Source organism: Ceratotherium simum, chromosome 26 (genome assembly GCF_057802395.1).
Source record: "Ceratotherium simum simum isolate JZ-2026a chromosome 26, ASM5780239v1, whole genome shotgun sequence".
Classification (NCBI taxonomy): Eukaryota; Metazoa; Chordata; class Mammalia; order Perissodactyla; family Rhinocerotidae; genus Ceratotherium; species Ceratotherium simum.
Window position 1 is genome coordinate 36,080,232 of NC_141925.1, and position 140,673 is coordinate 36,220,904.

Here is a 140,673-nt window from a genome sequence, read left to right on the forward strand (position 1 = left end):
TCTCAGAGAACGAAGCTGGATCCTGTTTTCTGACGGCCTCAGCTTGTGTGATGGGCTGAGCTCTGTCCCCAAAAATTCATGTGTTGAAGGCCTAGCCCCCAGCATCTCAGAATGCAACCTTATCTGGAAATAGGGTCATTGCAGATTTAATTAGTTCAGATGAGTCATCCTGGAGTAGGGTGGACCCCTAATTTGATATGACTGGCGTCCTTATAAAAAGGGGAAATTCGGACACAGACAAATGCACACAAAGGAAGAATGTGGAGATGAAGGCAAAGATAAGAATGATGCTTCTAAAAGCATCAAAAACTATCTCCCTTCCTACACTCTCTTCTAGAATCTCGCCATGCCTCCAATCAAGAGGCGGGATCTATGCCCCCTCCTCTTGAATCTGGGTTTGTGACTTGCTTGTAGCCAATAGAATGTAGCGGAAGTAACACAGCGTGACTGCTGTGGTGGCTGCTGCCTCATTCACTGGGACATCCCCTGTTGAACCCTGAGCTGCCATGGACGACGTCCCACACCCTGTGGCCACCGTGTTGTGAGAAAGCCCAGGCCACATGGAGAAACCACGAGTAGGTGTTCTAGCCGACAGCCCAGGCATGGTCCCAGCCAGCTGCCAGACATGCACAGGAAGATGCCTTCAGATGATTCTTTGTGTGTGTGTGTGTGTGTGTGTGTGTGTGTGTTTGTGAGGAAGATTAGCCCTGGGCTAACATCTGTGCCCATCTTCCTCTACTTTATATGTGGAGGAAGCCTGTAAAGCCTGTAAAGCTTTTACAAATGCTTGTAAAGCCTCTACTTTACAAGCCTGCCACAGCATGGCTTGATAAGCAGTGCATAGGTCCACGCCCGGGATCTGAACCTGCGAACCCCGGGCCACAGAAGCAGAGCAGGTGAACTTAACCACTATGCCACCAGGCCGGCCCCCCTTCAGATGATTCTCATCACCCCAGCCTTTGAGTCGTCCCAGGTGAGACCCCAACCATCATGGACCAGAAACAAGCCATCTCCACTGTGCCCTTCCCAAATCTTCGGCCCAGAGAATCCATGAGCGGAATAAAATGGTTGTTTTAAGGCACGAGGTGTCGGGGTCATTTGTCACACAGCAGTGCTCAACAGAGCAGCTCAGGAGGTGTGCCAACACGCATCCCTCTCACCCTCTTGCTCTAGCACCTTCCCTTTTCCTGTCCCTCCCTCCCCATCCTTCTCCAGGCACCACCCCACCATGCACCTCCACATCACAGGAAGTCCAGGCCACCCTCCCCAGGACTGCTCTCCAGGGCTCTCAACTCCTGGATGTGCCAGGCCGATGCCCCAAGGGCAGAGATGAGGGAGGGGAGCTCTCCCCCATGCTGGGGGCCCGCTCATGGCAGGTCACAGAGCCACTGCATCATCATCATTGGCCTCCACCAGCTGCCCAGTGCCCTGTTCACCAGCCTCCTCAAGCCAAGTGCTTTCCAGGGGGCCCAGTGGGGCTCAGGACTCCTCCACCCGCGTGCGAGGAGCTGCACTGGGATTCCACGCCCCTGTGCCCAGCCATCAACACACAACACCCAGTTCTTGCACGTTTGCATGTGGGGACACTGGGGCTCAGGGACACAGCTCTCCCTCGGGGAATCAGACATCAGGCTGCTCCTGATGAGCCCCATCTTCAGCCTCAATTATTCATTCAACTCGTAAACTCGAACCTTGTGCCTGGCTCAGCCCACTGGAGACACATGGGCAGACACCCTTGTTCCTGCCCTCGGGGAGCCCCAGTCTCAGGGGAGACAGACTGAGGCAGATTCTATGGGGATGATATGGAGAAGGCCAGCTGGTCTGTGGGGTGTGCAGGGAAAGCCCCAAACACAACCTGGGGTGCCGACAGCAAGGACATCCCAGAGGAGGGGGAGGCAGGAGGGAGGGCTCTAAAATTGTGTTTGCTTTCAATTACGGAGCATCATGTGAACTTCTGTAAAAGCTTCCAACAGGAGTATGTGGAATAAGGGGTGGCCCTGGGGTCTCTACTGGTCACAGTGTGGCCCTTTCTCATCCTTCTCTCGTCCTAGAACTTCAGGTGGGTCTGTGGGTTTGTTCTGCCCCTGCTGGGCCTCCAAAACATGTCCACATCCACCTCATTTTTTCCCCAACACCCTTGTCTTCATCTGCTCAGGCTGCTGTAACCAACACCACACACTGGGGGCTTAAACAACAGACATTTATTTCTCACGGTTCTGGAGGCTGGAAGTCCAGAAGGTGTCCGCAGGGCTGGTTTCTCCTGAGGCCTCTCTCCTTGGTGTGTAGACGGCCGTCTTCTCCCTGTGTCCTCATGTGGTCATCCCTCTGTGTGTGTCTGTATCCTCATATCCTCTTGTTATAAGGTCACCAGTCCTACTGGGGGTTAGGATTTCAACATATGCATTTTGGGGGGACAGAAGTCAGCCCGTAACACCCCTGAGCCCAAGTCTCAGTGGCACTAGAAGGTGGCTGCAGGAAACGACAGGGAGAGAGCTCTCCAGGTGGGGACCCGGCCTGGGCAAAGGCCCAGAGGCCTGGCCGCGCTGAGCCTGACCGTTATCTCACCTGCTCCTCAGACTTGTCTCTCTTGGCCTGGACAGAAGAGCCAGGAAACCGAGGATTCTCAAGGGAAGTGGCCTCGCGGGGAGGCTGGGAGGGAAAGATGTCAGATGCCACTGAGGTGCAGCTCTTAAAACCCGAGGTCGGTCACCTCCCTGGGGCCATGGGGGAGGGCAGGGGGCACCTCAGCCCCTTTCCGGGTGGAACAGTGTCCCCCCAAATTTGTGTCTGCGGGACCTCAGAATGTGACCTTATTTGGAAATAGGGTCTTTGTAGATGTCGTTAAAATGATTACAATTAAAATGTAGTTAAGACGAGGTCGCCCTGGATTTTTAAGGTGGGCCCTAATCCGGTGACTGATATGAGAACTGGGAAATCTGGAGGCAGACGCACACGCTGAGGAGGACGGCACGTGGTGATGGAGGCAGTCATTGGAGCGAAGGTCCACACGCCGGGGGGCGCCCGCCGCCGCCAGAGGCCGGGAGGGAGGCCTGAATGGACTCTCCATGGGGCCTCAAAGGGAGTGTGGCCCTGCCCGCACCTTGATTTAGGACTTCTGGCCTCTGGAATGTGCGAGAGTGAATTTCTCCTGTTGTAAGGCCTGGCTTTGTGGGCATCTGGTAGAGCAGCCCCAGGAGCGCCCGGTTCCAGCGGGCCCCGCCTTCTGGGCCCCTCCAGCCCTCTTGCTGGCTCACATGTCCACCCGCTCCTCCTCGCTCGTTCCCAGGACCCACCCTGGAGGAGAAGCGGGCATCAGGCTGGAAGGTGGGCAGGGCCAGCCAACTGAAGAACTGGCGGCCTGTGCAGAGGGCCGTCAGCACACGGGGTGGGCATTCTTTTGGGACACTGCGAGTTTGAAAACATGCCCGCACATTTTTACACACCCCCATCAGGAGGGGGAGTCTGAGCCCCCTCCCTTGGAACTAGGGCAGGCCTGTGACTGCTTTGACAAAAGAATTGGGCAGAAGTGTCGCCTGGGACGTCCGAGGCTGGGTCAGGAGAGGCCGCAGAGTCCACCTGGCTCTCGGGCACTCAGGGGCAGGCCAGCCGCAGGGTGGGCGATCCAGGTAGCCCGGGGCCGCCGTGCCGCAGGGAAGCCCAGGCCACAGGAGAGGCCGCAAGGAGGCCCCCCGGCCTCCGGCAGCCCCAGCAGAGCCCCCCACCTACGCCAGCATCTCCTGCCGGCCGCAAGTCTTCCTGGACCCAGGCCTGCTGAGCTCTCAGATGACTGCAGCACCTGGGGACATCTGACTGTCACCGCCTGAGAGACCCCAGGCGGGAACCGCCTGGCTGAGCATCTTCCTGATTTCCTGACCCGCAAAATCCTGAGCTAAATAAAGATGGTGCTAAGCTGCTAAGTTTAGTAGCAATGGTGGCAGAGCAATCGTAACCAGAACGGCCACAGGGCCCAGTGTGGGACAAGGCCTGACGCAGGATGGGGGGCTGCCAGGCAGAGCGCCTTGCACCCACCCCCGGGCTGGGAGACTCCACGCCAGTCTGACTTTCGAACATCCTGGAAGGAAAGCCGGCACGAAGCTGATAGCCCCCCGGGAGCATCTCTCAAGGGCTGCAGCAGCTGCTGTTCTGGGAGAGAGAGCCAGGGGCTATGTGGGCAAGTCGCCCACCTCTGGGCCCTCTCCACGCCGACTGCTGCCACACCAAATACCCTCCCAGCCCACAGTGTCTCAGACTCAGGGTGGAGGGGCCCAGCCGGGCTGGCTGGGGGCCCTGGTTTAAAATAGCAGCCACCACAACTTTATTTTGTCTGCAACGCAGCCCTGCCCGCCTGGCTCCTCTCAGGCAGCATTGATGTTAGTATTTAAACATCATGTCCAGAACCCGCGCCTTCCCAAAGCACAGCAGAAACCTGCATGCACACACACACACACACACAGATGCCCACCTGCTTTCCCGAGAAGCCAGTGGAGGTGGCCCTGGGCTCCAGAGCAGCTCCCGCCCCTGGCCGGACCCCCTCTGCCCAGCCCACCCTCCACATCTGGGTGGCTGCCTGGGGGCTGTCGCCAAGAAGTCCCACACCCTGGGTGGCTTCAAACAACGAGAATTTACTCACTCGCAGCCTGGAGGCCAGAAGTCCAAGATCAAGGTGTCACGCGCTGCCCCTGAGACCTGGAGGGGAGGTCCTCCCTGGCCTCTCCCCTGGCTTCGGGGGGTGGCCACAGTCCTCGGGGTTCCTTGGCTTTGCAGCTGCTCCAGTCTCAGCCTCTGTGGTCACAGGGTCTTCCCTGTGTGTCTCTCTTCTTCTTATGAAGACACCGGTCATGTTGGATGAGGGCCCACCCTAACGACCTCATCTTAACTTGGTCACATCTCCAAAGACCTACTTCCAAATAACATCACACCTGCGACAGGTAGAGGGGGATTAGGACTTCAACGTGTCTTTTGGGGGAGGGGAGACACAATTCAACTCACAGCAGTATTCTTCAGGGGGGTCTGAGGTCAGGCTTCCCCTCCTCCATGGGCTTCTCCTCCGGCCCCCCGCTGCCCCATCCCAGCCGGGACTCCTGTGTCCAATGCCCAACTGCAAGTGTCTTAGGGCCAGGACAGCTGTATTCCTCCCTGCATCCCAGGTGCCTGGACGTGCACTGCGGGGCGGACACCTCAGGCACACGGGTGGGTGCAGCTGCCACACGCAGGAAGGACCAAGGATGCTCCAGCATGAGACGACCCCCAGCCTCCACCCACAATGACAGGCAGCATGTGGGGCCCAAGGGAACCAATGGGTAAATTCTAATTATTATTATTTTTTTTTTTTTCGGTGAGGAATATCAGCCCTGGGCTAACATCTGTGCCCATCTTCCTCTATTTTCTGTGTATATGGGACGCCGCCACAGCATGGCTTGATAAGCAGTACCTAGGTCTGCACCCGGGATCCGAACCTGCGAACCATGGGCTGCTGAAGCAGAGCACCCAAAATTAACCACTACACCACCAGGCCAGCCCCCCACTTTTTTTTTCTTAATGTGTAAATTCTAAATACTCCCTAGCCAGTTTGTGGGGAGCTGCTGGCCGGAGCGCCCTCGCCCTGCCACCACCTGGGCCCTTCCCAGGACCCCCAGACTTCCCAGTGGCTAAAGGAGGGACACCTGGCCCAGCAGGGGCCCCCAGAGCATGCGCCCAGGCTCTGTCACCTCTGACTGGTTTCTGCCAGTTGTAAATCTTATGAATGTCAGTCCCCCTTGATCCTCACCCAGACAAGCCAGCCCCAAGCTGGGGGGGTGGTCTCAGGCCGTGGCCCGAGCCTGTGGGGAAGCAGGGTGTGTGAGAACAGTCATCTGGGGCCCATGGTGGGTCGCGTCCATTCTGAGCAGACATAGGTGGCCACTAAGCAAAAGAAAGAAGCGACAGAGGCCAGAGGAGCTGGTGCTCGCCTGAAGGCATTCCCCGCACCCCGACCCCTGTGAGGGACCAAGTCCTCCAGGGCTCCCAGGGGCTGAAAAGGTTACGTGAGCTCTGGGGCAGGAGAGCTGCCCTCTGGTCCTGCCTGGGCTGCTGGCTAGTGCACAGGGTGGCCTGCAGTAGGCCCCACCCTCTCTGAGCTGCTTGTTATCCCTTGAGATGCTTTCAGCTACAAGTGACAGAAAACCTGACTAAAGATGACTTAAGCAAAAAAGGCACTGATGTTCTCACATCACAATAATCCTAGGTCAGGGGAACTGAGGTAGGGGAACTCAGCAGATTATTCACCTCAGACTTTAATGCTATTCGCTTAGCATTGTGCCTCACGATCACAAGACGGCTGCTGAAGCTCCAGACATTCTCTCCCATGCACCCTCATCCTCACCATTTCAGTGTACATTGGCCCAGTTGAACTTCCAGCTGCCAGGATTAGCATTTCTTTTTCTTTTTTTTTTTTGTGAGGAAGATCAGCCCTGAGCTAACATCTGTGCTAATCCTCCTCTTTTTGCTGAGGAAGACCGGCTCTGAGCTGACATCTATTGCCAATCCTCCTCCTTTTTTTTTTTCCTCCCCAAAGCCCCAGTAGATAGTAGCATGTCATAGTTGCACATCCTTCTAGTTGCTGCATGTGGGACGCAGCCTCAGCATGGCCAGAGAAGCAGTACATCGGTGCGTGCCCAGGATCCGAACCAGGGCCGGCAGTAGCGGAGCGCGCGCACTTAACTGCTAAGCCACGGGGCCGGCCCCAGGATTAGCACTTCTTTGACTGAGGGCTTTCTCAGCACCCAGAGCCTAGTTGCCTCCCTCAAGGTGGGTGGGGCTAACATCCAGGGGCAGCCCTCCATAGTCACCCATGGGAGCTGGTGGATCAATCGCCCTTGGGTGGCAGAGCTTGGAGGTGTGTGCTCTTCACTGTCTCCCCAGGGCCCCCTGGGCTTGAGCTCTAGCTGCCCACGGCAGTCACCCGCTCACTAACACTCCTGCCTCACTTCCCACCTCCCTACAGGTGGTCGCTCACTTGCCCTCAAATCCTCGTGTCAGGGTCTGCCCCTGGGGAAGCTCAGCTGAGGCAACAACGTCCTGAGACAGGAAGGAAGGGGCCAAGCTTCTCCCTCTTTTTATCAGGGAGGAAAACCTTCCTGCGACTTCGCCTCATGCATCATCGGCCCAAAGAGGCTCACGTGGCTGCGCTTCCCCAGCCGCCGGTCAGAGCAGGCAGATTTCATGACCGTCTCCGTCGGGTCACGGCTCAGCCCCTGACCCAAAGAACTGCTGCGGCCGCCTTTGGACAGTTCAGCCACAGTCTGCAAGCTGTCCCTGAGAAAGACAGCCGGGGCTGCGGAAGGAGCTCTGGGCATCCAGCCAGGCGGCCTGTGCTTGAGCCCGGCCCTGCCTCGGCTCCCCTGGGACTTGGTTTCCTCATCTGTAAAATGGGACTGAGAATACCACCTCTCGGAGGTGACATCCACTGGCAGGTGGGCAGGAAACGTTGCTGAAACGCGGTGATTCAGGGCAGCAGGCCTGGAGACTGTGGCCTGGAACCGCGCTCACGTCCAGCCAGCCAGCCGTCTGCCCTTCCTTCCTTCCCTCTGCCCCCCTAGGGGGCCCCCACGTGTCAGCTGAGCCTGACCTGGACTTAAACACATGCTTTTGATGACTTTGCTTGCTGCTTCTTCCTTCCCCTCCCCGCCTGCCCTACCTCCTCCCTGAGAGCTTCATCGGGAATGGGGGGGTAGTGAGAAGTTAAGAGAGTGGCATGAGCCAGGAAGGAAACGGACACACATTGAGCGCCTCCTGCATGCAAGCTCCAGCAGGCTGGGTCCCCCATGAAGCTCATCAAATATTTGCCGCTCCCCGCAGGTCCCCTCAGGCACTACAGCGGCCAATTCTGGTATGAGGGACGGAGCCTGGAGGAGAGGAAGCGCCTTGCTCGGCTGGCCCAGACCCAGTCTGTGCAGCCTCACCCCGTCCCCCCACTCCGAGGAGCAGAGACCGGGACCTGAATGCTCATTAAAGCTCGAGAATTCTGCGGCTTAGAATACAGCCACCCAGCTCCAAAGCCAGAGGATTCCAAGGCCTTCCTCAGGCTGGGAGACAGGCCTCCCGCCAGGGGAGCCGGCAGGGGACAGGGAGCCAGGGCTGTGCCCACGTGAGGGGGTCCCAGGGGGCCAATGACAAGGACCAGGCAGGCGGGTGGAAGGGCCCGAGCTGCCTTGAGTGGCCCCAGTGTCCCTCCTCCTCCTCCTCCCTCTAAAAATGCCTTCCAGCTGCTGCCTCGTGCCTGAAATTCCACCCCAGCTCCACCCCGGGGCCTCCAGCTCTACCAGGGAAAGAGCCGCGCGGTGCCAAGGCCGCGGGCTGCACGGGCCCTGACTCCCTGATTCGCCTGGGCGGGTCACCCCACATCTCTGGGCCTCAGAGACCCCGTCCGTAAAGTTGAGACGAGAAGGGGGACTGCCCGGAGTAAAGGAGAGCCGCGGTCAGTCCCGCACTCAGCAAATCCTGCCTTGTCCTGGGGCTGGGGGCACAGCAGCCAGCAAGAACCACATGTGCCTTGCCCCATGGGGCTGCCGTCTGCAGGACCCTGTCACGGGGGCAGGTGTGTCCGCTGACCCCTGCCCTGTGCCTCGAGGGCTCCCCACAAGCCTCCCCACCCCGGCCCAGGAAGGGGGCAGAGCCTGCCTGCGAGCAGGCCGGGCCTACGAAGGGAGCGGCCCGTCAAGGCCGTGGCAGGCAGAGTGTCCAGGTCAAACGTCCTTTCTTCCAACGAGGCCCAGGGAGGTGGTGCACTCAAGGCCACACGGCAGGCAGGCGGGCCGGCGACCCTAGTCCCTGACCACCTCCCTGAGTCCCTATGCACTCAGGCCCCCTCAGGTTCACTGGCCAGTCTCTGAGGCTCTTTGGCCCCCAGAGACCTCCTGGCCTGTCACCTGGCATCCTGGGTGCTCCGGGGAGCCGGTGCTCAGGAGGTTGGGTTGGGCTAGGTGGGCAGTGGGAACCACAGTGGGGCTGGGAGGAGCGGCTGCGTCCACTCTCTTGGGGGACCTGGGACGGTTCGCTGAGAGAGTGTCCCAGGGACACTGGTGAGGGGGCAGTGGGAGAAGCCGGGCCAGGCTGAGGCGGCGGGCAGAGGCCCACCCGGCCCTCCTGTGCCAGCCGGCCTCGGCTCAGGGCTGCCCCGGAGCAGGCAGCAGCTTGCCGGAGACCCAGCTCTGGCTCTGCCATACGGGTGGGCGATGCGGCCGCAGTAACCCACGGGAAGGCCTCCAAGAAAGCTGAGGGGTCAAAGGGCTCCAAGGTCAGACTCAGAGACAGAAAGTAGACAGTGGGTGCCCAGGGCGGGGGGAGGGGGTGGGAGTGAGTGTTTAATGGGGACAGAGTTTCAGTTTGGGAAGATGGAAACATTCTGGAGATGGATGGTGGTGACGGCTGCACAGCAATGTGAATGTTCTTCATGCCACTGAACTGTGCACTTAAATATGGTTAAGATGGTAAATTTTATGTATATTTTACCACAATTTTTTTAAATGTAAAAAAAGGAGTCTGGGTAGGCACTGGCAGTGTGCGGGCACTTTGCCCAACGGCCTTAATGATGCTGAAGCTCCCTGACACCCCAACAGCATCCCATAATACCCCACACAAAGTATCATCCACACCCAGGGCCAGCAGCCTAGACTCACGCTGGCCCCGTCAATGTCCGTCACTGTGGCAGCCTCCAGACACGGCCTCCATCTCTGGCTCCTGCCAGACTGACCCTCACCCCTGGGCTGGCTCCACAAGGTGGTGTGGGGGGACAGGCTGAGCTCCTGCAGGAGTCCGCCCGCCTGCAAAGGGCCCCGTGGGGAGTTTAATTTGGTTCTTTCCTCCTGGAACCAGGTTGTCCCTGGAGACCTAATCCCTTCTGGGGATTTAAAAGCATCCAACCTGCCAAGGAAGAGGCCAGGTCCTGGCCTGAGGCAATGCCAGCTTCCCATTCTAATTGGGAGCATTTTTAGCCCTGAGCGGGAGGCTCCCCAAGTCCCCGGGTGTCTCCTGCGGTGCCCACAGAATGAGGGACATGTGCCCGCCCTGTGCCCAGGGCTCCCCATCCCCCATCTCTGAGCCCCAACGTCCCCACTGGCTGCCTGTTCTACAGGCGGAGCATGGGGTGCCCTCCACCCCAGCGGGTGAGTAGACACAGCGGGTCCCCCCTGGAGGGGCTGCTGGATGGGCAGCGGGGCCTCCTCCCACCCAGAGCCCACCTGAAGTGTTGCCCAGCCCGGATTATATAAAATCCCGAGTCCCAGACCCCCACTCGGTACCAGTGTGACCGACCCGCCTGGTTTGCCCAGGACTGTCCCACTTTCATCACTGAACATCTTGCGTCTGGGGAACCTCCTAGCCCTGGGCAGTTGGTCACCCTACCACCCACAGCCAAATGGTGTAGTGGGTTGAGTGATATCCCCTGAAAAGATAACGTCCTCCTGGAACCTCAAAAGGTGACCTTATTTGGAAATAGGGTCTTTGCAGATGTAATTAAGGTGAGGATCTTGAGATGAGCTCATCCCGCTCATCCTGGATTACAGCGGGCCTTAAATTCAATGACAAGCGTCCTTATAAGAGACAGAACACACACACACACACACACACACACACACTCACACACACAAGGGATGCGTACGGACAGAGGCAGAGACTGGAGTGATACCACCTCAAGCCCAGGAATGGCAAAGGGTGCCAGAGCCACCAGAAGCTGGGACAGAGGCCCAGAGCACATTGTCCCTCAGAGCCTCAGAAGGGACCGACCCTTGATCTGGAACTCCTGGCCTCCATGGCGTGAGAGGATACATTTCAAGCCCCACCCAGGGGCCGCCTTCTGTGCTGCCCACCCAGGCCAGCCTTGTGGGGGCATGGGTACCGGGCTCCAGCGCCGCCCCCTCCCCCCAGCCGGAGGGCTCCCCAGGGCTAAGCTCCCACTGCTCAGCCAGCGCTGGGCACAGAATCTGTTTTCCATCAACAGTTTTTTGAACTGAATTTCATTTTTCTCACCCAAACAAAGAGTCTGGAAGAGAACGCCCAGATTCTCGGGGTGGAGAGTGGTGGCGGAGGAGGGAGGTTTTGTGGTTTGTTGAGGGTTTTTTCCTTTTTTTCTGGCATTATCTGTCCTTCCTGACTTTCCTGTAATGAACATGGGGACGATGGCCTCTGGAAGTAGGTTCCTGCTCGCCAAGGGCTCTGAGATCAGGGAGATGGGGCAGGGGGCAGAGAGGGGAGACAGCAGGGTCCCCGGGGACTGGTGGGCAGGACATGGTGTCCCCAAGGTGAGCCTTTCCAGGGTCCCCTCCCAGCTTTCCCACTGTGCCCCCTTTCCCCACTCAGGGTGTGGCGGGGAGAGGGCTTGCAGGGCCCTCCCCAGGGGCTACCCCTAGGCCCACCCCTGGCCCCCCGAGGGGGCTCTGGGAACAGGTCACCAGAGCCCCAGGTCCCTGGCAGTTTCCAAAAACAAACCGTCTTTCCACAGTGGCTGTCCTGCACCGCCTGCCCGGCGAGGGCTCCTGGCCCAGGGCTGTTCCTTCTGTACATCCAGGCAGCTGATGGCCACGCCAACGGCCCCTCCACTTTGCTGAACAACAGCTCAGAGGGAGATGGACATGGGCCCGCCTGGTGCCCCACCCTGGGGCAGCCTTCCAGGACCACCCAGTCCTAGGCAGCTACCCCACCCAACAGCACCCAGCACCTCCCATCCAATGGCCCAGTTCATTGGCTCTCTGCAACCACCCACGTTCTCTCTTGTTGGCAGGTCTAGCGTCTGTCCTTCCTCTTAGGAGGTGGCCTCTGTGTGGACCTGCCCATGCTCATTCATCTCAGCAACGAGCGCCAGCTCAGCCCCCTGGTGTGACAGGCATGGTTAATGTCCTGCCCAGAGGCCCTGGCTGACAGCTGCACCGCTCCTGCTTCTGGGAATCTTGGCTGCTAACGGCTCACAGCTGCCCCCCTTCTCCAAAAACTGCCCTCTGCTGAGGGGAGCTGGCTGTCCTGAGAGGTTACACAGCCATACCCCAACCCCGAGCGGAGGCAGCCCACAGCCGATGTTGTAGGTTTGTGTGCCCTCCTCGGTATAAGAGATGTTGAAGTCCTAACCCTCGGTACCTGTGGACATGACCTTATTTGAAAATAGGGTCTTTGCGGATCCTCAGGGTAAGATGAGGTCATTAGGGTGGGCCCTCATCCAATACGACAGGTGTCCGGAGAAGGAGAAGAGGGAGAAGTTCACATGGCGATGGAGGCAGAGATTGAAGTGACGCAGCTCAAGCCAGGAACACCAAGGACTACTGGCCAACCCCAGACAATGGGAGAGAGAGAGGGAGGATTCTCCCCTACAGGCTTCAGAGGGAGCATGGCCTGTGGACACCTTGATCTCAGACTTCCAGCTCCAGACCTGTGCAACAAATTTCTGTTGTTTGAAGTCATTCAGTTTGGGGCACTTTGTTACAGCAGCCCCAGGAAACTCGTACAGCCAATGATGGACTAATATGGGGTTTCAAAAGGCTGGCCCTCAGCCTCAAGGTGGTGACGACTCTGAGCACGAGGCATTTTCTACTCCAGAGCTCCCCAGCTGAAGATGGACGGCTCCAGCCAGGGTCACATCCGTGCCGGGCATTTCCTCTGCCCTGTCCTGCTTCCTTCATCGCCTGAAAGGTTTTTCCTGAGAGCCCTCCCTCAATGGAGCCCTTGCACAAAAATTCCTGTCTTGGGCTCTGACCTAAGGCAGTAGGTGTCAGTCAGTGTTGGATGAGTGGATGGAGGGATGGATGGAAAGATAGGTGGAAGGAAGGAAGGGAGGAAGGAAGGAGGGAGGGAGAGACGGAGGGAGGAAGGAAGGAAGGAAGAGTGAGTGGTGGATGGGTCGGTGGGTGGGTAGGTGGATGGATGGATGGACAGATGGATGGACGACTAGAAGAAAAGAAGGAAGGAAAGGAAGATGATAGGAAGGTAGATGGATGGGTGGATGGACAGAAGGTCTGATGGAAGGGAGAAAGGGAGGAAGGTAGATGGATGGGTGGACAGATGGATGGATGGAAGAGAGGGTTGGTGGGTGGGTGGATAGGTGGATGCGTAGATGGATGGATGGATGGATGAACCAGTCCCCCCTCCCCCACCCACCTCCGCCTGGCCTCTAAGCACTTCCCCAGTTGGATGGAGCTATAGGGCCCCAGGAAGCCCACCTCAGACCCCACTCCCTGGTAGGAAACAGATGAGCGCCCTGAGTCATTTTTTCTCTCTCTCAGGCTTGCCTGGGAAATCTCTGCCATGATCTGGAGCTTCATGGCGAGGCCTCCCTCCAAAGGCTGCATGTTTCAATTCGCTGAGGGCAGAGAGAAGGGAAATGCCACTGCTTCAACCGCGGCTCCGCAGGGGCCTCCTCAGGCAGCTGAAGGAGTCGGGAGTGTGGGGAGGAGACCCAGCAAGAAGCCCCTGGGCACCCCCCCACCCCAGCCCTGACCCCAGGCCCCAGCCCGTGGGAGGGAACACACACACCTACATAAGGTTCAGGGTGGTGGCAGGGACAGGGGAGGGCGTATGTGGAGGCCAGGGCCTCGCAGATCAAGAGAAGATGCCTCCACGCAGAAGCCAGGGCGGAGGCAACGATGTCTCCTTTCTTATTTATCTCTCTCTGTGTTTTCCAACATTCCTACAGTGAAATCTACTGCTTTTATAATCAGAAAAATATAGTCTTAAAGACACAGTTTGTGCACTCGAGAGGCCGACCCCCTGCAGTGATGGGCACACAGCTACTCCGATGTTGTGTGCTGGGCATGGTGCGGGGCAGGGCTTGGGCACGAACCCCTGGACCCCTCCCCGCCATGGCCAGGGAGGCCCTAGGGAGAAAGCTGGACCTGGAGGGGCACACGGAGGAAGCAGGGCAGGGGTGGGGGAGGGAGAGGCGCTCCAGGCAGGTGACCTCCAGGCTGTCAGCTCTCCCATGTGACTGGGGAGGGGATGCCTCCGGGGCTCTGGCTTGGGATCTAGAAGCTGGTTCACAGACCATGAGCCGGGACCTCCCCGCCCCAGACGGACCCCAGATGGGCTCCAGGGACCACAGAGGCAGCCAGGCCCGACGCACCCACCCAGACAGGTACGGGGACCTGGTGGAAGCAGCCCTGACCTCCCAAACTGTGGCCTCTTTAATTTGCTTCTGTAGAAAATAAGCTAATGGAGGCAGCTAGACTGTTTAGGAAAAGAGCAGGCCTCAGCACTTCCCGCAAGGCAGCATTCCCGGAGCGGGAGGGGAGGGGAGGGAGAGGGGAGGGGGAGCGGGCTGGAGAGAGCCGGGAGGACTCACGAATTCCTGTGCAGAAGCACGGACTTGCTCCCCAGTCCCTCCTGCTCCCTCCAACCCTCGCCAGAGGCCCAGCCCACCTCAGTTTCCCCATCTGTCAGTCACACGGCCTTCTCCTGTGGCCCCAGCTGGGGGAAGGCATCAAGGGGTTCCTGGGGCCCCTCACATGGAGCCCCTGGGCCAGGGACCCCCCAGGCTCCGAGAGGGGCAGAGCAGGGAGAGCAAAGCCAGTACGCCAGTCCCCTGCCTCCCAGGCCTCTGTGCCCACTCTGCACACCGGGGTGACGGGCTCAGGGAGCCTTGAAGTGTGTGCAGACTCCTGCCTGTGTGGCGCCCACATGAGTGTACAGGGGTGTGTGTGCCCTGCGTGTGCACTGCGTGTGCCTCGCATCCTGGGGCCAAGCGGCTTCTGACGCAGAGATGCTCCTGGCCCGAGGGGTGGACAAGGGCAGCGCCTCTTACTGGGCCCTGCTCCGGGCAGGCTCTTGACTGCACTCCTTGGCACAATTTTACACACGGGGAAACCGAGGCTCAGAGAGAGCGTGCCTCGCCCAAGATCCGGCAGTGATGGAGCTGGGTTCTCAAGGCCTGGTGGGGGAAACCTCCCCCGGGCCCCACGGCCCCACCCCAGGGTCCTGCTGCCCCGGCTGTGTGCCCCATGGCGTTGGCGAAGCAGCTGTCCTGGCTCCTGGCAGGGATGGCTCTGAGAGTCCCTCGGGCCTGGCGGAGGGCGTCCCTCCTGGCACAGCCAGAGGAGGCCCCAGGAGAAGGGCCCCGGGCGCCCCCACCCTCCACACCTGCTCCTTCCGGATTCTGCAGGCTCTGCTGACACCTGCTGGCCACGCGTCCCATCTCCATAGCAACCCCAGCTGCACCTCCCAGCCCCCAGAGGAGGAACGGAGTGGGGGCGTGGGGCCCTCCCACAGCGGCAGGCCTCTTCCCAGAACAGCTCCCACTCCTCCCGTTAAACACTGTGCCCCCACCCCGCCCGCCCTCACCTCTCCTCCCTCCACACTCAGCCCCACCCCACACTGCGCCCCCTCTTCTGCCCCCTCCCACTCCTGCCCCCTCCTGTCGGGCGCTCCCCACAGCTCAGGGGGTCTGCACCAGCCCCAGGGCCCTCACCACTGGCCCCCAGTCAGGAGCCCCAACTGAATCCTCTCCTCTCAGCCTTCCGCGGCTCCCGTCTCAGGCACAGTGACCCCACCCACACCAGCCCCTCTGGGTCTCCCCTCCTCCACACCTCTGGCCTGTGCCCACCTCACTCCATCTCCGCTTCTATGCCCTGACCCTGGGCCCATCACCCCTCACCTGGTGGCTGTCACCCTCACCTGGACAGCTGTCATCTGTCACCTGGTGGCTGTCACAGCCCAGCCTCAGCCCCAGCTCCTCTGTAGCCCTGTTCAGCACCCTACATGTACCCCACAGGGAAAGGCCCAGACCCTCTCTCAGGCCGGGCCACGGTGGCCTGCTATTCCCACCTGGGGGCTCTGAGCATGCTGTTCCCCAGAACGCTTTTCCCAGCTTCCTGTGTCTCAATTCAGCAAAGCCTTCCAGAGCCTTCCATGGGCTGTGACCTCCCTGGGCCCTGACATTACCTGGGGACTGTCCCTCCCTCTGCCGGGGTCCCCATGGCACTGCCATGATTGTGGGGTCCCCGTTGCGTCTGGGCTGAGCCCAGGGCCAGTACCGGAAGGCGTCTACAGACCTGGTCCCTCTCGGCCCTTCCCTTCTGAGGCACTGCCTCCTCCAGCCCCACTCCCACTGTCCCCGACCCCTCCCTCCCTGCTCCAGGGGTCTCCCTGGACTGTGGCCCGCCCACACCCATAGGGGCAAAGCCTCTGGGATGACAGGGAGGCTCAAGCCAGTCCTGACACAAGCCTGACCCACGTGCCCCACACTGTCCTGACCAGGGCCCACTGTCCCCAGGCCTTGCATTGGACCCCAATACACAGAAGGCGCATAAAGGACCCTCTGGAGACCCCCCAAGATGGCTCCTCAGAGTGCCAGGGACTGGTTACAGACCTTGGGCCACCTCCTCTATTGGTCCCCCAGGATGGGGCAGTGGGCCAGAGGGTGCAGGGGCAGTGCTCAGGAGCTGGGGCCCTGGTCCTGCCCCAGGTGGCCCGAGGTCTTGGGCTGGTCCCCGCCCCCAGAGCCTCAGTCTCCCCGTCTGCACTCGACAGGTTGGGCTCATCTCGCTCTAACGACTTGGTGATGCCTGGCCAGGCCCTGGTGGCCGAGGGGGAGACCAGCCCTTCCTCTGATGCCCACTGTGCCCTGGGTGCCGCTCGGCGCTGCTGGAGTCCAGCTGTCCTGGGGGTCTGGTCCGGTGCTTGTCCCCAGCCTTGAGCCCAGCAGCCTGATGGCAGCCCCTGCACTGGTGCCCAGAAACTCCTCGAAAGCCCCGAACCTCAGCTGGACCCAAAGAGGAGCCTGGTCCCTCTGGGGGAAGGGAAGGCCTGGAACCTGCTGTCCTCTCTCATCCCCACTCCACGGTGCAGGCCAGCCCCAATTATCACTCACATGCCAGCACTGAGTGCCTCCCAGCCCAGAGACAGCCACAATGTCAGGGGATCGTGGCTAAATCTGGCCACAGCCACGGCAATGTCAACAGTGGCCACACGTCAGGCTGGGAGAGGCTTCGCCGACTGGTCAGCAGCCCATCCCAGCCTCCCAGGCACCACCTCGCACCTTCTCTTCTCTATTGGCCTCTCTTCCTCCTCTCTCCACCCTCTGTCAATCTGTTCATCTGATTTCTCTCTTCCTCTCGGTCTCTGTCTCTGGCACTCTGGGCAGGGGGAACAGTCTGTGCAAAGGCCCTGTGGTGGCCAAGTACAGAACATTAGAAGACTTGGAAAGGAGACAGGCATAGCAGAGAGTGGGGCATACAGAAGGGAGGGTGTGAGATGGGGAAAGGGATGGCACTGGGTGCTGAGACTCAGAACAGTGTCGTCCTCTCTAAGAACACACAGACTCACAGGTTACGGTCAGAGAACAGCTCAGCTCACATAAGCTTAGGTCAGATACATAATAGTCATTACACTTGGTTATCAGAAAAGGATTTAGGGGACTCTGTGTGCTCCTCAAAATCCAATCTGTCCCACCTCCATTCTGGCCAGCCCCATGGTTTGGGTGGGCCCTGAGTGGTCTAAGCAAATCAGGGTGTTCTCATGCCCCAGTCATAGCAATTGGTTCAGGGGCAGGAATGAACAAGGAATCCCACAGCCCAGTTGGCCAGTGGCTATCCTAAACTGTGTCCTATCAAGCTGCTGGATCAATCCTGACCTGAAGTCTACCCATACTATTTCTTCATCGCAATAAATTCCCTTTACTGTTAAGCCACGTTGTGCTAGGTTTTCTATTATTTAATACCAAACACGTCCTGATACAGGTGGTGGGAATGAGTTCTCCCAGAGACAATGTAGCAGTGAGGCCAGAGAGAACAGTTTCCAGAGAGCAACAAAGCAAGGAATGACCCTCTCGTGTCAGGGAGGATCAAGCTATGTGTTAAAAAGCAACAGAAGGTCTGGGAAGCTTAGCCCTTGGATAGCCAAGGCCTGCAATGCCCCGAGTGGGTGGGGAGGGGTGGGTGGCTGGCCTGGAGACGGGGGCCAGGCCCCCTTGCTCACCAGATCTCCAGGCCCCGTCCCGGCGGAACGCCCCCCCAGCTGCTGCGCCTGGTTGGCCCAGGCCCACAGCCCGCCGTCCAATTCTCTTGGCGAGTGTGCCACCAGCTTCCGCACCACCCAAGCCGCTGGAAAATTGCCCACAAGTTAAAAGAGATTTGTTTCCAGCAGACATCGCTCCGGCGGCTCCGAGCCTTATCTTCCCCTTCCAGAACGAGCGTTGTTCATTTCACTTCCTAAAATAAAATTAAAAAACCTAAACCACAAACTGAAAACCAGGTGGGGCCGTTTCAGGATTTGGCTGGAGCTCGTCCGGGAGCCGATAAGGAGCAGCCAGTTCCCGGGCAACGCGGCAGCGAGCCAGGGGAGAAGTGCCCAGCGTTTCCGGGGCGTCCCCACTGCCCCCCAAGAAGACAGCTGGGCACGAGGAGGCCCAGGGCTCCGCAAGGCCTTTCTCATTCTAGAGACGTTTCACCCTGAAGTATTTGGAGCCAAGAGGGACGGGGAGCAGAAGAGAGGTGCCCACCTGTGCAGAAACGGTGAAACAACATCTCAAGGAGCAGAAATGCCAAGCTGACTGCTCCCGGGGCGGGGGAGGGCACTTGGAAAGCATTCACAGGCATATGCCCGTCTGAGTTGGGAACCCAGACTGGGAGGCAGGATTTTACTAGCGGCTGCTGGTGCACGTTCTGGAGACAGGTCTGCAGAGGTGGGCCACAGGGCTCTGCCTTGGCCCAGCTCGGGTCCACTAATTAATCAATAATAGGCACGAGGGCATAGAAATCGCCTGATGAAATATACAGCTGGTCTAAAAAGTTGAGAGGGACAAAAGACATTTAGTTTTACCACCACCTCCATCAAAACCAAACCAAAGCTGCCCGGCACTCCACGTCCTGTGGGGGCCTATGGTTGTCACCCCCATGGACTGTGTTACTGTGAAAGCTGGTTAAAAACTGGGGAAAATGATAGCATCCATTCCATAGGCTGTGAGGGTTAAGTGAGTTAATGGGGGGGGAGCTTAAAACGGCACCTGAGACATAGCGAGTGATCCACAAATATAAGCTACTATTATTATACTTCTAAGCTATTTAAATTTAATATAGTCATGAGAACACTTCTGAATGAAAGGCCAGTAGCTGCAAACACATGGGACAACATCTGTCACTTCCATTCCTCCCTCACCCCCCAGGGTCCTTCTACCCCTATCCCTCCTCCAGACGGTGCTTCCATGCGTGGCTTTCATTAATAGGAGTAACTTTTGCCTCTTCCATGAAGCCTTTCCTGATTTCTGCAGGCAGAGAAAACCCGCCCATCTGCTCAAATCCTATAAGAATTTATTCGTCCCTCTCCAGTGGCCTTTATCACTCCCTACCTTGGGACAGTGACTTATAGAGACTCCCGCGTGAGTTATTTGTTGCTGGACAATAAATTACCCCAAAACTTTTTTTTTTTTTAAAGATTTTATTTATTCATTTTTTTCCCCCCAAAGCCCCAGTAGACAGTTGTATGTCGTAGGTTCACATCCTTCTAGTTGCTGTACGTGGGACTCGGCCTCGCGTTGGACGGAGAAGTGGTGCCTTGGGGCGCGCCCGGGATCCGAACCCGGGCCGCCAGCATCAGAGCGCACGCCCTTAACCGCTAAGCCACGGAGCCGGCCCAACCCCAAAACTTAACAGCGTAAAACAATAAGCATGTACCGTCTCACACGGTTTCGGTGGGCGAGGCATCGGGAGCACCTGAGCTGGGTGGGCTGCTCGGGCTCTCCCACGAGGCTGCGCTCAAGCTGTCGGCTGGGGCTGGAGACTCCACTGCCAGGATGGGCTGCTCGCATGGCAGTGGGCAGGAGGCCTCCGTTCTTCTCCACGCGGGCCTCTCTCCGCGGCTGCTGGAGCATCCTCACAACGTGGCAGCTGGTTTCCCCACGGCAAGTGGTCCAGGAGAGGAAAGCTGAAGCTGTAACATCTTTTCTGACCCAGCCTCCATCATTCCTGCGATATGCTATTAACCACGCAGGTCAGGCCTGTTGGACACGGGAGGGGGCTACTTGGGGACTGAATACCAGGAGGCAGGGATGGTTGGGGGCCATCTTGGAGCCTGGCTAACACAGCATCCTGATGTTCCTTCTGGAATTTGAGCTGTAGTCCACAACTGAATGTCCCAACTCAACATCTTATACCCAGTTAACATTAAAGAAACCTGTTGGATGAAAAAAAAAAAAAGAAAGTGGTCTCTCCTCACTGGCTGACTATATTTTTTTCAGCCAAACCCCATTTGGCCTCGTTGGATGTGTGAGAGAAGTCGCTGAGGCTCCACAGATCGGGGAGCGAGGGGAGGGTGACTCCTGGGCACGAGCACAGAGGCAGGAATTGGAGGTTTGGGAGCCAGCAGCCTCGGGAAGAAGGAGGGAGGAGCCCGGGCCCCGGCTTCCTGCAGAAGCACCAGGACGATTTCCTGGGGGCCAGACAGCTGAGCGGAGGTTAAGAATGGGATTGAGAAAAGATCATCAACTCAACAACAACAAAAACAAACAACCCGATTCAAAAATGGGCAAAGAACTTGAATGGACATTTCTCCAAAGAAGACATACAAATGGCCAAAGAGCAGATGAAAAGATGCTCCACATCACAATCATTAGGGAAATGAAAATCTAAACCACAAGGAGATACCACCTCACATCCCCCAGGATGGCTATTCTCAAAAAAAATAGAACACAAGTGTTGGTGAGGACGTGGAAAAATTGCAACCCGGGTGCAGTGTTGCTGGGGATGTAAAATGGTGCAGCTGCTATGCAACACAAACACAAAATGACCATATGACCCAGCAATTCCACTTCTGGGTATATACCCAAAAGAACTGAAAGCAGGGGGCCGGCCCCGTGGCTTAGCGGTTGGGTGCGCGCGCTCCGCCGCTGGCGGCCCGGGTTCGGATCCCGGGCGTGCACCGACGCACCGCTTCTCCGGCCATGCTGAGGCCACGTCCCACATACAGCAACTAGAAGGATGTGCAGCCATGACAGACAACTATCTACTGGGGCTTTGGGGGGAAAAAATAAATAAATAAAATCTTTAAAAAAAAAAAAAAGAACTGGAAGCAGGAACTCGAAGAGATATTTGCACAGCCGTGTTCACAGCAGCATGAATAGCAATAGCCAAAAGGTGGAAGCAACCCCAGTGTCCACTCGTGGATGAATGGATAAAGAAAATGGGGTCCATCCACAGGATGGACTATTATTCAGCCTTAAAAAGGAAGGAAATTCTATACATGCTACCATAGGGATGAGCCTTGAGGACGTTACGCTAAGCAAAATAAGCCAGTCACAAAAAGACAAATACTGTAAGATTCCACTTTTACAAGGTATCCAGAGTGGTCAAACTCACAGAGTCAGAAAGTAGGAGGGTGGCTGCCAGGGGCTGGGGGAGGGTCATGTGGGGATTAGAGTTTAACGGGGAGAGAGTTTCAGTTTGGGAAGATGGAAAGTTCTGGAGATGATGGTGGTGATGGTTGCACACAATGTGAGTACTTAATAAAAAGAATGGATCATACGCCTCAATGGAAGCACTGAGACTACACAACTTGTTGAAGAAAACATAAGAGAAAAATCTTAATGACATTGGGTCTGGCAAAGATTGCTGAAAAACAACACAAAAAACATAAGAAAAAAAATCAGTAAATTGGACTTCATCAAAAACTTTTTTAAAAGTTTGCTCTTCAAAAGACATTACTATAAAAAGCTGAAAAAGCAAGTCACAGCTCAGGAGAAAATACGTATCTGACAAACGATTCATTCTGCTATGAAAAAAACTCCTACAACTCAGTAATAAGACAAATGACCCAATTAGAAAAAATGGGCAAAAGATGTGAACAGACGCTTCACCAAAGAAGACACACTGATGGCAAACAAGCACGCGACAAGATGCTCCACATCCTGAATCATGAGGGAAATGCGAACTAAAACCACGATGAGATACACACCCACTAGAATGGCTAAAACGGAAGACTGACCATACCAAGTGTTGGCTAGGATGTGGAGCAACTGGAACCCTTGTCCTCTGCTGGTGGGAATGTAAAATGGCGCCACCACTTTGGAAAACAGTTTCTTGAAAGTTAAACAGACACCTACCGTCATACAGTCACCTAGGTATCACCCCAAGAGAAATGAGAGCGTGTGTCCACATAAAAACCGGTACCCGAATGCTCACAGTAGCTTTGTTTGTCTCAGCCAAACCCTGGAAACAACACACGTGCATCAGCGGGTGAATGGATAGACAGATGTGGGTGGGTAGCCAGGGATGCTGCTCTGAGAGCCCCACCACGGGCAGTGTCCCTCCAGTGCTCCCGCCTGGGCTGCCTTCCTGAGTGTGCGGCCTGTGCAGTCACACAGCGTTCTGTGACTAGAAGGGCCTGGTGCAGGATTAAAGCTCTCCTGTCACTGTCTTGAGATCGGTAATAATTTTTGAACAAGCAGCCCGTGTTTTCACTGGGCAATGGGCCTGCGAGCTCTGTAACGGGTCTTGGCCCCAGCTGTGAGCATGGTGGGACCCCCGCCTGCAGCTTTGTGCCACATGGAGCTGCTGTGGGGAGGCAGATGGGGCTCTGGGGCCTCTCCTGGAAGCCCTTGCTTGGGGACCACAGCTGGGGGTCTATGTCCCATGGCGGTCACAGCTGTTCCGCCACGCTGCAGAGGGACAACGCAGCGGTAGCTAGAAAGGAGCCTGGAAGACCAGCTGTGGGCCGGGTTCCCCCACCCACTGGAGGGGTGTCACACCCTCCTCAGAGGTGCTTCAGATGGAAAATAAGCCGTGGCAGGGCCCACACGGGGGCCACGCGGGTCTGCAGGGAGCCCTCTCTGGTAGGGTGGGGCCCAGGCTGGCTGGCTGGGTCTAGTGTCGAGGCTAACGTGGTTGCTTTAAAATGTGTCTGCAAACTCTTTCCCGACCCTCCCCTGAAGAGGTGGAGGTGATTCCCCTCCCCTGGGGTGTGGGCTAGACTTAGAGACCCGATTCTTTTTTTTTTTTTTTTGAGGAAGGTCAGCCCTGAGCTAACATCCATGCCAATCCTCCTCCTTTTGCCGAGGAAGACTGGCCCTGAGCTAACATCCGTGCCCATCTTCCTCCACCTTATGTGGGACGCCACCACAGCATGGCCTGACAAGCTGTGTCAGTGCTCACCCGGGATCCGAACCCGGGCCGCCAGCAGCAGAGCTGCACACTTAACTGCTGCGTCTTGGGGCCGGCCCCTAGTGACGGGGTTCTGATGAGAGAACATCCAAGCCGCCCTGTGGAGAGGCCACGCCGTGGGGAACTGAGGCCACCCTCCAACAACCAGAGTCACACGAGCGAGTCGTCTGGGAAGTGGGTCCGTCCCGGTCACACCCTCAGATGACCGCTGCCCCGGCTGACCTCTTCTTTTTGTAATTGAGATATCATTCACATGCCCCAAAATTCTCAATTTGAAAATACACAGTTCAGTGGTTTTAGTATATCCACAAGCTTGTACAACCATCACCTCTGTAATTCCAGACATTTTCATCTCCCCCAAAAGAAACCCCACGCCCATTAGCAGTCACTCCCCATTCCCAGCCCCTGGACACCACGAGTCTACCTTCTGCCTCTCTGGATTTGCCCTTTGGGGACACTTCATATAAATAGAATCAGACAACATGTGGCCTTTTGTATCTGCTTCTTTCACGGAGTATGTTTTTGAGGTTCGTCTGTGTTGTAGTGTGTGTCACTAATTCATTCCTTTTTACAGCCGAATAACACTGCATTATTCACATATATCACATTCTGTTTATCCATTCATCAGTTGATGGGCATTTGGGTTGTTTCCATTTTTGTCTATTACGAATAACGCTGCTGGGAACGTTCACGTACGAGTTTTTGAATGAACATGTGCTTTCAATGCTCTGCCAGGAGTGAAATTCCAGCCGACAGCGCGGCTGGAACCTCACATGAGGCCTCGAGCCGGAAGCACCCCAGTCGACCCCTCTTGGATTCCTTACACACGGAAACCGTGTGAGAGAACAGATGTCGTTTTTGTTCTCTCGCTGTGGTTTAAGCTGCTAAGTTTGGGGGTAATTTGTTACGCAGCAACAGCTAACGATACTACAGCGTGACTATCCACCAAGGACGGTCCTGAGTCAGGCCTGGGGCGAAGCCCGTCACCTGCGTCACCTTGCTGATCCTCACCCAACACCAGGTGGTGGGGACTATTATTATCTTTATTTTACAGGTGAGGAAACTGAGGCTTACAGAGGCAGGAGGGCCACCTGAGGTCACACAGCGACTGATGGCGGAATTGGGATGAGGACAGTGCCCAGCACCTAGCCGGTGCTGGGTAAACATCTAAAGTATGAATGAATGAATGAAAGAAAACAGGAAGCCCAGGGCTTGTGACCAATACATGATACCACTTTTCCTCTTACTCCCTCCAAAAAGTTTTAAATCCCAGAGTCAGGTTCTTTGCTTAAAATCCATTGGAGAGGGCCGGCCCCGTGGCTTAGCGGTTAAGTGCGCGCGCTCCGCTGCCGGCGGCCCGGGTTCGGATCCCGGGTGCGCACCGAGGCACCACTCCTCCAGCCATGCTGAGGCCGCGTCCCACATACAGCAACTAGAAGGATGTGCAGCTATGACATACAACTATGTACTGGGGCTTTGGGGGAAAAATAAATAAATAAAATCTTTAAAAAAAAAAAAAAAAAAAAAAAACCATTGGAGAGAAAGTTGCCCGGACTTAAGGATCATGATTTTGACGAAAGAATGAGGCTTGGGGGGGGGGGGGGGGCGCCAGGTCATACAGCAGAATCATGATTGCTCCCCATTATCTTGTTCTCTGCTTTTTCTGTAATCACAGAACCCTCGAGTTTTAGCTGGGTCTGTGGCTGCCTGAACAAAAACCATATTTCCCCACCTCCCTTGAAGTTAAGTGTGGCCGTGGGTCTCAGTTCGGCCAATAGGCTAGGAGCTGAAGCAGTATTTGCCACTTGCAGGAAAGAACGTACAAGGGAGGGCATGTGTCCTTCTTCAACACTGTCCCTCCTGCTGGACAGAATATAGATGTGCAGAGTGGAGCTCCAGCATCCATACTGGGCCACGAGGTGATCTTGGAAACAGAAGCTGTGTGTAGCAGAGCGGTATGATGGAAGGAGCCTTGGCCCGACACTGTGGAGCCACCATCACGGCCCTGGACCTGCTACCTCTGACTTCCTGAAACAAAAGAGAATTAAACATGTGTCTATTTAAGCCACAAATATTGGGGTGTTTTATTTTTTTAAAAAATATAGACTTTCAGTAATTTATTGATCCAGTCGACAATCAGTTCTTTTTTTTTTTTTTTGTGAGGAAGATCAGCCCTGAGCTAACATCCATGCCAATCCTCCTCTTTTTGCTGAGCAAGACTGGCCCTGAGCTAACATCTGTGCCCATCTTCCTCCACTTTATACGGGACGCCGCCACAGCATGGCCTGACAAGCGCTGCCTCAGTGCGTACCTGGGATCTGAACCCCGGCCTCCAGCAGCAGAGCTGCACACTTAACCGCTACGCCAGGCGGCCAGCCCCTTGGGGTGTGTTCTGAAGGGCAGCCTCTCCCACAGGGCAGGAGGCAAATAAGGCAGTGGGAAGCCCAGGGCACCAGGCCTCAGCAGGCCTGGGTTCAGATCCCACCACCACCACTCACTAGCTGGGTGACCCTGTGCGAGTCTTCTCCCGGCTCTTAGCCTCAGTTTATGCAACATACCTCCCGAGGAGCCTGAGGATGGGCCCCCGGCTCATGCACAGTAATCCAGAGCAGAGCCTTCTGATCAGGGGGTTGCACGCTGCACCACACCCCCCGGCATTTGAAAGTGTCTGGGGCTTGGGTTTCACAGAGAATGGGGTGCCCCCGGCATTGAGCGTGGGAGCCGAGGAAGCTGAGCGTGTGACAGGCACAATTGGGGAAACTTGCCAGAAAGTCATCAAATCAATTTAGTGGGTTCCGTCCAACCAAATTTTAGTTTTTAATTAAAGAGAGTAGAAAATAAGAGGATGGGAGAACAGAAGATGAAACAGCAGCGTGCGTCCCTCACACTGAGGACGAGTGTCGCCTGGTGACGCTGTCGTCTCGGTTGCCGCGTCTGCGCTCTGATCCCGGTCACCACGTAAAACACAGGCCCCGCTGCGGGTCCAGGGGAAAAGTCTGACGCACACCGGGGGGCTTCCACGGCCCCCGAGGGCAGGGGACGCCCGCAGCCCCGCCCTCGCCCCGTGCTGCAGAGAGAGGCCCGCGGGGCCGAGGGACTCTCGAGAGGACACCCAGGCCCGGCCAGAGGCGGCCCGGGCCTCTCCGAGCGCCGGGGGCCGGACGCGGCGGGCGCCAGCGAGCGTCCGCGGGCTCCACGGGCCAGGAGCGCGGCCGCGCCGCCACGGCGGGGGCGGAGCTTTCGGGGAGGAGGGGCAGCCGCCCCTCGAGGAGCGTGCCCCCGCCCTCCCCCTCGAGCGGGCCCCCGGATGGCTGCCGTGTCGCCCCGGCTCCGCCGCAGCCTCCAGCAGGCCCCGAGCCCAGGCAGAGGGTGGAGGCCGCACGAGCCCCGAGGGTCCCCCACCCCGAGGGTCCCCCCAGCCCCGCCCCGCCGCCCTGTGGGCCGTCAGGCGCAAGCCTCCCTCGGGTAGCCCTAGGGTCGGGGAGACCCTCCCAGTGTGGGGGCCCCGGGGTGCCTCGGTCAGGGCCCGGGCTCCAGGGCAACAGCCCCCCAGCCAGGCCTCGCCCGGCCCCCACTGTCCCCCAGTGACCGTCACGGGGGCGAGAATGATGGTTTTTGCTACAAGGATTCGGCTTCCGGGAAGGAGGGCTTGAAGAACCCCCTCCCCTGCCTGGGCCCCCCTCGGCCGCAGGGACAGAGGCCAGAGGAAGGTGGGCGGAGGACAGCAGCGGGAGGGGCGTGCGACGGCGTAAACACAGCACTTGTGTGTGGAAGAGAAATATTTTCTTTGAACAAACAAGACTCTCGTCCCTGTTTCCCAGAAGCGCTATTATCTCAGAACAGCACAGCCTTCAGAAAAGAAAGAGAAAACGCGGGAGGGAGACAGGGAGGAGGAAACGCTCCGCTCCGGGGCTGCCGAGGGCTGCGGGCTGCGTGGGCGCCGGGGGGCTGGACGCGGCTGGGGGCCTATCAGCCTCATCTGGTCCTGGCTTCCTCATCCCTAAGGGGGATGGCAGCACTTGGCTCCAGAGTCACTCCAAGGGGACCACACACACACTCTCACACACACACACACACACACAACCCTGCACAATTACTCAGGACCTACTATGCGCTGGGCCTGGGGAGCCCGGACTGCCAGCGGAGGAGAGGGCCCAGGTGGGGTCCGGAGTCTGGAGAGCCTGTGCCGGATCCAGGGGCCTCACCTGGTGGTGCACCAGCCCTGCCCTTGCCTGGGGTTGGCAGTGTGGAACTGGACCACCTCTCTTCTCGGCCGCTCCACGGAGGTCTGTCGCTCACACACTGACCTGACTTCTCCGCCCAGGATGACCCACCACCGTGTAAAGACAGGCTGTGGTGTATAAGGATGTCTGCATCACTGCATCCAGGGTTCGCTGTTGTTGCTTGTTGGTTTGCTTTAACATTTAGAACTTGAAACACATTTCAGGAACAAAAATCCCTAGCATCAGACACTTTTTACAGACACGAGTGTTCCACGGAGCCTGACTTGAGGCAAACTGGCTTAAAGAGTCTCTACCCTCTCTTCCCCTTTGATTGAATCCAAGTCCACACACGTTCAGCGGCCAGCCCCACCCCGTGTCCAGACCGGTCGCATGGACAAGAAGGACTGACCAGCATCTTCCCTGGGGATCTCACCATCTGTGGAGGGAACACATGAGCCAACTGGCCATGTGATATGAAGCTGTACTCCTATTCACCACCGGGCGGATGGTGCCTGTTCTTTCTGGGGGTGAACACAGCAGTGTATACCGACACCTCAGATTCTAAACACCTTTGGACCCTGGAATTTTATTTCTAAGAATGCTTTCTGTTCTGAAGAAAAAATTATGCACAAATATTAAGTTTATAAGAACACTCACTGCAGCTCTGTTTATAAAAGCAAAAAGCTAGAAACAACCTAAATGTCCAATCATTGGGGATCGGTTAAATAACTTGGGTAAATAATTAAAGTTGTCACAAACCATGGAGTATAAGATTATGTGAGTCAGAAACATGTGTACCACATAAACAAACAAACAAAAAGAGCATTGGGCAAAGTCATTTGTAGGGTATAAACCCATTTTTATTTTTTCAATATATACATACATATAAAAATCCAAAGAGAAAGGCTAAAAAGATATATTCCAAAATATTAATATTGAGAATTAAATTATTTTTCCTTTTGTTTATCTATACTAGTTATGTTTTCCAAATGAGCATTATTTTATTAGGAAAAAGAGACTGATTTAAAAACCAAATTCAGTAGGATAATGGCAATTAACAGGGAAAGTCTGAACAAGGGACAGAAGTAGTGCAGGGAAATAAGTGGTTCGTTCTGTTTGTAAGGGTGGGCACCAGGGGAGAGCTCCCCTGGAGGCTAACATTAAAGTCCTCCGGACTTTGAGGGACACATCAAAGTTTGCCAAAGTCACAAGAGGATTAGGGCAACCTAGCAGAGGGAAAAGCGTATGCAACCTACAGGAGACAACTGGTACCCATGTGTGTCCCCAAGCCTGGCTCATCAGACAGCCAAGGCCCCAAGGAGGGCCCAGGGCCCTGGCCTTGCTCCCAGAGGGCAGAAGAAGCTTGTGTGGGAGCTCACAGCATCTGTGCTCTCAACTGTCTCCACGTCTGTTGGCAGCAAGATATGCAAGAAGTGTTGGGAAGCACACATTTATTTATACAAAAATAATGGCCCTCATCTCCCTAATACAGAGAATGCCTATAAATCAATAAGAAAAAATAACAGAAAAAGGAAATCCCAGTGGCCTTTAAAATATGTCAAAAGATGATCAACTTTGCTCATAAAAGACATGGTCAGTAAAATTACACTGAGATACTATTTTTCATTCACCGAATTGGCAAAATCCAAAAATTAGAGAATGCCCTCTATTGGCAAGACTGTGGGAAATAGATACTCTTGTACATTGTTAGTAGCAATGTAAATTGGTTCAACCAACCCCCATGGAAGACAATTTGGCAGTATCTATCAAAATTACAAATGCATATACCCTTTGATCTAGCAATTCCACTTCTAGGAATTTATTTTATAGACATTTGCACACACATAAAATGACAGACATGTAAGTTATTAATCTGCAGCATTGTATGTAATCACAAAAGACTGAGAACCATCTGAGAACCAATGTCCAGCCACAGGAGACGGGTTAAATAAGTTATAATACATCCATCCAGTGGAATATTATGCAGTTGTCAAAACTGACTGAAGAGGTGCTGGGGGCAAAAATAGCCAAGTAAGAGCCTTTGAAAATTCACCCTTCCATAAAAGAAACAATAAAAAAGGCAAAAATGATCAGAATCAACTTTTTCAGAACTCTGGAAATTAACCAGAGGCTTGCAGCAATGTGGAAAATGTTGATTCAAGAAAAACAACTGGGGGCTGGCCCCACGGCATAGTGGTTAAAGTTTGGCACCCTCCACTTGGGCAGCCTGGGTTCGTGTATTCAGATCCCAGGTGTGGACCTACGCCACTTGTCAGCCATGCTGTGATGGCGACCCACATACAAAATAGAGGAAGATTGGCAAAGATGTTAGCTCAGGGCTAATCTTCCTCAAGCAAAGAGAAAAAAAGTGGAAGATTGGCAACAGATGTTAGCTCAGGGCGAATCTTCCTCAGCAAAAAAAAAAAAAAAAAAAGGAAAAAGAAAAACAAGCTGAATTTCAGTAGGAATAGCAAGCTTTGTGGAGTTTTAACTTGCCCTACCCGACCTCCCCATCTCCAGCTCAGCAAGAGCCTTGAAAACTAACAACGCACATTCCCAGTCCCAGAAGGAGCAGAACAGAGCTGAGGGCCCTCCAAAGCCTCATTCCCAAGGTCTGGCATTACTGGACATGTCCTGTGGTTCCATGGAAGATCCCGTTGGAAAAAATTGCCTTTATCTGACCTAACTCAGAGCTCATCCAGTGCTAAAAGCCTCTTCCTGGGGGACATTTGTCAAAAACAATTACAAACAAGTGTTTTAATATTGCAGCTGCCTGAGGCAATGAATAATAGTTGGGGCAAATAATAGACTAAGCAACAAGCTGAAAATAGAATAACCAAAACAATAGATAAATGAGTAATAAATAGACAATAAATAATAGGCTAACTAAAAAGGGAAAAGCTAAGGAGTGAGATGTCCATATGGGCTTTGAAAAACACCAACGTATTTGGATCTTATGTCTTTGGTGGGCAAAGGATCTCTCGGGGGTCCCTTTTATAAGGGCACTAGTCTCACTTGTAAGGGCTCTGCCCTCATGACCTAATCACCTTCCAAAGGCCCCACCTCCTAATGCCATCACCTTAGGAGTTAGGATTTCAACATATGAATTTTGGAGAGACATAAATATTCAGACCATAGCACTGTATGATTCCATTTCTGTGAGGTCCCTAGAATAGTCAAATTGTAGAGACAGAAAGTAGAATTGGGGGTGCCAACCACTGGGGGGAGGGGAAGGAAGTGTTAGTGTTTAATGGGGACAGAGTTTTAGTTCTGCAAGATGAAAAGAGTTTTGTGGATGGATGGTGGTGACGGCTGCACAACAATGTGAATGTACTTAATGCCACTGAACTGTACACAAATATGGTTAAGATGGTTAAGGGGGGGTTGTAATATATGTTCATATTTGCTTGTATATAAAGAAACTCTAGAAAGATACATGAAAAACTAAAGCAGTGGTTCCCGGGGGTGAGAGGAATGGGTGGTGAACTGGGTGGGTGAGCAACAGGAGCAAGAAAGGGACTTCTTACTAGGAATCTTTTGAAACTTTTTCATTGTTGAATCACATGAACATATTCCTATTCTAAAAATTAAATTTGGGCCGGCCCCATGGCTTAGCGGTTAAGTACACGTGCTCGGCTACTGGCGGCCCGGGTTCGGATCCCGGGCGCGCACTGACGCACCGCTTCTCTGGCCATGTTGAGGCTGCGTCCCACATACAGCAACTAGAAGGATGTGCAGCTATGACATACAACTATCTACTGGGGCTTTGGGGAAACAAAAAAAAGGAGGAGGATTGGCAATAGATGTTAGCTCAGAGCCGGTCTTCCTCAGCAAAAAGAGGAGGATTAGCACGGATGTTAGCTCAGGGCTGATCTTCCTCACAAAAAAAAATAAATAAGTAAAATAAAATGTCTACTTTAAAAAAAATTTTAAAAAATTAAATTTAACACAAAATCAGTAAAAAAGAATAACTTTAAACAATGAAGGATTGAACCTGAGTCTGATCAAACTTCTGGCTTCAGCTGCCAACTTGCAGGAAACACAGAACGTGCCGAACAGCACGGCAGGACGCAATCAGCAAGATCTAGACAGTGGGAAGTCCCTGGGGTCAACCGGCCCAGGCTCTGCAAAACATAAACCGTTCAGAAAAGAAAGGAATGGACGCGAACCTCTGGACAAGACTTACAGGACACAGCAAACTAAAAATGTGCAAGACCGAGCTGTGGTGTTGTGGGTGATGGTTTATGAAGCATCGCGAGGTGGTGCTCGCTGGGACAGGTGCGAGAGCAGCCACTACGGTAGGGGGCGACGGGGGCGGGCGTGGCTGGAGCTTCTTGGGTGGATGGCAAAGCTCTGCTTCTCGATATTTTATGATAACTCAACAAGCTGTTTGTTTTGTGTGATTTTTTGCACTGATTTTTTTTTTTAAGAAAAGGTTAAGAGATGCAGGCCTTCCACGCCCTCCCTGCTGGACAGGGGAGTGCTGCTTTGTGGCTTGGAGCTGTGCTGAGTGTCCCCTGGCAAGGGGCCCAGAATGGGTGGCTGGGGGGCAGGCCATGGCCATCAGGGGAGGGAAGCTGAGCCTCCAGGGATTGTTCTGGAAAACAAGGTAACCACTCACAAGGCTCATGGCTTCTCTCTGTTGAAAACCCGGCCAGTGCCTTTGAAAAATTCCCTCAAAGACCACCAAGGTTTGTGAAACGATCCCCACCCCCCATGCCCCAGGAGGGGTGCCAGGAACCGCCCCCACAAGGGCTGGCTCTGGGATCCTCTTCCCATCTTAATTTAGGGAGGGCCCATCTCCACCCCCAGTGTGGGTCTGAACTGCCCAAGCTTTGCCCCTCGGCAGCTCCCGGGAGCCTGGATCCAGCCTCATGCTGGGAAGCCCACCTCTTCCAAGACCCGTCCACTGATGGCTGGTGTGTGCACAAACAAATCCTGATACGGATTTTGTTCTAACCAAACGGGTCGTTTCTTGTCCAGCATCCTGCAAAGTGCCTTTGGGATCAACCGTGAACAACGTTCTGTTTTACTAGGTGCAGATCTGATCCATTCTTGTTAAGAACTCCACACGATAACGTGTTTTTAATGAAATTATTTTTATTCACTTTGTTCTTTGTGTGTTTTGTTTTGTTTACATCTCAGAATTAAGTTTATCCATGCCCATTGTAGAAAATCTGCAAAAGACAGGAGAGAACTGAAAAAAAAGAAAGTCACCAGAAATCCTTCCATCTGGAGGATGGAAGGTGGTGGCTGTGGTCCCTCCCTGTCACTCTTTCACTTTTCTGTTTTCCTCTCTCACTTTGCTGGTGGCTCTGAGCAGGAGGCTGGGAGAGGCAGCGCGGGAGGCCTCTGATGGTGTATGCGTTTCCTATTGCTAATATGGTGTCATTTACCACAAACTTAGTGGCTTAAAACAACACAAGTTAATTTTCTTACAGTTCTGGAGCTCAGAAGTCCAACACGGGTCTCCCTGCGGTAGATCAGAGTGTTGTCAGGGCTGCGTTCCCCCTGGAGCTCCAGGGACGATCCATTTCCTTGTCTTTTCCAGCTTCCAGAGGCCGCTCGCATTCATGGCCCCTTCCTCCAGCAACGCTGGGCTGAGTCCTTCTCATGCTGCCACCTCTGGCTCTCCCTCTCCTGCCTCCCTCCTCTACTTTCAAAGACCCTTGTGACGACACTGGGCCCCCCAGGACAATCTCCTCATCTCAAAGCCCGCTGACAAGCAAGCTTAACTCCCCTTTGCCGTGTAACCTAACACAGTCACAAGATCTGGGGATTAGGGCGTGGACATCTTTGGGGGCCGTATTCTACCTCCACAGATGGCCTGGCGAGAGGCTGCCAGGACCCAGCCCCGAGGCCTGCGTAGGAAGTGAGAGGGAGGAAGGAGGAGCTGGGGGCTCTGGCTGAGACCACGTTCCTCCACCCCAGAATACCCAGTTGGAGGTCACTGCCCCCTGGACACAAAGACAAACTTGAGGGGTGGGGGGAATCACCGTCTGATAGGTTCCACGTCATCTGAAATGTATGAATTTGAGTTTATCTGCATTTGCTAATTTGTATGCCTTGATAACCATTCACGTCCTGGGTAATTAGTACATCTGAAATCAGGGAACTCAGCAGCTGGGAGGTGACCTCCGAGTTCTGAAGCCAGGGACTGAGACGTGGGCCAGATCATCCTATGGAAAGAGGCTAAGCCCACACCCAAAATACAGCTCTGCTTCTACAGCCTCCCAGAAGCTCCTCCCAGCCTTAAAAATTCATACTTAGACCCAGAAATTTCACTAACGAGAGTCTTTCCTAAGGAAAGAATTCTAAATATAGAAAACCGCTCCAGCACAAGGATATTCGGAGCAGCCTTCTTGGAAGAGTGACTAATTAGAGGCAACCTAATTGTCCAGCAGCAGGGGAGCAGCAGGCATGTGACAGCAAAGCCACATCATTAAAACGATTAGTCTGGAAGGACAGGAGCAGAGGCTTTCATGGTGGGGAGCAGAGAGCAGGCCTAAATCCATGATCACAGCTCTGGACACTTTGCAAAAGTGTGGAAGGAAGGCTGGCAGGACGTGACCCACATAGCAGCAGAGGTTCTCCCACTGGTGAGAGTGGGCTGATTTTTCCCCTTTTGTTCTACGGCTCTGTACTTCTCAAACTTCCTGGGATGAACATAATGGAAAAGCTGACCTTTAATTGAATTGGTTGTGTTAACTAACTGGTGTGTAAAATGTATCCAGTCTCTTTGGGTAAGTGTGCAAATGTGTGTGCATGTTATTATGTGTGAGTCCGAATGCATGTGTGAGAGTGGAAGTGATGGGGAATTAGAGCGTGTATCTGAATGTTGTGTTTAAACGTGTCTGACTGTGGCTGGGTGTGAACATGAATGCGTGAGAGTGTGGGTGTCTGTGAGTATGAGTGCTATGAATGTCAAAGTGTGTGCGTGCGTGCAAATGTATGACTGTGAGTGAACATGTGTGTGCATGTGTGAATACATCTGTACATGTGCATGAGTGTGAATGTGTGAGGGTATCTGTGTGTGAATGTCAGTGCAGGTGTGTAAGCAAATGTGTGAATCATGTAAGTGTGAATTCATGTAAGTGCTTGTGTGAATATGTGAAAGTGTGAGGGGGTGGGAATGGGAATGTGTGAGGGTGGGTGTGTATGAATATCAGTGTGTTTGCACGTGTGTGTGGGAATTAGAATGTCAGGGGGTACCTGTCTGTGAATGGCTGTGTGCACAGGTGTGTGAGCAAATGTGAGAATGGATGTGTATCTGTGAATGTGTGAATCCATGCTTGTGCTTGTGAGAATGTGTGAAAGTGTGAGACTGGGTGGGATTGTGAATGTGTGTGATATGAATATGAACGTGTGAGGATCTTTGTGAGCCTGTGGGTGAGCATGTAGGTGTGAATGTAAATGAGTGTGTGAGTGTATGAATGTGGGGTGTGTGTACGAGTGTGAATGTGTTTGTGAATCTGTGCGTGTAGGTGAGAACAAATGTGAGTGTGTGTGAATGTCAGGGTGTGTGTGCCAGTGTGAGTGTGAAGGCCCTGGAGTGTGACTGATGGCGTGTGTCTTTGGGGGACAGTGGTGGCGTCGGGCTCAGCGCCCATGGGTGGTCCGGCTCAGCACCTGCCCCGGAGAGGCCTCGCCAGCCCCAGGAATCACAGTAGCTTGAAATCTGCCTCCCGGGCCGCACTGCCGGGGCGCCTCCCAGAGAGGCCGCCCACCTCTCCCTGCTTCCGCCCGGCTCAGTGCATGCTGCACACAGACGGGGCCTGGTGCACAGGGGCCGCGCCCCAAAGGGTGGGCAGGGGCTGGTGGCCAGAGGGGAGGTGCACGGTCACCCACAGAAGCCCCCGCGGCCTGGGCAGCCGCTGCTGCTGGACGGTCGTGTCTGCACAGGCTGTGCCCCGTGCCCCCCGTCCATCCATCCTACTCGACCGGAACCCCTGACATGTGACTCCCCCTCAAAGCCAGTGGCCCTGTGACAACTGCGATGCTGAGCCGCATGGAGGAAACTGCCAGGCAGGGCCTGGCCACAGTCACCCACCCCAGAGTCACCAGTTTTGAAATGCAGAAGGTGTCCAGCTGTTCACGGGACAGGCAAAGATGAGAGACGCCAAGCAAGAAGCGCTGGGCTATTTGTGAGAGAAAGCCCTGGTCTGAGGAGATGGAGGACCCTGGGCCCCTCCACAGAGGCCTCCCTGAACCTGAACCCAGACCGCGGCCCCTTTCCCCCCATCCCCGTCCTCCCTTGGGCGGCATTTACTGGTACCTGGGAAGGGCCACTCCTACCCCGCTCCCCTCTCTTCCCCGCCCTGCCAACTGGGAGCCGCTGCCGTTAACCCCAGGCCTGGCCCAGCGAGTCGGTGGGGTTCCGAGGCCCCATGCCTCCTGCCTGGGAGACGTGGCCTGCATCCTTGCAGGACCCTCCCTCTCCCTCCTGCCAGGGCGGGTGGCCCTCCTGGCTCCTCAGAGGCCCCTGCTCCTCATCTCGGCCAGCTTCCATCACTTCGCTGCGTGCAGCCTCTAAAGCTGGGGGAGAAGAGGCAAAACTCACATCTAGCAGCTTCTCCACGCAGCTCCAGCCACAGATCTGACGGGAAGGTCGGAGGGGAAAGCGCCCTCCGTGACCCCGGCCGTCTTCCGGCGGGGCCCTCACTCCCTCACTCCCCAACTGGTGTGTGGCCCTGGGCAGGTACCCGCCCCCTCGGGCCTCGGTCCCTCGTCCGTCTGCAAGCAAGGGCCACAGGAGCTCATGGCAGACCCCTCCTGCTCTGAAAGGCCAGGGTCCTGCGACCCCCTCCTCCACCATCGGGAGAGGTGACGGCTGGCAATCCAGAAATCCTGTGCAGAGCTCCTGGTGACAACCAAAGCTGCTGGTTCTTGCCGGCTCTCCCTCCTCCAGCCTTGACGTCCAAAGGTGCCAACGCAAACCTTCCAGTCGCCCGGGCTCCCGGCTTGTTCACCCCTCGTCACACAGGATGGCTGTGCTTGAGGTGGTTTGGATTCTTTCTGCGGCTCAGCCTATCAACTGAGGCCAGGCTGCTTCGCACCTCAGTCAGCCCTGAGCGCAGGCCGCGGCAGGCTCGTCACGATTCAACGCCCTCCCCGGCAGAGGGCACCCCACAGAACAGGGGCACCCGCTCAGGAGGCGCGTGGGGAACACGAGCGCTCCCAGACTCGGGCAGCAGGGGCGGATCCTTCCGCCTCCACTGCACCCCCAGCAAGGCCACCGGCAGGGCTGGTGGGACAAGGCCAACAGGTCTGGGCCTAACCTCAGGGAGGACAACAGCCTTGCGTGTAGGGGCCCCCCACCACGATGAGTGAAGCTGCTTCCAGAAGATTCCAGCCCCCAGCAGAGGCTCTAGACACTGTGAAACAGAGGCAAGCCATCCTGCTGGGCCCTGTCCACCACCGGCCCCATGGAAGCCAAGAGCATCTCCAACGGCTCTTCTACACCCTGGGGTTGGGGTGAGCTGTCGTCCAGCAACAGCTGGCACATCCTGTGGCTTTTCAGCCTTGGCTCCTCACCCCCACCGACCTGTCACCCTCTTGATCAAGTCACATGTGTGTCCAAGGTAAAGACTGCACCTACACTCCCATCTAGTCTCCCCCTGCCGTTGAGTTTATTTATTTTTTTTGTGAGGAAGATCAGCCCTGTGCTAACATCTGCCAATCTTCCTCTTTTTTTGCTGAGGAAGACTGGCCTGGGCTAACATCCGTGCCCATCTTCCTCCACTTTATATGGGACACTGCCACAGCATGGCTTGACAAGTGGTGCGTCAGTGCGCGCCCGGGATCCGAACCGGCGAACCCCGGGCCACCGCAGTGGAGCGCACGCACTTAACCGCTTGTGCCACTGGGCCGGCCCCAACTGCCGTTGAGTTTGGCTTCAGCAGCGCAGGGTCAGTCCTGCCCCTCCTGGGAAGGTCACAGCTGACCCCTCGAGTACTGTCCCTTCAGCTTTCTCCCCAGCTCCAGGCCAGAAGTGAATCGTCGTGGGAAGGCCCATGGTGTACGCCAAGCTTGGGCAACTGGCCTGGACAGTCGGGAAGGATGGAGGTTCCTGTCTACTAATCGCCATTTCAGTTCACGCAACTCTTGCCTCGAGGAACAAGCTGTGACCCCTCCTGAGTCCAGGTTCCCACGCCTCCCTGGACATCTGCCTGCCTGCCCTGGTCTCCAGGCCCCGATCGCCACCATCCATCCACCCCCATGTGGAGGCCAGAGCCCCTTCCCAGCGCCCAGTTCCGGTGAAGGAAGTTTCTGCCTAAAACTGATGCTGCAAATAAGCCCGTCACAAAAGGATAAATACTGTAGGATTCTATTCATATGAGGTTCCCAGACGAATCCAATTCTTACAGACAGAACGGAGAATGGAGGTTGCCAGGGGTTGGGGGAGGGGAAAATGGGAGTTAGTGTTTAATGGGTGCAGTTTCAGTCTGGGATGACAAAAAGAGTTCTGGAGATGGACGGTGGTGATGGTTGCACAACAATGTGAATGCACTTAATGCCACTGAACTGGACACCTAAAAGTAGTTAAGATGGTAAATTTTGTTATGTATATTTTACCACAATTAAATATATATATGTATGCATTAAATAAAACAAAACTGACTTGGTCCCATGGCCCCTGGATAATGCCTGTGCTGACTCAGGCTCCGCCAGCCAGTCCCTGGGCACTGTTACTGCCCGAGCCACCATCAGGCCACACGGAGCCTTTGTGCAGAGAGCAGCTTCAGGACCTGCTGTTGTCACTGTGGACGGCCCTGTCCTGGCCTCTCCCACCTGCTCACAGCCTCTGCCTCCCTAGCCTGCAAAGGCCGCCTGAGAAGTCACCTCCTGACGGCCCTGGCAGTGTCGGGACCACCTTTTGGGTCTCACATCTCCATCCAGGCACCCGTCCTCAACATGTGAACAGCAGTGGGTGACCGGAGCACCACCTGACTCGGCCCACCCTCCAGGCTGCAGAGGGGGCCACAGGGCAAAGATCAGGGAGCGTCCATACTGGAAGGACCACACTGCTGCCTGGTGTTCTAAATCAAGTCCATTTTATTGGAAACTTCACATGCCATGAATTTACATGAAAATGTCCACTGAAAATGTAGTTTGAACACGAAATTCAGGAGCGGGCATCACCAGACAGACGAGGAAGTCTGTCAAGAGGCAGGTGACATGTATTCAGTCATTTAGCACCTGGTCACCACATACCGTGAGACCCCGCCTTAAAAACATGCTGAGCCCCACTGCTCCAGTCACAGCTGCACTCAGATGGCAACGGTCAGAGGGGTGGCCGTGCGGGGCTGGAAATGCCACCCACAGCTGCAGGGTGAGTGCCGCGTGCCGCACAGGCCCCCCCGCCCACGGTCGCCTCACCCACCCCACCTCCAGCTCACACCCAGTCAGGGTTCGATGGAAAGCCACGCCCTTGGTAGGTTTAGCAGAGCGGCGGCTTCTGCTCCAGACCCAGTCCTTGGGCCCTGGCCTCAGTTCCATGATGTACAAGGCCAACAGGCAGCCCGGTCACCCTTAATCCCCGGGGCCGGCTGGCCTGGAGCAGGGCGCAGCAGTGCCCTGACCCTGGGATATTGGCGCAAAACCTCACACTTCAGTGTGTTTTAAAAGAGCTTTAAAAAGTCATTTAGACGACAGTGGTTGGGCTGTGTCAGAACTGTAGTTTTTAAAAATTTCTGTGGGTATCTGATCCTCACGCCCAGGGGACCTCAGACACTTCTCATTAAAATCCTGCGCCCCCAGCGCAAATGAGATTGGTGACCATCACAAGCGGCTCCGAGCCCCTCCCATGCAATCCCGTCCCTGTCCTGTCAAAGGGGTACAAGGGACTCAGGGTGGAGGCCAAAAGACCACGGGCGTCGGCATCCACGTCTCCCTCGCCTCGGGTTTTACAGCTGAAACCACTGGGCCCCGCGGCCAACAGCCATACCTCATCATCATCGTCATCCGCTCATTTCTCTTATCTTTTCTTATAAGGTCTCAGCAATTTTCAAATCCTGAAGGAGCAAATATGAGGGCGAGAGGAGGCGGGAGGCTGCCCGCTGCCCCAGCGCTGCTCGAGGACGATGTGAGGGGTCCATGGGGCAGGGTTCCCTTCCTACGAGGCGGGGCCGGGGCGGTGGGGATCGCCGCCTTCTTGGCTCCGACTCGGGGAGACCGCTGGCACAGTCAAGGCTGCGTGCGCTGGTTTTAGACCCTCGTGAGCCAACAGAGACCCAGGTCCCACAGCTCCCACGGCCCAGCTTTCCCAGCCCAGGCCTCCGCCAAGCTTCTGTCCCCTGGGCCGAGTGGCCTGCAGCTCTGGGTCCTGGTGCAGGGGCGATTAAGGGAGTGTCACTCTCAACACCCAGCCTTGCAGGGGGACAGCGCGTCAGTCCCAGGGCCTGTCCTGGGCCTCAGCCCCAGCTTGAGTGGAAAGCGCCTTCCTGCTGCACGCAGGCCTCCTGGAGAAGGGACCCTGGAACCTGTGTCTCCTCGGGTCCTCGGAAGGGTAGCTGACAGGCAGGGATAAAACCCACCCCCTCATTGTATGAAAAAGTGTTCCCAATCCAGCCTCCTCGGGCTTGGAGCTTGGAAATAAAAATACTTGCACGTGAAAATGAGAAAAGACACTTACAGCAAGGAAGGGAGCCTGCAGGCCTCAGCTTTCCTCAGGCTCAAGATGTCTCCCCTGGGGAGCACCTTCGGACCCGGCCAGCCAGGTTGCTTAGTGGTGTGGCAGCTAAGTCGAAGCCCCCAGGGCAGGCAGGGCCACAGGACGCAGGGCTGGGAGCAGTTGGGGGAGGAGTGAACCACGGGGTGTGGGACATGGGTGGGAGGGGCGGCCCTGGGAGGTTGGGAGTTTCTCTTTCTAACAAAGGGACAATGCCCTGATCTCCTCCTTCTTCATTCCCGCTCCCCCAGTCTCTCTCTCTCACACACCACGCACACACGTGTATGCATGCCCAAGCAGACGCTTGATCACACACACAGAGATGTGCACACAGATGTACACACGTGCACGCACACACAGCAGACTACGCCCTCATGTGTATGCATACAGACACACGCACACACCATGCACATGCACGCACACACACGTGCACAGCAGAGATGCACACACGCGGGCACAGTGCTGACCAGGCCCCTCTCAGCAGGCAGCATATGGTCCGCCGCTTAACAACCCAGTTCTGCCAATTGGGGACCATTAGGGTGGGTTCTTTTCCCAGCGTAAAATGCTGCAGAATATAAATTGCAATTAACACTGGTGCCAAAATAGCACTTAGCGAGAATAAGCACATTATTAACATCTGGTGAATCCTGTCTCGGGTGTAGAAGCAGCGGAAATTCTTGCTCTAAGTAAAAGGATGGTTGCAGGGGACACTAAGAATACAAAGTCTGCTGCTGGGGGCTGCTTTCCAAGGCAGTTCGCGCCCCAGCCTCTTGTGAACAGCCCCTCCCAGGCCTGTTTGTCGGCATAAATGATGCTCTGGTTAAAACCGCTTGCTCAGGAGAACAGGCCATCCAGGCAAGAGCGTGAAGACACAACTGCAACCTTTGGATAGATTCCTGGTGGAAAGATCATTCTCTGGCCTGTGCTTGGGGGCTCTGGAAGAAAAGAAGGGCACCCAGAGCCACCCAGGGCCCCCGGGGGTGGGCTGGGCCTGGCTCACAGGGGTCCTGGAGTCAACCAGGCCACCTGCCTCCCTCCTGGGCTGCATCCCCCTGCCGGTCAGGCTGCAACCAGCCACACCCTTGCACTGAGCACAAGGAGTGGTGAGTCCCCACACCACCCCGGCCTGGTGGTCTCTGTGCGCCATCTGAAAGAAAAGCACAGAAACGGGGGGGTGCCCATCACCTCTCAGACCCTCATCTACAGCAGCGTGGCCCCAATGGGGACCTCAGCCTTGTCTCTCCGGGTCCAGGGCAGCCTGTCCTGTGGCCTCCAAGGCCAAGAAGGGACGGGACCCAGGTAGTGGCTCTCAGGCCAGGTCAGGACTGACAAGGTGCAGGCTGTTGGGCTTTCACTGGAGGCAGCCTGCAGACCGGCTCCTCCAGACAGGAGGCAAAGAGCCACCAGCCACAGCCCAGGGCAGGGAGAGGGCACCCCATGCTCCAGAGAGGAGATGACTGACCCACGGCAAGAAAACAGGGTGAAGGGGGAGGAGCGCTCACCCCAGCTCCACCTACAGACACATCGTCTGCACGGGAGAAGAGCACAGCCAGAGCTGCCAGACACACTGCACTGATGGAAGATTCAGCCAGAGCATGCAGAGGCCTGTGCTCCTTCTGAGGCCCTGACCCCAGGAGTCCTCGGTTCCTGCAGTCGCCATCAGAAGGCCTTCTGGACCCCCAGGCCTGGCTGGGTGGGCACTGCTAAACGGGCTGCCTTTGAGAACCAGGGAAGGGCAGGTGAATGAATGCCCAGGGGCCAGGGACCCGGTCTTTCAATAGCAGGTAAACTGCAGGACACGCTACATGGAATGGGGGTGATTGTCCCTATGGAAACAGAGCAGGAAGATGGCCAGGCTGGGTGCCACAGAGCAGACGGCAGTCGAGATGGGCACCAGCAGTGTGAGCAGGGCCTGGTGGGCTCTGCACCCACAACCCAGAGGGAGAAAGAGGCTGGTGGAGACAGGCCCGGGTCCTGGGGAGGCAGCCTCTGTGGAGACCGAGGTGCCCCTGGATGGAAGCGGTCCCAGCGATTCTCAGCCCTCCCTGGAAGTCTCCAGAAGCGTCACCAAGTGACCAGGTGGAGAGAACCCAACTGTGGGTCCCCACCAGATGAGGGGAGGACGGCTCTGGGGAGACCTTGCAGCTGAGAAGGCAGAGACACAGGGGGTGAGGCCCTGGGCACTGGAGGTCGTTCCTCAGTTTTGGAATAGCTGCGTGGAACTTTTTTAAAGTGCTAAATAAAGCTATCTGAAACAGGTAATCTGATCACTACTCTGGCCTTAAACATCCTTCCTGGGTTTTAATACTTCAAGTTTCTCTAATGAAGCCAGGTATATCCATATTCCCCAGAAATACACATCTTCACAGGGAACTGCAGTTTCTAAAGCTGAACGCCATAACTGCTGTGCGGCAGACTCTGCTCAGGCGCCCAGCCATCCCAGACCCAGGGGTCCCTGCCCAGCCACTGGCCCGAACTTGTCTGACAGCATCTGGTGGGAAACATACGGGAGACACCATCGGGTTAAAACATGCCTCACTGGGAAGGAGACCCCAAATCTGCAGCCACGAGACCTGCGAGCTCCTCACTGGGTCCCGCACACAGCTGGTCAGAGGTTGGGACGCTCAGACATGTGGTCACCGGCCTCGCCGTTGCGGACGTCAACGTGGTCATCTCACAGAGTGAGCATATCCACCCACCCAGCACAGGCACCCCCAGCAGCAGGCCCCAGCGTACCCCTCCAAGGAGCCCGGTGGCAGGTGATCAGGAACACAAGAGCAAAGAGACACTCAGGGGCTGAAGTGAAGGGGCAGCACTGGGGCCACGCGGCGCCCTGGGGACCTAGTCAGGGCCCCTAAGGAGTCAGCGCCCCGACGATCCACGTCTCAGTTTAAGAAGGTCAAGATCGCCCTGACAGCCGGCTCTCCCCGCCTGATCCTCCTCACGCCATCTCAACCCAAATTTCACTGAGCGACGAGGCCTCACAAGAGGAAGCATCGGAAGGCCCCAGGAGATAGGGTGGGTGCGCAGGATGGCAGGGGAGAGAGGTCTTCCTTCCTCCTGTGACCCGTCAATGGGTCCCGGGGGCCTCGGGCAGGTGGTGCGCAGCAGTGGCGGCCGAGGCAGTTTGGGGCAGTCCTGCTGCCTCGGCCACGGAGACTTACAGAGGCAACAGGCAGCGGGCAGGGCAGCTTGGCCAACAGAAGCAGCTTCGCCCAGTGCTGGGCCATGCCTGTCACCACCACAGGTTTGGGGGCTCCTCGGCCACTCTGCTTTTAAATAAGGTGATCTCGTCAAGGTGCACCATGGGGACGTCCCGGATGACATCAGTCAGGCCCTCGTGGAGCAGAGGGAAGATGACAACATTCAGCGCGGGCCGCTCTGCCTGGAAACTGAACCAGAGGCAAGCCGTTAGCAGGGCCCGCGGAGGCACGGAGGAGAGGCCGTCGCAGGAGGAGGGCCGGCCACAAGGTGCGCTTGCACCAGCCCTCCGCACGGGCTCCAGTGCATCTCCCCAAGTCCGGGCTGGGTGCATCTCCCTATGGCCTCTGCTGATGCAGAAATGTGCCTTGAGGGCCCTTCATGCTGGGGCTCAAGGAAGGGCCGGGGAGCGGGTGGGGCAGACAGAGGGAGCTGGACCTACGGAGGCTGTCACACTTCTCTGTCCGGGCACAGATGAGGCACCCACCCAGCGCCAGGCAGAGGGATGGAGGCTTAGGGAGGCCGGCCTGCTCTGGAGCAGGAGCACCCCCGCTTAGGGAGGGAGCAAGCGAGGGGCCTGTCGGAACAGGCCCCCGCATTCCTGGGCAGCAAGGGGGGCCCTGGAGGTAGGCGGGGCCCAGGGAGCTGCAGAACTGATGCCTCTGGCCACCCAAGGCCCATGGCCAGGAAGACAACTTCAGGGGGTGGAGGCAAGGGACAGGCAACCGAACCCGCACACCCACAGGCCACCCTCGAGGGGTATGAACTCCCAAGTCAGGTGAGGCAGCAACTCTGGCAGGAGAGCAAACCAGGGCCGCTCCCCGACGAGCCTTCGTCTGAACGTGTGACAAATGGCTGTCAGATCACCTCCTGCCCTCCCCATCCACAGGGGACAGGCTCCCCTCTGTGGGGTGGACGAGAAGTGCGAGTGTATTTCCACAGAACGCCCGCCAGGGCCAGGCACTGCGCTGAGTGCCCACAGACGTTACTTCATGTCACCCTCCCCACAGCCCCACGTGGCCGCCCAGCATGGGGACCATCCCCCTTCCCACCTGAGGAAGTGGGGCTCAGGAAGGCGACAACCAGGCTGTGGTCCCTCAGCCAGTCAGCAGCAGAGTGGGGCCTGTCCCTCCCTGGTCGTACCGGCCCTCCCAGTGTGGTGGCCAAGAGCCCAAACCGAGTGCCAGCCCAGGAGCTGGAGGCAAAGGGGGGACACAGTGGTCCTCACGGAGGAGAAAGAAGACATCCAGACGCCACAACGACTCTGGTCACAGAGGAAACCTGTGTCCCGCAGGTCTCGGAGCGTGAGAGGCAGGAAGGTGCCCAGATGACAGGGCACTTGGGCACTTGGCAAAACTCAAGCAAGGCCCCCCAGCCATGAGCCCACTTAAAGGAACAAGGGCACCGCAGTCCAGCCTCTCCCTGCGGCCCTCAGCGGACACAGCGCTGGATTTACGACACATGTAAAGTAAATGCCAGAAAGGCACTCATAAAACTTGATGTTTTGGCAGTAAAGATGCCAAGGACAGGCCTCCCGGTTCTGCGCGCGGTGTTCTGCTTGCCAGCGGTGGTGTCTGTGACCGTGAACCTCGCGGGCAAGTCCCTGCCTGCAAAACTGCTGTACGGCTGACTTGACTTGAAACAAAATATTCTCAAGTGTGGGATGTGCGTGCAAAGGCTCCTGCCTGCTTCCCTCCCTCCCCACGGCCTGCATCACCCCAGGCTCTTAACGAGCTCCTGTCAAGATGCTGAAGGGGGATTAATTTCTCACTGAAAGCCAGGAATGCAGCTGCCTGCTCCCTCCACGCAGCCCTGGGTGGCTCTGGGCGGCTGCAGCTGTCCAGGTGGCCGGGAAGGAATAGCACTTGGGAGACGTGCACAGAAGGTCCCCGGGCAGCGGCGCCACCCCCAGAATCAAACCGCACTTCCTTAAGGCTTTCTCCCCAGTGCTCGCCTGGATTAACTTGGACTTGGACAGAGCTCCAGAGAGCACACCCAGTGTCTCTCTTTGTACAGCCCCCCCTCGTCCTTAAGGAGCCTGTGCACACCATCTCGGCTGGAGCCTCACTGTCCCCACCAGCCGGGACAGCCAGAGACACGCAGTGAGGCGGGCCTCGCCCAAAGTGAAACCTAGAGTCAGTGACAAGAAAGTGGGGAAGACGGCAAACACAGAGAAACACACCGTTCACTTGCAAGGGCAGGGCTGGGACTCCCTCCGGGAGGGCAGGGCCCCACGGGTGGAGGCGAGCTCTGACCAGTGGGGGCGTGTCCAGGCGCATGCGCTCTATCATATTCTGCTGCATAACTTCCTTACGTGTTATGATGTTCTTTTGTATGATTCAAATATAGTAGTTTGAGATTTAAGTAAATAGCCACAATGAAATAAAACTCATTCCAGCTACCCACATTTAGAAGCCAGGATGGGTTTGGGACTGATGACAGGACAGGGCACCTCTCGGGACCTCCCCCTGACCAGGGCTAACTGTATCACTAATGTAAAGACCTGAGGCTGCGGCCCACGCTGTCCTGGGCAGCGACACTGGTACGGCACGTGCATCAGACAGCGCACCAGGCGAGACCCCCGGCCTCCCAGGAGCCGTGCTAGCCAGGGTCTCACTGGGGCGAGAGAGGCAAGCTCTACAGAGACCACGCTCCAAGGCCACGCACAGGGGCCGGCTGGCTCGTTCCACATCCTGGCACCTGCCAGCTCGGCTGCCTGGCTCTGCGAGAGGCAGCAAGAGGTGACAGCCGAGGGGTGAGAGGACACCCTGTGAAGAGCAGGTCACCCAGGGGTCACCGTGGATCAGGGCAGAGAGGCCGGCCACTCCCGGAGGGTCTGAAGGCATTCCCTCGGAGCTTTCAAACAGACAGAGTTTAAGAAAAGTTAAACCATATTTGCTCTCCACCATTTATAATGGCTGGAAGGGATGGACTTCACTGAAGAAAAATTTCTACCTGAGGCCGTTAGAAACATACCAAGAGTATTGAAAACCGGGCCTCCAGCTTTCCAAACAACTCAGCTATCCAAATGCCTTCTCGGAGCGCTCCAAGAAGCAGAAAAGACTTTTTGTTTGTTTTAAAGCCATTGTTGGGCCGGCCCCGTAGCTTAGTGGTTAAGTGCGCATGCTCCGCTGCTGGCGTCCGGGTTCGGATCCCGGGTGCACACCGATGCACCGCTTCTCCGGCCATGCTGGGGCCGCGTCCCACATACGGCAACTAGAAGGATGTGCAGCTGTGACATACAACTATCTACTGGGGCTTTGGGGGAAAAATAAATAAGTAAAAAAAAAAAATTTTTTTTAAATAAATAAAGCCATTGACTTGTTTAGAGAGAAAGCATCATAGAAGACATGTAAAGGAGAGCGCAGGCGGCCGTGGCGCCCTGTGCCAGCGGCTCTAACACAGCCCTTCTGTAGCCCAGGCCGGGGCCCGCCACTCCTCATCTGCGTCTCCCTGTTTCACGCTGCCCTGTGGTACTGAACATATTGTTCCCACAGTGGCCTAGGTGACGCACCAAAATATGAATAATCTGAGTCAGGTTTGTTGTATTTCCTTCCAGTCTTGACATCTTTACATTAAACAAAGATACAACATGACGGCAGAATCCACTCTGGCCTCGTAGAAATAAAAACGCCCAGCACTGCCAGGTCCCTGTGACTATCTTTTCCTACGGTTGTCCCTGTAGCCAGCGGGAGAATCACAGTAACGTAGCCATTTCCTAGGTGGACACAACTTAGAGCCTTCTTTTTTACTATTATATCAATAAACATCATTTAATACAGTATAATTATTTCTGCGTTTTGAATTGTTTCCTCAGAATCAATCCCAGAAATAGGGTTATTGGGTCAAAAGGTATGAACATTTTTACACTTCAAAAAACAAGCCCACAATGGACTCAGAAACCACTTTAGGGCCACAGCGGGAAGCTGGCTGGCCCACCCGTCCCAATGGGGCCAAGAGAACACTGTTCCAGAGCAATCAAAAAGGAGGACTGGGGCAGGACTCCCCAATCTACTAAGGCCCCCTCAATTTTATGAATTCCCTTTGCATTTGCCTGTGGCCCCGTCAGAGAAGCAGAGAGAACAGGCCTGGTCAGGAGGGCTGGGCTCCACGCTCTTCACCAACACAAGCAGATGACGTAGCAGCCGTGGTACCCGTGTGCCTCAGGTCCGGCCGCTGCACCGAGGACACAGAGGCTCCAGAAAAGTGCGTCCTGCGCCATCACCACGCTGGAACCGGCTCTAAGGCTGACCCCCACCGAGTGCGCGAGGGTGGGACCCCGGGGACCTCAAGGCCTCTGCGCCCGGCCCTGCAGGTGCCATGGAGCGGGAAGGGCTCCTGGAGGGACTGGCTTGGGAAGCAGCCTGGAAGCAGAACTGGCCCAATCATCTAAGAAACACCTGCTGGGGTTGTTTCTTTGCCTGAGAAACTAAAAAAACAACTAAAGTGGACAGTCTCTTCCCCCCAAAATAAAGGTCGTATAGAAAAGCCAAAGTAGTAAGATATTTTATAAAAGTCACCCAAACTGTAACAACTACCTTCAAGAAGCACAAAGGCAGATGGTGCCAAAAATAAAACAGCCAACCTGGAGCTGCTGAGAGAACATCCATCAAGGTTCACAGAACTCAGACCTGCTCCGGGGGAGCACCAGGCATGACGGCCGCATGCGGGGTGCACCTTCCGAGCCCCCCGCTACATCTGCCGGGACCCAGAACGGCCTGGAACCAGCCCAGACCTCTGCTTCTGCCCGACAATCCTCCCCTCGTGGCCAGGAAGGACAGCAAGGGCTGCTTCTGTCCTCGCGCAGAGGAAAGAGGTGGGAACACCTGGAGTTTGAAATGCTCCCTGTTGGCTGTTGTCCTGCTGCAGCATCCCCAGGTCCCACGTACAGAGGGACAAGATTGTAACTCCTGGGCCCTGGACCACTGGAGCCGTGTAACACAAGTGCGAGGCTCTGGGACCACAAAGGCCTGAACGAGAGGGAGGCGGGGGCAACCTTGCTTTCAGAACAAACTAGAATGCAGAGAAGTCGGTTTGGGGCACCCCCAGGGCTTCCTTCCCTTCCCCCGCCCCCAAAAGACTCCCCAGTGCCTCTCCCCGGGGACGACAATATAGATTTCTGTATTCTTCCAGAAACACTTTGTGCATATGCAAGCAACAAAATATATCGTGCTCTACTTTTGTTTTAAACATGCTTTGCTTTTTCACACTGAAAGACTACTCCCTACAACAACATAAAGCACTTCCTCATTCCTTTATCAGCTGCACATCATCCCATTGACTGGGGCATCATCATTTATTTCCCAGGCTCCTACGCACAAACATTTGGGTTGTTTTGAATCTTTTGCTAAAACGAACAGTGCCTGCCATGAAGAACTCTGTAAAAACCACGTAGAGAAGTCCGTCTGTAGAACCAAATCCTAGAGGTGGGAGATTTGTGGGTCATGGGCGTGAGTTCTGATCTGCTGCTGGCTCCGTCTCCACAGAGGTGGCCCACCTGCCGTGGGTGACGAGTCCTCTCTCCTCCTTCCACTAACGGAGTGGTCTCTATCTGACGGGATGGAAAATGCAGTGCTGCTGCTGCTACTGCCATCAACTTTATACCGAAGCGCAACGTACAGGCAGAAACGTGTGCACGGAGCACCCCCATGTGCCCAGCACTCACACCAAGATAGACACTAGCCATGCCCAGGGCAGCCTTGAGCGGCCTCCCAAAACTGCGCTCCAAGGGCAGTCACCACCTCAACTTCTACCAGAGTGGACCAGCACCTGCTCTGGAACTTTCTAGAAACAGAACTGTTCCCCGTGTAAACAGTTTAAATCATGTTTTTCTTATGGGTGAGGTTGAGTGTTTTCTCATAGGTTTAAGAGTCATTTGTGGCCCTGGCCCCTCTATCTCATCCTCACTGGCGTGCAGGATGCTCATGGAATCAGACCTTTGCCTGTGACATGACTTACTGATCATTTTTCCTAGTTTGTCATTTTTTATACATGACTTAAAACACATGCAAGGATATTCAACTTCACTCACGAGAAATATAAATTAAAAACAATAGTAAGTGGGCCAGCCCCCTGGCTTGGCGGTTAAGTGCGCGCGCTCCGCTGCTGGCGGCCCGGGTTCGGATCCTGGGCGTGCACCAACGCACCGCTTCTCCGGCCATGCTGAGGCCGTGTCCCACATACAGCAACTAGAAGGATGTGCAGTTATGACATACAACTATCTACTGGGGCTTTGGGGTAAAAAAATAAATAAATAAAATTATATAAAAAAAAAACAGATGAATGGGCAAACAAAATGTGGTCCATCTACAGTGGAATATTATTCAGCCTTAAAAAGGAAGGAATTCTGGGGCGGGCCCAGTGGCGTAGTGGTTAAGTTCATGCACTCTGCTTTGGCGGCCCAGGGTTTGCAGGTTCAGATCCTGGGCGTGGTCCTACGCACCACTTATCAAGCCATACTGTGGCAGGCATCCCACCTATAAAGTAGAGGAAGATGGGCACGGATGTTAGCCCAGGGCCAATCTTCCTCAGCAAAAAGAGGAGGATTGGCAATAGATGTTAGCTCAGGGCTAATCTTCCTCACCAAAGGAAAAAAAAAAGGAAGGAATTCTGACACATGCTCCAACATGAATGAACCTTAGGACATTAAGCTAAGTGGGACAAAGCAGTCACAAAAAGACAAATACTGTACGATTCTGCTTACATGAGGTCCCTAGAGGAGGCAAGTTCATAGAGACAGAAGGTAGAAGGATTAGCAGGAGTTGGGGGAAAGAGGAGAAGGGGGAGGTGTTGTTTCATGCTTATGGAGTTGCTGTTTGGAACAATGAGAAGGTTTTGGGTATACACTATGGTAATGGGTACACAACATTTAATGCCACTGAATTGTACACTTACAAATGGTTAAAATGATAATTATTATGTTATAGATATTTTACCGCAATAAAAGTTAAAAAAAATAAAAAAAAGAGCAGAACCTGCCTGCAGAGAACTTGGGGGAGGACCCTTGACGCTCAAAACTGACCCTGGTGACCGGCACCGCCCGAAAGTGTCCTCTCCTCACCTCCCCCAGGGCTACTGTTACTGGCTGCGGACTCGTCACCAGCCTGCTGGAGCCCTGAAGCCAGCAACACTCAAGCATCACTGTTCCCAGATCTTTACTCGAATCATTCCCCCAAGAGAGCCCCAGGAAAAGGGAGGTGTGCAGACCACAGCAGAGAGAGGACGACGGAACAAAACCGTGCTCTTGTCACAGGAAAGCCAGCCACCCACCATCCTCAAAGCAGGGACCGTCCAGAGCGCGAAGCACTCGCCTGGCACCCAGCGGCCCTCGGCGGCGCCTTGTGCTGCAGCTTCAGCACCAGATCTGCAGCTCTGGCCATAGATCAGGAGCCCTCGGGCCCGGCCCCGACTCGCTGCTCACGGAGTCACAGTGCAATTCCAGCCCCAGATTCCTGGAAAATGAGGGGCTCCAGGGACAACGGGAGAATTCCCAGGCCACTCATCTGCTGTTCCACACCCAGACCACCAAGAAAGACCACTCGGTGGTGGGAAAGGTCTCCCACCTGCCAGCAGGCATAGCCAGAGGCCACCGTGGGAGCCTGGAAACCTTGCCCCTCCCCTCGAGGGGCCTGAACAACCCTGACCACAGCAGATTTTAAGGAGTGAACGTTTCCACTCACTGAGCAGTAGCTGAGGGCCACAGTCAGGCCCCTGACGGTCCTCCCCGCCCCACTGCTGGTCGCTGCAGTAGGGACCACAGCACCCAGCCTGAGGCCTGCCTGCTCCCAGGTCCAGCCCCTGGGGCATCCCTACAAATGGAACCAGAACTTGCCAGCCACTGAGCTCTGCGTGAAGGCCAAGGTTTCCCCCAGTTGAACCTGCAGAAGTGACACCCTGTTGGTCTGGTCTTTGCCATGACACAAGTGGATCAGCATTCCAGGTAGGAACAACAAACTGATCCCAGAGACTGGCCGGGAAACGTGAGCCCGGTGACTCACCATGGAGTGCAACCACCTCCCTTAACGGCAACTAAAGCTACAAAGCAGCACTAGTTCCATTTTTTAAAATCCACTTTCTTTCTTCTTTTTTTTTTTTTATGAGGAAGATTAGCCCTGAAGTAACATCCATTACCAATCCTCCTCTTTTTGCTGAGGAAGATTGGCCCTGGGGTAACATCTGTGCCAATCCTCCTCCACTTTATATGGGACACCACCACAGCACAGCTTGACAAGCCGTGCCTCGGTCCATGCCCGGAATCCGAACCTGCAATCCCCAGGCCGCTGAAGCGGAGCACATGAACTTAACCGCTACACCACTGGGCCAGCCCCACTAATTCCATTTTTTTTAAATCTACTTTCAATTCTAGAGCTCTCAGTGTTCCCCAGACTTAAACAATGTATTGCTCCAACTGTAAACTTTACTTGTTTCTAAACAGGTTTGCAGAACACAAACACAGACGGAGCCCGCAAGTATCCTGGGGGGTAAGCGGGCATCTGAGCAGGTGGCCCCGGAGCCAGACCTGGAGCCCGGAAGGAAAGCGGCGCGTGCTCGGGCAGAGGGGACCTGCAGCAGACATGCCTCGGCTCTGCCCAGGCCGGGGCTGCCGCCTATCGGCTCACAGGCCCACATTCCTCACCCGCACACCACCACGCTAGGAAACACCCCCCAGGACCACTCGGGGGAAGGAATTTCCACCCAGGCCTCGGAAGCAGAGAGACAGGACTCCATCTAGTAGATGTGGAATCCAAATCACACCAGCCCAGGGGGATGGAGGACAGTGCCTGCCCCACCCCAGGGACAGGGCTCCTGACATCTCGGAAAGGAGGCTGCATGGCTCCGACCCAAGACCAGTCAGGCTGACAAACCCACAGGGCCAGCAACAAGTGAACATGCGTGGCCCAGAAGGGCTGGGAGTGGACGAGGCCCCGAGGGCGCTGGCACCGGGATGCCACTCTCACCTTCTGGAGAGTGCTCGGCCAGGCTCCAGAGCCAGCACATCCCCACCTCGAGGCCTCCAGCTACAGACAGGAGAGGTCAGGGCCCAAAAGAAGGGCCCCTGGGGTCAGCCCTCCTTGTAGGGGCTACACACGAGAGCAGGAGTAGCCCAGAAGCAGGATGGGACTGCAAAGTAAAGAGAAAGAGTGCTGGGGGCCCCAAGGCGGGAGCCTGCCCAGGAGCTCAGAGGCGGCCTGGCCCCTCGCCCAAGTCCACATGGTCATGCCGGGTTCCAGTGGGGGTCACTGAGAAGAGGGCCGAAGCAGCGCCTTCCGGAGCAGCCTCCCGGCCCCGACCCAGACGTCTCTGACACATGCCTTTTCTGCCCCTCTAACCTGCCTCGCCGAGGTAACTGCCTCTGCCGTCCCTACAGGGCACCGTGGGTTACTAGGGAGGCAGCAGAACAGCCCCACCGGCATCCAATGCCAGCTCGGCCACTCACTTGGAGGATGACCACAGCAATCCCCAAACCTCACAAAGTTGGGTTCCCTCATCTGCAAAGTGGGGAGAAGGCACTGCTGCCATGTGGTCATCAGGGACCCGTGTAACACTCACCAGGATGGCACACAGAGTTGGCAATGAGGTCACCACTAGGTTACAGCAACACAAGGACGATGGCTGCTCTTTCATAGATAGGAAACTCAGCTCAGAGAGGGAAGTAATTTGCTCAAAGTCACAGAGCCAGTAAGTGAAGAGGCCAGAATGTGAGCCCGGATCGTGGGATCTGAGGGCATAGGTGGGTCTGACCTCAGCACGATGCCACACAGACCAAAGCGAGTTGTTGTCACTCCCCGCAGGAAACCAAAAGTGAATCAGAAACCAAAAGAGGGGCACTGCCCTCACCCACACCCCAGATGCCACTAGGCCTTGCAGGAAACTTTCACAAATGGGAGAGTCAAAGAAAATCGGAAAAGCTCTGAAACCCCCTTGGAAGGGCCCTCCCAGCCCTCTGCAATGTCTGGGGAGGGACGGCAGAGGCATGGGCTCAGTGCACAGCACGGAGAGGAAGACTCAAAGGGCAGTCCCACGACAGGGCCACACGGCCCAGTCCCTCGCTCCTGACACTGCCCAAGCTGCAGGCTGACCAGGGGCCAGACAGCCCCTCTGGTGGGCAGGCCCTTCCAGGCCCCGGCTCCCTCTGGTCCATGCAAACGGGCAGGGCAGCTGTGCGTTAACTCAGCCGGCTTTCTAGGAGAGACAGGAAGTGAAACAGAGAGGCTGGCTCTGACCACTGGGCAGGCTGTCCCCGAGGCCAGGACGGAGGTGAGGGCGAACACCCCAACCCAATGAATTTGGGGTGCTTCCAGGAGAGAAGCAGGAGGAAAGCTTCGCCTTGCCCCCAGAGGAGGGCACAAGGCCCTCCAGAGCCCACAAAGAGCCGCCGCTCTCCACAGCACTGTCCCAAACTCTCACTCCAGACCTGGCACTGGGGCCACCAGAAGGGCCCAAGTGAGGGGAAGATGCAGAAGAAAGCTGCTCCAAAACCTAGTGAAGAGTACCTGCCACAAGAAGGCCGAGAGATGTCCAGGGTTTAAGTTTCAAACCTGAAAGAGCAGAGTCAAGACACAGAAGATAGAGAAGGAATGTTGCTCAGGATGGCATGCTCGGTGCTGGACACCATCGCCTCCCATCGTCACAACCACCTCCAGGACAGTCTCGAACTGGCCTTACGACTGAGGCCGCCGAGGCCGCCCGCCTGCGGCCTGTGCTTCCTGAGAGGTGCCGGCAGGGCCAGAGCTGCAGGTCCCAGGGCCAAACCCACAAAGGGCAGGGCAACAAGAAGAAAGGGCCGCCAACGACCACCTGCTGAGACATATCCACAGGTAGGTCAGGCGGTGCTGATCGAGAAAAGAGACTTTCACAACAAGAAGGCTGCAGACGCGACACCAGCTCCGTTGGCTGAGTCACGGAGAAACCGGCAAGACCTCAAGGCCACAGAGATGAGTGGGCAGGCAAGCAGCAGAAGCGCCTGCGCCAGGCACTTCCTCCCGCTCAATAATTCTCTGAGCTTGAGGCAGGGAAAAGGGTGAGAAAAAGGCAGGCGTCGGAAAAAGTGACAACTAATTCCAGCCTTTTCCTTTCCATGTTACCCCTCTGGTGGAACGCAGGCCTGGAGGAGAAGGTAAACCAGGAGCTCCGCGTGGTTGAGCGTGCTGGTTACCGTGAGCCCTGGCGCCATCTGCTGGAGACCTCGCAGAAAAGCAGCCAGCACCCCACTGCACAGCAAGCAGCAAAGGCCTTAAGGGGAGAGAGGACAGGGCCTGAAGGTGGCAAGAAGGCCAGCAGGTCCCCTGGGCGTGGCCCAAGCTGCCCGGAGCCAACCAGCCAGGAAAGGCTTCTGCAGGCCGTGCTGGACGACCTGGACCTGAGGTGGGGGCCACACGGCAGAGAACTGGGCAGTGGGCACCGGGGACAAGCTTGGGCAGCGGAGGAAGACATCCATGCAGACGGACACCAAGGGGCCACTCCCACTTGTCTGTGGGGCTGTCTCTTGGCCCTGCCCCCAGAAGCACACCCACAGGAGGAAGGTTTTGAGCAGACCTAGTTCTGATGATTCTTCAGGCCTGTGAGCCTCCGTCAGACGCCAGGGGGTGAGGGTGAGATACCCACACGGCCCTGGAAGGCCCCAAGCACCACCAGGCATGGCCCCCTAAAGGGTGTAGGTGCCCTTCTCCCCTCTGGATGCAAACCTGGCTTCACTACTCACCCGCCTCTCAGAGCCTGTTTCCCCATCTGCACACCGGGGCTAATGGTGCGTACCTCACAGGGCTTTTGTGAGGTTTGAACAAAGGCAACACACAGGGCCGGCCCCGTGGCCCCGTGGCTTAGCGGTTAAGTGCGCGCACTCCACTGCTGGCGGCCCGGGGTCAGATCCCAGGCGCACAGCGACACACCGCTTCTCCAGCCATGCTGGGGCTGCGTCCCACATACAGCAACTAGAAGGATGTGCAGCTATGACATGCAACTATCTACTGGGGCTTTGGGGAAAAAATAAATTAATTAATTAAATTAAAAAAAAAAAAAAGACAATACACACTGCTGGCACAAAGGGAGCGCTCAGTAAAGAGGCCCCCGGCATCCAGGACGGCGCTCAGAGCAGGGGCTCCAGGAATGTTTGCTGGAGGAGCACAGGGCATCCAGCCCCATGGCCTAGAGAGCGCCCTCCATGCCCCTCAGCCAGCACCAGGTGCTCGGTGGGTCCCTGTCATGATGGGGACAGATGGACTGGTACAGCTTCTGCCCAGGAAGTCCACTTAACCAAGGCCAACCTCAGGTCTGGTCTCACACACCGTGCATCAAGCATTGGCGATGACCGGCCCTCCAGGTATTCACCGTGACTAGCGCCCACTGGGGCCACCAGTGAGCCCGACCCCGGGCCAGCCTCATGCTGGGGGTACAAAGACGCATAAGGAAGGAAGAGCTGCTGCACTCCAGCCCTCCAAAATCTCATAATCTAATGGGGGATGCAAAGAACATCATAATATGGGCAAAGTGCTACGTTCCCTAAGAAAGGGCAGGTGGGGTACGGTCTAAGAGGCTGGAGGAGGGAGCTCACAGCCACAGGGAGGCCACACTGGAGCAGGCCACAAGGACAGGAGCAGGCTGCAGGCAGAAGAGGGCCGCAGACACGGACCTCAAGAACAGAACCGAGAGCGAGAAAGAGAAGCTTAGGGCAGGGACTGGCATCTAGTGCCAAGTGTGATCAAGTGGCCTGGAGCACTGTGTTGAGAAAGATTCTGAGGGTCAGAAGGACAGAGCAGCTTCGTCATCAGGTGATGCCTGAGAGGGGCTGCGGATGTTCAGACCCTTTCTTGTCACAAGCACAGGTCTTCTGAGTGGCTTCACCACAGACGGTCTCTGCTTTGGAGAAGGCTCCTGTGCGCACAGATGGTGGGAAAACCGGCAACTCCCAGAGCTGGTCCTCATTCCTGCAGGAGTCACCGTCAGGGCCGAGAAGAGGCAGAGCCCCACACAGCCTGGGTCTCAGAGGCCTGGGCTCTCGGCAACAGCTGGAAGCCAACGAGCCTGCTGCAAGCCCCTATGGCAGAGCACGTCCACCCAGGAGGTGTCAGCTCCCCGCAGGCCGGAGCCCTCATGAATGTGGGCACCTTCTGCGTGTTGGCGAGGCTGAGGAAGAACAATGCTCCTCCCAGCAGCTGAAAGGGCAGAGCTAGGTGCAGTGCCGTCTTCATCGCCACACGGAGAAAACCAGGCTTTGCCTCCCCTACCAGCCCAGCGGGCAGTGAGCAGGCAGGCCGGGGGGAGCGCCAGGCTGAGCAGCTGCACACCTGCCCCCAACCCTGGTTCCCAAACAGCTACCATCCAGCCCAGAGCCCCGTGGTCAGGCGCTGTACAGCCTGCATCTCACTGGGCCCTCCGAAAACTGAGTACACCAGCAGGCATCAGCTCCACTTCACAACACAAGGACGCTGAGGGGTGGAGACACGATGGGGAGCAGGGAGCGCGCCCTCACCAACCCCGGACCTCTACCCAGCTTCACAGCTGGGAAATCCGGGTCTAACGTGAAGGAGTCAATGACACACAGTGTTAGCACTGACGGCCAGAGACTACCACAGCCCCCACACAAGCGGTACTAACAGCATTAGAAATATCATTTGCAGCTTTATTGTTTGACACAAAAAACATCCACGACGCAGTGTTAAATCAAAAAAAATCAGATGACAAAACCATATGCTAACTCCATCCCGGGTCTGCTGGCCACAACGACCTCTGGTTGGTGGAACCACGGGGAGTTTTCACTTAAACATAGCTTGACACATAGTCTAAATTTGTCGAAATATTATAAACACATATTATTTTTACAACCAGGGAGGGGAAAACCTTAGCCAGGATTTTTCCTGAGAAATTCAGCAGCAAACCACAAAGACAACAGACCAACATGGAGTCTGTCCACAGAACCGCTGGACCCCGATGATGCTAGAGACCTCCTGGCCCACAGCTCTGCTTGGAATTCTGTGAACAGCTGGGGCTCCTCAGCCATGTCCCCAGGCCCATGGAGCACAGGAAACCAGGGAAGGGCAGCTGCGACCCTCTCGGCCATGCTGACATGAGGGTGTCACACCCAACCCTCCTCAGGGTGCTGCTGGCTTCAGTGGCCAGTGGCATTTCCTCGCGAGAGGTCTCTAACTGCTTCACGCCCCACACAACCTGCTCGGGTCCAATTCTCTCCAGGATGCACTCCTCCTGCCTTCAGTCAGGTTCTGGGCGCTTCTCTCAGTTCCAGCTCCACCTCCAGGAACGCCACACTCACGAGGGAAAGATGGGGCCCTGGTCTGCAAGGAAGAGCAGGCAAGAGGACACACCCCTTCTAGAAAGGCCCTAACAGAGGGCAGGGAGGGGGAACACTGCCCCACAAGGAGGAGAAGTGTATTTAAATCCACCACCTTTACCCACAACCGTCCAAGTAGCCATGGCTTCTAAGTCTAAACAAAGTGCAGAGACAGGAAAAACATAGAGTTCAAAGATCTTTGCATCGATTCACAGAAAAAGAAAGTGGGGTAGAGGTTCCCAGGGCTGGGGGAGGGGAGAGGGTGAGTGTTGCACGGGGACCGATGTCAGTTTGGGAAGATGAACAAGCTCTGGAGACGAGTGGTGGTGATGGAAGCACATTGTGAACGTGCTCAAGGTCACTGAAACTGTACATTTAAAAATGGTTAAGGGCCGGCCCTGTGGCTTAGCGGTTAAGTGCGCACGCTCCGCTGCTGGCGGCCGGGGTTCGGATCCCGGGCACGCACCGACGCACCGTTTCTCCAGCCATGCTGAGGCCGCGTCCCACATACAGCAACTAGAGGGATGTGCACTCTGATGTACAACTATCTACTGGGGCTTTGGGGGGAAAATAAATAAATAAATAAAATTTTTTAAAAAATGGTTAAAATGGTAAAGTTTATGTTATGTGGATAAACAAGTCTTTAAAATTAAAAATTACCCTCCTAATTAAAAAAAAAGATCTTTGCATCTCAAAGGACTTGAGCATAGACGAGAAAGACAAAGATTGCTGATTTAAAATTTCTTCTCTCGGGCTGGCCCCGTGGCTTAGTGGTTAAGTGCACGCGCTCCGCTGCTGGCGGCCCGGGTTCAGATCTCGGGCGCGCACCGACGCACCGCTTCTCCAGCCATGCTGAGGCCGAGTCCCACATACAGCAACTAGAAGGATGTGCAGCTATGACATGCAACTATCTACTGGGGCTTTGGGGGAAAAAAAATAAATAAAATTAAAAAAAAAAAAAAAGTAAAATTAAATCATCATATATAAATACAAAACTTTAAAAATAAATAAATAAATAAATAAATAAATAAAATTTTTTCTCTCATGCTGGCTACAGGGACGGCCCGCTGGTGCGCCCATCAACCTGTGCGATGGTTTCTCCCCAAGAGAGAGGTGGACGATCTAACACTAAGTAACTGCAGCCAATTACGTGAGACTTGAATCCCACCCTGCCCCGACTTCCCCAGTGTAAGTCAGGAGGCTCAGAAATCCCGAGCATCTGCACTTGACCTCCGCTGCCCTCACCCTGCCCACCTCACACCAGGGGGATTTCTGGAGCGCTACAGAGGCACACAGGTGAGAAGTCGTGGAATCTGGAGCATTCTACTAAAGTGGACCCTGTGAACACCACCTCACCTAATGGCTTTTCCTGCAAATCTTAGGCAAAACCAGCTCACCACCTCCTGTTGGATGGACAGTAAAAACTTACTTGACCAAAGGCATCTGGCAACTTAATACACAGTGGGATCTGCGTTCACAGGACGTCTTTGAATCCTCTACAATGCAGCAGTCAAGTTCATGTTTCTGGGGGAGAGACCTCGTAGCTGTCACTCAAAGCCCATTTGGCTGTATTCCGCCACAAACCAACAGGCTTTGACATCTGGGTTCTCAGACCAGGGAACAGGACAAGTGGCAGATCTAAAAGGAGGCTTTGGGTGTGTGTGGAGCAGTGCGGGGCGTCAGCAACTCATGACAGCAACCTGAAACAACAGCGACCATAGCAGGCAGGGAAAACCAGCAGGAGGGCAGAAGCCTCAGGACACGTGACACCATGGCCCATGGAGTCAGGGGCACCAGCCCAGCCTCTGCAGCCAGCACACCCCCAAGGCCGCAGGGAAGGAACACCAGTCCAGAGCTCTCCCCTTCCCTGCCCTAAAGAAACCCAACAGGAGAGGCCCCAAGGGATCAAGAGATGACCACAGAGGAGGAGGCACGACCTGGCAGTAAACACAGCAAAGGATGCTCACTAGGAACAGAAGACGCAAGCTCAGATGGCAGAGACTGGGAACATCAGGAAGTCTGACGCTGTCACAGAAGGGAACAAGGACACGGAGCAAGAACTCTAACACCTGCTACGGGGCAGCTGGCTCAGGAGAAGCGCTGTGGAGAGCAATGTGGCAATTCCTCGAACACGCCCCACAATGCCGCATCTAGCGACCTGTACACCTACCCATGGGGAGACCCACACGGGGATATGCACCAGGACAGAGGAAACACTGGAAACAACCAGACTCTCCCCCACAGAACAGATGCAGAAAAAGCAATGAGCCCGCTGAAGGATTACCACACAGCACAAAACAGGAACGCACCAGCTCCACGCGAGCAGCAATGACACACCTCAACACAACGCTGGAGGGAAGCCCAGGCTGCAGCCCGTGTGCGGAGTTACACACGTACGGACATTACAAACAAGCGGAACAAACGCTGTGCTTCTCGCGGATGCCTGCAGGCATTTCAGAGAGTCAAAAAGCAAACTCACGCTGTAGGTTCAGGGAGTCAGAGGGGCTTTATTTCAATCAATATATGATGATCCTTTATTTCTGTTTTTTAAGATTCTTAAAATAAATCACAAAAGGAATGCAGAGGGGCCGGCTCAGTGGCGAAGCAGTTAAGTGCACGTGCTTTGCTTTGGTGGCCCCGGGTTCGCAGGTTCAGATCCCAGGCTCACACTGACTCACCGCTTGTCAGGCATCCCGTATAAAGTAGAGGAAGATGGGCACAGATGTTAGCGCAGGGCCAGTCTTCCTCAGCAAAAAGAGGGGGATTGGCAGATATTAGCTCAGGGCCAATCTTCCTCACAAAAAAAAAAAAAAAAAGGAATGCAGAAAAAGCCAGACACAAAAGGACAAATTCCACTTCTATGAGGTCCCTAGAACAGTCAAACTCATAGACAAAAAGTAGAAGGGTGGGTGCCAGGGCTGGGGGATGGGGTGGGAGTGAGTGTTTAATGCAGACAGAGTTTTAGTTTGGGAAGATGGAAAAGATCTGGAGATGGACGGTGGGACAGGTGCACAACAATGTGAACATACTTAAAACCATGGGACTGTACACTTAAAAACAGTTAAAATGGTAAATTTTGTTATGTGTATTTTACCACAATGAAAACAGAATGCAGAGCTGTAAAAAGAATGAGCAAGAGCTGTATGACCTGATACAGAGAGATTTCCAAGATGTTATCAGTGAATGAAAAAGCAAAGTGCGTATAAGAAAGGAAGAGATAGGAGAACACGTTCTGTGTCTGCTCATCTGTGCAGAAGACACATAGAGGGACACAGGAGGACTGCTGAGACTGGGGTCTGGGGTGGGTATCGAGGGATGGGGGTAGGAGCTGAGGGGGCAGCACCTCTCCGAGCCCACCTTTTATAGAGCTCTGACGCTGAGAACCACAATGAGGCTTCACATTTGAAAAAAACACACAAACCAACCAAGCAGGACGTGGGGTGAAGGCAATCTGGAACATTAGGCAGTAATAAATGAATCTGACCACATCGTGATCGAGTAACACAACCACACAGAGGGAGGCGGGAAGAAAACCATCCCAAGTAACTCTGGAAAGCGGTATTCTGAATGGATACTGTCAAGCTAAAGCCAAAGAGGGTACGCAAACATTATGCTCCAAGGGGCAGGTGTGTGTCTCCCAGGGCAATGGGCTGGTGATTTTGAAACTGCCTCATGCACACCTAGGACTGAACAAGTCAGGAAATACACTGTGGATACTGAGAGCCAGGCTGTTCGCTGTTGGAGAGAGAAGAGAGAGAAGGTAAGGAAGGGAGCAGGCTACAAGAGGCCCTGTGATGCTGGGCTGGAATCAGAGGCATCAGCATGAACTCATTTTTAATATAAATGCAAATGGATAATATGGAAATAAACACAGGGGTGTGTGTCTGTGCACAGATCAACTTCCTGCACTGTCCACTGACCAGGCCTAGAGGTGACGACACCCCACTAGCAATGAGCACACCTAATGCCTCATCTTGGTTTCTAAATCCCACTCTCCAATAAAAGAAACCAGGGCTCCTTAGAGAAATGGTCAATTCCAGGGCAGGGGCAGGGGCAGGGGAAATACAAGATGAGCCTGGAATGTCCCGTAGTGACAGAAGTAAGGAAGTGCTCAAGAAAGAAGGGCATGTTGCAAGGGCACAGCACCCACTTGAAAGAACATCCACGGCCAAATCTGGAACAATCTGAGCAACAACACAAACAGTGAGAGCAGTGGAGTAAAACCTACTGAATAAAATAAATCCCATGAGTCCACACTGACAAAAGTAAATAATCGAATAAATAAATAACTGGGGAGAAGGGACAGGGCTTTCTCACAGCAGCGCTCCCATTAAAAAAATACAGAAGGAAGGAAGGAAACAGAAAACCATCATCAGACAAACCTCAAAGTAACACCTGTTACTGGCAAGATCCATCAACTGGTGCCAGAATCAATGGGCAAAAGTCTGACAAGAAACAGGGTATTTGCAGACTCTTGAAGTATCTCCCCACAAGATAATTATTAATTAGAAAGGGAACAACTGGGGCTGGCCCCGTGGCTTGGGGGTTAAGTGCGTGCACTGTGCTGCCGGCGGCCCGGGTTCGGATCCCGGGTGCGCACCGACGCACCGCTCCTCTGGCCATGCTGGGGCCGCGTCCCACATACGGCAACTAGAAGGATGTGCAGCTATGACAGACAACTATCTGCTGGGGCTTTGGGGGAAAAATAAATAAATAAAAAATCTTTAAAAAAAAGAAAGGGAACAACAGTGACCTCACAGAGGAGAAACCTGGTAGACACCACTTTAACCAAGTGGTCAAGGTCAACGTCACCAGCAACAAGCTGTAACACCACCACGTGCCCCAATATGCTTCACTGAGAAGGACACGGCATCACCTGTGTGGTTTTCCGGGCAGAAACATCAGACAAACCCAAACTGATGGACATTCTCCCAAAGACCCGGCCAGTGCTCCTCAAAAGTGTCAAGGTCACGAAAGCCAAGGAAAGACTGAGGCCTGTCGAAGCTTGGAGAAGGCTGAGGAGATGTGACAACTGCACATGACGAGGGGTGCTGAACCGAATCCTGGAACAGAAAAAGGACCTGAGTGGGGAGAGTGATGAACGTCTAAGGTCTGAGGCCGACTAGCGGTACTGCACTCTGCGTTCCTCGTTCTGATAATCGCACTATGGGGACACGTGACGCTACGATACAGGGAGCTGGAAGAGGAAAAGAACAGTTCCATGCTCGGGGGTGAGGGGGCTTCAACTAGGTACAGAACTCACTGAGTGGCGGAGAGAACGCCCAGGGAGATGAGGTGCTGCTGCTAAGGGAAACCACCCCTTCTCACCCCACCACTGCCCAACGTTTTCCAGTTCCATGAAATAACTGTTGGGCACTCGATGAAGCCTGAGGGAAGAACAGCGAGCAAGACCCCTTCGGGGACAGGGACAGGTTTGCTGGGATGGTGATGCTCTCGAGGCCTCCTGGTCACCCCCAGGCCCCAGTGGCGCCCACTCACCTTCGGAGGAGGGACTGCTGCAGGCTCTTGCAGGTGGTGAGGGACTCCCCAGTGAACATGTGGCACACGACGACATGCAGGCAGCGGGCCATGAAGGCCAGCACGGCCTCGGGCTGGAGGGTGCCGCTGCGGGAGACCAGGCACAGGCGCTGCAGCGCGGAGCACTGGCTCAGCGCCTGGAAGAACTGGGCGTTGGCACTGAAGTAGGGCTGCTCCAGCCTGTGGGGAGAGAGGACGGCGTGAGACCTGCGGCAAGCCCCCGCCAGCGCAGTGCTGCTGATGGACGCGGTGGACGTGTGGTGTGCGGGTACCTTGCGGTCTAGGACCCCCAACCATGTATTTGGATACTAAAGAGGGCCCAGATCAGCTGTCCCCACACCCGTCTACACCACAGTCCCCAGAGCACTGAATGAGGACTCAGACCCCCGTGTCTCCCTTGGTGATCCTGATTTTGAGGGAGACCCTGCAGGCCCGATGCAACCAGCCCACCACTGCCTAGAGACCCCAGCCAACTCACTGCTCAGATCTAGAGCCTGCCACGCTCGCTGTGCTGCCTGCTCGGTGCGCCCAACTGACCCCTGGGCACCCCACCCTTCCTCAGACACCGAGGTGCTGGGCCGGGGGCTGGAGAGATGCTCTTACATGTGGTCCCTGCCCTCGGGGGGCTCAGTCTAATGGGGAGACAGGTACTCACAGCCCTGCTTGCCCGTCACGACCAAACACCAGACACTGAGGGACAGGTAGGGAATGGCTGTGGGGGGAGGGACCTGAGCCAGGTGGGGCCACTGCAGCCACGTCAGGAAGGTGGGGCAGCAGTGGACAGATCCACGGCCAGAGGGGGAGCTGAGGGTGAGGGCGGCCACAGAAGAAGCTAAGACTTCAGCCGTAGACACAAGGAAGAATTGGAGGGTTCCCCCAGGTCAGACCTGCTTTAGGAAGACGGAGGGGAAGAGGCAAGAGTGCATGCTGGCCGCCAGGGAGGGGCCTCGGCACGGGGCAGGAAGGAGGTGCCGCGAGTCTGCACTGGCGCTCCAGTTACAGGGAAGAAGAGCAGGACCTGGAGGAAAGCGGAGTCGGGGATGTTCCAGACCCTTCCCTGGGAGTCTGCGCACCCAGACAGAGAGCGGAAAGGACACAATGATGCAGTGGGGAGACATTGTTGGGGGTGCTGAGGAAAAGTGACAGGGAAGTTTGGCCGCCAGCTGAGAACATGGTTGTGGAACCAAAAGATGCCTGGATTCGTGGCAGGATGCTGGGCCGGAGGCCCTGTGAGCTCCTCTGGGGGAGAGTCGGGGAGAGCGGGGGTGGGATATGGGGGGGTTGGTTGACAGGACTCAGGGGCTGCCGGGAGCACCTGAGGGTGCAGGTGGGCTGAGAGCCCAGAGAATGGGGAGGGGAGGGGTCGGCCCTGTGGCGTAGCAGTTAAGTGCGCGCGCTCTGCTGCTGGCAGCCTGGGTTTGATCCCAGGCACGCACCAACGCACCGCTTGCCAGGCCATGCTGTGGCAGTGTCCCATATAAAGTGGAGGAAGATGGGCACAGATGTCAGCCCAGGGCCAATCTTCCTCAGCAAAAAGAGGAGGATTTGGCATGGATGTTAGCTCAGAGCTGATCTTCCTCACAAAAAACAAACAAAAAAAAGAATGGGGAGGGGAGCTGGTGGGAGTTGAATTGTGTCCCCAAAAGACATGTAGCAGTCCCAACCCCGTCCCTGTGATGGACCTTATCTGGAAGTAGGGTCTTTGATGCTGGATCAGCGTGGGCTCTAAGGAACCTAGTCACTGGTTCCTTACCAGAAGGCCATGTGAAGGCACAGTATCACAGGGACATGCAGGGAGATCGCCATGTGATGACGGAGGCAGAGAGCAGAGCAATGCATCCACAAGCCAAGGAACGCCCAGCACTGCCAGCAACCACCAGAAGCTAGGAGACGGGCCTGCAACAGGCTCTCCCTCAGAGCCTCCAGAAGGAACCCAGCCTGCCGACACCTTGACCTCAGACTTCTGGCCTCCTAACTATGAGAGGATGAATTTCTGTTGCTCTGAGTCCCCCCGGTTTGTGGTCATTTGTCAGGGCAGCCCCAGGACACTAACACAGAAGCCAAGGGGAGGGAACCGAAGGCACCGACAGAGCGGAGATCTCTCATGGTAAGTTCCACACAAAGACCAAGACAGCCTCATGAACAGAGATCAACGGGTAGGTTGTCTATGCAAAATCTTCCCAGAAGAAAACCTATTAGCAACAATCATCCCTGGAGAGCAGAACTAGGCTCCGGGAACCATCTTTATTTCACAGCCTTTGGCACGTCAGTCCCTCTCAGACACATCCATGCATCACTAGGTGCTTTTACAAAACCTGTTCTGACTACAGTAGGGAGGCACTGGTCACCTGGCCGGAGCAGCTTCAAGCCTGGCGGCACCAGCAGGAGATACAAAGCAGAAGGCGGCACAGGGGCTGCAGCGGGCGGAGAGAAGGGCTTTTATGGGTGACGAGATCTGGCATGTCAGTGGAAGCCGCAGCTCAGAGGGAGCGGCTGACAGAAGGCAGGGGGCCTCAGCCACCCCCAGGGCTGAGCCCCAAACCACAGCAACCAAACCCCACCGCCTTCTGAAAGCCGGGAGGGGAAGAAACACCAGGCAAAGGATGAAATCCATGAGGAAGGTACTTCCCCTTCACTGACGGGCTTCATCGATCTTTGGGTCACCTACGTCTGAACTTGATAACTGAGAATGAGGATGCTGTAAAAGGGCAGCCACTGGGACGAGCTGCCAAGGCCACTGACAGATCTCCTGTGGACCATGGTGGGGACTGGGCCCCCGCCAGCAAGCAACCAGGCCCTGGAGACTAAACGTAGGACAGCGCTTGGCCAAGTTGCCGCCTCCATCGTGGGGACACTGCCGCATGCCAGGGTGACACTGTTCTCTTCCCTCGACATTCTGAGTCTCCCCTGAGTCCAGCCAAGTGAATCTATCTAGGCACCCGCCAAGGCCCAGGCCATGAGCAAATCACTCTCTGCAGAAACACGGTGTCAGCCCCAGACCAGGGGGCTCTCTGAGCCTCGGCCCTACCCACAGGGCAGACACAGACCCCTGGGGGTGGGCTGGGGCAGCCGGCAAGACCCCCATCTACATGCGAGACCCACAGGGAACCCCACAAGGCCCATTTCTCACTGTAAACTGACGAGGCCACGCTGGTGACTTCCTGGGACAGCCCAGAGAAGGTGGCCTGCGGCTGTGGGCTCATCATAAAAAGAGAGAAGCTTCCAGGGTGAGCAAGAAACACCCACACCCACCCCCAAAAGGCAGCAGGACTGTACAGGGGACAGAGAGTGTCCCCGTCCAAGCCCCTGAGTCCCCAGGTGGAGGGAGAGCCCGAGTGCTCTGAACTAGCGACACATTGAGAGAGGTGACAGCCAGGACGCAGGCAAAGGCAGTCAACGGGCTCCCCCTCCTCAACCCAAACAAGACCTGCACAGGCCTGGTGCTCCAGTCTCCATCACCCTGACACCCGGGGACACTGACAAGTCACAGGACAAGAGCAGGGATTTTAAAATCAAGTCTGTGAGGAAAAGGCAGATCCTGGCACCTGGGGCATCGTCCACAGAAGCTCCTGCACTGGGGGAACGTCTATTCCAAGCTGCCCATACGGGAGCCACGAGGCACTGAAATGCGGCAGGGAGACTGGTTCATTTCATTTTAATTAAATGTATGTAGAAATTCTAGTAAGCTCCTGATGCTAAGATTGTGGGGGGAAATGCAGGTCTTGCTGGGGTACAGTTTCAAAAAGCCTCATGTTCACTCCCTGACCAACAGCACGAGGCGCAGCACGGAGGCAGCCCCTGCGGGCCATCCTGGGCACAAACCAGGAAAAGAGCTTCCCAGGGCCACAGCGCCAGAGCTGAAATGCAAGCAGATGTCCCCGTCAGAGAGGTGGAGCATGAGCCTCACCCTCTAGACTCCACTGAGTAATTTCATCCTTACAGAAACGGGGGAGAACTGACAGCTGTGAGCAGAGGGCAGCGCCTCTCTGAGAGGCTGAAGTGGCTGTGCAGGGTTCCAATTCACCCCAGCCAAGGACAAGGGAATGCCCTAAGTCACGCAGCGTCGTCCCTACCATAGATGTGAATTTTTTGAGAAGCTGGTTTTTCTCGAGAAATTGTTTGAACACACTATTTGTTTCTATCTTTTAAAAACAGTTTTTTGAAAAATCCTAAGGTAAGCATCCCTTTGCAGACCTGAAGGTAGGAAAATTGGATGGAGGCAAAAATCCAGAACCAGGACTGCTGAGCTGCAGTCATCTCTGGCTTGTCCCTGGAGCAGCGGGGAAGCTGCGACGGAGCAGGCACGGAAGCGGGCTGGAACGCAGGCCAGCGCGCAAGGACAGGCCTGCGGCACCTCGGTCACTAGGTGGCGATGCAGGTCTGCACCACCCACTGAAGATCTCGTTCCAGCCTCCTGGTCACAAACCAAGTAGGCAGAGAGCGTGGGTGCGCGTTGTGTACATACACACCCTTAAACATTTTTTCAACTAGCCAGCCACTTGCAGATTCTCCCACCCTGAAGGAGCCACCTGCCACAGGTGTCCAGGACGAGGCAGGCCTGGTGGGAGAGCCCTGTCCACTCCACCGGCTATCTGGACAGGTGGGGCTTGCACGTCCCCCTGCTCCTCTGCACAGTGGGCTGGCAGAACTGCGAGTGACGGGCGGCAGCATCTGTGATTAGGGAGGGGGACGAGGAAAAGGTATCCGCCATGATGGGCTTCACCTGGAGGGGGGCCTGCAGCCCTTCTCCCTCCCAGACATCCCTGCACCTTCAGATCAATAAGGATCTGGCCCCCACAGCCGGCTCCAGAGAGGCGGCTTGGTCTCCTCAGGCCCTGTGGGCACAGACAGGCACTCAGGGCTGCCCCTCTCATCTGCCCGCCCGCCTCGCAGGCCCCGAGCTGCGCCCAGGTCTCTAGGACAGTCTTGGAACAGCCTGCAGGGCCCGGCTCCAAACAGGTCCTCTTGCTTCCGCCCAGACACTGCCCTGGTTCCGAGGTCACCAGCAGCTCAGGGTGACTCAGGGTAACACTCTCCCGTGCCGCCTCCCCAAGGCAGGGCTTAATCAGTCCTGGGAAAGAAGGTGCCCTTCTCTGTCCAACTTGTAATCCTCTCGCTGCCGAAGTGCACCCCGAATGGGGAGCCACAGGAGGCCCCAGCAGAACAACACACTCCCGCACTACCTCCCCGCGGGAGGCAGCTCCCAGCCAGGAGCCCCAGCTGGCACAAAGCACAGATTCATGGGCCTCGCTGGTGGGGACAGCGGTAGCAGCAGCTGGCCGGCCTGGGATCCCGAGGGCTGCCATCTCAGGAATGTTCCACCGGGAAGCGCAGGAGCAGCCCGGGGAGGCAGCCCCAGGAGCAGTGTGCCAGCCTCTCCTAAGCTGGAACACCACTTCCTTTCTGCAGCTCCTGCCCGTGGCGGGCACCACCTGCTCCTTTCTCTCCAGCCTCCCTGGGCTCGGCTGCGGCAGAAGGCAGGAATCCAGAGGAACGGGGCCACTTGGCCATGTTTTAGAAACCAGTGTTTGTTCTGAACAGGCAGTACCCGGCTCTGATCAGACGCAGTTCTCAGCGGCTGGCGTGCACAGAGAGGCCATTATGAGCAGTGGTCAGGTTCTCAAGCTGACCTACAAAATCCATTTATCCTGAGTCCTGCATGCCACCCCAGCCACAAAACTCACATCGCAGGCACGGCCCTGCTCCTGGGGAAGACGCTCAGCCATGAGGATCATGTCCCAGGCCCCGGAGGTGACCTGGGTGACCACTGAATGCTGCTGTGTTCCCCTGTTCATGAGCAGGAAGCGCTCCCAGCTGCCTGAAGACCAGCTGTGCCGCCCAGGCAAGTTCATTAACCCTTGGGGCCTCACTTGCCTCGGCCGCAAAATGAGACACTAATATCTCCACTCCTGGGGTTGTTGGAATGTCACAGGGTCCGCACCTGTGAGCACGGCAGCGGTCATGAGCGTGCCAACACGACCCAACGGAGCAGCCGCCACCGTCGCTTCTCCAGCTCCCGGGACACCTCCCTCTCCGCCGGCCTCCTCCCTCCCTGAGGGCTCCTCTCAGTCTCCTTTGCTGATTCCTCCTCCTCCTCCTCACCAATTCTTATTGAGTGTCCCCAGGCCCAATCCAGGGTCTCTCCAGGTCTGCGGGCTGGCTCCTCCACGGGGTCCACAGGGTCTCAAACCCACATGTGCAGGAGTGCAGCTGCTTCACGCATCCTTCCGCCTCTCTGCCAATGGCAGCCGCATCGGTTCAACCACTTGGCCAGAAGTCCCGGCAACACCTGGACCCATCTTGACTCCCCCTGACCTCGTGCATCCCGCCAATCAGCAAGTCCTCTGTAAAGTCAGAATCTGGCCATTTGTGGTCACCCCCGACCCTGCTTTGGCCTCGTCTCTCACTGAAGGTCTGACACAGGCTCCTGACAGTGGCCCTGCTCCTTTCCTGGCGCTCAGTCTATTTTCAACACAGCAGTGTGACCTGCCCTCCCTTTCCCCTTGAAAGCACCATTCCAGTGACATGGGCCCGCCAGCTGCTCCTGAAAGATCCGCACATCCCACCTCACAGCCCTGGCGCTTACTCAGCTCTGTCCAACAGAACCTTCCGTGCAGACAAGAATGTCCCACACGTGCCCTGTCCAACACGGCACATGCGGCTTCTGAGCACCTGAAACACGGCTAATGCTGCTGAGGAACTGAACACTTGATTTTATTCCACGATAATTCCTTTAAATGTAAGTCACAGCCGGCCCGGTGGAGCAAGCGGTTAAGTGTGCGCGCTCCGCTGCAGCGGCCCGGGATTTGCTGGTTTGGACCCCGGGTGAGCACCGACACACCGCTTGGCAAGCCATGCTGTGGCGGTGTCCCATATAAAGTGGAGGAAGATGGGCACGGATGTTAGCCCAGGGCCAGTCTTCCTCAGCAAAAAAAGAGGAGGATTGGCAGATGATAGCACAGGACTGATCTTCCTCACACACAAAAAATAAAAATAATAAAAAAAATAAACGTTGGGCCGGCTCCGTGGCTTAGCGGTTAAGCGCGCGCGCTCTGATGCTGGCGGCCGGGGTTCGGATCCCGGGCTCGCCCCAAGGCACCACTTCTCCGTCCAGCCCGGGGCCGAGTCCCACGTACAGCAACTAGAAGGATGTGAACCTATGACATACAACTATCTACTGGGGCTTTGGGGGGAAAAAAAATGAATAAATAAAATCTTTAAAAAAAAAATAAATAAATAAAAAAATAAACGTTAAGTCACCCTGCGGCTCGTGGACACTGTGCTGGCTGATATGGCTCCCTCTGCCTGTTCTTCCCCCAGGTTCTGCTTTGCTAACTCAACCCCTTGCACTCTTTGCTCAACTCTCACCCTCTTCATGAAATCTACCCCACTGCCCCCCACACTCAGGCACCCCCGGCCCTGCTCTGCCTTCCCCTGCGTTTGTGACCCTCCAACATCACATGTACTTTCTTCTCACCTTCCCGCTGGGCTCTCTTCCCCACTGGAATGTGGGCTCCCCAAGGACGAAGACTTCTGTCTGTTCAGGGCCCCGGGTGCCCAGCACAGCCCCTGGCACGATGGGTGCTCAAGCATTTGCTGGATGGATGAGGAACCATAACGTGTGTTACGGGTGCCGAGCCCTGTCCTAAGTGCCTCACGAGTACGAAGTCCCTTCGTTTCAACAGCCCCACTTTACAGATGAAGGGCCTGAGCACACGCAGCCCAAGGTCCACCCAGGCTGTGTGACTCCAAGGCCCCTGCCGTGGGTCCTGTCCCGTGGGGCCTCCCTCCACCCAGGAGGCAGGGGAGCAGGGCCAGGGCCCATCTCCTGGAGGAGGGTGAGGCTCAGGGACAGGGGACCAGCTCAGATGCCACGCCCACTCCCCTCTCGACCAGGCAGAGCAGCTCTGAAGGGGACAGACGAGCGCCAGTCTGGAGTGGTGGGTCCAGCACCCTGGGCAAGCTGGGAATACTTGCATCTCCAGGTGGCTCCCCAGGCAGCAGGCACTAATAAACACTCTGGACACAGGGCAGGTGACAGGAGAGAGTCACTGGTTTTCATTATCCACCTCTGAGTATTCTGACTGTTTAAACTACGTGCATTGCTTTATTGTACTTTCGTTGATTTCTGTTTTTATCAAACACTCCCCAAAGATGACCAAACAGTCTGTCCACAGTAGTTAGAAGAGGCGTGAGATTTAATGGGCTGTCAAGAAAGCAAAGAAACTGATGGAAAAGCAATAGGTCCAGGAATACCCTGGCTCTGAGTTCAGTTAAATTAGAACTCAACTCCTCCTTCAGGCTCCCTGAACTAAGGACCATTCCATTCCTGATCACAAGACTCTGATGGGGCAACAAGATAGTGGACCTGGGCAGTTTTTCACTTGTTAAATGTATTTCATGATCCATTTGTAGCTTTATGTTACAGGTGGCCCACCGACCACGCACTTGTCATCATGCCTTCCAGAAAGGCCAGTGACGGGGCAGTGAAGGCACAGGAAGAGATGAAGTGGGAGGAGGCACTGGATAGAGAAGAACCAGTGAGACGAGAGGGAGCTGGTTCCTGGTGGCTGTAGAGAGACGAGGGTGGGAAGGCAGGCAGTCACGCTCCTCAGAAGTCAGAGAGGCTCTCAATCAGGAGGCCCAGGCCCGTCCTGCAAAGGGGGGCGGACAAGGGGGCTGACTGCTGTGGTCAGAGCCCCTCCTCCACTCCTGGCAGGCAGGTGACACCCTGCCCCAATCTGCAGGAGAGGGGCCCAAGCCAGAGAAACTAACACAGAGGACACGACTCAGCCAGGAGGCAGAGGTGTGCGGGGAGAGGAACAGCATGGAATCAGGAAGTGAAGAGCGAGCCTGCGGGCCTCACCCCTGCTGGGCCCTGGGAAGCCCACCTGGGCACCCCTGAACCTGGATCAGCACAGAGGGTCCCAAAGGGCCCTGGAATGGAAACGGCAACTCTGCCCGCCGCGCATGCTCAACCGTCTTCCAACATCTTATATCATGTCCTAGCAAGTTCCGTAAGCGGCTGGGAGGCCACATCCAGAGCCCAGCCATGCGGATACACACACGGATACCATGTTTAACAAGCAGCTCAAAATTCCTAAACTGAGGGATTCTGAACACTCGGCATTACGGTACTCAGAGCAAGTGTAAGTGGGACGCACAGGACACAGGATAACTGCCCTCTCCCCGGAGGCTCCACGGTGTGAGCAGAGAAGCCCTCTGAGCTCCAGCTCCAACTTGGCTCATTTCCTGTCGCACAGGCCTTCTGATGGGGGAGACAGGAGGTCTGCAAAGGACACATCTGTCTCCATTGTGCGTGGCTCAGGGCCAAGGTCAAGCTGTGGTGTTAGACTGATGGGGTGAATCTCAACTCCTCCCTTAAGCTTCCACGGCCCCGTCTGTGAAATGGGAACAGAGGGGGCCTGCCTCACAGGCCACGGTGGGGATGAAACCAGACAGTGCTGAAAGCCCTCGGCTTGGCATCTGGCTCTCAGGGAAGGCACAAAGTGGGCACCAACTGTGGCGGGGACAATGACACACACATGTCCCAGTGCCCCTCATGTCATCCCCCAACACCCTAGCAGCTTCAGCCTCCCACTCATCACTACATTTTGGGTAGTTTCTAGCAAACAATGCAATTTTTCAAGATCAGATCTGTCAAGATTTTCAAATACGCATCAAGTTAAGAAGGCTCACCCCTTAAAGGTTGGGCCATCACGAGAACACCCTTCACTCCATGGCGTGATTCAGTGGGAACCATTTCATGTCTGGGCTCTGGAAATTGCCAGTGGGCCCCCAACATTGGCCTGGGGTGGAATTCTCCAAGGCCGTGGGTCCTACCACATCTTGCTCTCTCCAATCAGCCCTGCCATCCTGCTCCAGGCCAGCATCACCTCTCAATAGTATGCGGTCCCCCCTTGTGAGTCCACGTCTCCATCTCCTCCATCCTGGCCACTCTGGTCTACGTGGGATGGCAGAGGGACCTTTCCAAACTGGAAATCGAGGGCCAGCCCCGTGGCTTAGCAGTTAAGGGCGCGTGCTGCACTGCTGGGCGGCCTGGGTTCGGATTCCAGGCGCGCACCGACGTACCACTTCTCCGGCCATGCTGAGGCCGCGTCCCACATACAGCAACTAGAAGGATGTGCAACTATGACATACAACTATCTACTGGGGCTTTGGGGAATAAATAAATAAATAAATAAAATTACCAACTGGAAATCGGACCCCCTCCCTCTGCTGGCTGAAGGCCCTCAGCACCTTCACCTGCTGCCTCTCCTCTCTCATCCCCTCACCCCTGCCCCTGTGCCCGGTCACTCAGAACTGTTTGGCTTTTTAGCACATGGAATACTTACAAGCCTCTGGGGTTTTTGCACATGCCACCAACATTTCCAGAAAGCCCTGGCCTTGCATCTCCTGGCTAATTCCTGCACACCCTTCAGAATCACCAAGCTAGGCAGAAAGCCCGAAGTTCGAATCCTAGCTCCCCTACTTACCAATTCTGCTGTATGGGAACGATGCTATCCACCTTGTGGGATGGTTATGACGATTAAACAAGATCATGTACACAGTAGCACCATACAGCGCCATCACTCAAACAGCCACAGTAATGAAGACGACGTGCTGAGCTCAGGCACCACCGCCTCCTGCACGCCCTCCCTGGGCTCCACCAACTACTGCTTCCCCGAGCCCTGCGCCTTCCTGAGTCCCATCATTGCACACAGTCCCTTGTCAGATCCCCACCCCTTCAGGACTCTCGGCTCCTGGAGGACAGGGCTGCATCTCGTTCATCTCGGCAGGTGCACAGTAGGTGTGCAAACACTTGCCAAATGAAAGGCCGTGCTACTCACTTCCCCTCTGCCTCCTCCAAGGCCTCCAAAGGGAGTAGAGGCCACGGAGGAGCTGCCAGGGCCCCCTCACCTGAGGTCCTTCAGCCGCTTGCAATGCTTCAGCATGTCCGAGAGGGCAGACATGTAGACCACCTTCCCCATCATGCCCAGGTTGGCCAGTGAGAGGGACTGAAGCTGCTGGCACTGCAGGCCGATGCTGACCAGCCCAGAGCCCGTCAGAATGCTGGGCAGCTGGGCCAGCGTCAGGTGTCTCAGGAAGGCCAGCTGGCCGATGGCAGCCACCTCTGAGTCCCCAACGTTCTGCGCCCGGCTGCAGGGCGGGAGGGAGTTGCGGATGGCAGGCTCGTTGCGCGGCATGGCAGAGGAGAAGTTGGACCCGATCAGCTCGAGGCGTTCCAGAAAGGGCACATTCTTCAGCAGACACCAGAACACGGAGGAAGGCTGAGGGACCGCCTGCCCTGAGAAGGGGCTGGGACAGGACTGCACGCCGATGCGGACCTTCTTGCCAAAGCCGCGGGGCACGGCGTGCATCGCAGGTTGGGCGGGAGCACGGTCGGCCCGCGGTGCAGAGTCAGCCACGGAGCAGACGGGCAGGGACAGAGAGCGCAGGTGGCGCAGCCGGGCCAGCAGCTGGCACAGGTGCCTGCCCGGGCCCTCGGAGCTGTGGTGGTGGGCGGCCGAGAGGTTGAGGTGCCGCAGGTTGCAGCAGGACACCACCAGCGTCTCCAGGATGCTGCTGTCGATCTCGTCCTCTGCCTTGCGGAGCAGGGAGTCTGGGGACAGGCAGTGCACGCAGCCGCTGAGGTTCAGGCTGGCCAGGCTGCGGAGGTCCTTCCCGCCGTTGATGACCCGCTGGATCAGGTGACCACCAGACAGCGTGCACCGGCTGAAGCTGAAGTAAAAGGGGTTGTTGAACTTCATGTGCTGGAGGAGGGACGAGCCGTTGAGCCAGGACTTGGGCAGCTGCAGGGCATCCAGCGCGACGTTGCGGGCCATGGAGTCCAGCAGGTTCTTGGTGGCCCCGCTCTCAGCGAAGCTGCCGGGCACAGAGATGAGGAAGGCGTGCAGGTTCTCAGGCGTGCGGTCGCTGAGCACGGCCAGGTACAGCCGCACCACCTCCTGGTTGATATAGCCGGGGGCCAGGCGGGCGTAGAAGACCCGCAGGTTCTGGTAGTGGGGCACGTTGCTCTGGCCCACCATGAGCTGGCCCGAGAGGATGGCGCCCTCGCGCGTGCGGTCAAGGATCTCAAAGTAGAGCAGCAGCTTCTCGAGGCTGGTGCAGCAGGGCACGACGCCGTAGGAGGGCGTGTACAGCGTTTGCTTGAGCTCCCGCACGCGGCTCAGCGTGGCCTTGCACTCACCGCTCAGCTGGCTGGCGTCGAAGCCGGGGCTCACGTCGATGGCCAGGGAGCGCAGGTGCTGCAGGACCGAGAGCATCTTGGAGAGGCGCAGGGAGGTCAGGTGGCAACCCGACAGGTTCACTTTCACCAGGCTGCGGCAGCGGGCGACGTGCTCGATGGTGGAGCCCGAGAGCCAGTAGCAGCCGGCCATGTTGAGTTGCTGGATCTCGCGGCCGATCTCCTTCACAAGCTGCTTCACCTTGTCCTCGCTCGCCTGTGGGACAGGACGGGAGGGGAGAGGAAGGAAAGGGGCTGAAGGCACCCAGGTGGCTCCTTCACCTGCACTCCCCAGGTCACGCTCCCCCACGACAATCAGGGAGCCTCGAGGGGACCTGCGCAGGCTCCACTCCAGCTGAGGAAGGACCTCGCAGGGAGAGCCAGTGCCTCCTTCCCCTCCCCACACGCTTACCTGAAGCCAACCATTACATTCCCGCTGGGTGGAAATGTAAAACGGTGCAGTTGCTGAGAAAAAGTTTGGTGGTTCCTCAAAAAGCTAAACAGAGTTACTATATGACCCAGTAATCCCACTCCTAAGGATATAGCCCAGGGAACTGAAAACAGCGACTCAAACAGATACTCGTACACCCACGTTCATAGTAGCACTGTTCACAATAGCCCAGTGGTGGAAATGACCCGAGCGTCCATCGACGGATGAGGGGGTAAACAAACGGGGGTCTATCCACACAAAGGAACACTATCAGCCACAAAGGAATGAAGCCCTGTCACCTGCTACAACACGGATGAACCTGGAGGACATGACACCAAGTGAGATCAGCTAGTCACAACAGATGATATACTGCATGATGCCACTTCTATGAAATACCTAGGAGAGGCAATTCAGAAACAGAAAGTGGGACAAAAGTTAGCAGGGGTTGGGAAAAGGGGAACGGGGAGTTATTGCTTAATGGCTCCAGAGTTTCTGTTTGGGGTGATGAAAAAGTTTTGGAAATAGTGGTGATGGTTGCACAACACTGTGAATGTACTTAATGCTACAGAATTGTATACTTAAAAATGGTGGAAATGGTGAATTTTATGGTAGGTGGGGTTTCAATCACACAACGGAATCGTGCCTTGGAAGCTGGCTTTGGCTGTTGCTCTCCTCTACATCATACGCATTTTCACATTGTTAAATATTCCTCAGAAACACACCCTGGACTGCTTAGGTAAGCCACGACATGTCCAGTCGGGGCCCAGTGGCCAGGCGCCGACAGCTGGACACCGTGGCCGTGGGCAGCGAGGCCTTCAGACAACACTGCACCGAGAACCACAAACATAACGCTCGTGCATCTGATCACCTCCCTCGGGTCAATGGCTATACACGGAACTGTCCAGGTGAGAACACACACATTTAAACGCTCCAGGTACGTGGTGCTGCAGCGCTGTGCTTGGGGCACCTGCCCCTTCTCGCACAGCAAGTAAGCCTCATGGGCAGGAAGCCTGACCTCGGCATGCTGGGGAGTAAGCGCGGCCTCCTCCCCAACTCTCGCTCTCACGGAGGAGCCAAAGCTCTTGAGGGACCTCATTCTGGGTTTCAAAGGCATCGCTTCACAACCAGTAACAAGAGTTAGCAGCCCCTTCTATGGTCTCCTAAAATTGGGGTTAAGGTCAAGGCCTCCGTTTATTTTTATCTTCAAGATACATCATCAATTGATTGTCAACAAAGGTTGCAGGGCAATTCAACGAGGAGGGGATAATCTTTTCAGTGAGAGGGGTTGGAACAACTGAATAGTCAGATGCCAAAACCTCAACCCCTACCTCACAGAACATATAAAAATTAACACAAAATGGATCACAGACTCAACCGTAAGAGCTAAAACTGTAAAACTTCTGTAAGACAACCTAGGAGGGTTTTAGGAAAACTGGACAGCCACATGCGAAAAGAATGAAACTGGACCACTATTTTATACCGTACACAAAAACTGACTCTAAATGGGTTAAAGACTTGAATGTAAGACCTGAAACGACAAAACTCCCAGACAAAAACGTGGGCTGTAAGCTCCTTGACATTGGTCTTGCCAATGATTTTTTTAATCTGACACCACAAGCAACAAAAGCAAAAATAAACAAGTGGGACTACATCCAACTAAAAAGCTTCTGCACAGCAAAGGAAACCACCAAAAAATGAAAAGACAACCTACAGAATAGGAGAAACTATCTGCAAATCATATATCTGATAAGGGGCTAATACTCAAAATATATTAAGAACTCACACAACTCAATAGCAAAAAAACAATCTGATTAAAAAATGGGCAGAGGATCTGAATAGACATTTTTCCAAAGAAGACATTCAGACGGTCAACGGGTACGTGAAAAGGTGCTCAACATCACTAATCATCAGGGAGATGCAAATCAAAACCACGATGAGATATCACTGCACACCTGTTAGAATGGCTATCATCAAAAAGACAAGAGAGGCCGGCCCCGTGGCTTAGCGGTTAAGTGCGTGCGCTTCGCTGCCGGCGGCCCGGGTTCGGATCCCGGGTGCGCACTGAGGCACCACTCCTCCAGCCATGCTGAGGCCGCGTCCCACATACAGCAACTAGAAGGATGTGCAGCTATGACAGACAACTATGTACTGGGGCTTTGGGGGAAAAATAAATAAATAAAATCTTTAAAAAAAAAAAAAAAAAAAAAAAAGACAAGAGATAACACGTGTTGGCGAGGATGTGGAGAAAAGTGAACCCTTGTGCCCTTTTGGTGGGAATGTAAACTGTTGCAGCCACTATGGAAAACAGTCAGAGATTCCTCAAAAAATCAAAAACAGAACTACTATATGATCCAGCAATTCCACTTCTGGATATTTACCTGAAGAAAACGAAAACACTAACTCAAAAAGATACCTGCGCACCCATGTTCACTGCAGTATTATTTACAATAGCCAGGACATGGAAACAACCTAAGTGTCTATCGATGGATCAATATACAAAGAAAATGTGTAATATATATATACACAATGGAATATTATTCAGCCATTAAAAAAGAATGAAATCTTGGGGCAGGCCCCGTGGCTTAGCAGTTGAGCGTGCGCGCTCCGCTACTGGCAGCCCAGGTTCGGATCCCAGGCGCGTACCGACGCACCGCTTCTCTGGCCATGCTGAGGCCGCGTCCCACATACAGCAACTAGAAGGATGCACAACTATCTACCGGGGCTTTGGGGGAAAAAAAGGAGGATTGGCAATAGATGTTAGCTCAGAGCCAGTCTTCCTCAGCAAAAAGAGGAGGATTAGCATGGATGTTAGCTCAGGGCTGATCTTCCTCCCAAAAAAAAAAAAAAGAATGAAATCTTGCCATTTGTGACAACATGGACAGATCTCAAGGGCAGTATGCTTAAGTGAAATAAGTCAGACAGACAAAGAGAAATACTGTATAATCTCACTTACAGGTGGAATCCAAAAAAAAAAAAAAAACCAAGCTCACAGATACAGTGAACAGATTGGTGGTTGCCAGAGGCAGGGGGGTAGGGGGTGGGAAAAAATGAGTGAAGGTGGTCAAAAGATACAAACTTCCAGCTATAAAATAAATAAGTCCTGGGGACATAATGTATAGCATGGTGACCATAGTTAATAACACTGTATGGTAAACTTGAAAGTTTCTAAGAAAGTAGATCTTAAAAGTTCTCATCACAAGAAAAAAAAATTTTTGTAGGGGCCGGCCCGGTGGTATAGTGGTTAACTCCGCACGCTCTGCTTCAGCGGTCCGGGGTTTGCAGGTTTGCATCCCAGGCATAGACCTATACACTGCTCATCAAGCCATGCTGTGGCGGCGTCCCACATACAAAACAGATGAAGACTGGCACAGATGTTAGCTCAGGGCAAATCTTCGTCAGCAAAAAAAAAAAATTTGGGGCCGGCCCTGTGGCTTGGTGGTTAAGTGCGCGCGCTGCGATGCTGGTGGCCCGGGTTCGGATCCCGGGTGCGCATCGAGGCACCACTTCTCCGTTCATCCTGAGGCCGAGTCCCACATACAGCAACTAGAAGGATGTGCAGCTACGACATACAACTATCCACTGGGGCTTTGGGGGGAAAAATAAAATAAATAAAATCTAAAAAAAAAAAAAAAATTTGTAACTATGTAAGGTGATGGACATTAACTAGACTTATTGTGATGGTCATTTCACAACATATATAAATATCAAATCATCTGAAACTAATATAATGTTGTATATTAAAAAAAGACAACATAGGAGAAAATCTTCATGACGTCAGATTTCACAAAGATTTCTTCAATAGACTATAAAAAGCATGAACTCAAAAATTCAATAAGTTGGACTTTACCAAATTGAAAATTTATGCTCTGCAAAAGACAGTGTTAAGAAAATGAAACAGTGGGCCGGCCTCGTTGCTTAGCGGTTAAGTGCGCGCGCTCTGCTGCTGGAGGCCTGGGTTCGGATCCCGGACGCGCACCGACGCACCACTTCTCCGGCCATGCTGAGGCCACGTCCCACATACAGCAACTAGAAGGATGTGCAACTATGACATACAACTATCTACTGGGGCTTTGGGGGAAAAAAATAAATAAATAAAATTACTAAAAAAAAAAAAGAAAATGAAACAGTAAGCCACAGACAACGAGAGAAAATATTCATAATATGTGTATCTGGCAAAAGACTTGTATCCAGAACATATACAGAACTCCTCTAACTCACTAAGAAAAAGACAGACAATAATAAATGGGCAAAAGTCACTTCTGAAAAGAAGATATACAAATGGCCCACGCGCTTGACTAAAAAATAGTCAACAGCATCTTTCATCAGGGAAAGGGAAGTTAAAACTACAAGATACCAGGTCCCACCCATTAGAAAGGGGAAAACCTAAAAGACTAACACCACCAAGTGTTGACGAGGATGCAGAGCATCCAGAACTCTCCTACACCGCTGGCGGGGGTCAGGTGGTAGCTCCCATGGCGCCACTGGAGAGCCACATGTTTAACCTTACAGGGAAGTTGCAACACCACGGGCCCCGGCAATTCCACTCCTGGGTATCCACCTGTGCCAAGGCCCGAGGCCCGAGGCCCTCCCAGGACGATGTCTGCTATACCTGCGCCCTCCTCCCAGGTGGCCCGCTACCCACACTTTTTGGCCCGTAGCTCTCCCATGTAATGTATCTTGGAGGCTGTCCCAGTCAGGACTCTGAGTGCCAGCCTCCTTATATCAGCTGCACGCACCCCACTGCCAGGCTGTGCCAGTTCTCAGGTGGGTGTCCAGTTGTTCCCCATCTCCTGCCCCCACACGAGTGCCACCCCAACGCCCGCAGCGCCTCACCTCATAGTCCTTCTGCAGCAGCACGGTGTGGATGAGGCTCTTGTCCAGGCACAGTACTGCGAGCTTCCGGCAGGTGCGCCGGACATTCAGCACCAAGTCTGTGCTGGGGATGTGGCTCAGGATATGCAGGAGGATCTCGTCAGAGAAGCCCAGCAGGTGGGCACCATCCGCCACCGAGGCCACTGTGGGGGGCACGTCGCCATCGTTGGACATGTCCTGAAAAGAAGGGGAAACAAATTCCCATGAGTTCCCCAAGGGGGCCCGCAGCCCGGCCTTTGCAACCAGGGAAAGAAGCCAAGAGAAGCCCTCACCACAGTCCGTGGGAGAGAAGATGCTTTTACCAAAAATCTTAAGAGCAGAGCAAGAACCCATGACATTCTTCAAAAGCCCCTTTTCGATCTGCATACCAGGACCTTTCTTCAAAAGGAATAGATTCAAAATGAAATACCAGGGGCCAGCCGGGTGGCGCAAGCGGTTAAGTGCGCGCGCTCCGCTGCGGCGGCCCGGAGTTCGCTGGTTCGGATCCCAGGCGCGCACCGACGCACTGCTTGGCAAGCCATGCTGTGCCGGCATCCCATATAAAGTGGAGGAAGATGGGCACAGATGTTAGCCCAGGGCCGTCTTCCTCGGCAAAAAAAGAGGAGGATTGGTGGATGTTAGCACAGGGCTGATCTCCTCACAAAAAAAAAATAAATAAAAATAAATTAAATTAAATTAAATTAAAAAAAAAAAAATGAAATACCAGATGAAGTTTTTTTGAAATTTAAAGAGATTTTTCCTACTAAAGGTCTCCAGTCAAGTCTGACACGTTTCAGACTCAACTTATGAGCATTAGCCAAGGTTCTCCATTTGTGAAAGCTGCTATTCCCCCATCTTGTCCCAATGTACACTGTGTTCTTAAAATGCTTGCAGCGGGCCGGCCCCGTGGCTTGGTGGTTAAGTGAGCGCGCTCCACTGCTGGCGACCCGGGTTCGGATCCCGGGCTCGCACCGACGCGCTGCTTCTCCAGCCATGCTGAGGCCGCGTCCCACATACAGCAACTAGAAGGATGTGCAGCTGTGACACACAACTATCTACTGGGGCTTTGGGGGGAAAAAAATAAATAAATAAATAAAATCTTAAAAAAAAAAAATAATAAAATAAAATAAAATAAAATAAAATAAAATGCTTGCAGGGGCCGGCCCAGTGGTGCAGCAGTTAAGTTCTCACACTCCACTTCAGCAGCCCAGGGTTCGCAGGTTCGGATCCCGGGCGCGGACTGACATACCACCTGTTAAGCCATGCTGTGGCGGTGTCCCATATAAAGTAGAGGAAGATGGGCACGGATGTTAGCCCAGGGCCAGTCTTTCTCAACAAAAAGAGGAGGATTGGCATCAGATGTTAGCTCAGGGCTAATCCTCCTCACAAAAAACAAATAAATAAATAAGATAAAATACAGTTTAAAAAAAAAAACCCTTGGGTAGGAGAAGTCTATCAGGAAACAGTAAGAATTGAGGATACTAGATACTAATGGTGTCTTCACTGCCAGGGTTGCTGTGACAGAGAAACGAGTCATGGTACACCAAGTCCTCAGAGCAGTGTGGCCAGGAGCCTCTCCAGCACTGTCATTAAGGGCAAGTAAGATGAGAGGAGGGGCCCGCCCAGTGGCGCAAGCGGTTAAGCGCGCGCGCTCTGCTGCAGTGGCCCAGGGTTCACCGGTTCAGATTCCGGGCGCACACCGACGCACCGCTTGTCAGGCCATGCTGTGGCGTCGTCCCACATAAAAGTGGAGGAAGATGGGCATAGATGTTAGCCCAGAGCCAGTCTTCCTCAGCAAAAGGAGGAGGATTGGCAGATGTTAGCTCAGGGCCGATCTTCCTCACAAAAAAAGAAAAAAAAGACGAGAGGAGCCACCCTGGAGAGGGAAGCTGTAAAGGCCTTATGAATAAGAAACAGCACCTACTAGACTAACAACATTCTTTTTGTGTGTGTGGGGGGAAGATCAGCCCTGAGCTAACATCCATGCCAATCCTCCTCTTTTTGCTGAGGAAGACCAGCCCTGGGCTAACATCCATGCCCATCTTCCTCCACTTTATGTGGGACGCCACCACAGCATGGCCTGACAAGTGGTGCCTCGGTGCGCGCCCGGGATCCGAACCCTGGCCACCAGCAGCAGAGCGCACGCACTTAACCACTACACCACAGGGCCGGCCCTAGACTAACAAAATTCTTAAATCTTACAATTAGTAATAAATAACACGGACTGCACAATTTATCTCCATTTATCACACTTTCTGGTTAGAAACTCATGCTGGTATTTCCAATAAGACAACCACACATTTCCTTTTGCTCTCATAGACATCTGCAAAAGGTTTTCTTCCCTAACACGGGCATGGCCACTGTCTTTCTGACGTGGACAACCAAGAGGAGGGGGAGCTCAGCCTGGGCTAGTGTGACAGGAAACCCCCAAATCAAGACCAAGGAACTCAGAGGCTCTATGGGGAGCTCCCTGGGGAGAGGGTCCCTGTATCTCCCCACACCTCCCTGAAGGGACCCTCCTGCCTCTAAAACGTCCCCACCAAGGGGGCACCTCTGTGACCACTCCCAGGAGAGCATGCCCAGAACGATTCTACTGCCTTTCCCAGCGGTTCTGTCTGCAAGCCCCTCCTTCTCCAGCCTGCCTCTTCTTCCACACATATTCCCGTGGATGGAAGCCCTGCTGCTGCCATGGCAACCATGAAGTCCGGGGAGGAATAGCCTCTCTGTACCCGCCACGCAGACACCAGGGTTTCCCAGAACTCTGACTACAACACCCCCTACCCTGTCCTGACAGGCTCTGCATCCTGCCAAGCCCTCACCAGGCCTGGGGAAGGGTTTCCACGGGTATCTCCCCCCCGTTCCACAGCATCAGCCCTTCCCACTTCTCCTTCTCCACAAGAGGCAGCAACCAGATGTGCCTTCACTCCCCCCTTTACACCTGCTGTGCCCTCAATCTCGTGCCCCTACCCCACCGGATGAGGGCAGCAGGCAGCCGTCAGACCAAGTCCACAGAGCCCTGGCTCACTCTATTCTGGGTCTAGTGTTTCAGACCAGAGCGACTCTCTTAGCTCAGTATTTCCCGAGCCAATCATGGGGATCACCCAGGCACCTGTTAGACATCAGATTCCTAGACCCCACCATAGACCCTGGGACTCCATCTCCAGGGACCTGGAACCAGGGCCAATACTTATCAGCCACACCTGGCAACCAGGGCTCTGGCACGGAGGGCCTGGGGACAAGGGGCAGGGCTGGGCTTGAACCCCATTGAGCAGCGTGAGGCTTACCCCTCCTCATCCTCAATTTGCAGATTTATCAAAGGAAGAATGCCATCGCAGAGCAATGAGAACACAGGGCAACACACTGTAGAAAACTCCAGCATCACATCATTTCCAGTCACACGAATATTGAATTTCTCTTAAAACCACCTAGAAATCACAAGAATCTAAAAAAAGAGCCAGGAATTGAGTTCCGGCTCCCTCCATCCAGTCTCAGCGCATGCCACAAGATGATTTTCTCTAAATGCTATGCTCCCTAACGCTGGGGCGGGCCCTCAGGGCCAGCCTGGATGGGGGCAGCAGGTAATATTCGTTGCCGCTGACTCGACCTCCCGACGGCCGGTCCTGGGAAGCGGCTGCAGGGTTTGCAGAAGCTGAGTCTTTTCTCTGGAACCAAGTCTTCCTCAGACAAGGATCCCTCATCTGTAAGTCAGTGCCCCTTTCCCCCAGGAAAGGTGACAAGCTCTGGAGGCAACAGAAGCAAGGAGTGCCCACCAGCAGGGAGAAGGCCTCCAAGAGTCTTCATTTGTGAAATAAAAATGTGGCCCAGACAATGCCCACCTCCACACACACACACACACAAATACACCTGGACTTGCTTCCCTCTGCCTCTCAGGAGGATGCGTTCTCAGCTGCTGGGGAAACTGAGGCAGATCCATTCTCTATCTTTTTTTTGTGTGTGAGGAAGATCAGCCCTGAGCTAACATCCATGCCAATCCTCCTCTTTTTGCTGAGGAAGACCGGCCCTGGGCTAACATCCGTGCTCATCTTCCTCCACTTTATATGGGACGCTGCCACAGCATGGCCTGACAAGCGGTGCATAGGTGCACGCCCAGGATCCGAACCCAGGCCGCCAGCAGCTGAGTGCGAGCACTTAACCAGTACGCCATGGGGCCGGCCCCCCCATTCTCTATCTTTAAAAAATTACGTAAGTAGGGCCGGCTCTGTGGCTTAGCGGTTAAGTGCACGCGCTCTGATGCTGGCGACCCGGGTTCGGATCCCGGGAGCGCCCCGAGGCACCACTTCTCCCTCCAACACGAGGCCGAGTCCCACGTACAGCAACTAGAAGGATGTGAACCTATGACATACAACTATCTACTGGGGCTTTGGGGGGAAAAAACTGAATAAATAAAATCTTTAAAAAAAAAAAAAAAAAAATTACGTAAGTAGTCCGAGTCAGAGGGCAAGCAAGGCCTAAGGCAGGGCCTGGTCAGCTGAGCCCAAAACTGCTCTTCCTTCCACCAGAAAAGGTCAGCCAGGCTTCCTGAGAGGCCCGGCCAGGCCCTTCCTGGAGTCTCCGGAAATTCCAACTCAAAGGCGAGGAGCACACCAGGTGATCTTTATCAAGCACATCTGGGAACCATCCAACTAGAACCGGATAATGACAACTTGAAAGTGGTTTGAAGGGTTTAGTCATTCACTAAACTCTTTGTCGTATGTGCTTTTCAGAACATGTAACATTTCACAATTTAAAAGTTAAGCAAAATTAAGTACTGAAACCTAAGTACCTGCCCAAAAACATCCCCTCCCAGATGTTTACCATCTGACCCTTCACCAGTCAGGCACCCAAAGAAATCACAGGATTCACAAATCAGTGGATGAGGCATCTAGGATGTGCTCTAAATAATCCAAGCAGGAGGAGGGATGGGAGAGACAGAGGTGAGACAAGACCAATCTGTGGGCAATGGGTAGACAGAGAGAGGTTCGCTACACCGTTCTTCTGCAAGTGTGTGGAATTTCATATTATACAAAATGTTGTAAATCACAGGAGCAACCTGAGGGATCCTTTCCACACTCCCCCTCCTCTTGGGTCTCTGCTTCTCTAGGTGGCATTTTCCAGAATGTCCCAATACACAACACTCATACCTCCAAGCCTTTGCACAAGCTATTCTCTCCACCAGACATGCCACCATCCAATGGAAACTGCTATTCTCAGGACTTCAACTCAAATGCTCCCTCAGGGAAGCCCTCCTAGCATGCCACACACACACTTAACTCCCCCCCCTCCCCTTCCAGCCCCCAGCCTCATCAGATGAACTGTAATGGTTTGCTTGCTTGCTTCTCTCCTCAGTAGGCCAGAAATGGCTCCTGAAGAGGGATAATTTTGTAATGCCCAAGAGAAAGACGCACTGAACTCGGTGAGTCAACAGACCACTGCTTCAGGACCACGTGAAGTGCTACTAAAAACGCAGAGCCCCTGGGGCCGGGCCGGTGGTGCAGTGGTTAAGTGCTCGTGCTCCGCTGCAGTGCCCCAGGGTTCGCAGGTTCGGATCCCAGGCACACACCGACGCACTGCCCGTTAAGCCATGCTGTGGCGGCGTCCCATATAAAGTAGAGGAAGATGGCCACAGATGTTAGCCCAGGGCCAATCTTCCTCAAGAAAAAAAAAGGGGGGGGGAGGATTGGCATCAGATGTTAGCTCAGGGCTAGTCTTCCTCACACACACAAAAAAAATGCAGAGCCCTACTCCTCAGAAACTCTGGGAGCAGCCCTGGGCATCTGCATTTTAAAGCCAGCAATGACTTTCAAAATCGGCCCACCCCATTCTGGAATCAGATAGTGGGGATGATTGCACAACCTTGTGAATATACTTTTTTAATTTTTTAATTTGTGTGTGTGTGTGTGTGTGAGGAAGACCAGCCCTGAGCTAACATCCGATGCCAATCCTCCTCTTTTTTTTTGTTTTTCTTTTTTGCTGAGGAAGACTGGCCCTGAGCTAACATCTGTGTCCATCTTCCTCTACTTTTTATATGGGACGCCGCCACAGCATGGCTTAACAGGCGGTGCGTCGGTGCGCGCCTGGGATCCAAGCCGGCGAACCCCGGGCCGCCGCAGCAGAGTGCGTGCACTTAACCACTTGCGCCACTGGGCCGGCCCCAAGAATATATTTTTTTAAACCACTGAATTGTACGCTTTAAAAGTGTGAATTTTATGATATGCAAACCATATCTCAATAAATAAATAGACATTCTCAGAAAAAGGGACTTTGATCTCCACATCCAGAGAAGAACAAGATTTCCCTCTCTCCTCTCAACCCAAGAGAGGCCCACTATACAAGAGGCCTTCTGGCCAGTTCGCCCACATGTGCTTCAAGGAACAGAGGGGCCTTTGCACCAGGACCCCATAAGACCAAGGTACCAGACCCTCCTAGCACACTCAACTTACCAGAATCTGCTAACACAGCCAGGCTACCCCAGGACTCTTCCTGGAGAGCTGGTGTCTTCTGGCCCTTCAATCCTACCACTGTCTGCAGGTGGGCCCTACACCCTCCTCCTCAATTAAGGAGCCACAGGGGCCACTTCCGAGTCAAATTCACTCCAAATGAAGAGGAGCTGTCAGCAACCCCCAGCCACCTTCCATGTACCCAAAGGCAAGCCCCTAAGATTTAGAAGTGCGCTCAAGAGTCTGAGTCCAGGATAATAGGTACAAACACAGTACACATAAAGGTAGTGCACACAAGTGCACACAAGTACACATAAAGGTAGGTGGGAACCAACAAAAGGAAAGACACCAGTCAGAGTCCAGATCCCCCATACCCTGGTCTTCAAAGAAAATACTCTGCAACCCATTACAGCGACTCAGTGGGATTCTCCATCGGACCCAGATTTGTGGAGCCTTGGGGACAGAATTCCAGGGTAAGTCATAAGTCCCCCGAGTGAAATGCCCTTTCTTCCATTACCTCCCAAGTCACACAACAAGCCGGCTCAGAGAAAGGGGGCTGAACTGACCCTGAGCATTCAGAGATAGAGCATGGGGTGCGAGTGGGCAGGGAGAGGGAACCGTCTCAGAGCTCCAAGGGTTGCGTGAAGACACAGAGGCATGGGAAAACGGTCTGGGAGGCCTAGAGGAGCCTGAAAACTCTGGGGACGGAGAGGCGGGGAAGAAATGTGGCGATCAGGAATGCGGGGCTGGGAAAGGGATGGAAAACAGAAGGGGGAGAGATCTTGTGTCTTCGGAGACAGGGCGAGGGCCTGGTTGACGGGATGAAGCAAGGGGCAAGGCCAGGATCAGGATGGGAAGGATAGAGCGAGGCCGAGCCCAGGATCGGGGCAGGAAGGACCGAGCAGAGCTGGGGTGGGGGGTCAGAGTGGGAAGTACAGAGCCCGGCAGAGGTCAGGACCGGAAGGACGCAGGAGAACCGGGATTGGGATGGGAAGAATCGAGCGGGACCGAGGCCGCCAGGCAGGGAGGAGAGCGGAGACAGGTGCCGGCCGTACCTCTCCGGAGCTGGCCATGTCGACTGCGGGCCGAGTCGCGGCCGCCGGCGCCGCAGCCTCGGGGCCTCCCGCCAGGCCCGCCAGGGATGCTCAAAGCCGGCGCGTCGGCGGCTCCACAGAGACACTGGCAGGGGGGCGGGGCCGCCCACCACTTCCGGCGCCTGCCGCTACGCACATCCGCTTTGCCAGCAGGCGTGCCCCGCGTGGCCGCCATGTTGGGTGCGGCGCAGCCGCCAAGGCTCCGCTAGGGCGTGGGGTGATCTTGGAAGGGGCCCGAGCGGCTCCCACTTGCTTTCTGACATCATGTCTCGGTCATCTGCTGTCTGCAGACCTCCTCTGCCGGCCCGGCACCCTCCTGCGTCCAGGCTTTGCATTTGCTTCCCCATGCCTGCGGTGTGAGGAAACCACGTGTCCGAGAGTTGGGCCCTGACTACCCTGCAGAAATTAGCATCACCTGCTCCCCATTGTCACATACACACACCTAAATTTGCCCCTTATCCTGGGTTATTTTTCTCCGTAGCTATTTCGTCATCTGATATGTATTTATTTTTTCTGCCCTCCCCCTAATAAACCGTAAGGCAGGAACAGGATTCCCTGTGCCTAGTACGCTTCCTGGCATGTAGTGGGCACTGAATAAATATTTATTGGGCAAAGGAATGTATAGATGATATGCCCTCACCTCTAACCCTTTGCATTTAAGAACCATTTACTAATAAAAATTTGCGGGGAAAGATCTAGTATCAGAAAGAACTGGGTTTGAATACTAGTGCTGACTCCAGGGTGACCCTAAGCAAGTGTATGTTTCCTGCAGCTGCTGCAACAAAGTACCACAAATTAGGTGGCTTAAACAGCAGAAATTTATTCTCTCACAGTTTTGGAGGCTAGAAGTCCAAATTGATGATGTTGGCTGGGCCATGCTCCCTCCAAAGGCTCTAAGGAAGAATCCTTCCTCTGTCTTCACAGGGCCATCGCGTGTGTATGTGTGCGTGCGTGTGTATTGTGTGTCCTCTTCTTATAAAGACACCAGTTATGTTGGATTTAGGATCCACCTTAAGCCAGTATGACCTAATCCTAACTAATGACATCCGCCAAGACCCTGTTTCCACATAAGGTCACATTCTGAGGGGGGTGTGTAGGGGGATGGGGAACACTATTCAACCCAGTACATCAAGTTTCACATCATACCCTCCCTGGGCCTCATTTCCCTCCCACTTCCTAGAGTTGTGCCAGTTCTTAGTATCAAGAGGCCTCTGATGAGCTCCTGCTGTGGGTGGACCATTGTGGGAACAGGCACAGTCCTAGCTTCAAAGAGCTCGTGATTGGGGCAGGCCTGGTGGTGTAGTGGTCAAGTTCATGCATTCCACTTCAGTAGCCCGGGGTTTGCAGTTTTGAATTCCAGGCCCGGACTGACTCGCTGCTCATCAAGCCATGCTATGGCAGCGTCCCACATACAAAATAGAGGAAGATGGGCACAGATGTTAGCTCAGAGCCAATCTTCCTCAGCAAAAAGAGGAAGATTGACAACAGATGTTAGTTAAGGGCCAATCTTCCTCACCAGAAAAAAAAAAACAAAGAGCTGATGGTTTAGGTGACAGTTCAGTACAACTTCAGGCATAACAAACATGATTGTTCAGATGATTGTTAATGGGGGTCCCCCTTGTTTACTATCGGAGCCCCAACAATAGAGCCCAACTCTGACCCAGGAGGCATCTGGGGGGGGTTTCCCAGAGGCCTAGGTCTCTCCTCCAGTCCTCCTTCCTCCCTGACCTGTTCCTTCTCTTCTTCTATAATCTGGAATCAGGTGTGTTTTTCATTGTGGAGGATCTATTTTCTGTCCCCCACCAGCATGAGGCTTGGCAATAGCAGGCCCTTGATAAATGTTTGTCAAATAAATGATTCATGACATGAGATAATGCATGCAAGTGTTCAGCACAGAAGAGTGAGGGATTCAATCAGTGGAAGCTGTAACCACTGCTACTATTGTTCATTCTAATGAGAAAGGAGCCCGGGTTTCACGGATTCCCCAATTCTGGGAACATTTGAGTTGGAAACCAATGAGCATTGGGCTCAAGGAGACCGGGGTGGGAGTTGGTTCCAACACCTTGCCATTCTCACGTCCTCACAGACCTTTCCAGTTTTGGGTGACACATCATCACAGTGTCCCCGACATCTTGTGCTCTGAGAGCCCACCCCAACGTTGCCTGGCTGGCCCAGGCCAGGTCTGAGCGCTGGGCCCAGTGGGTTCACTGAGAGCCATGGGTAGAGGTTAGAGACAAGGTGGTCTCTGTTAGCCCCACTCCCCTCCAGTTCATCTAGAAGTGCAGTCTGGAGAAAAGCAGCTCTTTCCTAATATAAATGACAGTGGCCACCATTCCCAAGCCACTGGTTGTAACTGGCACTTTCCATATGGGATCCCATTGAAAATGTCATTGAACCCCGGTGGGGTAGACCCACTTATTGCCCCGTTTTGCAGAAGAGGACACAGGTCCAAGTTAGTAGCAAAGCTGGGATTTTAGCCCATGTGGTCTCTACTTCAGAACCCACTAGGCTGCTGCCCAGAGGCCTGAGAGAGGCAGAGCAAGCCCTCCAATTCCACCTCCTTAACTGTATTGCAGGGAGGAGAAAACCTGTGGGCGTTAGGGGGCCGTGGTGAGGGGCAGGTGGAGTCTAGTGAAGGCAGTCAAGGTGTGGACAGGGCCTTGGATGGAGCCCACTGGAAGAGCCTCCATGGCCCCCTGGAGGGGCTCTTCCTGCACTAGGTGCCAGCCGCCACCAAAGTATTCCCCAACTTCACCTTCAAGAGGGCTTCATCCCACCAGAAGTGTTCTTGAAGGAGCCATAACCTTCCCTAAGCCCCTCCCACTGCAGCCACCAAATCCAGAAGGACCTTTTTTGTTTTGTTTCGTTTGTTTATTTTGAGGAAGATTGGCCCTGAGCTAACATCTGTTGCCAATCTTCATCTTTTTCTTTTTTCCTCCCCAAACCCCCAGTACATAGTTGTGTATCCTAGTTGTAGGTCCTTCTAGTTGTTCTGTGTAGGACGCCGCCTCAGCATGGCTTGATGAGCGGTGAGTAGGTCTGCGCCCAGGATCTGAACTGGTGAACCCTGGGCTGCGGAAGTGGAACGTGCAAACTTAACCGCTATGCCACTGGCCTGGCTCCCAGAATGACCTTTAAAAACTGTGTGTCTAGGTGCCGGCCCCATGGCTGTCATAGAGGTTAAGTGCGCGTGCTCCACTGCTGGCGGCCGGGGTTCGGATCCCAGGCTCGCACCGACACACTGCTTGTCAGACCATGCTGTGGCAGCATCCCACATAAAGTGGAGAAAGTTCAGCATGGATGTTAGCTCAGGGCCAGTCTTCCTCAGCAAAAAGAGGAGGATTGGCATGGATGTTAGCTCAGGGCTGATCTTCCTCACAAAAAAAAAAAACTGTGTGTCTAGAGGTGAAAACATGGGAGTGGGCTGGTGGCACAGGGGTTAAGTGTGGGTGCCCTGCTTCGGCAGCCCGGGGTTCGCAGGTTTGGATCCCGGGTGCACACCGACGCACCTCTTGTCAAGCCATGCTGTGGCGGCATCCCATATAAGGTGGAGGAAGATGGGCATGGATGTTAGCCCAGGGACAATCTTCCTCAGCAAAAAGAGGAGGGTTGGCATTGGATGTTAGCTCAGGGCTGACCTTTCTCACACACACACAAAAAAACTAGAGGTGAAAACTTATGCCCACGCAAAAATGTGCACATGGAGGTTTATAGCAGCTTTACTCATCATTGCCAAAACTTGAAGCCACCAAGATGTCCTTAAGTAGGTGAATGGATAAATAAACTGTGGTCCATCCAGACAAAAGAATATTATTCAGCACTAAAAAGAAACGAGCTACCATGCCATGAAAAGACGTAGAGGAACCTTAAATGCACATCACCAAGTGAAAGAAGGCAATCTGAAAAGGCTACACACTGTATGATTCCAAGTATATGACATGCTGGAAAAGGCGAAACTGTGGAGATAGGAAAAGATCAGTGGTTGCCATGGGTTAGCGGGGAGGGAGGGACGAATAGGCAGAGCACAGCGGACTTTTAGGGCAGTGAATCTACTCTGTATGATGCTATGATGGTGGATACACGTCATTATACATGTGTCCAAACACACAGAATGTCCAACACCAAGAGTGAACCCTAACGTAAACTGTGGACTTTGGGTGATTATAATGTGTCAGTGTAGCTTCATCAACAGTCACAAACTTCCTGCTGTGGTAGGGGATGTTGATAATGTGGGAGGCTGTGGGTATGTGTGGGCAGGGGGTATATAGGAAATCTCTGGACCTTCTTAATTTTTCTGTGAACCTAAAACTGCTCTAAAAATTAAAGTCTATCAATTTAAAAAAATGCACATCTGACCTTCTCCCTCTCGGGGTAGTCCCGCTCAGCTCTGCCTGTGCACATGCTGGCCCCTCTGTCGGGCGGCTCTCACCTGACTCTGGTTCATTTCTCCTTATCCCCCCAATATCCCTTCGGCAGAAAGCCTTCCCTTCCCCTCAGACCAGGTCAGTCCCGTTACCCTCTGCACCATCCCTCAGAGTATTCCTTGATGGCATTTGTCACAGTGGATAATTAAATAGCCGTTGGTATGAGTTTTGGATTCACATCTCTCCTCCCACCAGGCCAGAGCCAGTCCATAGAACTTTCTACAGTGATGGGAAGGTTCCATATCTGTGCTGTCCAATGTGATAGACACTAGCCGCATGTGGCTACTGGGCACTTGAAATGTGGCTTGTGCAACTGAGGAACTGAATTCTTCATTTTAATTAATTTAAATTTAAATAGTCACATGTGGCTAGTGGCCCCCCATGGGACAGTGCAAGACTGTAAACTCCGTGAGGGTCGGGACGATGTCTCGATATCCCCCCTGTACCCCAGCCCCCAGCACTGTGTGGCTGCTCAAAATAGAAGCTGAATGATGAATGACTGAGTGAGTGGAGGCACCAACCCCTGGCAGGGGTCTCGAAATGATTCCAGCCCCTGGGTCCCTTGGGTGATTCCAGGCCGGACTGTGTGTTCGAATCCTGCCACTTCAGAGCCATCTTACCCTCCAAGCCTCAGTTTCCCCAAGAGGAAGATGACTGCAAGTGTGCCACCATGAGCAGCCTCCCTGTGTCCTTACCACTGAGCTCCAGGAAGAGCTGTTGGGATGAGAAGAAGGACCTGGGGTTCCAAGCTCCCGTACTTGCCAGGACTCCCCTCCTCTCAGAGCAGCTTGGTGGGGTGCAGTTAGATCCAGGCAGGGGGTGCTTTGTAGAGGAGGGACAGTCCCGCATAACAGGTTTCGGCTCATTAAAAAGGAGAACCTCAGGACTCAGAGCTGCCTCACGGGGGAGCCAGCCACCTGAGAAAGTGGAGCTTCCGTCCCCGGTCCCAGGGCAGGGCAAGCTGTGGAGGGGTGAGGGGGTCAGAGTGGCGAGGCCACGTTCCTGTAAAACAGGAGCGAACCTGATGTGTCTGGCCCGTTGATCTGTCCGCGGAGGCAGAGAAGGGGGCAGTGACTGGGCTTCGTAGGCGTTAGGGTCAAACTCCAGCTTTCTCACTTATCAGGTGGGTAACCTGGGGCCTCTGTGAGCCTCAGTCTCCCAACCTGTAAAGCAGGTGCTGAGAAGAAGCCAGGAGGCAGTGTGGCACCCTCTCACTTCGCCTGGCTGGGGTCCGTGTTCCTCCACGCTGGGTCTCTGCTCCAAGCCAGGCATCAGATGGTGAGCCCAGCTCTGGCCCCGGGAAGGAAGGAGCAGGGCCTAAAGGACTCTCAAGGTCAAACGTGTGTCTCAGCTGCACTTCCAGAGTCTTGCAAAGGAAAATATGAATGAAGCACCTGCTCACCACCACCTGTCCCAGTGCTGCTGCTGTTCACATTTCTCAGGTGGGCATGCAGACAGAGACGTGACTTCCCCAGGCGTCTGGCCTCAGCCACCCTCCCATTCTTCCCCGGGGGAGTGTCTCCAGTCCCCAGGCCTCTACCCGCAGTGATCTGGGCCTCTGCCAGGGACATGCATGCTCTCCCCTCCACTTGCCCAAGTGACAACTCCTGGGGCAGCTCCGGCGTTCCTCCCACAAGAAGCCTCTGGAGGGCCGGCCCCGTGGCTTAGCGCTTGAGTGCACGCGCTCTGCTACTGGCGGCCCGGGTTCGGATCCCGGGCGCGCACTGACGCACTGCTTCTCTGGCCATGCTGAGGCCGCGTCCCACATGCAGCAACTAGAAGGATGTGCAACTATGACACACAACTATCTACTGGCGCTTTGGGGAAAAAAAAGGAGGATTGGCAATAGATGTTAGCTCATAGCCGGTCTTCCTCAGTAAAAAGAGGATTAGCACAGATGTTAGCTCAGGGCTGATCTTCCTCACAAAAAAAAAAAAAAAAGCCTCTGGAGAAGCACCCCCACTGCTCAAGGGCAGCGGTTCCCCACTCCCCACCCCTCGGCAGCCCAATTTATGCCACAATTGACATAATGAACATCTCCATCCCCCTGTGATCCCCTATTATCACACACAGCCTCCGCTCTTCTTTTTCTTATCACAACCGGTAACTGTAAATTCATCTGTTTGCCTACATAGTTATTGTCTTCCCCACTAAACTGGACGCCTCATGAGGGCAGGAAACACACCTGCTTCTTTTCCACCAGTTGCAGTCCCTGGCACAAATAGCGATGGAAGGAAGGAAGGGCGCAGGGAAGGAGGGGGAGAAGGGGGGCTTTGTTTCCAGACCAACAGCTCCTCCAGGACAGGGTCTATGTCCAGGTCATCTCAGTAGCCTCAGGCCCAGCATACAGTGGGCACTCAATAAATGTCTGTGGAATGAATAGTGGCCCAAGGTGGAAGCTTACTTGCAGCTCCCAGAACCTGGGGCTCACCACCACCCCTGAATCGGACCCTGAACTGGCCCAGGAGGGACTTCCCCTCACAGACCTTGCTTCCCAGGGCCTCTAAGACAGCAGGGGGCGGGTGAGGACGGAGCCACAGCAGTGTCCCGGGCGCTCTGCGGCTCTCGCACCACCTCCTCTGGGCAAGCGGCTGCCGTGCGCGGGTGCAAGAGTGGGTCCAGGACTCCGGGAACAGAGCATGCTCTGCACCCACGAAGGTGCTTTATGTACTCAACTAGAAGCACCTGCCCAGCTCAGGGGACCATAGGTTCCTGTTTGGTTCTGGAAGCCATCATGAGGCCTTAGGACAGTCTCCTTCCCCCCAACCGAAGAAAACCACCTTGCACTGATAAAAATTACTCATTTCCCCGCTCAAGGACTCAAATCTGGATTGCTTGGGGGCAGTTTCTGCACTTCTCGCTCTCTCTGGAGATGTGGGAGCAACATCTCTCATGGGGGGCCCCGCCCCCTTTCCCTTCCTCCTCCTCTGCTGGTGTCAATCACATCTTCTAGGAGAGGGAAGGTAGGCCAGGCTTGGTTTTCCCCTTGGAGCACTGCAGGAGTCAAAGCTGACCTGCAGCACCAGGCTGACGCCAGCCACACTCGAGGAGCCCTGAGGAGCCGGGCGGCTTCCCCAGCTGTCACACGGTCCTGGGAGAACCAGGCCAGGCCTGCACTTGAAGACACTGGGCACTGCAAGTGTGCAGGATAACACACCCCCTCAGTCACAGGGCACAACCCAGACCTCAGATGAGTCTCCCCCAGAGCCAACCACAGCCATTGCTGCCCATCCTTCATCCCCTCTGCACGAGGCCCTGAACACTGCTAGGGTACTGTCCTCAGACGTCTAGGTAAGGGATGACAGCAGTGAAGGTGAGGAGGGTAAGGGGTGTGGCCCAGGAGCCACTTTCCCAGCCCCCATCCCAAGAGGACATCTCTCCAAGTGAGCTTCCAGTCACAGGAGGTACCATGGTGCCCCCCACCCTGGTCCCATGAGGTATGGTACCTGGACCACCAGACTCCCCCCAACATAGCCCAGGCTCCCCACTCAAAGCACCTGGACCTCAGAACCAAGCAAGAAATGGGGGTACATGGGGGACAGAGGGGAAGGGCCAGGTCAGGGAATTCATTTAAAGTACGTGGGATAGAGGCCAGGATCCCTAACCCATCTCTGGAGTCACTCAGCCCAGGCCTGCTCAACGCCAGGGTTAGAGGCCCCTCAACCCCCCCAGACAGGAATGGCTCGGCCCCCCACTGCCCCACCCTTCTCCCACACCCAACAACACCATGGAGCCATGCCTGTTTCTTTAAGGTGTGCACTTTATTGAACTGGTCTCAAGTCAGTGTACAGGTAAGCCCTGGCTGCCTCCGCACCTCAGCTCTCTCCCAGGGAGATCAAAAGCCTTCATACATTTCAAGTTGGGGGACAAAAAGGGGGGCCATGATGGCTGGCCATTCAAAATAAAAAACAAAAAGAACAAGTATTAAGGCAAAGATTAAAAAAAATTTGGATTACATAATTTACACGAAAGCAATGCTGTCACCCTCCCCTGTGTGGACTTGGGTGGGGACTGGCCCTTCTTTGGGAGAAGTGGGGCGGCTTTTGGGAAGGCAAGGGACTTCCTGTAACAATGCATCTCACGATATTTGGAATGACTATTAAAAAAAAGAACAATGTACAATCAAAGTCCTTGGCCACATTGTAGAACTTTGGGGATGCTCGCTCCAACCGACTGCTGTCACCTTCACCGTTCCAGTTTTTAAATCCTGAGTCAAGCGCCAAAAAAAAAAAAAAAAAAAAAAAAAAAATAAAAAAAAAAAACAAATAAAGCCATGCCAATCTCATCTTGTTTTCTGCGCAAGTTAGGTTTTGTCAAGAAAGGGTGTAACGCACTAACAGTCCGCCTAGAAGCACTTGCGGTGGACGATGGAGGGGCCGGACTCGTCGTACTCCTGCTTGCTGATCCACATCTGCTGGAAGGTGGACAGTGAGGCCAGGATGGAGCCACCGATCCACACAGAGTACTTGCGCTCAGGGGGTGCGATGATCTGGAGAGGGAAGAGGACGGTTAATGTGAGGACCCTGGATGTCACAGCCACGGACCACTGGCACATCACAGGAACCACACCAAGATGGTCACCTCGATAACCACAAGGTCCCCTTGTCACACTCCACGTGACCAGGCCAGCTCAGGCTGGGCAGACACCCACCTTGATCTTCATTGTGCTAGGAGCCAGGGCAGTGATCTCCTTCTGCATCCTGTCAGCGATGCCTGGGTACATGGTGGTCCCACCAGACAGCACTGTGTTGGCGTAAAGGTCCTTACGGATGTCAACGTCACACTTCATGATGGAGTTGAAGGTAGTTTCATGGATGCCACTGGATTCCATGCCTGTGGGGAAAGAAACCAGACTTAGCTTCCAGTGAGGCCACAAGAGACCCCCATGCATGAGGCCACAAGAGACCCCCATGCAAGGCACCTACCAGCAGGCTGTCTTACTCACCCAGGAAGGAAGGCTGGAACAGTGCCTCGGGGGCGCGGAACCGCTCGTTGCCGATGGTGATGACCTGCCCATCGGGCAGCTCGTAGCTCTTCTCCAGGGAGGAGCTGGAGGCCGCGGTGGCCATCTCCTGCTCGAAGTCTAGAGCGACGTAGCAGAGCTTCTCCTTGATGTCACGCACGATTTCCCGCTCGGCTGTGGTGGTGAAGCTGTAGCCACGTTCCGTGAGGATCTTCATGAGGTAGTCCGTCAGGTCCCGGCCAGCCAGGTCCAGACGCAGGATGGCGTGGGGGAGGGCGTACCCCTCGTAGATGGGCACAGTGTGGGTGACCCCGTCACCGGAGTCCATCACGATGCCAGTGGTGCGGCCAGAGGCATACAGGGACAGCACAGCCTGAATAGCCACATACATGGCTGGGGTGTTGAAGGTCTCAAACATGATCTGTAGGAAGAGAGGAACCACGTCATGGTCAGGAAGCAACCAGGGGCAGTCAGGCAGACTGGGGGCATGCTGCGAGTGCAAGGCACACGACTAACTGTGCTGGGGATCCCGGGAGGGGGATTCACTTCAGACCTATTGTGCACCTACTGAATACACACTCCAAGGCCATTTTACACCAGCCTCATTGGTTTTGTCACACGAGCCAGTGTTAGTACCTACACCCACAGCACTTTCTACTTTAAACACCTAGTCAGAAAAACAACCATGAGAGAAAAATTCCATCTGGGAAAAACAAATAGAACCTGCAGAGTTCCAAAGAAGACTCAGGTCAGAGAAGAGAGTCCTAAGAGAACGGCAGAAAAAAGAACAAGTGAGAAAAGGCGTGGCACAGAAAGGCAAGAAAAGATGGGGAGGCGGCCAGGGGAAGGACAGGGGCCCACTGACCTGGGTCATCTTCTCACGGTTGGCCTTGGGGTTCAGGGGGGCCTCGGTCAGCAGCACGGGGTGCTCCTCGGGGGCCACACGCAGCTCGTTGTAGAAGGTATGATGCCAGATCTTCTCCATGTCGTCCCAGTTGGTGACAATGCCGTGCTCGATGGGGTACTTCAGGGTCAGGATGCCCCTCTTGCTCTGGGCCTCATCACCCACGTAGGAGTCCTTCTGGCCCATGCCCACCATCACGCCCTGCAGGGGGAGGAGCGAGGCGCCCTCAGCACGGGCACAGACCCCCAACCCCCACCCAGAAAGGCCAAAGCACCCCTTCCTCGTGGAGGAAGCCGGGCCTCGGGGAGCCGAGCCCCACCCACCCACGCGATCATTCCGGAGGCTGGCGCCCTACCTGGTGCCGGGGGCGCCCCACGATGGAGGGGAAGACGGCGCGGGGGGCATCGTCGCCCGCGAAGCCGGCCTTGCACATGCCAGAGCCGTTGTCGACCACGAGCGCAGCGATATCGTCATCCATGGCGAGCTGCAGGAGAGCGGGGCGCTGAGCCGGGGGTCGGGTGGGGCCGCCCCCGCCCTGCCCACTTCCGGCGCGCCGCACCCTCGAGCCGCCAGGGGGCGCCGGCGCGCGCCCAGATTGGGGACAAAGGAAGCCGGGCCGGCGGGCCGCGTTATTACCATAAAAGGCAAACGCGGGCTGGAGGCGGACCCGCGGCGCGCGGCGGGAAGCCAGGCCCCCGCCCCTCCCCGCCGGGCGACGGCCCCTCCCCGTTCAAACAGCGCCGAGCGGCCAGTCGCGCGTCGGCCACACCCGCGAAGCCCACGGCATGGGGAGGAAGCGCGCGCAGGCGCCCTCGCGCCGCGGCGACCCCACCCCTTCCGGCGGCCGCCCCGCCCTCGTCCCAGCCGCGGCGCCGGGCCTACCGCGCACGCGCACTGTCCCCAGCCCCCACCCGGCCGGCGGCCGCGCCGCGCCCACCCGCTCATGAGCCCCGCGGAGCGAGCTGGGTGCTCGGACGGAGACCGCCGCGGCCCGACGGCAGCGCCCTGGGAGCGCGCGCTTGAAGCGCAGCCCGGCCTCGAGCGAGGAGCGCAGAAGCCCGCTCCCCGGGCCCGGGCGGCCGTGCAGCGGGCCGCGTTGGAGAGGCGCCGCCCAGCCGGAGGAGGCGCGGGGCCGGTCCCATCAGCGCGCCTGGCCGGCCCAAGGCCTTACCTGGTGGCGGTGTAGACTGGCGGCGGTGACGGAGAGGCAAGGGCGAGAGGCTTCTGCTCGCGGGCTGGACGCGGTCTCGGCAGTGGCTGGGTGTCGCGCCGCCGGGTTTTATAGGGCGCCGCCGCGGCCGCTCGAGCCATAAAAGGCAACTTTCGAAACGGCGAGCCCTGATTGGCCGCGCGCCGCTCACTCACCGGCCTCGCCGCACAGTGCAGCATTTTTTTACCCCCTCTCCCCTCCTTTTGCAAAAAAAAAAAAAGGGGGAGAGATGGACTGGAGAGCGAGAGCGAGATTGAGGAAGAGGAGGAGGGAGAGAGTTTTGGCGTTGGCCGCCCTGGGGTGCTGGGCCCGTGGGCCCGGGGTGTACCCCGCGGGCCGCCGCCCCGGTCTGGCCCCGCTTGGCCAGGCCTGCCCGCCCGGCTCTCCTTGTCCCCCACCCCGGGACCCTCGGGGTGTGGCTGTCACATGAGCAGTGAGCGCCCCGTAGGCCAGGGTCAGCACGGATGTGAGGGTCCTTGGCTGCTGTGGGTGCATGTGAGCACTTGTGGGGGAAGGAGTGGTCAGGGAGTCAGGCCCCTTACCGACATTAGCTCATCTGCCCAGAAAGCCTGGGTCGGGGGGCCTCTGGCCTGGGGTGCTCAGCCTGCGAAGTAGGGGTGTTCAACTTGCTAAGTGGGGGGCATTGCTACTCAGAGACTTGTGGCTGAGGAGTATGGTGTGGCCTGGGGGAGTCAGGGGGCTTGTAGCCACTTAACAGGGGCCACAGAGCCACAGTCCCCGGGGAAAGGGCAGATCCCAGGGGCCAGTGGCTGGAAGTTCCCTGTGAAGAGGGCTCCAAGCTTCCCCTGCATCAGGCCTGGGGAGAGGAGGGCTCTGTAGGGCAGAGAAGCCGTTCCCATGGAGCCAGGCTGCCTCTGAGGGCTGCTTGGTCACACCCAGCCAAGGCCAGGCCGGGGCCGGTAGCCAGTGACCCGGGCAGCTGCCAGGCACTGTTGGGTGCAGGCAGGGAGAGCTGTTCAGCACAACTCTGGGGCCCACCATCCATCATCTGTCTGTCATGTGTAGCCACAGCTGAACTGCCCTCCTGGACCATCTGGAGGCTGCCAAGGACTGGGGAAGGACACAGTGCACCAGAGATGAGTTGGGGTGAGGGGGGCGGGGCAGCAGGGACAGTAACTGAAGGCCAGCTGCCCTCAGAGAAGACCCTCTCCTTGTCACCCTTTCCTGCCCTAGGTCTCTCCACCAAACACTGGGATGTCTGGGTGGTTCCATGCTCTGAGAGCTGCCGGTCTGGCAGCCAGCAGGGGTCAGGGTGCAGCAAATGGCAGCCCAGGGGCCGTGGGACCCCTGACGGGCATCTGGCTCAGGCTAGAGGAGCATGCACCTTCTTAGAGGTGGTGACAAGAAGCTGAATTTTCACAGGAAGGCAAAGGAGAAGGGTGATCTAGGCAGGCGGGGGCCCCTGTCCAGGGGCAGAACAGCACACAGTAGGTGCGCACTGAGTGTGTGTTGAAGCAGTGAAGGATCGGTCCATGTATGGATGCGGAAACTGCAGCCTGGGAAGAGTGCAGCGTGGTCCGGCCCATCGTAGGGAGCTGGTGGCAGAGCCCTGTGAAGGTTGCGGAGGCCACAACCAGGTGGGAAGGGTGACCGTCCCCCAGTGCGCTACAGAGCCCGCAGGCTCAGCCACACGCTGGCATTCCCAGAGAACTGCCAGGAGACAAGCCCCAGCCCCCCATCACAGCCCCGGGCCTGGGCGAACGTTCCAGCCTGTCCGCTCCCCGCCCCCGGGGGCCGGACTGCCCTGTCCCTGGTGTTGTGGCTCTTAGTCGTGGGTGTCTGGCCAGCCGCCCTGGGACCTGCCAACCCTGCGATTCAGGGGCTGGGGGGTCGACGGCTTTTGCTGCCTGTGGATGAGGGCTGCTTCTGGCTGTTCACTGAGCCTGATGGAGGGCTGGGCAGGCTGGACCAGGGCTGCAGGGCAAGGGACAGGAGACTCTGGGGTGGCTACATGGGGTGGAGAGCAGGCCTGGTCTCCAAGCAGGACCTGTGCTGCCACCTCACCCGCCCTCTTCTCAAGCAGGGGCCAGCCAAGAGGCAGGAGCATGAGCCCCACCCGACCTCGGGCTAAAACATTTCTGGCCCTCTGTCTGCAGCAGCCATTTCCTGGTGCTCTCCTATGCATCCTTCAAGGCCCATCCCAGAAGGCCCCTCCGTGGGGCCTTTAGTATGTGCAACAGACATCCTTCTCCCACTTAACCACTGCACTGGGTAGGCATTTATAACTCAGTCTCCCCCACCAGACTGTGAGCCCTTTGTCACATCCACCTCCTCCCACTGTACCCTCCCCAGGTCCCTGCTTTGTTGAGTGAATAAGTGACTGCCTGGGTGTTCTCAGCCTTCAGAAAGGACCCCAAGAAGATGGAGGAGTGGGGGTGGAGGGGGCTGGGCCGCAAGCCTGGGGGAGGGGAGGAGCCGAAGAGAGAAAGCAGGCGGAGGAGGAAAGAGGAAGTGGAGCGGCCAGAGGAAGGGGGCGTGGCCGTGCGGGAGAGGAAGTGAACAGGTTCTTCGCTTGGGAACTTTGCTCTCGCAGGGAGTTTTCGGGGCTGTCGCCAGGGCAGGCGCACAGCCCGCAGGAGCCCCGAGCCGGCTCAGCCAATGGGCGGCGATCTCACCTGCTTTTCTGGGGCTGTTTTTTTCTCTTGCGGTTCCCCCGCCCTGCAAGGCCTCCAGGCCAGGGGACACTGACAGTCCGTACCAAAGGACCCCCTCCCTCGCCCTCTTCCAGGACAGCTCCCCAGCTGCCTGGCCCTGGGCGTTGGAGCCCCACTGCTGCCCTGCCAGGCAGGGACCCCCAGCTCCACTTTTCAGAGGAAGAACCTGAGCAGGGGCTGAAGTGCAGGAGACCTTCCTGTCTGGACTGCTGGCTCCAGGAGGGCAGAGACCCCAACACAGGCAGTGCTTAGTGAGGGGGACTGAGGAATAAGGGGATGAAACATCCTGGCAAATACACCCCCTTTTTACCGATGAGGAAACTGAGGCAGGACTGGAAAAGCGCCCAGGGCCTGGAGTCCAACACAAGGACTCTAGGCACAGGGCCCCCGGAGGCCCCGCACTGCCCCGCCCTGGGTAAAGTGTCCCAGGAGTGTCTCCAGGACTGGGTCCAAAGGCTGTTCCAATTTGAATTCCTGGGCCCCACCTCCCTCCCCAGCGCTTATCTCCTGAGGCCCAGAGAGGACAGCCACCAGCCCTTGGTCACACAGCAGTGGGTCCTGAGGCCCCAAGCCTGCTCTCTCCTGCCACCTCTTTCCCTGCCTTCCTCCCCTGCTCCCAAGATGGCCTCAAGAGGAGATTCTGGACCTCGAGATTCCTGAGGTCTTGAGAGGGACTAAGTTTCCTCTGCACCTTGCCCAACTTTTCTTCAGCCTTCAGGGCAGCTCTTCGGTTGCCCTCTCCAGGAAGCCTACCATGACTTCCTCCCCTCCTCTGCCATAACAGCAGTAGCTCTCCTGGTCAGAGAGGGGGAGCAACCCAGCCAGGATTGCACAGTGAGGGTACAGCCAGGAGCCAAACCTCCTGGATCACACTGCTCCTGCACCCGACACACCAGCACCAACCAGCCAGGCATGCTTCCAGAGTGGAACAGCACCAGGCACTGTTTTGAGCAACTACCCTGAATAAAGCAGGCGTGATCCCTGAGAAAGACCTCAAACAAGAGAACAAGCTTGATGCCTATGAGAGAAAGCAGCAGTTTCTTTAGGAAGGAGGGAGCTTCTTCAAAGAAAGTCAGGGAAGGCCCTTCTGAGAAGGTGACCAGCCAGCTGAAGGGGGCCCGGAGGCTGGAGGGATGGGTTGGGCCCTGTGTGCTCTCCTGGGCAGCAGCCAGGGCCTCGGTCCCCACCCAGGCCTGGCCTGGAGCCAGAGTCTCCTTGAGGGCTTCGAGAGGCAGCCCCCAGGGCCACCGCGCCCTGGGCCTCCCCTGCTCCCTGACAGAGTCATCCACAGAGGGGGATCCCTGCCTTGGAGGAACTGGGGACTTCTGACACTTCTTGGGAGAGTTTTAAAAAGTCCTTAAAAACTACCCCCTCTCCTCCTGTCCCCCAGGGCTCTCAGAGAAAAGCCAGCCTCCCGGGAAGTTCCCTGTCCAGCTCACTTCGTTTAATTTCTCAGAAACAGAAAATAAAGTTGATTCCCTGGGCTTCCCCCCCACATGCACATCGGCCAAGCCCTTGCTTCTTACTCCCGGGCCTTCTGCTGGGACGGCTAGCTGTCCCCATTCTCCGGACAAGAAACGGAGGCCACCCAGACAGACCCTGTGCGCCGAGAGGGAGAGGACCCCTCGGGGCCTGAAGACCCTCCCAGGCAGCCTGCGGGGTGTGGGGAGGCTGGGGGCGTCCCGGCCTCACAGGCCTGCCCCGCGGCTGTGGTCCCAGGAGGTTCTTGAAGCCCACTCATCTCCTGGGCCCATGCCTGGAGCGGGTGGTGACCTGCCTGAAGTCACCTAGAGGTCAAGGCAGCCTGGGACCCCAGGCTCCTCTGGTTTTCCAGACAGGGGCCTAAGTGGGGTGAGGTCAGCAGCAACTTCAAGTTCAGGCCAAGCCGGGTTCTGGAGGCTCCTGGCCCTGACACCCCGGAGTGGGGGGGTGTTGGGAACGTGCCCAGCGGGAACGGCCCAGACAGGAGGCTGAAGTCCCATGGCATGCCACATGGACCCTGCATCTCAGGCCTCTGTCCCTGGGCTGTGAGAAAGGGCAGAGGGGCACCTGGCACCCAAGGGGCTGGGAGCAGTCAGTGACAAGGGGCCTGAAGTCCCAGGCCCGGGGCTGGGCACCGAGGGACATGGTCAGTGTCAGGGGCTCACCCCCTTCCTGGCTGGTGGCCTTCTCCTAGCCACTTGCCTCCCTGGCCCAGGGGCTCCGAAACGCCCCAGGAGTCGGGGGAGTGGAGGTGCAGAGGGGGTCGCCCCTCCTGGAGGGCCCGAGGAAGTGAAAGGGGAAGAGGAAAGCGAGGTGTTGGGAAAGGGCAGGTGGGCGGGGTGGCTGACTCACTCGGCCACGGCTCACCCACCTCAGGGCGCAGCCCGGCTCCCGGTCCCCAGGAAGACAAGGGGAGGCAGAGGCCCGGAGGGCCCGTGTCACCACGCAGTCGGCTCTGCACCTCTGCTGGCTGAGCCAGACTCTCCCTGCTTCTTGGACAAGCAAACTGAGACCAGTGAGAGCGCAGAGATTTGGCCCTGCAGTTAACAGCACTCTATTACCAGAATGTACCAGAACCTAGGAGTCCAAGGCCTGGCTGGTCTCAGCCCCATGTTCCAGACAGGCAAACCAAGGCTCAGAGTGGCCAGTGGGCAGTGGCGGAGTCGGGCTCCCTGGCTGCACTCGGCCATCCTGCCTGGCTGCAGGGCGCACACGGGGCTCTGCGTGGGGCAGTCCTCAGCAGGTGCCACTCCTCTGGCCGTAGAGCCTGGGGCCCAGCCAAGGGGAAACCTGATCGGCCACAGCCATGTCGCTGTGTAACCAGGCCCTCCTCAGCCAGAAATCTCAGCCGCTGGCTGGGCTGGCCAGGATCCTAAGCTCTGGCTTCCTGATGGCTCCCCCATTCCCAGCGCCATGCCAGATGCTGGGGGCGTGAGGGGCCCCCGTGGCCTGCGCTGTCCACTGGGGACAGTTCTGACTCAGTGAGATAGGTCCTGGGTGAGCCCAGAGGTGAGCACTCGCGGGCTCGGGTTTGATAGGTCAGGCAGGGCAGGGGTTTCCACTGGTATGTTGGCTCCTGTCGGGGGCCGGGGACAGCAGCCAGGGGTCCCCCTCCCCCATGAGGGGCCCTGCTCTCTCCATTTCCCGGGTCACTAGGGAGTAATTTGAGCTGTGTAACTGGGCTGTTGAGACCAGTAGCATTGGGGGTGACAGCAGTGGAGGGTATAAAGATGTGCCCGAGGACACGTGTGCCCACAGCAGTGACCTAGAACAAGGCTAGGGGGTTGGTCCCAGCCCAGGGAAGACTCAGCAATAAGCCCCCTGTGCACAGGGCCAGGGGGCCGCCCGCTGTGCCCTCTTAGCAAAGCCAGTGAAGAGAGCCCCAGAGCAGGCGGGTACCCCAGGAAGGAAGGTGGCATCCTCCCCACCACCGTGAGGCCCCACGGAATGGTCGGCTCAGCATGATGTCTTTGGGGACGCTGGCCTTTCCTTCTTGATCCACTTTCAGGCTTCGTGTTCAGCAGGATTCAGTTCTGTCACTCACCCACTGGATGTCCTCAGAAAGTGACTCAGCAGCTCAGCTCGCCAGGGGTAGTGAGACCATGTGTGGATGGCACCATCTGGGTGGGCCTTCTGGGCCTTTCAAGGGCTCGTCACAGACACTCTGGAAGCTGGCCACCATCTGCCTCCTTACCAAAGGGGAAACCAAGGCCCAGAGACAGGCGGAGGTGTACCCAGCGTCACACAGCACATGTGGCAAGCCAGATCCCAGGCCTGGAGGGCTGAGGGTTTGCATTTTGTGTGCTGCTGGGAGGGTCAGGTTGGGTGCAGGACTCCGCTCCCCTCGGCCAAGAGGGATGATGGCTCTAAAGTCCACCTGAGCTGAGCTGTTTGGACAGCTGCTGCAGCCACGCAGCTGCCGCCGCGCAGGGCCCACTTCTCCAGGGTGGAAGACGCACTCCTTGGTCTGGCATTCCAGGCTTGGCCAAACCCAGTCCCACCGACTTGCACAGCCTTATCCCTCATCCCTCCCAGAGTCAGATGAACTTCAGGTCCCTCAAAGGGCCAAGCTTGGGCAGTAAGCGGGGCTCTCCTTGCCATGTCCTACTTGCTGCCGTGGCCCCCTTGCTCCCTCTCCGCAGGTGGGGGGACCCCAGAGCGCGGGGCCCAGGCTGGCTCATTGTGGTTCCTAGCACACAGTAGGCAGCGGGACTGCAGAAGTGGATGGAAAGTTCTGAGCGTCCAGCTCTGTCACCTGTTGAGGACACAGCTGAGCCAGTTATGTGTTGGTGGCCTTGGGCAAGTGTCTCACCTACGTTGCAGAGCTGTAGGGAGGGGACAGGAGGATGAACAGAAACCCTCAGGCGGGGCCTGCCCAGAGCAGGTACAGAGTGGCCGCACGCTGGTGACCTTGGGCCAGGCTCGCCACGTCTCTGTTACATGAAGGCCGTGATACCTCATCTCCATTCCAGGCTTGCTGGGGGGCTACAGGAGGGGAGGGGCTCCAACAGAGGACTGGAGGGTGCTCACCGGGGCGGTGGAAGAGGGAAGTGTCAAGTGTATGTGTGTGTGTGTGAGCCCACAAGACCAGTCGGTGCCTCTCATGGGTCCCCAGGCCTGTCACACACAGAACAGGGCCAGGGAGGGGCGGGAGGTGAGGAGGCGGGAGCCCATGACTGCCACCTTCTCCTTCATGTCCCTCTGGATTGTTTTTCCACCAGAGAATGCTGGAAACCTTTGTGCAAGAGGAGAGGGGAAGGGCCGGCCCCGTGGCTTAGCAGTTAAGTGTGCACACTCCACTACTGGTGGCCCGGGTTCAGATCCCGGGCGCGCCCCGACGTACCGCTTCTCCAGCCATGCTGAGGCCGCGTCCCACATACAGCGACCAGAAGGATGTGCAACTATGACATACAGCTATCTCCTGGGGCTTTGGGGAAAGAAAAAAGGAGGAGGATTGGCAATAGATGTTAGCTCAGAGCCAGTCTTCCTCAGCAAAAAGAGGAGGATTAGCATGGATGTTAGCTCAGGGCTGATCTTCCTCACAAAAAAAAAAAAAACAAAAAAAAAAACCATACTGAGAACCACCCCATACCCACTGGCATGGATGAAATGAAAAAGATTGTCAGTACCAAGTGTTGGTGAGGACATGGGGCCACTGGAACTTTCCTACGCTGCTGGCGGAAGGGGAAGTTCCCTAACCACTTCGGAAAACTGTTCATAATATTCTTAAAATATGACCCAGCAGTTCCTCTCCTAGGTAGTTATCCAAGAAACATGAGTTCATGTGTCTACCAAAAGCCATGTACAAGAATGTTCCTATACACCCATCTATAATATATATTCATATCATACACATTCATCATAGCCCCCCAACTCACAACCACCCAAATGCACATCCGCAATAGAATGGATACACCAGGCGTGGTGTGTTCAGACAGCGGAGTAAACTGACCCGCACAACCTCGAGGATCTCACAGACGTAACACTGAGCAAAAGAGGCAGGACACAGAAGAGCAGATTCTGTACGATTCTGTGTTCACAGAGTTCAGGGACAGGGGAGTGACTCCGTGCTGCAGCATCAGGAGAGGGCTGCCCTCTGGGGAGCAATGGCTGACAAGGGCAGGAGGGACACTTCTGGGAGCTGGAAATGTCTCTTGATCTGAGTCCTGGGTACACACGAGTGTTCAGTTTGTGGCAATTCATGTAGCTGCACACTAATGATGTGTGCACTTTCCTGAGATGGCAGCTAGTTTGGGAGTGTGGCCCCCACCACCAGCCTCACCTCACACTCCAGACACGCTGGCCTCTGGCCCTTAGAGCACTACACTCCTGCCTGCCTCAGGGCCTTTGCACTTGCTGTTCTCTGGTCTATAATGGACCCTCCCCCACACACACATCTTTTTTGCCTCTTTAAGTTCTGCTTATCCTTCGGGGCTCAGTGTAAACACCACCTCCTCCAGGAAGCCCTCCCTGATTCCTAGACAAGGACTCCTGTACCTCTTTGTCATGCTCATCACAGCTGATAATTACATGTGTCTGCGTGATTACAGGCTAACTCTCCCTCACTGCTCCGCAGGCAGGGACCACATCTGTTTTCATCACTGCGGGATCCCCAGCTCATGGTGTGTAGTTAGTGAAGATTTCAGCTTCCATCTGCAAATGGAAGGAAGGAAGGGAGGGAGGGAGGGAGGAAGGAAGGAAGGGAGGGAGGAAGGAAGGAAGGGAGGCAGGAAGGAAGGAAGCAAGCAAGGGAGGAAGGAAGGGCCCAGTTCTCTATCCGAAGAGACAGAGGCAGCAGGATGGATGCGTTGTCTCTCGAGGGTGTGAGCATCCTGTCCCAGGAAGGTGTGGGCACATCCCTGGCAGGAGTCATGTCCCGGGACTGCCAAAGCTGATGAGGAATAGGCCTAGGGAGGGAAGGGGCTGGGCCAGCTCTGGGCTCACACCTCCCAGCGGATGTTGGCTTGGCGGGAGGGGAGTAGGGGAGGGTAGGTGTCACAGGAAGTCCTCAGGTCTCTGGGCTGCAGCTGACTCACCCAGTCTCTGATAATACTCATAGATCAGATTCCAGCCTTCTTCTCCAGAGGCTCCCAGAGGAAACAACTGTCCGACATCCTGAATGTGAGAGGGGCTGAACTGGAGGAGGCAGCAACTCAGCCTGGGGGTCTGGCAAGTCTTCCTAGAGGAGGGGGTCTTTTTGGCTAGGCCTTGAAGTTTGAGTAGGAGTCTGCCAAGGAGACAATTTAGGGAAGGCTTGACTGAAGGGTATGTTGGGGGAACCACAAACATCTGATGTGGCTGGAAACTTTGAGAATTGAGTCTGGAGAGACCTCAGTGGGGAGAACTGGGCATAACACCAATTCCATTCTGGCCAACACCCAGTAAAATACATGGAAGCCTCAACTGAAAAAGAGTCCAGTTGGGTGAGGGGCTGGGGTGGGCACGGGGTTGGGGGAGCCCTCTTAGCACTGCCTGCCTCTCTCTCTGCCCTGCTCCCTCCCAGGACACAGCTCAGGGAAAGGAGATCAGAGGCGGCCTTGAGTAAGGATCCTTCAGGAGGAATGTACTGGGCCTGGAGTTCAGGTTCCATCGTACAGATGGGGAGACTGAGGTGGGCATAGACAAGCCTAGGCTTGCACACCTGGGTTAAGCTTGCGTTCTGGAGCCCATAAAGACAAGAGACAGCACCCTGTACACATGAGTTTCCTGGGCCACCCACTGGGGCTTCCATGAGACCTGCCAAAGAGCTTGTGGGAAACCAGGAGCTAGAACTCTGAACCAGGCTTCCCAGCTGACAGCTGCAGGACCTCTGTGCTTCCTTCCCCCTAAGCTGGTCAGGTGTCCCTTCCTCGCCTCATCAGCCTCAGCCCTGGCCCAGAGAAGGAAAGCAAGCTGGAGGGTCACACAGCAAGAACGTAGTAGCATTGGAACTCAGCCAGGAGGTGGGACAGTGCTTCATAAGGCTGGACTGGAGCCCAGAATGCCTGGGGCAGGTGTGTTCCCCAAGGAGGACCGTGGAGGGCTGGGCGCAGGCTCAAGAGCGGGGACTTTGTCCCGCAAGGGCGATGGGGAGCCACAGAGGGTGTAGGAGCAGGAGGGGCAGGACCAAGTCTGATGTTTCAGCAGATGGCTCTATATTACGAAAGGGCCCAGGAGGCTCCGAAACAAACTGTAGCCTCAGATTTCAGATTTCTCTCTGCCTCTGGCCACGTAGAAATTTGTTTTAGAAATACCAGAGTTATAAGAATCATTATAATAATAGTAATGAGAATAATCACCTGTGCCTCTGTGATGCTATTTCACCTTTCTGATGCTCTATAATTTGATTTTGTCCCCATGGCAACCCCAAGAGGTAGGTAGGGCAACTTTAGCCACATTGTTTTATAGTTGTGGGTACCAAGGCCAACAGTCGAGGTGCGGGACCCGCCTAGGGTGTGTGCAGCTCCCCCACCTTCACGCAGGGCCATGCTCACCTGGACGAGGTGCTCACCTGGGCAAGGTGAGGTGGTGAGCACCAGCTGGGACTGACTGTCCCATCCTGGCCAGATGCCCTTCAAGGCCCTGTCCTGCTCACTCCGATCGATCACTTGCCCCACGAGGCAGGGACCTTGATGGTTCCCCAAATCACAGGGGAGGCTCAGAGAGGCGAGAGGACAGGCCCAAGGTCACACGGACTAGGGGAAGATGGTGAGCTGGGGCATGTCTACCGTCTCCGTGACCCTGGGCAAGTCACTTTACCTGGGGGCCTCAGGGTGCTCACCCCTGAGACGAGGGTGAAACCAGAGTGCGTGGAGGGTCAGGAAAGTGCCACCCGGAGCTGCTGGGTGGAAGCCGTTCGCTCTGCTGATTGCTGCTCCTGTTCCCAGGGAAGAATGGGGGACCAGTGGCCTCTCTGTGGCACCTGCCGGTGGCTGGCATGGTGGGGGCAGGGAGGGTGTAGGCAGGAGGAGAAGGACGGTCATGGATCAGCTGTGAGCTGAGCTTTCTGGCCATGCCCCAGCCCACTTCCAGAGGCCCCTGCACCCCGGAGGAGGGCAAAGGGCAAAAGACAAGGGCTGGAGTCTGGCCTCTTCCTGTCTTCCTGGGGCCACTTATAGGCATTATCTAGGCTTAATCATGATAGCCACCTTTCCCCGAGGGTGCACTGGGTGTGGTGCTAGCCTTCCAGCTCAGCGATCTGCAGGTACACTCCCCCACCTGCCCCCACCCTCCCACTGAACCATCACCCCAGGCCTGGGGGCAGGGGGCAGGCCTCTGTTGTCAGAAAACAGAGGCCTAGAGACCCTTAAGAGAACCTAGAATGGCGGGATCAGGACTTGTGGCCGGGTCTTGCTGACCCTGGAGGAGGGAGGTGACTGAGCAGGTGTCATGGCGCCTTTGCAGGGGAGCTGGACCACAGCCCTCAGGCCCTGCCGCAGCTGCACCTCTGCCGCTCAGCTCCTTAGGCCTCAGCAACTCTCTTCAAGGCCTGCCAATTTCCGGGGGACTTGGGAGAATCACAGCCTGTCACAGGCCATTCATGGGGACCTCCTTTGGGAATACCTGGGACAGCATTCCGGGTGTCCAGAGCCCTCTGTTCGGGGTTCACATGGCCCCATGGCAGAACCTTTGCACCACCCTGGGCCATGCTGTGCCCTCTCTGGGCCTCAGTGTGCCTGTCTGAATAATGGAGCCCAATGGCCTCAGATTGGACTCCCAGAGCCCCAGGTTGACTCTGGACCTCGGGGTGGGGCAGAATACTGGGCTCTCAGAATCACACAGCCCATCACAGCCCTCCTCTTGCCAAGTGGCCAGGGCTGGAGGTGCTGGAAGTTGAGGATGGGGGAGTCCAGGCAGACATTGGGCTGCAGGACAGAGCCCTCGACCCTCCCAGATTGGGGGGAAGGGGATGTCTAGGTCTGAGCTAATCAGAGAGTGGAGGGCCCACCTGGACCCCCCACGTAGTTAACTGCCTGGTGGGGCAAGGTGAGCCTGGTCAGACCCATTCCCCAGACAGGCCTTCCAGCCTGGGTGGGGTTCGAGCGCAGGGGTCCAGCCGCCGCCTCTGCCCGGGCTCGGGCCGCGGGGGATGGGACGGGTGGGGTGGTCATTATCTGGGGCTCGCAGGCCCGCGGCTCACGTGGCGGGCTCGGCGCCTCCCGCGTCCAGGGCCACGTCGCGGGCCGGGAGATAAGGCGGCCGCCCCGGAGCGTGTCCAGCGCGGGCCGGAGCTCCCCGCAGGCCCGCCGGCCCCCACCCCGCCCCTCGGGCCGGCCCGGCCCACTTGGCCCAACTTCCTCTCCATAAAAGGCGAGGTTTGGGAGCGCCCGCCGGGGAGGGGGCGTTGGGCCCGCAGGCCGGCACGGAGGTTTGCCCGGACCGCCCGCCCGGTCCCCCTCCTCCCCTGGGAGCCGCTGCCACCGGCCTGGGGGCCCGGGTGGGGACAGGGGCGCAGCCCAGCGCCCGGGGTCTCTAAATCCCTGCCTCCCCTCCCCTCTCCATCCCCCAGACCTCGACCGTGACCCTGCTCGGCCCCCCCTCCGGCGGACCGGCCTCGAAGCCCCTCCGCCGCCCCCGCGGGGGCACCAGGCGACCCCGTGCGCCATGCGCTCTGTCCCTGATTTGCGTTTGGACATCCTGAGGCCCACAGCAGCGTGGCTGGACCGGGAGCTGTGGGGTGGAGCGCTGAAGAACATCAGGAGACTGCAAACATGCCACGAGGGTCACCTTGCAACTCAGCTCGGAACAGATGTACAGCAATTCTCCTTCGTGTGGGGTGTTCGTGTATTTTCATACCTCTAGGGACTGGGGTGTCCCCCCCACATACTTAATTAGGCCCTAGCACTGCCGCTTAGCTCGCATGTGACCTTAGGCACGTTACTTTTGCTCACAGCCTCAGTTTCCCCGTCTGTTAACGGGGGAGATGATTTTCATATGAATTTGTGTAAATGTGAAGTACTACACCCGGCCGGGCAGGTTAGAGGGAGGGAATGGGGAGGGGGCGCAGCGGCTTCCCTTCTCCCAGGAGAGCCCGCATCCGGGGTGAGGTGGGCCCGCCCCCTCCCGCCCTGCAGGACTGCTGTGAGGAAGAGAAAGAGAGGCAAACAGTGGGTGCTCAATAAACGCAGCCCCGCCGCTGCCTCCCCACCCTAGAGAGTGTGAGTCATCTCTGGCCGGGCCCTGGGCTGGGAAGCTGGGCTCCTGGGTGTCATCTGGCTCCACCCCGCCGTGCTATGTGACCTTGGCAGGTCTCCGCCCCTCTCCGGGCCTCGTGTCTCTCCGTGTAAATTCAGGGCAGGGTGGGGGAAGAGGGGCCCGTGGGCAGCGCCCCCTCCCAGCCCCCAGCCCGCCGCCCCTCGGCCGGGTGGGCCCCGGGCCGGCCACGTCCGCTGCCCGCGAGTCCGCCTTAAAAGGCAAACGGCGGCGGGGCGCGCGGCGAACTGAGTCATCCGGCCCGCGGGCCGCCGGCGCTGCGCGCAGCTTCCTCCCCGCACTTCCCCTTTTCCGAGGGGCCGGGAGGGGGCTGCGCGGTGGCCGGGCCTTTCGAAATGCCCCGGCCTCTCCTGAGGGCGCGCAGGGGCTGGGCCCTGGGACTGGGGGCGCCCTCGAGGCTGGGGGGCTTGGCCTGGGGAGAGTCCCAGGCCGGGCTGGGCGCGCCCCCGCGGAGGCTGGGGTCTTCAGGGTGGGGCGGGATCCCGGGCAGGCGACCCGCTGCTGACGCCCCGCCCCCCAGAGTGGGCCCACGGCGCTTCAACCTTTAACCCTGGAGCTGCCAGACGGCCGGCGCCGGCGCCGGCGGGGAGGGGCTGAGCCCCTGGCCGGCGGGCACCTGGGCCCCGAGGGCGACCTCCAGAAGATGCCAGCGAAGGCGGCCTGGGCTGCTGCCCGGATAAATCTCAGCGAGGTCCTCTGGGGGAAAAGTGCAATGCAGCCGTGTCCAGTCTGTCAAGTGTAAGAACGCCCGGTGAAGCCCCCAAGTCCCCGTCGGCAGAGCAGGGTAGGATGGAGGACGGCGCAGGCAGGAGTAACCAGGGCTCCGTCACTAGTCTGCGGGCGAACGTCGGGAGCGCCAGATGCAAACCACCTCCTGCTGTCTGGTTCAGGTGCCATGTCCATGCAAAGCTCACTTACGGTGACAGCAGTCAGGATGGTGGCTATCTGGGGGGCGGGGGGAGACAGGTAATGATGGGGGGATGGGGAGCCTTCCTGGAATGGAAATGTTCTGTGTGCTAATTAGGGTGGTGGCCCCAGGGCTGTATGCTTGAAGTTGGTGACCTCTACTGTAGGTAAATTGTACCCAAATACAGAACTGTAAAAAAAGAAGAATGCACACCCAGGACACTCCCATATGTTGATTGTTTAAGGACTTCGGTGGAAGTAGAAAGGCCCTAGAAACAGGTGTGAAGCGGCCAGCAGCTTCATGGGAGGTGGGCGGGGCACAGGGAGAAGGTGGAAGGGTGAGCCTCCACTGATTCTGATATCCTATATTTCTTTGAGAAAACAGCTGAAGAAAATATGGTGAAATAATTATTGGGTCTAGGGGTGCATTATAGTCCTCTCTGAACTTTTCTGTATGTTTGACATATTTCATACTTTTCGAAAAGGAAGGGAGAAAAGCACAAGGGCTGACAGTTGGACATGGCGGTCAACCTCTTTGACCCTCAGTATCTTCTCCTATACAGTGGGCCAATCAATAATGCCTTTGGGGCAAGTTTATTAGGATTGTATGAGGTGGTGCATGCAAAGTGCCAAGCATGAGCCCCAGGCACGAAGTAGGTGCTCCACAAAGGGGTCTGGTGTGGGGGTCCCCTTTTCCTCGGCACCCCTGGGAGAAGGGAGGACTTGCTGGGGTGGAGGGCAAGGGTGGGAAGGTCTTCAGGCCATGGGTCCCTTAGGCCAATGGTCTGGCCTGGCCTGGCTGGGGAGGTTTGTGTATCTGACAAATGGGGCCAGCCAACTCCCCTGCCCTGCCTGTTCTGTCCTGTCCTGACTGTCCTGTCCCCGGGGCCAGGGTCACTCCAGGTGAGGCTCAGGGCTAGCATACCCAGCAGGACACAGGCCAGCAGGTCACCTGGCCTCAGATTCCAGGTGGCCGATCCTCAGGCAGCCTCTGTGGGTGGAGAGGACACACTGGGACAGTGGGTGCCAGCCGGGCAGGCCTGGAGCCCTGCCCCCCAGAGCACTGTTGAGGGAGCAGAGCCCAGAGTGCCCCAGGGGGCTGTGGGCAACCCAAGCCAGCAGGAAGGAAGGGGGGAGGATGTGGGGTTAAGAAAGGGCAGCCGGGAAGGGAGAGGGAAGAGAAAGAGAAAGCAAAGGAGAGTGGGCTGCATTTCCTCCTATTTGTGAGCCCCCTGATGTGGGCACTGCACCCAGGCTCTCTGATAGAAGCCCCCTGTGACCCTGACAGGGAATGAAGACCCCCAGCCGCAGCAAGGTTAAATGACTAGGCCAAGGTGACCCAGCTGAGAAGGGCAGGGTCAGGAGGAGGGGGAGCAGGAGATTGACAGATGTGTGGCTGGGAACAACAGAGCCTTTGGTAGGGGGCGTGGAACTGCCCAAGTGAAGGGGAGCCATGGGAGTCAGGATGGAGGGGTGGGGGCCCAGAGAAGGGCTGGGGTGCAGAGAGATGGAAAGGACAGCTGGCTGGGGCAGGACTGAGGGCAGGACCCGCTGGAAGGAGACTCCTCGTGGGTGCCCTCTAGTGGGGATGTCCTTGTGCTTGACGAGATGCATTAGGGGCTGGCTGGATTCTCCCTGCGCAGGCCAGCCTATTGTAGGCACCCCGATCCATAGCACGCCTTTCCCAACCGGCCCTCGTCTCTGCAGGCTCTGCCTCACCCCAGGCCTTGCTGGATGAGATGTGGCTGTGGGAAAGCATCAGGCGAGAGAAGTGTCCTCCGCTGCCCCGGGGCCCAGCCGTCACCCACCCACCGGTCACCAGCCGGTCCAGCTGCAGCCTCCCAGCGACCCTGTTGGGGGGACATTTCTCTCCCCCTTTTCCAGATGAGGAAACATCTAGAGGGTACACAGGCACATCCACTTCTCATGCACACAACCGCACGGTGGACTGGGCGCCCTGAGTCGGGACATCTGGGTGGATGCAGATGAAGCTGGGAATTGTAACACCCTCCCCTGAAGGGACCCTCATGCAGGCTCCAGCCCCACCACCCCTGGTGGCCTTCAACTAGAGTCAGAGTTCAGCTTGCCCCAGGGGGCAGAGGTTGAGGTTGACCCTGGAGGAAATAGCTGATACCTCAACAGAAAGACAAATATTGCTGATTTCCCTCAACAGAGGCTCTAGGCGGAGATGGGCTCTGGGGGTGTTGGGCCCACCAGGGTGGACTGTGACACTGGATTGGGCTGGATTTATGGGTATGAGTGTGCATCCCAGAGAGTCAGAATGTAATGTGTCAGCTGGTGCAGCTGCAAGGGCCTTCAACAGTTTGCTTGGTCTGTTTGAAGTTTCTACCTGTCAGTGGCCTGCATGCAGTGAGGCAGACGTGCCAGAACTTCCCCGGCATCACTGGAGGGAGAATCTGAAGGGAGCAATTTATCATGCATGACCTGCATGGTTTTGAGAAATGTATCGGTGAGGCAGCGCCATCCTCCCTGGAAACCACTCGGCTATCCTCTGTGGGCTGGCACGAGGGCGCGATGCTCCACTGTGACAGGCTCCTGATCTTAGGTGGCTGACGGCACCCCGAATGGCAGAGGCTGCGCAGCAACCCTTAAGCTCTAGAGACAACGTGGGCAAATTATACAGAGACGGAGCTGTTTCCAGAAAGTTCTGACCTGCAGGAACTTTTGATGGAGGCTAATTGATCGTGGTGTTCTTAGGAGGGAAAATAGATGGGCCACAGACTGAAGTATCACTTGAGCTGTAAAACTGGAAAACTCGAGGTCTGGTTTACAGAAACCAGACTAGAGTCCCCACATCTAGAGTTTTTAGGCTTGAGATCTGTTATGTATTTATTTATTTATTTAATTGTGAGGAAGATCAGCCCTGAGCTAACATCTATGCTAATCCTCCTCTTTTTGCTGAGGAAGACCAGCTCTGAGCTAACATCTATTGCCAATCCTCCTCCTTTTTTTTCCCCAATGCCCCAGTAGATAGTTGTATGTCGTAGTTGCACATCCTTCTAGTTGCTGTATGTGGGACGCGGCCTCAGCATGGCCAGAGAAGCGGTGTGTCGGTGCGCGCCCAGGATCTGAACCCGGGCCACCAGTAGCAGAGCTCGCGCACTTAACCGCTAAGCCACGGGGCCGGCCCATGTTATGTATTTAATGCATTAACACAGAAATGCATATGTTGGTTACTGTATCACACATTTGTTCTTTCAACTTGTCGGCAACTGTGATCAATATAATTAGCCTCCTTTTTAATTCTATGCATTTTATTTTATACATTTAAAAGCAAGATCGTGACCAAGTGCCTGTGGATGGATGAATGAATAAACAAAATCTGGTTCACAGATACAATGAAATATGACTCGCCTTTGAAAGGAAGGAAATTCTGACACCTGCTTCGAGGTGGATGACCTTTGAGGACATGATGCTAAGTGAATAAACTGGTCACAAAAGGACAGTGTGTGACCCCGCTTATGTGAGGTGTCTAAAGTAGGCAAATTCGTAGAAACAGAAAGTGGAAGGTGGTTACCAGGGTCTGGGGGAGAGGGAAAAGGGGAATTTCATGAGTATAGAGTTTCAGATTTGCAAGATGAAAAAGTTCTGGAGAGCTGTTTCACAACGGTATGAACGTACTCAAGACAGCTGAACTGTACAGTTAAAGTTGGTTAAGACGGCAGATTTTGTTATGTGTATTTTACCACAATTTAAAAAATGCAGGATGCAATAAACACACAACTTAAATGCTTAAAATTTTTTTAAAAGCATGATTCTGAGAAGGGGTCCCTAAGTATCATCAAATGCTAGACGCGGCCACACGGGTCCACGGCACCCGAAAGGTTAAGGGCCCTGGCGCCTCCTATTGGCCGAGCCTAGCAGGAATTCTGGGGTGACCAGAATTCCTAGCAGGGATTCTGGGAATGGTAGTTTGCAGTCCCCAGCCGGAGCCTCGCCAAGAAAGGCGTGCTTGGGGCTGGGAGACAATAGCTCCGAGACCGACATCCGGGCCGCCGGGGAATTCGCGGGACGCACGCTTGGCGCGCCTGTCTCCACGCTGCCCACGGGCAGCCTCGCGCACGGTAACACGGTCACAGACCGGGCGCACACATCTGTCTGCTTGCACCGTGCAGCCTGTGGCGTTCCCGGTTTGCATTCTGCACCTGGACATCTCTGCCACTTTAAGTGCCCAACCGAGTGTCTACGGGTCAGGCTCGCAGATGACCACGCGCTCTTTCCTGATACGTCCCCGCTGGAGCACAGGCCTTGGCGGTGGCCGTGGGGAGGATGCACAGGCTACAGGTGCCCGGAGGAAGAGTGTGCGGGCATAGGGCACAGCTCGTGCAAAGGCCCTGAGGCGGAGCCTGAGTGGCCACTAGGATGGCTGGGGAAGAACGGCAGGGGATGCGATGGGTTGGCCTCGGTGGCCACGAAGATGCGTTTAGACAAGACAGTGGCCGGTCTCCCAGGTGAGCGCCTGGCCGCTGCCTAGTGAATTGAATGACACGTTCTCACTATGGTTGCAGCTGCGGCCTCGGAAGTGACTCAGCGGAATTCCTGGGAGCTGGGAGTGGGTGGGAGGGATGCTCCAAACGGGCTGGGGAGGGGGCGTTGCCCGCGGAGAGGCCCCACCCCTAAGCCCTCGCTGATCGCGGGGCGCTTGCGCTCTCGAGTTCTCCACCCCACCCCCTCCTGACTAGTGCAGGCACCTGCTGGGGCGGGGGCAGTGCAGCCTGAGGGTTTATTGCGCTGCGGGTCTCTTGGCTTAGGTGGGGTAGACTCCCCATTCTCCTGGAACCTCCATCCCTGAGCCTGGCCTCGGGTGGGGGTGGGGCAGACTGGAAGGAACTGGAGTGGGGTGGGGTGGGGGCTGGCTCTCTTTTCATTCCCGGGACGCAGTTCTTTGTCAGGAGGCTGGGCGAGCAGAGTTGGCCCCCTCTGGACTCCCTGAATGACTCAGCCGGGTCAGGCCCTCTCCCAGACTAACTCCCTTCCTCTAGATAAAGAGAATCATTCAGTAAGCAGGCCTTCAAGGATGAGCATAAATTCCTTGGTCGCAGACTGGGCATTTTAGGGGGGAGGGTCGGGATGGGGAAGGCTGGGGCAGGCTTGAATGAAGGTCTGAGCGCTGGATCAGGGCAATGGCGCCAATATTCTAAGAACAGAGCCTCAATTTTCCAATGCATAAAGTGGGTATAACGACCCCAAGAATGAGACTTGCTGGAGTTGGCGGCAAGCTGCGCGCTGTCCACTTAATTCACCTTAATTCAGGGCCAATACCACGCTCGGGCCCTGCACCTCGGGGTGGCTTGACTGAGAAGGCGAATTAGTGTGTGTCCTGATGGCCTAGCTCCAACTTGTCCTCCTTAGGGAAGCCGTCCATGACTACCAAGACAAAAGATACTGCCTGTTCCCTCCTAGGGGCCGGAGTGGGGAGGACCCCGCCCAGGACTCCCGCCACCCCGGGAGACCCCGCTACATCTCTCACCGCCCGATTGGGCTGCGGGGGCTCCTGGAGGCCGCCAGGTGGCGCTGGAGACGCGCCTGCCGCGCGAAGCTGGGGGGCGCTGCCTCTTCCTGGCCGAGGGGCCCTCCGAAGCCCACCCCAGAGCCATTTAGAAGCCCTTTGGACCAAAAAAAAAAAAGGTGCTGGGTTCAAAAAAGGCAAAATAAGAGTGAATAAAAATTTAATTAATGACCACCAATCATTATTTATTTATGTGGTCAAATTAAAACGGAACTTGCCTTTTCTGCCCTAGACTGAGGCCCGGAGGGGCCCCAGCATCCATCCCTCCGAGTGGGGGTCCACAGCAGGGGCCTGAGGGCCCTGTCCTGGCTGGGTTCGCGGAAAGAGAACTGGATGGGGTGCTTCTCAGAGCGGGGAGGTTTCAGCCGGGCCTGGAAAGGTGGGTAGGATTGGGAGGGGAGGGGGGAGGGAATTCCAGGCCGGGAGGTGGGACTGGTCCCAGCAAGCGCAGAGCAGGAGCCCGTCCGGTGAGTAAGAGGGGGGAGTTTCGCAAGTGGAGTAGACGGGGTGGGTGTGATGCCCCTGCGTTGCCCAGCTTGGGACTGGCCGCGGTTTGCCTCAGAGTGGTCTCAGGGACGTTGAAGGAGGTGGTCCATCCCCGTGATGTCCTGGTTCCAGTGCCATCGCACCCTGGCACTGACAAATACTGGGGGCTGTGCCCAGCCCTGGGGATACAGTGGGCCTGCCTGTCTTCTCCCAACCTAACATCATCCGTAGCTCCCCAGGGCCCTTGAAACAAAACCCAAGGTCTCAGCCTGAACCTGAGGCCAGTGGCGGCTAGACATCTCTGGCAGATGGAGGACAAGGAAGTGTGTCTGTGGGGCACTGGAATGGGAGTGGCCTCTGAGCTCTTTGGGTCAGAAAGGCGTAGATAGGGGCCGGCCCGTGACTTAGCGTTAAGTGCGTGCGCTCCGCTACTGGCGGCCCGGGTTCGGAACCCCGTGCACTGACGCACCGCTTGTCCGGCCATGCTGAGGCCGCGTCCCACATACAGCAACTAGAAGGATGTGCAACTATGACATTCAACTATCTACTGGGGCCTTGGGGAGAAAAAGGGGGAAACAAAGGAGGAGGATTGGCAATAGATGTTAGCTCAGGGCCGGTCTTCCTCAGCAAAAAGAGGAGGATTGGCATGGATGTTAGCTCTGGGCTGATCTTCCTCACACACACACAAAAAAAGGCGTAGATAAGGAGGTGTCACCCAGATGCTAGAGTGGGCTGGGCGGTGACTCTGACCTGGGAGCAATGTGTGTGGGGTGAGCATTGAGGGAGACCCCGCCCAGACTTGATCAAGGTGGGGGAGGCAGAAGGGGCCTGTGCCAGGAGGCAGGTGTCAAAGTATAATTTTCAAAAAGCTGAAATCATGACTCTCAGACAGTTAGACAATGAACATTTGTCAAAGATTTAATTCAACTCATTATTTAATGAGGTAACAGTAAGATGGTAAAACTGATGCAAAGAGCGTTTGAGGAACTGGGGTTTATATAGCCCATTAAAAATGCTAGGAAAAGATTCCTAAATTCGCTTAAAAAAACAACAAACTCTGACTGGTGTTCTTTGGGGCAATGGAGAGTAACCTTTGGTGTTATCTTTGCATCAGACACAAATCCACAAGTGAACCTGCAACTTCACCAAGTCCGAGCCCTTAGTTAAAAGTAATGGCCAAGCAAAGAGAAACTGCTAGAGAATTCAGTCTTCCTCAGGTGCAGTCCTTCTCGGGCCTCGTTCTCACGTCCCGGGTCATTTTCACCCCTTCTTGCCTCAGTCTCCTTAGCCAAAGGGCTTGGACCTCATCTTCCAGTTCAGACTGTCTCCTCCACCCGCCAAGATGGGTTTTACCTCCAAGTGTCTACCCAAGACACCCACTCCATTTCATCCCCACCCCTGCTGTTGCCCTACTCTGGTCCAGCTGCCTTACGGACCCTGGGAAGGTAGTGACAACAGCTTCAGAAGGACTTGGAGCAGCCACGGTCACCAGCTCTGCCCTGAGGTGCTGTTTGATTCCAGGAAAGCCCGGCCCATCTCTGGGCCTCTGTGTTTCCAGTTAGGCAAGGGGCAGGGTGGAGGGAGCACTGTGGCTGCCCCTGCCTGCTGTTGGGCAGAGGCCCCCAGATTTGAGAGTTTGGGAATCTCTCTTTCCCTTGATTCCACTGGATGCCATTCAGTTCAAATGGGTTGAGCCAGTGGGGAAGAGAGACCTGATAAGCTCCTGGTGGCTAGCAGCTTGGAAACAAGGTGAGGTCTCCTAAGAGAATGAGAGAGTCAGAGACCTTTTGTGGATTCAGTGAGAAATAGTTTGGTGGTTGATTGGTAATGTCTGCCATCGGTGCAAAAATAAGAATAGGACATGTGTTGTGCATTTCCCCACCCTGGCCTAGTAAATACAGCACCCAGTAGAGCCAGGAAAGCCCAGATTCTGGTCCCAATTTTGCCACTGCCTTGTTGAGTGATTCTGAAGAAATCAGCTCCTCTGAGCCTTAGGTTCCCTAGCTGTAAAATGAAAGTTAATATCTTCCTGGGGTTGATGTGGGGAGGGAATGAACATATTGTCAGGGAGCATCTTTATGTTGTGAGAAATGGGAAATACCAACATATCCTGCCTAGAACAATAAATATTGTCTTCTGTAACTGTCTAGAGGTAAGAGGACTTCAGATATGGTATGATCAAGGCTCAATTTCTCTGTGACTCTCTTAGCATTGTCTTCTCCATGGGTCAGCTCTGTCCACATGGTGGCCAAATGTCTGCTACAGGTCCGGGTATCACCTCCATAGGCCACACTGACTTGGTGTAGAGAGCAGAGTTCTGGTCCAGCATGCCTAGAAACAGCCCTGGGGTTGCTCCTAACTGGGCAACTTAGATCACTTGCCCATCTGCCCATCCTTGGCGCAATGATGGTGGCCTGGTAGGGGAGGGAGGAATAGGGTTGCCCCCAGGCACAGAAGTTGAGTGGAAGAGTGGAGAGCTGAAAGAAAACCTGAGCTGTCCTTAAAAACGAGGGGAGGGATGGATATGAGGAGCGCCCTGGGGAGTGCAGCGGCATGGGGAAAGGAGAGATTGACAGGGAAATCCCTCAGGTGGGCTGAGGACGTGGCCTTGGGGCTTGTCAGCCTTGGGGAGGGGGGCGCAGTAGCAGAGGTGTGGAGGGTGGAAGGGGCACGGGTGAGGGTGCGGCAAGGGGGACCTTGGGGAAGGAGCCTCTAGCCCGGGATTTCGGAAACCGCATCCTGCAGGAAGCTGTCAGGGTCGGGGCCAGAGGCTTGCACCCCGAAACCTCCTGCTGCGCTCCCTGCTGCCTCTGCCAGCAAGAGATGAGGTAGGGGGGCAGACTGCCCGCGGCAAGGGGTTAGGGGTACCGCGATCCCGGACGCGGCGGGTGGGGTAAGTCACCGCGGGGCGGGGGTCGCAAAGGAGGGAGGGACATGGGGGCGCGGGATCTGCCGGGAGGCCAGGGCGTAGCCAAGGGCGCCCCCTTCCCAGCCGCGCCCACAGTTGGGGGCTTCCCATCGCGGGTGGGGCCCTGCTCGCTCTGATCCCCACTGCTGCATCGTAGGCCTCTCTGCCCCGCGGCACCCCACGACTTCAGCAGGCCCCCAAAGGGCCCCCAGCCAGAGCAGTCGCTGCAGCCCCACCCCTCTCCCCTACAGGCCCCGCCCACAGTCCCGCTATTGGCGTCGCAGAGCTGGGGCCTCCCTGGATTGGTCCATCTCTGAGAGGCCACGCCCCGTCACCCACACAAAGAGAAGGGCCGGCTCAGCCCGCCTCCGCGTCCGCGCGCTCAGACCCGGAGGAATCTGGTGTTCGGTTCCGCGGGCTGCGAGCTCCGTCCCCACCCCGACCCGGGCGGCTCGGCCGAGTCACAGCCCCCCATGTGGCGTTTGTAATAGTAACTGCGGTCGAGGTGGTTGTGAGCCCCAGATGGACCGACTGAGGCCTTGGGGCCTGCGCTGCCGCGGCCGAGGCCTCGGGTGGGTGCTGGGAGAGGGAACCGGGAGTTTCCCTGCCCAGACCCCGCCCCCGGGGCTCTATTCCCTCCCAGGCACGGACCTCCCCACGTCCCCATCGCTCTTCTATTTCCCCTCGCTGCCGGTAGTGCTGGGGGTGGGTGGACTTTCATGATTATGAGTTACTTGATTTTGAAGCTGTTGCAAATGAGAAAACTGAGGCTCAGGGAGGGTAGGTAACCTGCCCCAGGTCACACAGCAGTCAGGGGTAGCCTAGAAATAATAATGAGGGGTGAGAAGAGGGGGAGAAGCCTGTGGCTGGTGTAATCATCTGCCCCCCTTCTTCCCTCCCACACCTGAGACCCATCAGCTAAGCCAGTGAAGGATCTTCAGGCTGAGAGAAGGGTGTCCCCCCCAGGCAGGCGCCCCGCCTGCAGGCTGGAGGAGGGCATTTTAGTAAGAAAACTTGGCAGCGGTGTTTAGAGGGCACTACAGACTTTGTTCCCACCTCCACTCCCAGGCAGGTTTTGCCTCCTCCAACTTTACCTTCCTCATCTGTAAAATGGGATGATAACAGCTGTGAGGACTAAATGAGACCCTGCTCAATGCGAGGCACACAGTAGGGGGCACACAGTAGGGGCGAGACACGTGGCACCTTTGGTCACTGTGAAGACCAAGGGGCCGAGGTCCACAGGACATCCACAGAGCTAGCGCTGTGGACCTGCCCAGTGGGGGTCCTGCAGGGGCATTTGCATCAGGCTCAAGGTTTCCAAGGGGGGCTGATGGGCCTGTGGGTCTTGGGTTGTGGGATGGCCCCAAGCCAGGAGGGCAGGGCAGGGTGAGTGTCCAGGCTGCCTGGGCAGGGTGGGAGTGGGGGTGACATTCAGGGCTTGCCAGGCAGGGGGTAGAGGGCAGGGGCAGTGTGAAGCGGGAGGATGAGGACAGAGCTCCCAGTGCCCAGCGAGGACCAGGAGGGGGTGTGGGCAGGCGTGAGGACCCCAGAATTCCCAGAAGCACCCCACACCGCTTCAAAAGCTCTGGGAGAGAGTGGGCAGGTGGTAGGACCACTGGCCAGGACCCCTGGTGCCAGCTTGAAGCACGTGGCACATCTCCAGGTGTGAGTCTTTCATGTGTGTCCTGAGGGACCAGGGCTGTCTCCTTGCCCGACCCCCAACAAGTCAGTGGCCCTGTCCTCCCAGATAAAGCTTCCTCCTGCCATCTCCACTCCCTGGCTGGGGGTTGGGGCCTTTCTGCTCTCCCTCCTGAACACAGGAATCCAAACCCTCCTGCCACCTCCAGGGTCAGTGCCTCGGCACAGCCACCACCCTCTGCCACCTGGCGTCATGCCCAGCCGCCTACAGCCAGGACCAGCATCCTTCCTCAGGAGCATCTGACCCCATCACCCCAACTCGCCAGCACCTGCAGGGCTCCCCCACACTGTTTCCCAAGGAGCCTCCACAACCCAAAATGTCTTTCCGATTTCTTCTTCTGTTTTTTTAATTTTTTGTGAGGAAGATTAGCCCTGAGCTAACCCGTTACCAATCCTCCTCTTTTTGCTGAGGAAGATTGGCCCTGGGCTAACATCCATGCCTATCCTCCTCCACTTTATATGGGACACTGCCACAGCATGGCTTGACAAGCGGTGCATCGGTCTGTGCCGAGGATCCGAACCCAAGAACCCCAGGCCACCAAAGCCGAGAGCACGAACTTAACTGCTATGCCACCGGGCTGGCCCCTCCAATTTGTTTTTAAATTTGGAAGCAATCACACACTTTAAGTTGCAAGTACAATTCAAAATAATTGTTTTTCTTGAAAAAAATTTGAGTAAGTTGCTAGCCTGAGGACCCCATCACTCTTTACATTCCCTTCAAACAGGTTCATTCTTTTTTTTTTTTTATAATTTTATTTATTTATTTTTTCCCCCCAAAGCCCCAGTAGATAGTTGTATGTCATAGCTGCACATCCTTCCAGTTGCTGTATGTGGGACGTGGCCTCAGCATGGCCGGAGAAGCGGTACGCCCGTGCACGCCCGGGATCCAAACCCGGGCCACCAGCAGCGGAGCGCGTGCACTTAACCGCTAAGCCATGGGGCCGGCCCCTAAACAGGTTCGTTGTTTTATGTAAATAACCACAAGACGACCACCGGAATCAGGAGTGTCACATTACTGTGTAACCACACATCGTCGTTGCCATCTAACCCTCAGACCCCACTGGAGTTTCACCAGCTGTCCCAAAAATGTCCTTTGTAGCAAAACAATCCAGCCCATGCGTCGAGTTTAGTTATCATCTCTCTTTAGTCGGCCGGAGTCTGGAACTCTTCTTCAGCCCATGCTCAGTGTTCATGACCTTGACACTTTCCAACATCACAGACCAGTTACAGGCCAGGAGTAGAATATTCCTCAGTTTGGGTTTATCTATCTCTTCATGATTTCCTTCAGATTTTGCCTCCTTGGCAGGACTGTCACAGCGGTGAGTCTGGGCTCTCAATTCATCCCGTTCCTGAGACAGTCACTTTGATCGCTTGATTAAGGGGGTGTCTGCCAGGTTTTCTCCATGGAAAGCCCTCTTTTTCCCTTGGTAAATAATAAATCTTTTGAGGAGGGGCTATTTTGTAAAATACCACGTTCCTCATCAAACTTTCCACTTATTCGTGTATTTATATCTCTATAGAATCATATTTTCCTTTTTCATTTAACCTGTTACTATAAGAATTTTTTTTGGATGCTAAAATTGTCTCAGATTTGGCCTGTGGGAGCGCCTCCTAGCTGGCACCTATGTCCTTCTGACACGTTCCATCATTTTTTTCCACAGCTTTATTGAGGTCTAATTGACATGTAATCAGTTGCACATATTTGAGGTGTAGGATTCAATAAATTTTGACGTGTAAACACCTATGAAGCCATCAACACAATTAAGACAATGAGCCTCTCCATCACTCCTAACATTTTCCTCTGTGCCTTTGCAGTCCATCCCTCCCCACCCCGCCCCGGTCTTCCAGCGACTGCTGGTCTGCTTTCTGTCATTACAGATTAGTTGGCATTTTCTGGGATTTTATGTGCATGAAACCATACACCCTTTTCTGGTGTGGCTTCTTTCACTCAGCCTAATTCTGTTGCGCTCCCCTGCGACGTTGCAAGTATTAATAGTTTGTTCCTGTTTATTGCCGAGTAGTCTGCCCGCATCCTTTTTTTTAAATTAAGTGAAATTCACATCACATAAAATTAACCATTTTATTTTATTTTTTTTAAGGAGCGAAGTTCTTTTTTTTTTTTTTTTAATTTTATTTATTTATTTTTTCCCCCAAAGGTCCAGTAGATAGTTGTATGTCAACTGAACATCCTTCTATTTGCTGTATGTGGGACACGGCCTCAGCATGGCTGGAGAAGCAGTGTGTCGGTTCGCACCCGGGATAGGAACCAGGGCCGCCAGCAGCTTAGTGCGTTCACCTAACCGCTAAGCCACAGGGCCGGCTCAGAGGAGCGAAGTTCTTTATTTTATTTATTTTACTTATTTTTATTTATTGGTGAGGAAGTTTGGCCATGAGCTAATATCCGTGCCCATCTTCCATTTCATATGTGGGACACCACCACAGCATGGCTTGATGAATGGTGCATAGGTCCACACCCAGGATCTGAACCAGTGAACCCTGGGCGGCTGAAGCGGAATGTGGGAACTTAACCACTACGCCACCGGGCCAGCCCCTAAAATTAACCTTTTTTGTGTGTGTGTGAGGAAGATCGGCCCTGAGCTAACATCTGCCAATCCTCCTCCTTTTGCTGAGGAAGACTGGTCCTGGACTAACATCCATGCCCATCTTCCTCCACTTTACATGGCACACCGCCACAGCATGGCTTAGACAAGCGGTGTGTCAGTGCGCGCCCGGGATCCGAACTGGTGAACCCCAGGCCGCGGCAGCAGGGCGGGCGCACTTAACCACTCGCGCCACCAGGCCGGCCCCTAAAATTAACCATTTTAAAGTGAACAATTCAGTGGCATTTAGTGTATTCACAGTTTCGTGCAACCACCATCTCTATCTAGTTCCAAAACATTTTCATCACCCCCAAAGGAAGCCCCGTACCTGTTACACATCTCTATCCTCCATCTCTGTCCCTGGGAACCACAGTCTACTTTCTGTCTCTATGGACTTACCTATTCTAGATATTTCATATAAATGGAATTGTACAATATTTGGCCATTTGTGTCTGGTTTCTTTCACTTAGCATCATGTTTTCGAGGTCCGTCCACGTTGTAGCATGGGTCAGTATTCCATCCCTTTCTATGGCTGAATAATATTCCATTGTATATCTGTTCATCCTATGATGGACATTTAGACTGCTTCCACCTTTTGGCTATTGTGAATATCAGTGCTACTGTGACTATTCATGTCCAAGTTTTTGTTTGAATACCTGTTTTCAGTTCACCTGGGTATATACCTAGGAGAGGAGTTGCTAGGTCTTATTCTTATTCTTATTTTCCTTTTTCTCTTTTATTATGGTCACTCTAGTGGGTGTGAGGTGATATCTCATTGTGGTTTTGATTTGCATTCCCCTAGTGACGAATGATGTTGAGCATCTTTCCGTGTGCGTGTTGACCATTTGTACATCTTCTTGGGAGAATCCTGTATCCCTGTGACTTGCCCTCATTGTTTTTGTCACAACAAGATGTCCCAGCCCTGGAATCACTTATTTCTCCCAGGAGCGCTGATCCCTTTAGTGGAGAAAGGGGATGTGGGCAGGAGGTGTGGCTGCTCCCAGGCCCCCTCAGGGGACAGAGCTAGGAAGTGTGTGTGTGTCTACAGCGTATTTATATACAGTTGTGTGTCGCTTAAAGACAGGGATATGAGAAATGCATCGTTAGGCGATTTCGTTGTTGTATGAACATCATAGAATGTGCTTGCACAAATCTGGATGGTACAGCCCACTACATGCCTAGGCCGTATGGTACTAATCTTACGGGACCACTGTCATCTGTGTGGTGCATCATTGACCAAAACATCACTGTGTGGTGCATAGTGTACATCTACACTAATTCCTGTATCTAGTTCTTTTTTTTTTCTATTTATTTACTTCTTTTTCTTTTTCTTTCTTTTGTTTTTTTGAGGAAGATTGGCCTTGTGCTAACATCTGTTGCCAATCTTCCTCTTTTTCTTTTTTTTCTCCCCAAAGCCTCAGTACATAGTTGTGTATCATACTTGTAGAGTTGTAGCTCTTCTGTGTGGGACACCACCTCAGCATGGCCTGAGGAGCGGTGAGTAGGTCCGTGCCCGGGATCCGTGCTGCCGAACCCCAGGCTGCTGAAGCAGAACGCTGGAACTTGACCGCCACGCCACTGGGCCGGCCCCTATATCTAGTTCTATAAATCATTGAACATCAGGTGTTTACACTGATGGCTCACTCCAGTCTCCTCCCTTTCCATTTTTATAACAGCCTTCTCTGCCACTGAGAACCTGGCCGCCGTTCTCCTAATGTACCTGCTAAGTTCCTCTGTCCCCCAGAGGTTCCTGTCTCGCAGGGCCACTGTCACCCACCGCCCTGCAGACATCCTCCCGTCCTGCTCAGCCTGCTGCCTCCGTGAGGATGCCACCTCCCACCCTCCACCCCATCCCCTGGGCTCGGACACCCCTCACCCTTCCCGCCTAGATGTGTTCCCCCACCCCAATGGAGCTCTCTCCCTGCTGACTCCCCAGGCTGGCCACCACACTCCTGCACAACCCCCATGGAGTCCTCTCCCCCCACCCTCCCCACCCCCAGGCTCTGGGCCCTGACCCTGCTGGGAGCCACTGTGGGTCCCCCAACAGCATCGTGGCCCATCTTGTTCTCCCCCAGCTGATGGCTTTAGGGCTGAATTATTCCAGAAAGAAAAGGAAAGAAGGGGCAAAGGGGAGAGGAAGGAAGAGGTTTTCTCTGTTTCCTGCCTTATCTTGAAAGCTCACGCCAAGTGCGCCCTTTATAACTAAGAACGCTTTAACGTGATACCATTTTTCCCCCCACATCCAGGTAGGATCGCTACCCTGGGAGGGGGCCTGGTGTTTCCAGGATCCTGGGCCTCCGCTGGGGAAGGCTGGAAAGGGCGGGTGGGGCCGGGAGTGCCCTGGGGCAGGCCTCCTCCCTCTCCTCTTCCCTTCTTTCCCGGGACAATGAGCCTCCTTCCTCAGAGGGAGATAAGGCGCCAGTCAGGATAGAATCACAGCCTCTGGGCTGCTGCCTGGGGGAGGGCGACCTCCCCAAGGATCCCCCCCAACCCAGGCAGGAGAGGCCACCCCACAGCCTCCAGGGCCTCTGGTCCCTGTCACTCTGCGCCTTCACCTTCGTGGAAGGGAGGTGCTGAGAGCCATCCCTGGGTCACCAGAGGCCTGTCCTGGCTCCTATATATATATATATATTTTTTTTTTTTTTTGTGAGGAAGATCAGCCCTGAGCTAACATCCATGCCAATCCTCCTCTTTTTGCTGAGGAAGATGGTCCTGGGCTAACCATCTGTGCCTATCTTCCTCCACTTTGTATGGGATGCCGCCACAGCATGGCCTGACAAGCGGTGGGTCTGTGCGCGCCCGGGATCCGAACCCAGGCTGCCACCAGCGGAGCGCACGCACTTAATCGCTACGCCACAGGGCCAGCCCCTCAATAATTTTTATATTGATTACATGTTGAAATGATTGTATTTGGACATAGTAATGTATTAAATAAAATATATTATTAATATTGATTTCCCTTGTTTATTTTTACTTTGTTAATGTGGCTGCTGGAACGTTTGAAGTGACATCTGTGGCTGGATTAGAACATTCCGGCTGCTAGAAGACCCCTCGAGCCCCACCCGGCCAGCGCCTCCCCGGAGGTCACTCGGCTGCTGCCGCCCTGGACCAGCCTGATTGTTCTTGAGCTTTGGTAAGTGGAGTCACGCAGCACGACTCTTTCCTGTCGGTGAGAGTCCGCGGCCTTGGTGTCGTGGCACTCTCACGGGGAATTGGACAAGCCAGGCCTGGACGGGGCCTGGGGACCCAGTGGCCACCACGACAGCCGAGTTCTTGCCTTGAGGAGCTCACAAATGGCAAGAACGATCCAGGGGGTCTGAGGGCCTGCAGAGGGGAGGGGGCACCTGGGCCGTGCAAGGCCCACAGCGGGACTGTACTGGGTTGAACGGTGACCCCCCAAATTCACGTCCACCGGAACTTCAGAATGTGACCTTATTTGGAAATAGGGTCTTTGCAGACTCTTTAGTTGGGGATCTCGGATGAGACTGTGGATTATAGTTGGCCCTAAATTCCACGGCTGGCGTCTTTATAAGAGAAGGGAGAGGGAGAGTGGGACACAGAGAGACAGAGGGGAGAAGGTTGCATGAAGACAGAGGAAGAGGCCGAGGGAAGTGGCTGCAAGCCCAGGACCGCCTGGAGCCCCCAGAGGCGGGAGGAGGAGGAAGGATCCTCCCCAGAGCCTCCAGAGGGGGCACGGCCCTCGCACACCTTGATTTCTGACTTCTGGCCTCCAGAACTGTGAGAAAATGAATTTCTGTTGTTTTGAGCCAACCCATTTGTGGTAATTTGTCACGGCAGCCACAGGAAATTCATGCATGGAGCTTGCGGGGAGCCCCTGGAGCACCACTCAGCCAGGAACAGAGAGGAAACTGAGGCACTGGGAGCAAGTGAGTGAGGTGTCCTCACAGAGCACAGATTTGGGGCCGTGGCTCCGCCCCAGCCCCATCCTGAATAGCTGGGCATCCCTGAGCAAGTCATGCCCCTCTCTGAGCCCCAGTGGCCTCCTCCTTGAAGAGGCCTGGCTGAGGGTGGACGGAGACCCTCCCACCCGGGGCTGGATGGCACCGCGGAGGGCGGGGAGGGGCAGTGTCCCTCTGCACCCCAGTGTCCCTCCAAGCTGGGCTCCTGAGGGACGCTGACGCTTCAGGAATGAAAAGGGAGAGTCTTCACAAGCCCCTCCCGTCATTGTGTCAGCAGCCCCTGGAGGGTCGTGGGGCAGCGGCTTCTAAGGGGCTCCCCTGTCAGGGTTTTGCCGTGTGTTGGTTTTACGCAAAAACCCCAGAGTCCAGGCTGGGACACTGCAGCCCTCGGGCCCCTCCATGACCCCTACCAAGGGCTGGCTGGAGAGGGAAGTGGGCCTTGCGGGCATTTCCCAGTCTCTGCAACCCCCACTTCCCACCCGCTGCCTTCCCGCTCCACAGGGGCCTCGTGAGGTGGGGGTGAGGAAGTGGGAGCTGGGGGTCAGGGGGAGCTGGGGCACAGTGGGGTCCACCCAGTGCGGGGAGGCCGGGGCTGGGGGAGGGAAGCCCTCAAGGCCACCATTGACCTTGATCTCAGCAGGCTTGTGGCCCACAGAGGGGCCTCTCTGGCCCTGCGCATGCCCCCCTCCCAGCCCCTCATACAGTGTCCAAGTTCTTCCCCCAAAACAGAAACTGCTTTCTGGGCACGTCTTCTGGGCCTGCTGCCCTCGTGGCCCTCAGCATCTGGGGCTCCCGTCCTGCACACCCCTCATGCTGAGTCACCCTCCTGCACACTGCACCTCCTCCCCCGACCTCAGCCCCAGGCCTGCTCGTCCCATCCTTCTTCCTCAAGGCAGCAGCTGGAGCACAGCACCCTCCTGCTCAAACCTTCCATGGCTCCCGAGTGCTCTCAGGATAAGCCCCTAAGCTCAGACCTGCAGGGTCTGGCCTCTCCCACACCCTTTCCCCTCCCCTGCACCCCACATCCATCTCTAGCTGGGCCCCGAACTCCTCTTTCTCTGCTGGCTACAGCGGATACCTTTTCAGAACGTTTCCCCACAACCCTGTGAGGGAGGCAGTATAGTACCCATTTTACAGATGACAAAACTGAGGCTCGAGAAAAAGGAAGTTAGAGGATGAGCAAGGGCCTGAACCCAGGTGGCCGTGCACTGCCCCACCGCCCCCGCCCCCCCCCCCAGCCCTCGGAGACTGTTTCCTTGTCCGTGTGCAAAAATTGCCCTCTGCAAAGAACTGCTGGAATCAGGGCGTCTGGAGTCTGTGAACATGGAGAAGAAAACAATCATGTTCTGATCGTTACTAACTGAAGTTAGCATTTCCCTCCTTTATGAATGTGAGCAACGGACCCCAGGAGGGCCAATGGCTTTGTCACCAACAGTATCACTGGTGGTTTCAGACCATATTACCTTTATAGCAGAAATTTCAGAATATTATTCAGACTCAAATCATGGTAGTTCTTAAATCCACCACTAGATATTATTATTTAATGTATTAATAAGAAGCACATATATTAGCATACCACAATTAATATGTTGACAACTTCAATGTAATTGATTTCCTTGTAATCCTATGTATTTCGTCTTATGCATTTAAATACATAATACCGAGAAGGGGTTCATAAGTTGTCAAAAGCCTAGTTTAGATAATGTTGGGAAGATGTGATGTCTGGAGCGCTGGCAGCCATACTGTGACTCTGAGGGGCTCAGCCTGAGTGCAAAGCTGACTCAATAAGGATGGCAGAGTGAGGAGTGGGGGAAGTTCCAAGGTCCTTTCCCAGCTATTATAAGAATTAACCACCCCCGGAAATTCCCCTCTTCAGGGCTTCTTATTTCTTGCCATAATTAATGGCCTTGTTGTTTAGCCAGTTGAGTCAGCGTTTTCTGTTTTTTGCATTGAAAGTATCGGGACTGAAAGAGGATGTTTCCCAAGAGGTCCTGGAATGACTGAGGGAAAGATGGAGGACAGAATCCCGCTGGCCTGTCCAGAGCCTTTGTATGAATTAGAAAAAACTGCTCCTCTGGGCGGATAAAAAGGGCCCTGGCTGGGGGCTATGACTTCTGGCAAAAATAAAAGTCCCTTTTCCTCCAAGCTGACACATCCCCAAGCTCGGGGGCAGGGCTTGTCTAGGGGGGCTTGAACTGGCTCTCACCCCCACACAGCCTTTGTGTAGGATACAACCTGTGCAACTGTACCCAGAGGCCATGGGAGTAGACACCCAGTTTGAGGAGAGCGGGTGGGTTCATGGAGGGGCACATGGCGAGGGCAGGGCCGGCAGGGGTCGGTCCTCATACAGAGGCCATACAGTTGGCCACACTTGAGGGAGCCCCTCACGGCCTGTGGCGCCCGTTCCCCTGCTAGTGTGGACCTTCCTTCTTCTGGCAGGGGCCTCCCTGCAGATGTGCCTCTTATTCATGCCCAAAACTGCCCTCGTCCCCATCTGAGGACCCCCGTCAATGCCCTGGAACCTTGTAAAGTGTCCTGGACACCAGTGGTGGGGGTAGAGAGAGGCTGATTGTGCCAGCTCGGGACCCCTGGGCCAGGCAGGTGGTGAGAGATCCCCTCTCCCTCATATGAGCATTTCAAACGTCCTGGCCTGCGGTCCCCAGACAGCTGGCACATCCTGAAACGCCCCGCTTTGTGGGCAGCCTCTGCCCCCAGGCTCTCTCATGGAAGGAGCCAGAGTGCTGGTCTGGGGGCACATGCCCACTATGGGACTGTCGGGGTCTGCAGTTAGGGAGGGTCTGCCGGTCAGGGAGCATGGGTCCAAGAAAGGCCTGGGCTGCAGGGAAGGTAAGGGAGAGTCTGACCTCCTGGCTCGCCTCCTTCCTGCCTCTCCGGGTCCCTCTCTGTCCTCCCTGGGTGGCCTGGCTCCTGGGTGGGCCTCAGGGACGCATTCGGGAGGGCCTGTGCGGCTCCTGCTCTGCACAGGCCTGACGTGGGGGCTGCGGCCGTGGCACGGGGGACAGACACAGCCCTGCCCAGCAGCGTAGAAGGGCGGCCAAAGAACAAAGTCACCCAGTATTGCCTAGGCTGCCGACACCTGTTGTCACATGTGTCAGCTCATGGAACATCCCTCCAGTCCCCAAACTCCACTCTAGCCTCCTGGGGGCTGCCCAGTCCACATGTGGCTTTTCACATATAAATTCGTGACAGTGAAGTCCAGTTGCACTGGCCACACCTCAGATGCTCAATAGCCACGTGTGTGGCCAGAGGCTCCCATGTTGGACAGAACAGATTCTACAACGTTTCCATCATTGCAGAACATTCTATTGAATGGTGCTGGGCCAGATGCCTGCTCAGACCCCTGGGACACCGAGACCTGGATGACAAGGGCCAAAGCCCCCTCCATGAGCTCCGGGAAGGAGCCAGGAGCTCAGAATACAACCGAGGACGCAGGCGCCCGCCCAGCGCAGGTGGGTGAGGTTTGCACTGGGTCTCGAGGATGAGCAGGGATTTGGCAGGTGGAGAACACAGGGAGAGGAGGAGAGGGAGGGAGGAGGGGAAGCAGGAGAGATGAATGGAGGACGGACCATTTTGGCACTGGGGAGCCATGGGAGAGGTTTAAGCTGGGGAGGGGCATGATCAGATTTGCCTTTTGGGAAGCCACCCTGCTGAGCTGGGGGGTGGATTGGAGGTGACGGGGGTGAAGGTCGAGGTGGCTGTCCCTGTGGGAGATGCTTATTATTTCCCCCTGAGCATCAGAAGTTGATCCGAATAGCGCTCAGAACTCGCTGAAGCAGGGAAGGGCGGGCACCCTGTTCCTTTCAGCCGACTGCAATGCCCCTGGGCTTACGGGCACGGACAGTGGAGAGGGTTCTGTGCAGGCTGAGGGAGGAATGGACAACCACGCCACTTGACAGATGGGGCTGAGGCCAGAGATGGGCCTGTCCTGCCGAGGTTCCACGGGCAATGGTGGAGGGGCGGGGGAAGCCCCCGTGGGCGGGCGCAGGCTCTGGGGAGCAGGAGCGGGGTGGTGGCCAGGTGTGGGGAGGCTGAGGTCTGGCACCATCCAACGGGCTCTCCGTGGCCAAGAATCTGGCCGTGCTCCTGGCAAGGACGTCTTGGCAGGAGTGGGGCTCGGCCCAGGGTGCTAATGCCCTCTTAATTAGCCAGACACTTGCCAAGCATCGGCCGTCACAGCCTCACTTTGCAAAACACATCGAGCCCTGAGCTGGACCAGCATCTGCCATCCCGTGAGTCGGGTGGATGGCCAGGGAGGCCTCTGAGCTGCCCGCTGAGGCCAATCCAGGCCTCCTCCTGAGGGCACCATCATCCAGGACGACAGAAATACAAACGATTTCTAGGGACGTGCGTTCAGGAGCAGACACAGGGCAGGCCAGCCTTCATACTTTGCTCCAGCCTTGCCTGGCTCTGCACGGCTGAATTCCGGTTCACCCAGTGTAGGCGTCACTGCCTCTTGGAGGCCCTCCTGGAGCTCACGGTTCACTCTGGGGTCCCCCATGCCTGGACAGCTCCCCACGTGGGCCACACCCTGGGTACCCACTGGTTTGGTTCCTGCCTTCGAGGGGTTACAGTTTAGGGCCAGGAGTGGTGGATGGGGTCACAGTTCTCTTGGCAAATCTGATGAGATCCACAAGCCTGGGCCTCTAAAAACTGCATGTCTCCGCTTAAAGCTGGGCCAGAGTCTCTCTGTTCTTTCCAGGCCTCAGTTTCTCTATTTGTGACCTGAAGGCCCTGAAGCCAGAGGCTGGCAGGGATGTTTGTGGAGACAGGGTGATGGGGCGCTGGCCTCGTCCTGCCCTCCTCAGCTCTGCCCCAGCAGTGCTGGCGTTCGGCCTGTGGCCCCGATGGCACAGCTGTCCTGGACTCCCATACTGGAATTGGCTCCTCCCCCTTGAGAGGCACCCTCGAGGGGCGCGGGCCGTACCAGGCTGCCCAGAGGGGCCACAGAGGCAGCCGCGGCCGAGCCACAAAAGCGCCATTCACAGGCTGTAGGCCACGAGGCCGTCATGTACGGGGGGCCGAGCCGGGGACATCCGTGTGTCTGTAGCGTGGACGGCACTTCTGGCCCCTCCGGCCCGCCTGGGCGGCACTGACCTCCTTTTGAGAGAAGGGAAACAGGCTCGGAGGGACAGGGACTCCTTCCCGTCACACAGCTCTAAGTGATGCTGGGGGAAGCTCCCAGGACCACGTCACCCCCCCGTCCTTTCTCAGAAGAGGAACCGAAGCTTCCAGGAGGCTGCAAATTGTCCAGGGCCTCATGGGGTAGGGGGTGGGCCCCAAACCCTGGTCTCTGGATGACGGTCGAGACCGGGCACAGGGCCCAGGCTCAGAGAGGCCGGGAAAGCTTCTAGCATCTCGCTGGGACCCCAGGGGCAGAGGGAGGGTGTGAGGCTGGGTGAGGAGGGGCCCAGGGAAGGAGCAGGAGGTGCGGGAGGGAGGGCGTGCAGCCCGGGGGAGCTGCCTTGGCTGGACTGTTGGCAGGTGGTTAACAGTCTAAGGCCTGGGTTCAACTCCTGCTCCGTCACCTCCCAGCTGAGTGATCGGTTATGCTCTTTTTTCTCTTAAGATTGATTGAGGTAAAATTCACATCACATAAAATTAACTCAAAGTGTACAAATTCTGTAGCATTTAGCACATTCACAACGTTTGTTGTGCAACCCCCACCTCTCTCTAGTCCCAAAACATTGTCATCACCCCGAAAGCACCACTGTACAGTTAGCAGTCACTCCCGTTCCCCTGGTCACCCCCACCTGCTTTGTTTGCTCGTGGTTCTTCACCTGGGGGCTCAGCCCCTCGTCTGTGGGATGGGGACACAGGCTGGTTAGAGGTTAAGGAGAGGACCCCTCAGCGCACTGCCTGGGGTTCCCGAGACTGCTGTGGTTTAACGCTGCCCCCTCATCACGCGCTCTATGCTCCGCAAGGGCAGGGCCCAGCGGGAGGGTCCCAGGGGCTGGCGGGAGCCGGGGCCCAATTCTGGGGGCTGTGAGAGGGGGGCTGGGAAGGTTTCCACGAGGAGGAACCGTGGGGAGCGTAAAGCCTTGGAGACTCTGGATAGCGAGGCTCAGGGTGGGAGGGCCCAGCTCTGGGCGGGTGGAGGCAAGGGCCCAGCTAGTCCAGGCAGTGATCCACCCCGGATCCAGAAGGATGCGTCAGCCTGCATGGCAGCCTGGGAGGAATCTGATGACCCTCCACAGGCCAGTGAGAATGGGGCGGGAGTCGCCATGGTGACACGGGGGCTCATTGGGATGAGCTGCCAAGGGCTGGAAGCAAGATGCAGAGCAAAAAACTGAAGCCAAAACCAAATAAACAGGCAAAACTCTCAGAAATAAAGCTAAGCATTTCTCTGTCTAAATATCTATCGAAATCTTCTATCTGTGTCTGCCTATCCATCTACCTATCTACCTATCTACCTATCTATCTATCTATCTACCTACCTATCTATTTATCATCTATCTATATCTACATGATACATTTGTGAATAAACATCAAGAGAAAGGTCTGGCAGGATGCGGTCCAAACACAACAGAACAGCACACTCATGACAGCGCAAGACACAGGTCAAGAGGGGTCTTCACTCTTCACTTCCTCTGTCAGGTTTTATTATTGGGATGAAACATTTCACACATACACAGAAAACATTAAAGCGTGACAAACCTCCTCGTGCTGTCACCCTATCACCCTGCTGGCACAACAATCCACATTCCATCCATTCCTCACCCCCACTAATTTTTTTCTGGGATATTTTTTATTTTGGGTGTGGTTTTCTAAAACTTTTTATGATGGAAACATCCAAACATTTACTAAAGTAGAGAGAATCAGGGAAGGAGCCCCCAGGTACCGACCACTCTGTCTGGAATATTTTAAGGCAAATCCCAGGCATCATGTCATTTCCCAGGTAGATCTTTCAGGGAGCGTTTCTGACAAATAAAGACATTTTCTGTTTTTATGTAACACACATTGTGCCATGATTACAGCTACATCTGCGTTTTCATGAGAAACCGCAGGTGTTATTATTCCCATTTGACAGGTGAGGAAACTGAGGCAGAAGAGTAAAGTAACTCCTTGAGGGTCCCATGGGGAGGGTGCATCAGAGCTGGGACCCGAGTCAAGACCCCTGATCCCAGCGTCCATTCCCTGGCCTCTTTGCTGGGCTGCCCCTGGGGCTTCATTTCAGAAAGCCCCTGTGCATCAGTGGGGGGCGCAGGGAATTCTCCGAGGCTGCTCGGTTGGGGAGCAGGGGTCTGAGTTGTGCGGCTCAGAATCCTCACTCGGGGAGCTGGGTTCCAGGCTGGCCGAGCAGCCTTTCCCGGCGGCCTCATTTCCCTCCCAGATCAGGCAGGAGGGCGCCCGGCGGCCAGCCTGGGAGCGGCTCAGGCCTGGCCCCGCCATGCACCTCTGTCTTCCCCGTGCCATGCCCTCGTTCCAGGGCAGCTCAGGTGGCGCCTGGGTTCCCGCGGGGCTCAGGGACACAGCGTCCATGTCACTGTCTTTCCCCAGAGGGACCGAGGCGGGGCCTGCAGACATGACTGTGTGGCCATGCCGGACATAGAGGTGCCCAGCGCAACTGAGACCTGGGGAAGGCGAGAGGGAACACGGCAGGGATGCAGAGCAGGGAAGGATTTTTGAAAATGCTCTTCCTTGCCTGAGATTTTGTTCCTATATTTGCTTTCTAATAATAATTAATTATAATAACAATTTTTTTAAAACCAAGATGCTTTCCTCCACTCATCCAAGGATCTACGGTCAGAGACTCAGCCATCTGATAGCCTGCTTTTTTTTTTTTTTTTTTTGCTGAGGAAGATAACATCCCTTGCCAATCCTCCTCTTTTTTGCTGAGGAAGATTGGCCCCGGGCTAACATCCATGCCCATTTTCCTCTAATTTATATGGGATGCCGCCACAGCATGGCTTGACAAGTGGTGTGACAGTGCGTGCCTGGGATCTGAACCTGCAAACCCCGGGCCACTGAAGCGGAGTGTGCGAACTTAACCGCTACGCCACCAGGCCAGCCCCTAATCTTCCTCTTTTTGTATGTGAGCTGCCACCACAGCATGGCCACTGATAGGCGAGTGGTGTAGGTCCACACCCAGGAACGGAACCCAGGCCACTGAAGCAGAGTGCACGGAACTTAACCACTAGGCCACTGGGGCTGACCCTGCCCCGTCTATTGGATACCCATCTTTCCTGTTGGCTGCTGTGGGCTGGGGCTCCCTCAGCCCCAAATCTCCACCAAATCTAGAGCAGGGCAAATATGTATCACTCACATTAGCTTTGTACAGAGGACAGAGTGAGCTCCCCATCACCAAAGGCATTCAAGTCAAAGCTGGACAGCCTTAATTTTTTACATGGTGCGTGGGCCAGGGCTAGGCAAAGAGAAACGCAAGAACGTGTTGGTTTGTGGTTGAGGGCTTCACTCTTGGGAGGGGTGCTGGCCAAAACAGAGCATCGACAAGGGCAACCTCCGGTCCATCCACACGGCACCGGTCACAGGGACCTGGCACAGGCACGCATGGAATGTTACGCAGCTGCAGGAAAGAACAAGGACGCTACTCAGGGGCTGAAGCAGAAGCTGTGTTAACACACATCAGGCAAAAAAAGCAGGGTGGAAGATACTGTTTAAAAATGGAGAGGAAAATAAGAATACAGACCCACCTTTGCTTGTCTTTGTATAAAGACAGGAAAACGCAAGAAACAAATCTCCCAGCGGTTCTCGAGGTGGTGGGGTGGGAGCAGCGGGAGGAGGGCCTTTTCATGTTTTTGGATATTTGAACTACATGAATGTATTATCTGTTTGGAAAAAAATTTGAATGATAAGAATAAAGGCTGGAGGGAGCCTGGCGGACTGTGTCCCCAGGACCCTCCCGTCAAGGTTGTTGAGTGAATAACAAAACAGTTGGTGTCTATGGAGCGCTGGCACATGCCAGGCACTGTTCCAGGTGCCGGATGTGTAGAGTCACCACTTGTCCGAGACCTTCCAGGTTCGAAAGCTGGAACTGTCCCAGGAGCCAGTGAGTCGGGTTTCCGAGCATCAGCTCCTTCAGCACTCTCGACCACCCTCCCAGGGCAGCTGCTATCAGCACTTCCCTCTTAGGGTGAGAAAGCCGAGGGCCAGAGACGCGCATCTGAACCCACGAAGCCCAGTGCAGGGGCCCAGGCTGCCCCCATGCCCACCCGGACTCACCAGTCTTTCCACCCCTGGAAGGATCTCCTGGGAAGGCCCAGACCCTCTCCCACCCCTGGTCTGACTGAGAGGCAGGGGCCTCCCCACCCCAGCCCCCGTCCTGGCCTCCAGGCTGTGAAGCTGCAGGAGGGGGACTCAGGCCAGGGCAGGGAGCTGCAGACCCAGGAGGGAGGTGCCACCCAGCCCCGATCCCAGTGGGCGGGTCCCAGCCTGGCCACCAGCGCCAAGCCTTGCACCCCCAGCCCTCTGTAAACACCTGCAGTTATTCAGGCCCTCTCCTTTGAGCCTTGGTAGTTGGCCAGAGGTTTGGGGTCTCCCTAACTATGCATAGGGATTCCTGGGGACTGGAATGGGTCCTGAGGTGGCGAGGGACAGTGTCTGAGCTCCTTGCCCCCAGGGATCTCAGACCATGCTGAGGTAGGGGTTTTATGTCTCTTCCACAAAAGGGGAAATTGAGACTCAGAGAGGTTAAATAATTTGCCTAAAGTCACACAGCC

At 55.7% G+C, this 140,673-nt stretch overlaps 2 protein-coding genes across 7 annotated transcripts; both read right to left on the bottom strand.

Annotated features, from left to right (window-relative positions):
* Positions 1-24,751: 24,751 nt before the first annotated feature.
* On the bottom strand, positions 24,752-88,136 carry FBXL18 (F-box and leucine rich repeat protein 18). 6 transcript variants are annotated; one of them, XM_087417501.1, is made up of 7 exons: positions 88,039-88,136; positions 80,529-80,744; positions 73,939-75,482; positions 62,980-63,198; positions 62,357-62,543; positions 58,910-59,004; positions 56,993-57,484 (listed from the first exon to the last, which is right to left on the bottom strand). In XM_087417501.1, exons 1-7 carry the CDS (start codon positions 88,054-88,056, stop codon positions 57,406-57,408), a joined length of 2,358 nt encoding a protein of 785 aa, XP_087273627.1. In that variant the 5' UTR covers positions 88,057-88,136; the 3' UTR covers positions 56,993-57,405. The 6 variants fall into 6 exon arrangements, with proteins under 6 accessions (XP_087273630.1, XP_014651136.2, XP_087273627.1 ...); XM_087417504.1 differs by lacking the exons at positions 56,993-57,484; positions 58,910-59,004; positions 62,357-62,543 and adding an exon at positions 24,752-25,130; XM_014795650.2 differs by lacking the exons at positions 56,993-57,484; positions 58,910-59,004; positions 62,357-62,543 and adding an exon at positions 38,363-43,387.
* An 8,107-nt stretch (positions 88,137-96,243) lies between these two features.
* Positions 96,244-99,690, bottom strand: ACTB (actin beta). The gene is made up of 6 exons (XM_004440873.3): positions 99,540-99,690; positions 98,724-98,852; positions 98,330-98,569; positions 97,447-97,885; positions 97,153-97,334; positions 96,244-96,990 (listed from the first exon to the last, which is right to left on the bottom strand). Exons 2-6 carry the CDS (start codon positions 98,844-98,846, stop codon positions 96,847-96,849), a joined length of 1,128 nt encoding a protein of 375 aa, XP_004440930.1. The 5' UTR covers positions 98,847-98,852; positions 99,540-99,690; the 3' UTR covers positions 96,244-96,846.
* Between the last annotated feature and the right edge of the window lie 40,983 nt (positions 99,691-140,673).

Bases quoted from the DNA above. Each gene is read 5' to 3' on its own strand.
- ACTB (XM_004440873.3), bottom strand. From the start codon at position 98,846: ATGGATGACGATATCGCTGCGCTCGTGGTCGACAACGGCTCTGGCATG. The intron at 98,570-98,723 runs GTAGGGCGCCAG...CTCCCCCTGCAG, and splicing joins TGGGGCGCCCCCGGCACCAG to GGCGTGATGGTGGGCATGGG. The intron at 97,335-97,446 runs GTGAGTAAGACA...CTTTCCCCACAG, and splicing joins GTTCCAGCCTTCCTTCCTGG to GCATGGAATCCAGTGGCATC.
- FBXL18 (XM_087417501.1), bottom strand. The intron at 63,199-73,938 runs GTGAGGGGGCCC...CTCTCCCCACAG, and splicing joins AAGCGGCTGAAGGACCTCAG to GCTGGAGCAGCCCTACTTCA. The intron at 59,005-62,356 runs GTGATGCCGTGT...TCTCTCCCCCAG, and splicing joins CTGCCCGGAAAACCACACAG to AAACATGAACTTGACTGCTG.